The following is a 111,701-nucleotide window of genomic DNA, read 5'->3' on the forward strand; positions in this document are numbered from 1 at the left end:
ATCCCATGCATGCTTACCTGGGAGTAAGACTCATTGAACATAGTGGGACGTTTGTCTGAGCAAACATGTAGAGGTTTTTGCGGTCTCATTGGTTTCAATGGGAGAATGTTAAATACATGCTTCAGCCTGCTGTTCTCTGCACATTTACCTGGAAGCAAGCCCATTGCAGACAAATGGGACTAACTCCCTAGGATTTCAGCTTTGCAGCCCAATCCTCTATATGCAAAAGTAAGCCCCAGTGAGCTCTGTGGAAATAACTTCTAAGTAAAGTGCATAACTTTAGGCAGCGAAAACTGTTTAAATTGTGACATTGTGTTTATTTTTTGTTTTAATCCAGATGAAAAACCCCTTTACTGTATTTTATTCATTCAAAATGAAAGTTTGCTTTTGTGCTTTGTTGCAAAGTAATATTTTTTATTGCTTTCTCCCTTTCTAATTGAGAAATATTTTTCTACACACGTAACACACATGTATACAAGGAAAGTTACTTCACATTTTTTGTAAAGTGCAATTTTAAATTAAAACACTTTAAATTCATTGCAGCTTGCTTCCAAGTAATAGATTTGAGGATTGCAACTCAAATCTATCACAACAACTCTTACTAATTAGATATGTGTATTTTTTTTCTTAATGCATTAGCATGCTCCCAACGAAATAATAAATACTTACTTGATATACCAAATCCAAATCTGAACTTTAAAAATCTATACATCTAAAGTTTTCAGGGCTTGGTTTGTGTTACTGTTTTCAAACTTGGTTCTAGTAGACGAATTTCTCTTTAAAGAACCTGGGGAAATTGGAACGGTGGAAAAGAATGAAATGACAAGAAGTATTTAAAAAAAAGGAAAAAGAGGGAAGGAAAAAAGTTCTATCCGGATGGTCTTGCTTTTCCTAATGAAGCTTGGACGCAAAAGAAATTCGGAGAGATACAGAGACAGAGAACGACAGAAATAGCAGTTTATGGATCAACAGAGAAAGTGAAATTGACCAACTCTCTCCTTTAAACAATCGCCGAAAATTGTCAGCGCGTAGCGCCCGTGGCAAAAAATCGGATCCAGCCACCCTCCTTCCACTTTTTGATCTTTTAAAAAGTGATGTTTTAATCGGTGAGGTGGGGGCTCAATCCTCCATGCCCAGCTCGGTTTAGCGTTTCTTTCACCAACCTTTAGCTCACGAAGGAGGGAATGCTGATGGATTTAATTCTTCTCTTTGGTTTCCAGATTAAAACTCTCCCCGCCCCCCACCCCAAAAGTGTCCAAAAGGAGAGGTTCTCCAATCATTCTTACTGGCTCTCCCCCCCCCCGCCCACACACGCGCGCTCCGCCCCTCCCCTCCCCTCGCCAACCTTTCGCTCCCCCTCGCTGCCTAAACAGGTTCAAAGTACAGTGAAAGGTGGGGGGAGATTTGGCGAGCCCTCGGATTCTCTCTTATTATAAGGCATGTGCGAAGCGTAGTAGGCAATTCCACGCGAAGCCAGGCGGAGAGAGAATCCCTGCCGCCGCTTCTCTCTTCTTTTTCTCCCCTCTTCACTCCCTGCCCATCATCTGCATCTTGCAAGAATGCCCCCGCCGGCCCACTTCATTTGCATATCTTATATTGCCTAATGGAGATCATCAAATTGGAGTAGAGGCCCGCCGAGACATCCTCAGAGGAGATTATTCTGCAGGGATCCCGAGACAGAACAGGTGTCAGCTTGGAGTTTTGGGGGCTTACAAGCCAACGGAGGTGGATTGTGGAAGGGCGATTTTTTGGGGGGGACTTTTTTCCCCTTTTCTTTCTCCCCTCCCCCCTTCCCTCTCCTTCCCCCCCACCCTCACCCTCACCCCCCACTCCCTCCTGTTCTAAAATGGTGTCCAAACTGAGCGCTTTGCAACAAGAACTCCTTGACGCCCTGCTCCTCTCGGGAGTGACTAAAGAGGCCCTGATCCAAGCCCTGGAGGAACTGATGCCCGCCTCCGGGAGCACCACCGCGGCCAGCGGGGGCTACGGGGTCAAGCTGGAGAACTTGCAGCTGTCCCCCGGCGGAGGCGGGGGCGCGGGGATCGAGGCGGACAGCAAGCCGGTCTTCCACACCCTCACCAACGGGCACAGCAAATGCAAACTGTCCGGGGACGAAGGATCGGACGATGGGGACGACTTTGACACTCCGCAGATCATCCGGGAGCTGCAGGCGCTCAACACCGAGGAGGCAGCGGAGCAAAGGGCCGAAGTGGCCAGGATGATCAGGTAAGAACAGAAACCCCTGCGCTTGGGAGGCACAGAGAGAAAGGCCCAGCGTTGCGCGCGCAAGGTTCGGAGAAATGGAACGTTCGGATGAAAGGGATGGAACGTTCGGATGGAACGTTCGGATGAAAGGGATGGAGCGTTCGGATGAAAGGGATGGAGCGTTCGAACTCGGATAGAACGTTGCGAAAGGTTTGTTTTCGCCTCCCTCCGCGCCTTCGCCTTGACAAAAGCGCACCTATAAAGTGACCCCCCCTTCCAAATGACGCTGCATTGAATAGTTAATAATAATAATAATAATAGGCTATTCCCAAACTTCCCCCATTATTTCGCCTCTTTCCATCGAAACAATGACAACAACATCAATCGATTGTGTGTGCGGGCGCGTGAGATTACACAACTTTGTTGTTATTCCTTCTGCCCAACATTTCGCCTCTTGATATGGAACCAAATCGAGCCACGTGAGTTTCAACACCCGACTTTTAGCACACCGTTGGGAACGGTTGTCAATTCTTTTTTAAGTTTCACTCGATTTTTAGCACACCGTTGGGAACGGATGTCCATTTAAAAATTAAAAAATGCCACCCCATTGACACGTATGGAATTAAATTAAATTCACCTCCAAAAATGGAAGTATGCTAACGTGGGCACCTCAGAGTCGCGTGCGTAAAGCTAATAGGGATCCCTTTCATGGGTTCTTTGGACCCTTTTTGAACCGATCCTGCGGAAGGTGTTGACTCACACATAAGTCTCAGGATATTTTAACAGGGATTGCTCCTGATAAGTGTCTTTTTAGGACTGCAACTCCTAGAGATGTAAAACGTGCCTCTTTCCATGACTTCCTAATGAAATCCTTCCCTCTAACACACACATGTTGAAAACAGGGCGGAAAAATAAAACAAGGAAAAAACTACTCAAAATAACATGAATGCCAGGATAATTGCGTATTTTTATTTATTTATTTATTACATTTATATACCGCTCCACAGCCAAAGCTCTCTGGGCGGTTCACAATTTTTTTTTTAGGAAGGCAAATACGACTAAAGGCGGTGTTCTTTCCTCTTGAAGGAGTATGTGTAGAAAATTTAAGTTAAAAAATCGTTTTGTCGAATTTAATACCAACCCTACGATTTTTCCCCCTACATACCTGGGGAGTTGAGACATTTCTGAGTAAGCAGACATAAGATTGCTTTCTGGAATCAAGAAGGGTGAAAAGAATCCAAAGGAGCAAATTCAAATTACTGTTTTGTTTGAAACCTTGCGTTTCTTGACTCTGTGTAAAATCTCTTCTCCTCTGGCCCTGTCGTCAAAAAGATATTAAACATTATCCAAGGTGAACCCCCTCCCCCCAAAACGAAAAGAAGTTAAGGAACAACTAGGGGGGGGAATGATTTGAGCGAAATGAAGTGAGAAATATTTATTCAGATCTGATTGATTAAATATGTCTTTGTGTGAATAGTGAAAAATTGATATAATATATTGTATACAGGGAGGGTATATATTACCCACTCATATACGGACACATATAATATTACGTGTTACAGCTAAAGGTCCCAATTTTGGTGGGTAGGGAGGCTTTATGAATCTCCAAAAATGTGGAAATTCTGAGTGTGTAAGTAAACGCAGAAAACGCCCAAGTGGATTTTGAAATTGGCACGGTTTTCCACCACTGTTCACAGGGCATCACACACAGCACACCCCTGAATGTGGGCGACCAGGCTGAGGTGCCCTTGGCTGTTCACAGGGGGAGGGGTATAACCTCCCTGCCTTCAGACGTTTACAAAACCTGCGTGTCTGTAAGTCGCCACATTTTAGGATTCCAACTGATTCTAGAATTCTCTAATTTCTGTATTAACGAATACATAAGATTCTCCTCTCCTCCTCCTCTCATTATATTACTTATTAATTATTATTATTATCTCCATCATCCACCAAGAAACCATCAGCGATCTTCTTTGAAAAATATGAAAACGAATATGAATACAAATACTAATAAATATATCCAGTCTCAGAGACAGGCTAAGGGAGGCGTCAGTTTGATGAAAAGGAAATCTAATAATAATTAACTCCAAGGAAACCCTTGGAAACCCTTTCACTTCCTAGTAAGATTTTTGTTTTTGGTTTTTTTGGCCTCTTTTCCCCTCCAAACCCCCTTTTGTCTAATAAGGAACTTCACTACTTTCATCTCCTTTTCGTTCCCGGCTTTGAAATACTGTGTTTTTTTAGTTACGTTTATCCATATATATGAATGTCTTCCAACTGAAAGCTGAAAGACTTTGACAAGTTGGTTACTAATTATCCCTCGTAGTTTACGGGCTTTTTTTTTCCTTTAGCAAAATATCAACTAAATAAACTCTGCTATTTATTAACCTACCCCCTCGATTTAAAGAGGAGCTGGGAATTTATTCCTGGTTTAAGTTGATTTTGCAGCTCAGCCTAAGAGAGCAAGCAGTTCGAAATGGTTTTCATTCGAAAGGTAACTTTGTAAATTTTATATGTATATAATTCTGGATTGGTCCTGACGATGGAATGTATCTGATTAGAAAGAACTTCTGGGTTAGGAAGGACAAGCAAATATGGCTATAACTCCTTTATTCCTTTCCCACCCTTTGAAAAATCAAACCTTTAATTGGAAGATAAAGGGTTTTTTTGGGTTTTTTTTAAGAAGCCCATCGATTCGAAGGAAAACCGATTTTCTTCCCGGTTTTGCTGAATGCGATTTAGTGGGATTTACTTCGAATTGAGGGGAAACGTGGCTGAAGGTTCAGTTCTATACTCACTTACCTGGAAGTAGATCACCTTGAACTCTTGGAATTTTTTTCTGAGCAGACATGCATAAAATCGCAGGGGTTGTATTGCAGTCTGAATTCTAAGGGCACTGTTACCGGGGCCGATCCTAAACCTCTTTTTATTCTTCAGTCGATCTCCATGAGTTCAATTGGGTTTACTCCAGAGTAAGTGTTCAGTTCCCTAACCGAGTTCCAAAGGGCTGAGTTCCCAAATAAAAGTGGTTAAGATCGGGACACTGACAGGCTCCAATCCGGTTGACTCCCGCTGAACAAAGTGGGTCTTACTTCTGTGCAGACATGCAGGATCGGGACAGCTCTTCTCCTTGATTTCGGGGGTGGGGAGAAGCGGAAGGCAAAACCCATTGATTTCGATGACGCTGCAGTAAAGTACGTTCCAAAAATGTCTGCCTGATTGATGTAAATTCCTTGGGAGTAAGTAATCTATTTAAGTAATCCCATTAGATAGGCGTTTACCAGGGAATAAAATAATCCCATTAGATACGCATTTACCTGGGAATAAGTATTCCAATTAGATAGGCGCTTACCTGAGAGTAAGTAATCCGCATATACCTGGGAGTAAGCTCCCCTTGAATGAAGTTGGGCTTCTGAGTAGTCACGCATAGGCCTTGCAGTATAAAGCGCTTTATTTTATTTTTTTATAGCCACTTTGGTGGATTCTAATCTTATTTACATCCTGGTTGATTTTAATGACCTTTACTCATAAAGGCGCCTGGCAGTCTCCATCCACACGCCAACCCAGTTAACAGCCCAACCCTATGCGTGTCTGCTTAAAAGCAACTTACCCCCAGGTAGGTGTGTAGGTGGGTTGATTGTCATATTAAACCCAACACCCGAAATTCTGGTTTAACATACAGCATTAAACAGTGCAATTCTCTGCGTGCTTCCTCAAAATCCCACTGAGTTCCATGGGATTTACTCCCAGGTAAATGTGCAAAAGTTTGCAGCCTAGGTTAATTTGATATGGGGGGGGGGGGCGCTTCTGACCTGTCAGCTATTTCAACACTTACCTGAGAGTAAGTAGACTGTTGGAGATATATCCAGTGGCTGCATTTCAAAGTTGTACGTGCTGAAAGGAGTTTATCAGGAACCTGGTTTGAATGCCTTATGCAAAGGATAGTAAATCAATCAGTGTTTATTGACAGTTTTTCTTTTAAAATGCCCCAATGCTACCTCATTTTATTTTGACTTACTCTACATTAACATCAGGGTTTTGAAGTTTTCTCTCTCCAACCCTTTTCCCCATTTATATTTGTATGCCTTTAAACACCTCGCACACACCAAGTATGCAGTTATTTAATTGTAGGAAAAATAAAATAAGATACAAAGCATGAACATTGCCAAAAAAAAAACCTATTAAAGAGTACTTCTGAACATAGGCAGAGAGCATGTCCCTCAAAACTAAGAGCAGCTTCTGTTCTCAGACATATTTATTTACCATTTTTGTGGGGCTCTAACAGGGGATTCTAATACATTTCCCATGAAAAAACAAAAACAAACCAAATGTCATTATTGATTCATTCCAAGCAATTTTATTCCCCTCTTTAGTTAAAAAAAAAAACATTCCCAGAATGGCATACATAGTCAATGAAAACAACACGGTCCCTGCCCACAGGTTTAAAATCTAAAAGACAGGATTCAAAAAGGGAAAAGGGATTTCGAGGGGAGGGGGGAAACCAATTCTTGGCACCAGTTCTTAAATAACAAAAAATTCAAAAATTAAAATCAAGAAGAGCAGAGATTTTTTTTTTAATCAGTTATATATTTAAACCCATTAAAACATAGGCAGAATAACACTTTTTCACTGCCTGTGTAAATACCATCAGGGATGCAGCCACTCTCACCTATTTGGGGGCACAAAAGTATTATTTTGTCTCTGGAAATGTGTAATCAAAGGCACGAGGAAGTTGGCCCTATGTTATTATTATTTATTTATTACATTTATATATCGCTCCATAGCCGAAGCTCTCTGGGTGGTTTGCAAAGATTGTATTGGCTTGTTATGGAATACTGGGTTATTATGGAATATGTTGAACAGTATAAATACATGGAACTTCCAAATTTATGGGCAGTATAGCTTTGAACAGCAACTGCTGAAGATGAACAACAGCGGAAGCCCTACTTTGCAGGGAGATTGTCCAAAACCATAGCTGTCAGAAGCAGAATGTGTGAGATTCTAGATAGACCTTTGCCTGATACAAGAAAGCAGTTCTTATGTTTAGGTTAACCTGTCTCTTGTGTATCTGACCCGAAACTGATGGCGTGGAAGATACCACACCATATAAACTTCCAGCACGTGGGACTTGGGCTGTTATTAATTTATTTCTATAAATCATCAACAGAAAGATACACAAGAGCTTGTGATTTAAAAAGGGGGGGGAAGAGGAGGGTTATTCATTGGTGCAGTTGTAAATCAAGTCCTAGATTTGTGTGTGTTGCAGGATGTTGGTTGGTTAAGAAGGAAAAAAGGAAACCTTAAACGGAGATACTTTCCACTTTTTTCAGAACATGGCCCTATATAAATAAACAGGAGCTTTGTAGTTGTTCTCAAATATTGTCTTGGCCTTGCGTGGCTGGGGCGGCAACCTCTTATTCCAGGGCAGAAGAGACTGCGCCGTCTGGCAACCAATTTGTTCTTATTCTGAATGTTTGTAAGATATGTTTATCCCGCAGAATTCGAACCCACCCCCTTCTTGTCTCCGGATTGTCAATCCCGGAGAGGAGGGAACATGACTCAGAGAGGAACTGCAGAATCTGATAATAGAGGAGTTGGTTAACATCCTTTGGCCCCTAAGTAAAATTGCAACCTCCATAATAGGGCAATATCTTTATTATTTATTTATTTAATTATATTTATATCCCACCATTTTTCCTCTTGCAAGAAGACCAAGGTGGTTAACATGGTCTTCCTCCTTCTCATTTTATCCTCATAACAGCCCTGTGAGGTAGGTTAGTCTCAGAGCCAGGGACTGGCCCACAATCAGCCAGCGAGCTTCAGGGCCGAGTGGCGACTAGAGTTTCTAGAACCCGGATCTCTTGCGTCCCAGTCCAGCACTCAAATCACTACACCACACTGGCTCTATCGGGCCATCCAAAATGTCGCAAAATATTGTGCCAGCTTTTGAGTTCTCCAGAACTTTTCTTCAGGCTGGATGTAGTATTTTCCCTCCCTGCCTTGCCCCTGCTTAGTTTAACATCTAGTTCTGGAGAACTTGAAAGGTTGCTCGCTAGTTTGTCATGCTTTGGTTGGCCTAATCGAGCTAAGGCCCTACTGTGGATGTTGTTAAAAGCCCTTACAAGGGGCTATTAATGTAAGAACCTAAGAAGAGCCCTGCTGGATCAGACCGAGGGTCCATCTAGTCCAGCACTCTGTTCACACAGTGGCCAACCAGCTGTTGACAAGGGATTGACAAAGTAGGACACAGTGCAACAACACCCTCCCGCTAGATGGTAACTCTAGATGGTACAACTCCCATCAGTCCTAGCCATCAGGGCCAATGGTGATGGATCATGGGAGTTGTAGGGCAAAACATGTCTGGAGGGCCATAAATGGCCTGCTGCTGGTTTATAGTCACTGGCTTTCTAGGATTTCAGGCAGGCATTTTTTCAGGTCTACCTGGAGCTGCCGGGAATTGAACCTGGGGCCTTGTGCATGCAAATCAGGGGCTCTACCATTGCACTGTTGGCCTTCCCCCACAGCTAAATGGAGCAGTCCTTTCTGTCTTGCATGAGAAGGTAGATAAGATATAGCTGTTTGCCACAGCAGCTAGAGGAGATCTCTCAAAACCAGGCAGTGGAGGCGAACGAAAGGGGATGAATGAATATGTTACCTTTTGGCTCTGACGAGTAGGCATAAGAGCAAAAGAACATAAAAACAGCCCTGCTGAATCAGGCCAAGGGTCCATCTAGCCTCCATTCTGTTCACAGAGTGGCCAACCAGCTGCCCACGGGAAACCCATAAGCAGAACATGAGTGCAATGGTACCCTCCCACCCATGTTCCCCAACATCTGCTTTGCATAGGCTTACTGCCTTGGATACTGGAGGTAGCATATAGCCATGAGGACTAGTAGCAATTGAGAGCCTTCTCCTCCAGACCCTGGAGGCATTTAGCTGGGCTAGAGACCAGATTGACCTTTGGTATGACCCAACAAAACAGCCTGTATGCTAGTCTTAACTAATTCTGAGCTCACAATCATTAACATCCCCACATCTGCCATTAGCTGTAACAGTGAGGACGCCCAACTCACCTTTTTAAAAATAAATAAATTTCTGGGTGTGAATCAAGCGGTGCGTGCGTGTTAAAAAGTGCTACGAACAATACATCTAGTTAATTGTTGTGAACCGCCCAGAGAGCTTCAGTATAGACCTGTAATAAATAAATAAATAAAATTAGGGTAATTAAACCATCTGAATGAAGTGGTTTTGAAAATGCACTTTATGACCTTCATCCAGGGTTAGGGTTTATATCCTGCTTTTCTGTTACTTATATTCAAAGGAGCTAACAATCCAGTTTAAAACTTCATCTTCAACACTTACATCCCAAATAAACACACAAAAGCCTCTAATATGATCTCACATTTACTGGGCCATGGGTGTAATGCTGTGCATCATTACCTTGGAGTAAGCGCCACTGAACTTGGCAACGCTCACTTTTGACTCCCTAAACGGCAATTTGTAAATGCATTGAGCTTTAAGAAAAGATCGGTAGCCATCTGAGAGGCCAGTTTTTAATCAGGCAAGCAAACAATCTTGAAAATAAATGTTGGCGTTTAAGCTGTGAGCATAAAGGAGAATCTCCATCAAGGAGGTGGATTCCTGCATTGAGCAGGGGGTTGGACTCCATGGCCTTATAGGCCCCTTCCAACTCTACTATTCTATGATTCCGGGAAAAGGAAAGAAGTCTGCTCTTTTATTTGATTGTTTCCTTCATTCTCTGTCTTCATCTATGCTAAACTAAGCTTGAAGGCATCGTTATCACCTCATTCACTTGCCAGACCAGGCGGGGCTGTCAATGACTGGCAAATTGTGTCATCGGTCCTGCTCTAACTGGAGATGTACTCACCTACATCCTTTCCTCTATTATCCTGCTGGGAATGAGACCATTCCAATTCTCCTGCATTCCCCCTTCCCTTATACCACTGAGAATGAGATCATGAAATCCCCCTTAAAAAAACCAAAAACCTCAATACATCCTATCTGTATGGAAAACCTGGCTGTGATCTCCACAGATGCTTTCGCACACAGGTTTGTGGGTGACAGGTTGACTTCTGTGAACCTACTGGGTGCAAAATTGCATCAAGAGAACCCACAGCTGTGTTCTGTAGAAAGTGTGGGTCCTACAGGCGGCGAATTCCCCCTTTCTAATCCACAGTTGATTACTCCGCTCTTGATGACTGGAAGCTGTCTCAAAAGTTTATTTATTTATTTATTTATTTATTTATTACATTTTTATACCGCCCAATAGCCTATTGCTTTAGAAGGGTTATATCTGTAACAATCCAATTGGCAGGCCTGAAAGGCATCCCTGGATGATCCCGGATGTGCTTCTAAGTAGGCGGGCAGTAATAGCCTAGAGAAATCATGTATGTTCGTTTAGGCTGACCCTATGGAAAGGAGGACAGGGCTCCTGTATCTTTAACAGTTGCAGGGGGCTTTTGAAATTTGGCCCAAAGCCACATGAAATTAGGCTCAATGGCTGCAGGTTGACCACCCATTGGCTTAAGAGGTTTCCTTATCTTCCTTATCCATCAAGAAGAAAAAACCCTGCTGCCCGCTACAAGGCAAAACTTCCATTCATTCATTTTTTTAAAATAGCTTTGTGAGGGGTTGGTCCTAGAAAGCAAAATAAACTGCCTTTTAGGGCCATGCCCTCACAAGGCATTTTTAAAAATTAAATAACTAAGGGCGTTATCCCATGCTTGTTTAGACAGAAAAAAAGCCTACAACTCCCAGCAGGTGTTAACTGCCTGTAGGGTGACTCTATGGAAAGGAGGACTGGGCTCCTGTATCTTTAACTGTTGTATAGAAAAGAGAATTTCAGCAGGTATCACTTGTATGCATGCAGCACCTGGTGAAATACCCTCTTCATCACAGCAGTTAAAGCTGCAGGACCCCTGCCTAGCGTGACCAGATACAAAAGAGGGCAGGGCTCCTGCAGCTTTAACTGTGGTGATGAAGAGGGGATTTCACCAGGCGCTACATGCATACAAATGACACCTGCTGAAATTCCCTTTTCTGTATAAATGTTAAAGATACAGGAGCCTTGTCCTCCTTTCCATATGGTCACCCTATGTTTGTGCAAGCCAGCCTTCCCTGACCTGGTGCCCTGCAGATGTGTTGAACTGCAACTCCCATCATCCCCAGCCAGCATGACCATTGATTGAAGAAGGGTGTGAACACCTCGCAGGAAGATGAGTTTGCAAGAGTTGCATAAGGAGCTCTTTACCCAAAACCGAGATCATGTCCTAAATGCTGAACTGGAGCTAAGCTAAACTGTTCCTTTGAAAAGTTCAAGGAAGGAGATTCCCTAATTTCCCTCAACTGGCTGTTCTTTGCCAAACGGCTCATATAGATGCAAAGTTTTCCTCCCTAACGTTTAATATGAATGCTCCTTTCTATACTTGGGTGTAACGTCTTTCTCTATCATCGCTTGAGAATCACAGCATGCCATATAAACAGTTTGATTTACCCATAATGAAACAAGTGGGCTTTAACCTGTGACACAGAGCTGGAATCATCCATGTTCATAATCATCCATAATCCTGGGCGACCCTCATATGAATGCCACGGAGTGAGGCGTGGATTCTGTGGATGAACAGAAGGAAAATATTTTAAAAATGGGCCTTTATCATTGTCATGCCCATATAATGAGAATGTTATTACTGTATTTCTTCGATTCTAAGACGCCATCGATTGTAAGACGCACACTAATTTCAGTACCGCCAACAGAAAAAAAGCTTTGATTCTAAGAAATAATAAATGCACCCGCGATTCTAAGACACACCCCGTTTTTAGAGATGTTTATACGAGCAGCACTATTTATACAGAAGCAGCACTATCTGTATCAATGAGCAGAAGGAAATGTCGTACTAATATGGCCCAATTTAAAGGTTGAAAACTTGCAGAATGCTATTAAAGAAGGGTAGGGATACCCACTTAATGTGGGCAAAAGGGGAGGGGGAATAAATCCCCCCCCAAAGAGGACACAGAGTTGGATGCTATCAAATGCCTGATACATTTCCCTTGAACAGTTTACAGCAGTTACAGATGAAATTGACTCAAGGGGTCAGGAATTATTCAGTCATTGAAACAGCGAGGAAACCCTTCTTTTCCTCCTCCTCCTCCCATCTTCAATTCTTAGGTGCCTTTCTCAGAAAATACTCAACGTGCCTTGCAGCAAAACTCAAAGGCATGCAAAAATCTAAAAGCACTTTAAACAGCTAAAAAGAATAACCAACAGAAACACCACAAGCCAATAAAACAACTAAACTAAGGAGCCCTTGATATGCCGGATAGTAAAATTTCAAGTAAAATTTCACCTCCTTTATTCTCCTCCTCTGATTGCAGGGAGAAACTTTCAGTAGGTATGGGTCTGGAAAGAAACTTTGAGGTGTGAGATTAGATTCAAAGTCCTTCTTTTGGATACCTGCAATTTTCAGGTATCCAAAAGATACCTGAATGGGGGCGGGTGTTCAACCCCACCCCACCCCAAGATTCTTATATTTTCAGTCATTTGTTCTGATTACTTCTTTTCTTTTTCTTTTTTGAACCACATAATAACCAAAGATACAGATACACTATTGAGGAATAATGATATCAGTTTGAAAAGTTTGGGGAGGGGTGGAATCTCTGATTACAGATCCCTTTCCCACATCCTTTTGTAATTTCTTGATCATCTGTTTGTTTATTTGCCTTTCTGCCTTCTGTCTGGGGAGAGTAGGTGATTTTCCACAGCCGGTCATGTGGGCAGACTGGTCGTGAACTGGATTGGGCTGGAGAGGCCATACTACAGCCGCCTGGTGCTACTGAGCCTGTGAGCTGCTTCTTTTGCCAGGACAACGGAGGTGGGGGGATGTAATGTCGGCTCTTATGACCCACGGAATGGTGTGTTCTCATGGCTCATAAAGCAGAGGGCAAAAATATAAAAAGAATAATGTCAAATCTTCGGTGCGTAATGATACAGCAAAGAAAATGCTGGCGGATTTGCTGACGATCCAAAGATGCCATCCTTGGGCCTTTAGGGCAAGGAGGTAAACGCCAAATGGTGCCATAGTCATACAACAGGAGTAGCCGTCCTTTTTGTGTGTGTGTCAGGGGCCGCATTCCCACAGGGGTAATTTGTCTAGGGCTGCAGGTCAGCAGCGAATGGGTCGGAAACCAGCTCTGAGCAGGACCAGAGCTAAAAATGGCTGGATCACTCATTTTATCTTTCAGAGTCTCTCCTTCTCTCTCTCTCTCTCTCTCTTTTTCTGCCACCCACTTTTCCCTCTCTCCCTTTTTCTTCCCATGATGCAACAGGCTGCCAAGGAAGAGACAGATCGCTCTGAATTGACCCCTGGCACAGAAAGATAAAGTTGTAAGAGACCTCAAAGATCACCTGGCCCAACTCCCCCGGCAATGCCAGTTCCAGGTTTTGAACGGAGGGATCCTCCATGTGTCCACTTCTTGAGTGAGCTGAGGATGATGGACGTTGTATTCCAACGCATCGGGCAGTCACCAGGTTGGGGAAGATTGGGCTGGGCTGTTCATTAAAAAGGAAATAAGTGAGGAAAGAGAAGGAAGAGGAAAGGAAACAGACGATAAAGCAGAACAAGTGGGCGCTGCAACAAAACGTTGCAGCGTGGTGTGCTTCTTTTCAGCGTGCCAGCCAACCAGCCAAACCCTTATCCAGGATACATTTCATTCCCCCCCTCCCCATTCTGACGCCTGTTTTTGTGTGTGCCTTCCAACAGGCACTCGGGGTTCAGTGATCACTGAGCATGCTCAGTCTTCATTGGGCTGTTTCAGTTAGGGTGGCCTTGAGTCCTTTTTTTCACAGAGGGCAACCCTCTATTTGGAGATGTCTTCTGTTCAAAAGGCTGTCCTGTCCGATGCTGGTCTAAAGCTAAAGAGCCACAAAACGATTTCTTGTCCATAGTTAGAACCTGGACAGCAGGCCAAATACGCACACACAGGTAACCTGGCCACGACACACGATGGCGAGATGAACTGTATTTCTATTTCAGTTGTAATACTAAATTCTAACTTTGTGCCTATACATATAAACGAGCACCTGCAAACTGAATGCAAATCGGTGTCCCCTTTTCTCCCCTTTTTCGGTGAGGCATGTCCTCTTTGGGGGCCATTCATAAATAGCCGCCCTAGTTCCCCCCTCCCCCTTTATTTAAGTCCCATGAACAAATAAATACATTTCATTTCATTTATTACACTTTTATACCAACCCATAGCTGAGGCTCTCTGAGTGGTTTGCAAAAATGAAAAACCATTAAAAACATAAATAAACAAACAGGCGCTGCCCTTAGTCTCTCGATCCGTTCCGGGCGCAACCTGGTGAGGTTTTGCGTGTTGGGGAGAGTCTCAGAGGCCCCAGAAGGCCTTAGCTTTCCCAGAGCCGGTGTTTTCGGAGCAAAGTTCCCCTCCTGTGCAAACAGACTTCAAGCCCACGGCCTTGACGAGGCTTTTGCGGAGAGCTCCATGTTTGCTTTAAAAGGGGCCTTTGTACGAGTAGGAGAAGGAGTCGGAGTGGGTAGGAATTAGGAAATCACTTGGGTTACACCCACAGCAGGCCTGGCCGTGGAGGACAAAATCTATTTCAGCGCGCCAAGAAAACTCGGTTTATCAGGAGGAGACACCGTTTTGGCACAGGGTGACCATATGGAAAGGAGGACAGGGCTCCTGTGGATAGGGAGACATTTTTCTCCCTCTCTCAAGATACTAGAACCTAATGGGGTCAATCCCATGAAGCTGATGGGTGGGAGATTCAAGACAGAGAAAAGGAAGGACGTCTTCACACAACGCAGAGTTAAATTACGGAACTCGCTACCACAAGATGTAGTGATGGCTTGAAAAGGGGGTCAGATAAATTCCTGGAGGAGAAGGCGATCAATGGCTACCGGTCCTGATGGCTGTGTACTACTTCCAGTAACTGAGGTAGTAAGCCTGTGTACACCAGTTGCTGGGGAACATGGATGGGAGGGTGCTGTTGTACCAGGTCCTGCTTTATTGGTCCCCGGTTGACAGCTGGTTGGCCACTGTGTGAACAGAGTGCTGGACTAGATGGACTCTTGGTCTGATCCAGCATGGGACTTCTTATGTTCTTATCTTTAACAGTGCATAGAAAAAAGATTTTCAGCAGGTGTCATTTGTTTGCATGCAGCACCTAGTGAAATCCCCTCTTCATCACCACAGTTAAATCTGCAGGAGCTGCCCTCTTTTGTATCTGGTCATGCTAGGCAGGACTCCTGCAGCTTTAACTGTGGTGATGAAGAGGGGATTTCACCAGGTGCTGCATGCATACAAAATGGCACCTGCTGAAAATCCCTTTTCTATACAGCTGTTAAAGATACAGGAGCCCTGCCCTCTTTTCCATATGGTCACCCTAGCACAAACAATGTTTTGGGCCACTTTCTCCAAGACCACCTTTTCCCCCAACTGGTGCTCTCCAGGTGTGTTGGTCTGCAACTCTAATGGGCATGCTGGCTGGAGGGTGATGGGAATTGCAGTCCAACACACCAGGTGGGCACCATCTTGGGGAAACACTGCCCCAGAATGGCTGTCTGCCTGGCCACCTCGCCATTCTGTGCCGCAAGTGAATTTTGCTCTCAAAAGTCCAGGTTAGCCATGTTGGTTGCTGAGGAAAACAAAATCCAGAAGGAGTGGTTGTGTGATGCCTTTCTTAGGGCAAAAACTCGGGCGTCACAAAGTAAGGAGGCTTCTGGGCCATCTCGAAAGATTGCTCAGATGTTACGACGTTGACTTGGTTCTAGGGAAGACATTACTCTACTGTTGCTATGGTTAAAAACAGCTCAACAAGCCTATGTGTAGAATCGTAGGATCGGAAAGGGGGATTGTAGGGCATCTTGGTCAATTGTCTGCACAACAGAGGACATCCAGAGGTACAGCATCGCCCAACAGATGGCTGCGCGGCACAGGGCCGGCCCTACCATTAAGCAGAGTGAAGCAGTCATCCCGGGAGGCAGCAGCAAGGTGTTGGAGGACAGAGCTGTGAGCAACTCAGTCTGCCCTGTGGCTCCTAAGCTAGTTCCCTGCCTTCAGGGGTAGTAGAAGATGCTGCCCTATTACCAGTGTCAAAGATGGATCCAACTTCCTGTCCCATTAGCTTTTGTACATGGAATGGGAAGAAGGACGCCATCTTGTCCTTGGCCTCAGGCAGCCAAAAGTTTTAGGCCAGCCCTGGCCCAGTAGTGTTTGCTCTAGGTCATGAGTTTTATTGTCGGCCTGCTCTTACTGTCAAGAACAGTTTCTCCTACTCTTCAACCGAAATCTACCCTCCTGTCTTTGCACCCTTCTATCTGAGAGCCCATTGAGTATTTGGGGAGAGCAATCATGTCTCCCACTTTGCTCTTTTCATCTGCAGCTAAACATACCATGTTCCTTCAGCTGTTCCCCATGAGACTAGTTTTCCATATTCCTGACCATCATCACTGCTGTCCTCTGAACTCATTCCAATATGTCTATACATCTTTCTCCAAGTATGGCAGCCAGAGCTAGACACAGTGCCACGAAGGCCTCCAAAATCTGTATTGTTGATGACATCGCTGACGTTATCATGAGTTATAGAAACATATCCATGCACAAAAAAATTAAAATGCATTGTGGGGTAAGGGATGGAGGTAGCGTGGAGCAGACCTTCCTCAATAGCAGCCTTTTAAATTTCGCTGTAAATCTGCCCACCCCCCATCCCTGCCTGACAGGACTCTGAATTAACCCCCTTCCCCACAACATCTCTGGAAATCCCTCTGTTCCTTATGGAACGCTTCCAGAGAGAGAGAGCTCCAAATCGTTCATTGCACATTTATTGTTCAATGCCAAAGGTCATGACAAAAAGAATATCAAAAAAACTACAAATAACAGGGAAAGGAAAAAGAAAAATCTTTGTGCTGCTGCTAGCTTCTCTTTGGTTGTTATTTTTATTTTCAGACTGTCGTTTTAAACTTTAACATTTGTATTTTATTGTCTTGTATTTTATGGTTTTGTTTGTGGTGAACTGCCCAAAGAGCTACAGCTATTGGGCAGTATATAAATGTAATAAATAATATCTATCTATCTATCTATCTATGGTGATGGGGCTGCTGCAGCTATGTTTGAGAATTCCACTCTACCTGTAGGTAGAATAATTGTTCAACAGGTATCATAAAACTGTGTTCCATTTAGTGTTAGTTCAGCTTTATATTTTCAGAACAGCCATTACTTCATTCACCAGTACAACCAGAGCATTTTTTCTACAGTACTGGGCACAGACTGACTTAATCCCATCATGAATCCTTAGCGCATTCCTTTTCAGGGCAATTCTGCAAATATTAACACAACGGAAATTCAATACATTCAATGGGCATTGCTCCCAGGTGAATGGAAATAGGATTGCAACCTCTGTCTGCAAAGACCATCCCTAAATTACCATCACAAAACTATTTATCGGGTGTGCCTTTAAGCAGTTTCCGTTTCCAGGCTTACTTTGCAAGGAGAGTGGTGGGCCTGGAAAATTGCCTTGAGGCAGAGACGGCAAGTCTGTCACTTCTACAGGAACATAGAAAAGTCTAGAGTGACCATATGAAAAGGAGGACAAGGCTCCTGTATCTTGAATAGTTGTTTAGAAAAGGGGATTTCAGCAGGTGTCATTTGTATGTATGGAGAACCTGGTGAAATTCCCTCTTCATCACACCAGTTAAAGCTGCAGGAGCTATACTAGAGTGACAGGATTTAAAAGAGGGCAGGGCACCTGCAGCTTTAACTGGTGTGATGAGGGAATTTCAAATGTCCTGCCCTGCAGTCACCCCACCTCTTCCCCTCCATTTTTTTGTATTTTCCTAGAGAGGGGAAAGTCTGGATTATTTCCTTCACATGCTATGTCTTTTGTTGGGGGGCGTGTGCTTGGAGGTCTTCCTGACGAAAGAGAAGGGTGGGGTGGTTCTCATTCTCCAGCACACTGTGTTGAATGAATGGGCTTGTGCTGAGTCGGTTGAATGGACTCTCGCTGCTCCAACCCCACCCCACCTATGGGAATTAACAAAAATGCTTATGTCTCCGTCATTTTTAAAGATAAAGAGATGGATCTTGGCACCATGATAGCTCTTTAGTAGGGTTTGAGGCATGCCAAGTTTGAAGCAGATCAGTTCATCCCTTGTTTTTTTGTTTTTTTAAAGATTTTTTTTTAAAAAAACTCCCCTCAAACACCACCACCCCCAAACACACAAACACGCACGCCTCTCTGATTCTGCCTTAATTCACTCCTGTGCATTTATGGAGGGAGCTTTTATCCTTTACTTTGAGGATGCACAGCTGATCTCTATTTTTCAGTTTATAAAAATAATCAGCTGTGCACCCTCAAAGTGAAGGATGGTTTTGGATACTATGTGAGGGTGGGAGCATCATTTGCTGCTCTGCTTCAGACAGCAAAATGTCTTGGTCCGGCCCTGATGACAAATCTCTGTGTTTTGCTTTTTTCCATATTCATTTTTTTTAATTCAAGTGTTTTGTGTCCTGTTCTTAAGACATTTGCACACATTGGTAAAATCTGATCAAAAATGGAACTCAGTGTAATCCTCACCCACCCCTACCTACACTGAATGCGGGTACACCTCTGAAGAGGAAGAGCGAAGGCTGTACTTGGCAGAATCCTCTTTTGTGTGTGTGCACAGAGAGTTACAGATTAGATAGCTTGTTTTATGCCGGAGAGAACCAGGTTTTTTTTATAATCCACGGGAATAAATTCTTGGCATTTTTCCGGGGAGGATGTTGTCGAGTTGTATTTACCTGCTCTTGTCAGGAAAAGTTGAAGGGTGGGAGAAGAGGGCAGGTAAACCCGGTGACGAAACTCCCCCAGAACTACAGTCCCAAGCCGTTGAGGATTGGGTAATTTCCACTCAACAGCAGCATATGTCAGAGAAGGACAGCCTGTTTTCGTGACCGGGTACATGCAGCGGTCGTGCGCTTCTGTGACTCAGCAACTGTCCGACTTTGATCCAGGAACTCTGGGTACACAAAGAATGCAACAATCACAAACTTTTTTCCCCCCTAAAAAAGTCACCACTCTAAATTGCGTATACGCCAGCTGAATGCACTATTGGCCCTTGCTTTCTGTTCAGAGGTGAAGGCCTCACTTGTTCTCTCTCCCACCCACCCCTAAATAAAACAATTGATTTGTGACTAATTCCAGAATGGGATCCATGTTGGTCTGTTGCAACGAAAACAACACGGGATCTTGTGACACCGTAAATGACTAACAGATTTTTGTTGATGTTAGCAGGAGATTTTTGTGGCTGGTGGTGGGAACGTGTGTAGTTGTGCGGTGACAAAAGATGGGCGGATTAGATACAGTCAGGCCTCTTTAACATAACGACAGGCCCATAATAGAGTGGACAACCATGGGGTACATAGATGTGGCTCCATCCACTGTTGGTATGTGGCCCTTGGCGTCTTTCCTTGGAGGCAATTTGGCCCTCAGTGTGTGGCCCTGACGTCGTCCCCTGAGGGCAACTTGGCGCTTGATATATGGCCGCCGATGTCTTTTCCTGGAGGAAATGCGGTCCTTGGGTGGAAAAGGTTCCTCGCCCTGATACAAAAGATACATCCCCCCTTATCTCTGGGTATCAAAATGTTAGACTACTTCCACATGACCTAGAGACTAAAATTTGGCACATGTATGGCCCAAGCACAGCCAATGGGTAGAAACTTCTGAAAGGGGCACAATCTTCCCACAAAAATAGGGGGCCTTGACATTTACCTCACGACGGAGGGCAGTACTGCATAGAAGAGCAAAAATGGCTACACTTGAGGTGAAATTTGAGCCAGCCTTGGGGTCAATTTTTTGTAGTAGCTGGTCATGTGTACCTAGAATTTACCAGTATAGCAGTATGATTAATTTCATAAAAGTTAAAATGCAAATAACTTTGCTTGTTTTGGGATTTTTTGGAGTGGGGAGGTGGCTTTGATGACATGAGCCTGGGAATTGCTAATCCTGACCTATACCTGTGTCCATCCCTCATGGCTCCAGTCAGGTTCAGTTGTGAGGTAAATTCAAATAATTTCCCTCCAAATTTATATTTTCTCCTTGATGGGGTGAACGTATTTCCCTCCCTGTTTCTAATTTGAATTTACTCTGTTTCCAATTTGAATTTAAATTATTTGAATTTACCTAGGGTGACCATATGAAATGGAGGACAGGGCTCCTGTATCTTTAACAGTTGTACCGAAAAGGGAATTTCAGCAGGTGTCAGTTGTATATATGGAGAACCTGGTGAAGTTTCCTCTTCATCACAACAATTAAAGCTGCAGGTGCCCTGCCCGCTTTTAAATCTGGTCACTCTATATAGCTCCTGCACCTTTAACTGTTGTGATAAAGAGGGAATTTCACCAGGTTCTCCGCATATACAAATGACACCTGCTGAAATTCCCTTTTCTAAGCAACTGTTAAAGATACAGGAGCCCGGTCCTCCTTTTCACAGGGTCACCCTAATTTACCTCACAACTGAACCTGACTGGGAGCCATAATGGATGGACACAGGTATAGGTCAGGATTAGCAATTCTCTCTTGAGGGGGGAGAGAGAATTGCTAATCCTGACCTATACCTGTGTCCATCCATTATGGCTCCCAGTCAGGTTCAGTTGTGAGGTAAAGTCAAATAATTTCTCTCCAAATTTATATTTTCCCCTAATGGGGGGTAGGGGTTAACCAAAGTGTGTGTGTGTGAAGTCTCCTTTGGCCTTAGGAGGAAATTTCATGAAAAAAATGAAATGGTGGGGAGGTTTAACCCTCCCCTCCCAGAGCACCGTGGTCCCAATCCAAATTGGGACCTCACATGCTTACACTAGAGTTTAAAAAAAAAGACAAGCCTCAACTACATGAGTAGCATAATATATAATTTGGCTCTAAAGCAGGCTTTTTCCGGAAACTTCCATTGACTTGATGTTAACTCTCTCCCCCCCCCCCCCGGGCGCTTTAGCGAGGACCCATGGCGGGCTGCGAAGATGATCAAGGGTTACATGCAACAGCACAACATCCCCCAGAGAGAGGTGGTGGATGTCACTGGACTCAATCAATCCCACCTCTCCCAGCATCTCAACAAGGGGACCCCCATGAAAACCCAGAAACGGGAAGCTCTCTATACGTGGTACGTCCGGAAGCAGAGGGAGATACTCAGGCGTAAGTATCGTCTTTTGTGACACTGTTGTATGTGTGCCTTTATGTAATTTGACAGGCTGCGTGTTCCGATTTTCATCTCATGTCACTTCTTATATTTTTGTACTGTACCGAAGCTACAGCACAATTTTTGTAGTGTATTTTTGTACCGAAGCTGCCGGGGCTGTTCACAAAAAAATAATCACTGTTTGTGTTGACGTGTGTGCTTTCATCGCTTGTTCACCCATCATGTCAAGCCTGTGTGGATTTTTCTGTTGTTCACCGATCATGTCAACTCCGTGAGACCTCAAACAAAATTATAGCGCGAGAGAGAGAGAGAGAGAGAAAGGTTGGTGTAAAGTGGCACCAGAGCAAAGCAGCAAGAAGACTCTGGATCCACTATTGATGCAGTCAGTCTTGAGATAAAATATATAAGAAAGACAAAAAATAAAGACTAACAACAGAGTATTTTAAAACATTTATTTTGGGCTCAATGTTTCAGCTTCCACCCTAGCACGTTTGTCCGATCTTTGATCAGTGTGGTGTAGTGGTTAGTGATGGACTGGAACTCTGGAGATCTGGGTTCTAGTCCCGACTCGGCTGTCAAGCTCACTGGGTGACCCTGGGCCCATCACTGACTCTCAGCCTAACCTACCTTACAGGGTCATTGTGCAGATAAAATGCAAAGTAGGAGGGCCTATGTAAACTGCCTTGGGTTCCTTGGAGGAAAAAAGGCGGGATATAATGTAATAATAAAATAAATGTAATTATAAATGTGCTCCAATCATTGAATACTCATAGGGTGGCTATGTATGAATCACCAAAAAAAGAGGAAGTTCATTGCCAAAACAAAGAGGCCAAAAGAGGACACCAATTTGCATACGCTCATTTTTGGTATAGATGCAAATTGAGAAATAATTATAATTCAAATAGAAATACAGTAAATCTCACCGTAATGTGGAAGACTGTGGCCTCCTCAGGTATTAACTCTGGATGGGCAACAGTTCTGATGGCTCTATAGCTTTAAGCTGGAATTGGACTGGGTGATCTCTTGAACAGAGGATGCCTTTAAATAAAGGAGAGTCCTCTATCAGCCTTTCAGATAGAGGACTGTCCTCTGTAAAAGAAGACACATGGCCACCTTAGCACCCACCAATGTTCCAGGTGATGGCAACCAGGATGATCTGGAAACAAAGCCCTATGAAGAGAGACTGAGACAACTGGGCATGTTTAGCCTGGAGAAGAGAAGTTTGAGGAGAGACATGATAGCGCTCTTCAAATGCTTAAAAGGTTGTCACACAGAGGAGGGCCAGGATCTCTTCTCAATCCTCCCAGAGTGCAGGACACGGAATAACGGGCTCAAGTGACAGGAAGCCAGATTCCGGCTGGACAGCAGGGAAAACTTCCTGACTATTAGAGCAGTACAACAATGGAACCAGTTACCTAGGGAAGTCATGGGCTCTCTCACATTAGAGGCCTTCAAGAAGCAGCTGGACAACCATCTGTCAGGGATACTTTAGGGTGGATTCCTGCATTGAGTGGGTGGTTGGACTTGATGGCCTTATAGGCCCCTTCCAACTCTACTATTCTATGATTCTATTCTGACCTAGCAATCATGACCTGGCAAGTCCTTATACACATATGCTAGCAAAATGCTCATCCTTGTTGTGTGTGGAAGGGAGGGGAGGGTCCCGTGTGTATGTGTGATGCACACACGGAGCGTAACTGTGCAATGCATCTGCTATGTGGGCTCCATCATTGAGAACTGCTACACAGTGACTTGGGGGCTGTCTATACGCGGGGAAAGCCCAGCGTTGGCTGTAGATTGGTGCTATGTCGGTTTTATGACACAGACGCAGCTTTGCAGCCCCACTCCACTCTGGGGCTTTCCTGCGAAGCTGCACATTGAAAAAGTCGGGGATTTAGGTTGACTTTTTCAATGGGAGCGAGTTCAGTACAGCTCTTCCAAATCCGGGGGCAGTCCCTGGTGGAAGGCGAGCAGCAGTTGATCGCCTTCCATCAGGAAGCGGGTGGGTTGGCCCCGGTACCCAGATGGCTGCTGGAAACTCCCTTCTCAGTGTCAGGATTACCCAACGCCAGCCCGGGAGAGGAAAATCGCGGGGTTTCATTGTCAACTCGTTGCTGTGAAGACAGCCCCTTGGGCAACTTGTGGCCCCACTGGAAGTTGCTAGACAGCTGTGTCTGTTGTCTCTCACCATTGGCTATGCTGGTAGGGCTAATGGAAGTTGTAGACTGAAATAAGTTGCCCATCTCTGTCTAGAGCCGGGGTTGGAGCTTAAGTTTTGCTCTTATCATGTAGCATCTCTCCAGTTCGGTGCTTTCCTTCCCCCTGCCTTTGTGGGTGTGACAGCAATGCTTTGTTTATATGAGCATAAAAAGGGGGTGTTTTTGGAGGACACCAGTGGGGCAGGGTGTAATCCTGCTCCCACCCAGTGACTTCAACCATTGAGACACAAGCCTGGTTCCTGTCGCGACATCCCCATTTCTGCATCAACACGTTGACACTTGGCTTCTCACTTGGTCATGCTACAGAGTGACGCAGACCTGACGATTTGTTGTCGTATGACACTTCATTGGGGTGACAAAGCGAGATCTAACATTTTAAACAAATAAACCATATGGAACAGGCTTACACATATACAGATGTGTGTTTGTGCACCCACACTACATGTACATTATTTATTTATTTAACCAAAGAGGGTCCAGAGCAGCTTACAAAAATCAGTAGTTTGACAGTCCCTGACTGTGGTCTTACAATCTAAAAGACATGGCATGCAGGTAAAAGGGAGGAGGAGGGATGAAGGAGGGGGAAGCAAGCTCAGGGACCAGTTCTTAAAGTTACAATTCTTATAACATCAGCTGGGATGGAAACAGTTCAGGTAGCTGAAGGGAATGGCTATTGTTTAGTGACAGTTGAGGGAGAAGAGAAGCCAAAAGCAGGTTGTCTCAGCAAAGGTGATGGAATGGTTTGCTGCCCTGCTCACCCTCTGCAGCAGTCAGATGGAATGGCTACTGCTAGTTGACAGCTGAAGGGAGCCAAAGGCAGCTGGTGTCTCAGCAGAGCCAATGGAATAGACCTCTGACTGTCCCTCTGCCACATCCTGCTGGAATGGCCGCTTCAATATTGGAGTGAAACCACTTTGTACATGCTCAAGCAAGAATGTCTTCTTTACGTTTTTATCCCACACGAAAGTGCCTGATTGTGCCCGGCTGCCCAATCTTTTGGAGATGAACTCCTTCTCCAGAGGCTACTTGGACTCGTTAAAAAGTCACTGCACATATACAAAATGAGATCCTTGATCTGCCTATGCAGGTCTGGTCCACGTTGAGTGGTTGTGATTCTCAAAGTCTTGGCCAAAGGTATCTCAGTGCTCTATTACTGGGCAAAGGGCTACATCCCTAACCTGTTGATCAGGGAACTAAATTCTACCATCTACCATCTGGACAGCCGGGTTTCTGCAACCCCCCTTTTTTTTTCTTTGAGGGAATAGAAGGAATTATACTTTCTTCTCCAAGAAGAAATACCTTCCTCTTTTGTCTCCAGAGATCTGACTAACGTTAAATAGGCTATTGTGTCAAAGGCAGCCAGCTCTTCTTGGGGGAACAATGTCATTAGGACGGAGTGATCCAATTAGCTGGCTGCAGTCTGGCACATCCAAAGATTAACTTGTTGACTCTTTTTTTTAATGGTACGGGGGTTTCAGCAGAATGCAAGATACCAGGAGGTGTCGCACGGTACAATTATCACTGTTTTGATTAATGGATCTGGAGTAGATCAAAGCTTCACCACTGCTGCACGTATAAAACTGGCGAAACCTCTCGGCCTTTAACAGCTGCATGAAAGGCAGACATATAGCAGGTGATGGTTTTCCCCATCTCCATACATGAAAAGCTTCACCTGTTGAATTTCTTAATTGCTTTTGAGGCCTACTGAGGAGGGGCGGGGGGAAAGAGACAACTGTAGGCTGACAGTTCAAATTCAGGCCTGACTTGGGGAGGACGGGGTTCCCAGCCCCCTAATCGACCATGTTACCTATTGTACAAAAGCTTCCCACCTAAATTTCCCTCTGGGTTTGGGTTTTTTGTATGATTCACTCTAGTTTCATTATTCCCTTTTAAAAACGTTGCCCAGAGCACTGTGTATTCATAGTTAGCTGTAGCTTTCAATTAATGGGGCTGTTTGCATGTAACAGCAGCAAATCGTGGGTTAATTAATTAACCCATAATTTGCTGTGGCACGTGCTAGGTGCTTGCCACGGCCATTTTGAATATTAAACCACCAATCAAGCCAATTGGGGATTGTTATGTGATGTCCGAACTTGGACACTATAGGTTTTGTGGGTGTTAAACTAATAGTTAATCTGACTGCTCATTGTAGTTTAACTAATTAGAACCATAGAATAGTAGAGTTGGAAGGGGCCTATAAGGCCATCGAGTCCACCCCCTGCTCAATGCAGGAATCCACCTTAAAGTTTCCCTGACAGATGGTTGTCCAGCTGCCTCTTGAATGCCTCTAGTGTGGGAGAGCCCACAACCTCTCTAGGTAACTGGTTCCATTGTTGTACTGCTCTAACAGTACTGAAGTTTTTCCTGATGTCCAGCCGGAATCTGCCTTCCTGTGACTTCAGCCTGTTATTCCATGTCCTGCACTCTGGGATGATCGAAAAGAGAGCCTGGCCATCCTCTGTGTGACAACCTTTTAAGTATTTGAAGAGTGTTAACATATAACATAGTTATATGTTAACTGTGGGTTGTTTAACCCATTATTAATCTATAGTGTTCAGGTTCAGACATCACGTAGCAACCCCTGATTGGCCCAATCCGGAGTTGAATATTCAAACTGGCCGTGGAATGCGCCTGGCATGCGCTGTTGGGTTAATTAACCCATGATTTGCTGCCATTATGTGCAACCCGGGTCAATGCGTGTCTCTCTCCCCCAACTCCCCCGCCAAAAAACCTAGGTCCTCATTCTAATGCACTGATAAAAGGCGGCACTAAATGAACTTGATGCATTTGTTTGATGGTGGATCGCGTCCAAATTCTGTTTGTTTCATTGTCTTACTGTTGCGTGAGGAAGGAATGTTGAGGCAATCCTACATATGAAGGTGTAAACATAAAACAGCTACAAATGTGCATTTTGAAACAGCTCTACACAGGCTTTGAGCATTGGCTCACCTAATTCAGTAACTTCTGTTTTTGTTGACAGTTGTTCTACAATATTTCTGGTCTCCCCCAGCTCTGCTATGCCTTTTTAACTGGAGATGCCAGGAAATGTGCCAGAGGCTGCCTGCACATAAAGCATTCACTCTATGGCTGAGCCATGCCCTCTCATCATCATCACCATCATTATTATTATTATTTATTACATTTATATACTGCCCCATAACCAAAGCTCTCTGCAGGTTTCCTCAGACTCACCTGTCTTGAGTCAGACCATTGATGTAGGGTGAGCCTATGGAAAAGGAAGACAGGGCTCCTGTATCTTTAACAGTTGTATTGAAAAGGGAATTTCAGCAGGTGTCATTTGCATGCATGCAGCACCTGGTGAAATTCCCTCTTCATCACAACAGTTAAAACTGCACAAGGCCTGCCCTCTTTTGTGTCTGGTCGCTCTAGCTACACTCCTTCAGCTTTAACTGTTGTGATGAAGAAGGGATTTCACCAGGTGCTGCATACATACAAATGGCACCTGCTGAAATTCCCTTTTCAATACAACTGTTAAGATACAGGAGCCCTGTCATCCTTTCCATAGGCTCACCCTACATTGATCCATCTGCCCCAGAATTGTGTACTCTTGCCAGGTTGTGAAAGGCTGGTTTACTTTAATTGGAAATGTTTTTTTCAGAATCTCAGGAAAAAGGTTTCCCCCACCCCCATCACTTCCTGCTTTATTCTTTCAACTGGAAGTTGTTGGGAATCAAATCTGGGATATTTCATTTCATTTCTTATATTTCTACATGAGTGCAACAGCATCCTCCAGACCATGTTCCTCAGCAACTGGTGTACATAGGCTTACTGCCTTGGATACTGGAGGTAGCACATAGCCATCAGAACTAGTAGCCATTCTACGCATTTCCTCCAGGAATTTGTCTAACTTCCTTTTAAAGCCATCCAAATCACTGGCCATTACTGCTTCTTGTAATAGGGAATTCCATAGTTTAACTCTGCGCTGTGTGAAGAAGTACTGCCTTTGATCTATCCTGGATCTCCCACCGGTCAGCTTCATGGGATGCTCCCAGGTTTTAGTATTATGGGAGAGGGAGAAAAATGTCTCCTTCCGGCATTAGCTGAAAACCTCTTTACTTGCCCAGCATATTGGTGATTTTATTTTCTCTGCAAGATTTTATTATTCTGCTGTTCCTTTTCTCCGTTGTTTTTAAAACATTGAGCATTTATCTTGTTTTCTTTTATCCTTGTTTTTACTTTTGTTGTTAGTTGTCCTAGGAATTTTTAACTGAGGGCAGCAAATACATTTTTATTCTTAAAAATAAACAAATAAATCATAAACACAGTTGGGCCTCTTTTGACCTGTTTGTCCCCTCCTAGATTAAATTTGTTCTACGAACAGTTCAGTATTGCTGGGGGGCAGGGGGAACAATGTATATGTCATACCAGTGTCTTCAAACGTGGATCACCACTGAACCATTTCCATTGAAAAAGCAACGAGTGGAAGAGATGAGATGCGAAACTCTTTCCTCACCTGCCATGTTTCTCCTGCAATACTTTGCTCCTGCCACTTTACTCCCAGCTGGGCTCCATGACTGGACATCACCCAGAGGCTAAGACTGGACATAGCCAGATGCAAAAGAGAACAGGGCTCTTGTACCTTTAGTTGTGTGGCATGTCATACAACAATTAAAGGTGCAGGAGCCCTGTCTTCTTTTGCATCTGTCCTACCAGCATGCAAACTGATGGCCAGAGTGGAAAGATTCTATCAGTTGCTTCTCCAACAGGGAAGAGCTCCCCTCCGCACCCACTGTGTTACAGGTACATCATGGTTGTATGTCACTGAAAAGCAGTTTTAAAAAACTCAATGGAGCTGTTCACACAACACGCTACCCCATAAGGATTAAGTATGAGTTCTTGTTGAACTATGGCTTGTTTGTTGAACTGTGGGTTAGCATGTTGTCTGAACCCAGGATGTTTACCTCATGGTAGCTCGTTACCCACCCTGAACAACCCAACAACAAACCATGGGTTCTCAAGACAGCTTGTTCGGTAAAGATAAGCCACCCTGCATGGTTAACAAGTTGCCCTTTGGAAAATGTCCTGGGTTCAAACAACACGCCAACCCACAGTTCAACAAACAACCTACGAATCAGACCTTAGAGGAGTTTCTTCTTGTCCTTCCTCACTGCCAATTTACAAGCAAGCGCCCTGTGAATTTTGGCACCCTAGGTGACGGCCTAGTTTTCCTCTATGGTCTGGCCATCACCTCAAGAGCCCTGTTTGCATCATAGGGAAGCTAAACCAAGCCTGGCCAGCCTCAGCAAGTGGACTAAATCTGTGCATGAAGGGTTTTCTTTTCTTTTTTAACTTTTGAAGTGGCAGCGGCTACAGGCCCGATCAAAATCTGCTCCTTTCTTTTTCAGAATTCAACCAGACAGTCCAGGGTTCTGGAAATATGACAGACAAAAGCAGTCAAGATCAGCTGCTGTTTCTCTTTCCAGAGTTCAACCAGCAAAGCCAGGGTGTGGGACAGCTCGAAGACCCCTGCGCCGAAACGCCCAGCAAGAAGATGAGGCGCAACCGTTTCAAGTGGGGTCCCGCTTCTCAGCAGATTTTGTACCAGGCTTATGACCGGCAAAAGAATCCCAGCAAGGAAGAAAGAGAGACCCTGGTAGAAGAGTGCAACAGGTAAATTCCCCCCTCCCTCCCTCCCTCCCTCCACACACACACACACCTCAAACGAAAACTTCAGTTGTCGTCTTCTCTTGCGTCTAATTAACCGGCAGCTTGCTGGCAGAGGACGGAGCCTTTGTTGTTTTGAAACCAAATCCCCATTGTGTGAAGTGTCTGTGTCAAAGGGAAAAGTACCTGCTATTCTCAATGCTTAGCATAAGTCAACAAGAGAGCAAAAACCACCCAGAGGCGGGGTAGAGCCTGCACAATTTGCGACCGAACCCTCCCGCAGAGCGAAATGCAGCCTGCCAGGTGTGTCTTGCAGGCGGGTTGAAAGGCAAAGAGTGTCTTGAGCTTCATGTGGGGCTTGGTTCGGCTTGGGGGTCACAATCTGTGCGGGCCTCGAGGAGGTAAAATAGTAGCCTAAAGGCCGGTGTCATGAGTTGGGATGGTCGGGTGCTTGTCAAGGGCCTGCAGCCTGGTAAGGGACCCACTGACAAAAGTCCCCTGCATCTTACCCTCCTCTTCACTCGTTCAGCCGTCTCTCTCTTTCTGGCCCAAAAAAGGGTGATTATGGGATGGCGGAGGAGCCGATGTTGCTGACCACTTGAACAAAGACTCTCAAGTGGTAACGATGCGGAAGAGCAGGAGGAGCAGGAACAGGTGACAGTGCTGGGGAGGAGGTAGACACCTTCAGAGAGGGTGCCCCATTGAAGAGGTCTTGCGCAAGAACCGCCCCCCCCCTCAAATCTGGAGCCAGCGCTGATCAGCCTGGCACGTTGTTTTCGAGCGCAGTGAATTCACAGTGCAGTGTCTTTTAAGTAAAGCCCCAGCCCAGCCTCCCGACTCCCTTTCTTATTTGGGATTAGGAGAAACCTTGCCGCAGGCCTGCGTTAGGAGCCCTGGCAAAAGAGGTGTAGATATACCCTGCTAATAAACCTGCAGGCAGAGCCAGTGTCAAAGGTAGGCATGGTTGGGCAGTTGCTGAGGCCCACCCGCCGGCTGACAAGTTCCCCCTGGAGTTGTTCCTCTTCCTCACCCTTGCAACCTGCATGTTCACCTGCCTCTCGCTCTGGCCCAGGCAACAGTGGTGGCAAGAAGGAGGAGCAGGAGAGGCCGCGGCCTACGTGCTCCCTGGCTCTCTGCCTGTCAAGCGAGCAAGCGGGAGCGATAATGAGAAAGGGGATCAGTGGCTGTTGACAGTGGCAGTGAGGGGCTGGGTCCATTGAGGGTGTGTGGCCCAAGGACCCTCAAAAACCTGGAGCAGGCACTGCCTGCTAATTACCACTGCTTATGTGGAGCTTGAATTATTGCTGGGGAACATGGGCGGGAGGGTGCTGTTGCACCGTGTCCTGCTTGTGGGTCCCTGGTCGACAGCTGTGCTGGACTAGATGGACCCTTGGTCCGATCCAGCATGGCTCTTCCTACGATCTTATGAAGCGTGTCGTTGAAGTTCAACAGACAACACACCAGGGACTTGTGGGGGAATCCAGATTCTGGGACCCGGTCCCCAAATGCTTTCACACCCAACCATTTCCATGTGTTGATTTTTAAAGGTTGCATCCCACGTTTCCGTATTAAAACAAACTCAAAGCCGATTACAAGCAGAAGGCACATTGCACCATCCTGACGAAATCACGAAACAAGAAAGCCAAAACAATTAGGGCAAAACAACCCCTAGAAGCTGTAGAGCTGCAGGGAAGCAAATGAACGAACAAAACAGTTAGCCAGTAATGCACTGACCAAAATAAAACCCAAAGTATGCCTTAACACAAATTTTAAATGCTGCTTTGTATTCCAAAACTAGTTATCCTCTTACTTCTCCGTCTTCTCTTTCTTGTTGCCTCCACCACCCTTCTGTTAAGGGCATTACTGGCATCTTATCAGAAAATAAGCAGGATATACAGACAACGCATCATACATATAGTCTCCCACATTTGCAAGCTGCATATTCATGCAGCCATCAACGGAGACGAGATAGTCCTCCTGTTTCTGAATACCAATAAGCCTGTGTGACTACAATCCCTTTCCAAATCTGTGCATGATACAGATATTCATTATCACCGCTGCTCCGCTGCAACACCCACCTCTATCTCATGCACGGCTGGGCCTCCAAGATTCCTTTTGTGCTCACTTCCTCAGCCCCCCTCCCGCCCCAATTTATTTCTTGATTTTGAGACATTTCTACACCACATTTCCGAGGCTCCAAGGCAGGCTTGTAAAGGCGGTATAAACGAATTCAAGGCAAACACAGAAGATTAAAAAAAAATGATCCAGCGAGAAGGCCGGCAGACTAGCCAGCCACTTCAAAGGGGAAGGGGAAAAAATGAAAGGGGGGCGGGGAGGCTGTGACTTGTATCCCAGCCCTGGAAGACAGCAAGGATGGAGAATGACACACTTTGGGATTGGGGGGATTATCCTGCAACCTTGGAACACTTCCCCCTACCTCTGTTTCGAACTCCGGCTGCTCTTATCTTATGCAGAGCAGGGGCTGATTTAATGACGTTGGCCTGGGAGTTTCCTGCCAATAGAAGCAAACATTTTATGTGTTTGAGAAAGCAGGCGCTGCCCACAAACGCTCCTGCTATAATCCTTTTGAGGTGCTATGGGGCTGTGTCGGTTTTGAAGCCACCATGCCGGGGTGGGTGGGGGTGGTGACAGGGAATCAGGCCTCCCCTCTGGAATATGTCAGAACATTTTTCTGTTTTCATGGCTTTTCTCTACTGCACCAAAACGGAAAATGATAAAAGACCTCAGACATTCTTAGGCAAGTGTGTGTGTGTGTGTGAGTTGCAGGCACCTATTGGACAGTGTCCATGTTGAATAACATCTTTCTGCTTCCCCATCTTAGACCTGGGGGGGGGGGATCTACGCTACTGTTTTAAAGCGCTTTATAACAGTTTTGACAACTGTTGGGGCCCAGGACACACTGCATATACAGGTTTCAAAACGTTTTCAAAGCGCTTTAAAAGCAGTAGTGTAGATCCCCCGCTGGAGTAGTTTTGACACTATTTTTCAAAGCATTTTGATACTATACGTTTTATCTGCATAAATGCCCATGATGTAGCCATTTCAAGGGTGTATTTTTCAATATTAAAAAAGCACTTTTTATGTTAACTCATGTTTTAAAAAGTGATAATAAAATAATACTATATGGCCTCTATTTTAAAATAACATAATTCGATGCAATCAAACAAGTTAACTAACTGCTTTGATGAAGAGGGAATTTCACCAGGTGCTGCGTGCATACAAATGACACCTGCTGAAATTCCCTTTTCAATACAACTGTTAAAGAAACAGGAGCCCAGTCCTCCTTTCCATATGGTCACCCTATACAGTTAGAAGGTAGTTTCCTATGTAGAAATCATAGCCTGTAGTGCAGATATACCCTTAAAGAAAACAGAAATGGCCGTAAGAAAAAATCCATATCATGTCATTCCTTCGTTAGGCCATTCCAGGGACTGCACACAAAAAGTGCAAGCTTTATATTAACAGCGGGATTTTATATTTTCAAAAATGGAGGATCAACCATTGCTGTCTATTTTCTTCATCCCAGTTGTCCTAAGTGGCTTCTGAAACCTGAAACCGTGACCTCACCTGGCAGAGGCCTATATGAATATCTGCAAACCTCCCCTTAACTCCTCCATATCATCTTAAGACCATTGTCTATGTCGATATCCTGACTACAACATCCAATCAGCCTTCCTCTCCGCTGCAATCCCACCCCCCATCCTGCTTTTTTGTAACCCCTGTGCCTGGTGAAGAGATCTGAAGATCCTGAAAGCTTGTTCATTGTTTGTGATCTTTGCGTCTTCCTTAAAGAAAAACAGCCGCAATTAGGGGGGAAGAAAAAGCGGAATGATGAGGCACCGTCTCCAACATTCTCCATGATATTTTACAGAGCTGGCAAGGACCCAACGCTGGGCTGGGTTGGGCCTACTGCCACAATAGTGTCAGCTACCTACCAGTGTTTTCTTTATTATAACCCTTTCCAACGTGTCCCCTCTGATTTTCGTTCCCTAGGGCAGAATGTCTCCAGCGGGGCGTGTCCCCCTCCAAAGCACATGGCCTGGGTTCAAATTTGGTAACGGAAGTCCGCGTCTACAACTGGTTTGCGAACCGGAGGAAAGAGGAAGCTTTTCGCCAGAAGCTGGCCATGGATGCCTACAGCACGAGCCAGCCTCATCCCATGAACCTCTTGCTCTCCCACAATTCCCCTCACCATGCTCAACCCAGCTCTTCTCCGCCAAGCAAAATGTCTGGTAAGCCAAGGTTGGAATCTGTGGTGGTGGCCCATTGCTCAGTCCTCATTGAGTCGCTTTGTCCCATTAAGTTTCGCTTCCCCGCAAGAGATCTTGGGGTTGTGGTGGACAGCTCGATGGAAATGTCAGCCCAGTGTGCAGCTGCTGTGAAAAAGGCAAATTCCATGCGAGGCATAATTAGGAACGCCAATAGAACCAGTGACCTAGGGAGGTGGTGGGCTCTCCCACCCTAGAGGCCTTCAAGAGGCAGCTGGACAACCATCTGTCAGGGCTGCTTTAAGGTAGATTCCTGCATTGAGCAGGGGGTTGGACTTGATGGCCTTATAGGCCCCTTCTACTATTCTAGGCATCTATGAAAGGAATTGAGGTTGAAACTGCCCATATCATACTGCCCTGATACAAATCCGTGGTGCCACTGCACTTAGAATGGTGTGTACATTTCTGGTAACTGTACCTAAAAAAAAAAAAAAAGGTTATTGTAGAGCTGGAAAAAGTGCAGAAAAGGGCAAGGGGCTGGATGGAGCATCTCCCCTTTGAGGGAAGGTTACAACAGCTGGGATTGTTTATCTTGGAAAAGAGAGGAGTGAGAGGAGACCTGATTATAGCAGTGTACAAAATTGTGCATGGTGTAGAGAAAGTGGAGAGGGAGAATTTTTTTTTGAAGTGCTCATAATATTACTCATAATATTAGAATCCGGGGTCATCTCATGAAGCTGATTGGTGGGAGATTCAGGATGGAGAAAAGGAAGGACTTCTTCACACAGTTAAGCTATGGAATTCACTACCACCAATTTGGATGGCTTTAAAAGGGTTTTAGTTGAATTCCTAGTGGAGAAGGCTATCAATGGCTACCAGTCCTGATGGCTAAATGTACCTCCAGTATCAGAGGCAGTATGCTTATGTACACCAGTTGCTGGGGAACATTGGCTGGAAGGTGCTGTCACTCATGTCTACTGGGGCAGCTGGGTGGCCACTGTGTGGACAGAGTGCTGGATTAGATGGATCTTTGGTCTGATCCAATATGGCTCTTCTTACGTTCTTAACTTAGTGTTCTCCCAAGCCTGCTTACACACACACACACACACACACACTTACTTGTGTGTGGATGTTGCTGTTTTGGCTACATAAGTCACAACCCGAACAACAGAAATAGAGGGAGTAGAGGACTGTCCGCACTCACCACCTGAGTTTACTGCTGGAGGGCGTGATTCTGTCTTTAGACATGGCCACCACATTTAGCAAGGGTTAATATGCAGCTGGTTTTGTCCCTTCGGTGCAGCCTGACCGTGATGCTTGCGTTGTATTTGTTTTTTATGCGCTGTGCATTGCCGTCTGTTATTTCCTGCTCCGGACTTTGGCTGATGCACTTCTTCAGATAAATCTAATCTGAGGATTCCTCTCTAACCTGAGAGCAATCCACAGTGGGACCAGAGAATCCTGAGACGTGTATAAAACTGAAGAGAATGCCTTGTGCCCATGGAAAGGATCACCAGTTTAAATACGGCCAAGTGGAGACAGAACAAAATCTTGACTCTTTGGCCATTTTTTCCTCGTCTTGTAATTCTGTGGACAGGGAGAAGATGGTCACAAAAGCAAGCCAGGAGGCTTCAAGTGGGGAAGAAAAAGCAAGCTAAATTTAAACGGGGTGGGTGGGGGGAGACCGGGTTAGAAGAGACAGGAGTTTAATCTGGGGTGGTTGTGGGTGGGGAGAAGCTATCTCGAGTGAGTGGAGCAAGGCGCATTGTTGGAGAAAACAATCCCCATTGTTCCGGTACCTGTAATCTACACACCAAAGCCAGCCAGCTCAAGAGGCAAACAACAGAAATCGCCTTTCTGACAAGCGCTAGGGTCGCGTGGGGGTCAGTGTGGGGTCACTGGCTCTTTTCTTTTGGATCTCGCTGTTGGTTCCTGAAACAATGCCGCATCCTCTCTCTCTCTCTCTCTCTCTTTTCCCCCTTCCCCTTTTTTAAAAGGAGTGGGTAGAAAGACCCCGGATGCTGCAATGGTATCCCATCTTGGAATGGGAGGCTGCTTCAGCCTGGTTCATTCCTTTCATTTTTCAAGGAGAGTTGGTGTGTGTCGCCTGGGCAGCAGCTTCCAGCATTGCTGGTTGCAGACAGGGGATGGCCTGGTGAATCGGAGCAACATCAGAAGCTGCCTTATACTGAATGAGACCATCGGCCCAGTGGGCCCAGTATTGACAGCACTGACTGGCAGCAACAGCTCTCTGGGGTTCTAGCCCTACCTGGAGATGCTGAGGATCAAATCTGGGACGTGTAAAGCTGGTGTTCTGCCACTGAACGATAATTCCTCCTTTAAAAATAAAGTAAGAGTCTAGTCCTCATGGTTCAGAATAAAGGATTGATTTAAATAGGAATTGGGCCTGACTCTTGGTCTATCTAGGCCAGTATTGTCAACACGGGCTGGCAGCAGCGGCTCTCCAGGGTTTCAGGCGGGAGACTTTCTCATCCTACCTGGAAATGCCAGGGCTCGAACTTGGGACCTTCTGCATGCAAAGCAGGGGCTCAACCATTGAGTTACGCCCCCTTCATTAATTGGCCTTTACAGTCAACTCATCTCTATGATGCAAGCAAGGCCTTGATGCCCGTCATTGCTGTTCAGAGTGGCAACTGAGTTCCATATAATCAGGACCCCATTTGGACCTGCAAGTTCTTCCTGCCAAACTACAATTCCCAGGATGCTTTGAGGGAAGTCACAACATTGGTATTAATTGTGGCATCCAATTGTGTTGGGCAAAGAGGCCCTCTCCCCGTCTTCTCCAACTTGCTTCTCTCCAGATATGTTCAACTACAACTCCCATGTTTCCCAGCCAGCATGGGTAATGGTCATGTCGTCCAAGACATCTGGAGGGTACTAGGTTGGGGCAAGTTGCCCTACACTAGAAGTGGGCAACTTGTGGCCTTCCAGATGTTTTGGCCTACACCTCCCAACAGCACTAGCCAGCATAGCCAATGGTGAGGGATGATGGGAGTTGTAGGCCAAAACACATCTGGAGGATCTCCTATACCCTACACCATCTGAGAACCCATACATAGGAATGCAAAGAAGGCTGTGAAGGGGAAGGCTATCAATGGCTATCAATGGCTACTAGTCCTGACGGCTCTATGCTACCTCCAATATCAGAGGCAAAATGCGTCTTTATACCAATTGCTGGGGAACATGGGTGGGAGGGTGCAGTTGTACCCGTGTCCTGCTTGTGGGTCCCTGGTCAACAGCTGGTTGGCCACTGTGTGAACAGAGTGCGGGACTAGATGGACCCTTGGTCTGATCCAGCTCTTATGTTCTTATAGGAGACTTGAACAGATTTAATCAGCCTGGTTCAGCCTTCCCCGAGTTGGTTCCTTCCAGATGTTTTAGACTTCAATTCCCATCAGTCCCAGCTATCATGACCAATGGTTAGGAATGCTTTGAGTTGTAGTCCAAAACATCTGGAGGACACCAGGTTGGGGAGGATTGGATTGGTTAATCAGCGAAAGCTTTTAAGTACAGATTAAAATCCCATTCCTGGTTAATGAGTGGGACGGACAACTACATACCCACCAGCATGCTTGGAATACCCTTTTTCTTATAATACCCCCGTTACCTGGTGTGCTGTGTGCCAGCCTGCCCTTCGAGTCTGCTCTCCGTTCCAGGCGCTAGTGGTAGATGGGCAGCAGTTGTGACGGTTCTTTAGCTTTAAACCCTTCAAATAAAGGACTGTCCTGTGTAAAAGAGGACACCGCCCCGGCCCGGCCGCCCCTGGCAAACTGGGCACTTGGAGCCTATGTAACCAGCCAAAGTGAGGATCGGAACTCACTTCACAGCCGCCTCTTTTCCCCGCTCCCCTTTCCCCGCTGACCAGGGTCTGACCCTTGCGGAGGAATGTCCCGCACAATGCCAGGGACGGAGAGGGGTGTTTGCCCTTTGGTCGGGGCCTGATTGCTTACAAGATGCCCTACGAGCACATTGTCAGCAAAATCAGCTGTTTTCAGTGTTTCCCCAGCCTGCCTTTACAATAATACACCAGCATGGAGTCCGGGGGTTGTCATGGCATTGTTTCGCCTTCCCCCACACTTTCCCGGTTATGCATGCTTAATGGACAATTAAAGTTGGAGCTTTGAACCATCCCGGGTGCCTTTGATGTGTCCCCTTCACCCCTCCAGCATACATTGAGTTACCCCATGACATGCTTTTGTTTTTTCCCCACTCTATTAGGGGTCGCTAGGATTGTTTTAAGCGGTGTCCATTTTATTCGGAGAGGACGGAAAGGCCATTAAGAAAGGGGTCTTTCCCTCCGCCCTACCCTTCCTCTTTATTTTAGCACTGGAGTTTAGATCAGTGGGAGCTGCCTCTACAGGGCCCGTAGGCCTCAGAGGGCTCAAATATTCGTTTGCAAGAGAGAGGACTCTTTCGAGGAGTCCACTGGAGGAGGAAATGCGTTATACGTGGGGCTGCCTTTGACAACGGTCAGGAAGCTTCAGCTGCTACAAAACAGGGCAGCACGTTTACTAACAGGGACTGGCTGACGAGACCACATTACGCACTTTGAATCAGGCCCGGACCTGGACTAGCAGCCAATGAAGTTGGAAAAGTACCGGCGTAATGTGTTCTTGTTGTTGATGGGAAAACACGGGAACACAGGGCAGGGGGCGAGCTTTTCTGGTCACATAACATGTGCTCCCTCCTGCCCCATCTAGTTTTATCGATTTAGCATCACAGCAGCGATGCTGCGGGCTTTTGAGCTGACGCCTTTCCAAAGCTTTGTCATATAAATGTCCCCCTTGTCTGCACTGCCTGTACATTATGATACGAGTTGGGAGGGGAACTGGAGACTTCAGGAATTGAATTTTCTCTATGCAAAGCAGTGATCTGCCACTGAGCTGTACAGTGTCTACATTTATCGTGCACTTGTGATGCGTGGTTGTTTACGTGTTCTTTAGACGACATTGTGATCCTCCAGTCTCACTTCTGTTTTTTCAGAGTACTTTCCCGGTTGCTGTTGTTTTTCTAGAAAGGGGAAAACGGAGTATTATTTCTGAAAGCGCTGTTTCACCTTGTGTATTTATGCTACTCTGCTACAGCACAGCTCCACCTAGAGATTATGTAGAGGAAAAGCAGGAAAGAAAAAGCTCTTTGCGTAGAGTTCAGATCTCAATTCTGTGATGAAACCGAAAGTAGATACAGCGATCAACAGCCTTGTGTAGAAAAGCTTGTCGTCTTAGCCCGTAAGTGGTGTCTGGTCTGTAGCACCTGTCCTAATTAATTTATGCAGGTCGCCTGCCATAAGATATGGAGATGTTCACCAACGCAAATTCACAAAGAAATCTATCAGTGGCGGCTACTCAGCTAAATTTATTTTACTTATTGCATTTATATTCCACCTTTTTTCCTCTGAGGAACCCGAGGTGGCATACATAATCCTCCTCTCCATTTTATCCTCACAACAACAACCCTGTGAGATAGGTTGAGCTGAGAGTCTGTGACTGGCCCAAAGTCACCCAGTGGGTTTCCATGGCCGAGTGGGGACTAGAACTCGGATCTCCCGACTCCCAGTCCAACACTCTAGCCACAACACTACACTGGCTCTCATGAAACCTCCAAGTTGAGGAGGAACAATTTGAGAAGGTTGTTGCGTTCAGGTCATGCTTGTGGGCTTCTCAGAGGCATCTGGTTGGCCAGTGTTTGAAATAGGGGTGGTCAGAAACTTTGCTCCATCCGGATTTTTAAGCAGATCAAAGTGAATTGATTCTGATCAAAACACAGTTATCTTACACAAACATGGCAGTTCAGTTCTCAGCTCAAAGAAACAACCTGAACTGCATATAAAACTGCGTATTTTAGACTGTAACGTGTACAACATTTTGGGGGGCATATTTTAGGTAAAATATGGACAACAGTGCATTTTCAGTTCAATTTGGACGTTCAAATTTTTGTGTGGTTTTAACAAAATAATAATAAAAAATAGATCGGAAGATCAGAATGGACTTAAGAAGTAACTGCCACGGGTCAGAAATAAGACGGATGCGTTCCGTTTTTTAAAATAAAGAATGCAGATTGATAGGAAACAGGACAGAGCAGAACGTATGAATGTAGCTGTGAGAAACTGACGCAAGCCACAAATAGATTGATCCATTCTTCTCTGTGCAGAATGCTGGGCTGGTCAGACCCTTGGTGTGGTCTAGAAGGGCTCTTCTTAAGTTCTTACATATGTTTGCTCCAAGCTTTGTGTGTTTGAACTGCCTAGATGGCTTTTCAACAAATAAGGTGGTATATAGGTGTTAATAGTAAATAAATAAATAAATAAATGAGCAATCCTTTGCAAGATAAGAACAGAAGAAGTGCCCTGATGCTGGATCAGACCAAGGGCCCATCTAGTCCAGCACTCTGTTCACACAGGGGCCAAACAGCCATTGGCCAGGGATCAACAAGGCAGGACATGGTGCAACAGCATCCTCCCACCCATGTTCCCCAGTAACTGGTGCACACAGGCTTATTGCCTCGAATACTGGAGATAGCACACTACCATCAGGGCTAGTAACCATTTTATTTATTTATTTATTTATTTGTTACATTTATATACCACCCTATAGCCGAAGCTCTCTGAGCGGTTTACACAAGTTAAAAACAGTAAACATTAAATTTAAAAACATAAAAACAACAGTACCCATTTAAAAACAACAGTTCTGGGGGGTCCGTTAAAAAACCAATTGTTAAATGGTGTTAAATGCCTGGGAGAAGAGGAAAGTCTTGACCTGGCGCCTAAAAGATAACAACGTTGGTGCCAGGCGAGCCTCATTGGGGAGCTCTTTCCACAGTCGGGGGGCCACCACCGAGAAGGCCCTCTCCCTTGTTGCCATCCTCCGAGCTTCCCTCAGAGCAGGCACTCGGAGGAGGACCTTAGATGTTGAGCGCAGTGTACGGGTAGGTTCATGTCGGTTCATTGATAGCCTTTGCCTCCAGGAATTTATCCACTCCCCTTTTGAAGCCATCCATATTGGTGGCCATCACTACATCTTGTTGGAGTTTCATATCAGATGCTGGAGTTTCATATCAGACAGGCATAGAGGGGTTTCTACAGCAAACTCACCGATGCGCCCAGGATCCCAGCCACCCGCCTTGTCTGAAAACGGCTGCTGTAAACCATTTCATTGGAGGTTTAATATACCCACCTGCTGCCCGATGCAAGCGGGAGGCGGAGAGGGAAGGAGAGGTTGAAGTTGCATCCCCCCACGCCCGGGACTTCACTGATGGCTCTCCATGCTGGGCTTTGAACTGTCCTTGCCCTGTTTTTGTAAGATTTGTCTGGAGCACTAAATTCCTTCACTGCTTAATAGCATGCCTCAGATGATGGGGCTGCCCACCCCCTTTGCTTCCGCCCGCCCCGTCCCAAACCCCTGCAGCCGTTCTAAATGATCGAAGAACGTAAGAAAATAAGAAGAGCCATGCTGGATCAGACCAAGGGTCCAGCAACAGCAGGACACAATAAGATTTTAATTTGGGGTGTGTGTGTGTGTGTGTGTGAAGCTGTAGCAAGGTTTAATTTATACATATTTAAAACTTCCCCTGAGCCTTCTGAATAGGAGGGGGGATTTGAATTGCAGATGGCAATCTTTATTGTGTTTGCCTTCACAACGACCCTGTGCGGTAGTTCGTAATTCCAAATTTGCAGATGGGGACTGAGGATCCAGAGATTTGCTTAGGGCAGCGCTGACCTTAGCTACTAGGTGCTTAAAGCAGAAAATCTAAGTGCACAATCCTTTGCATGTTTACACACACACACACACAGACAGAGAGAGAGACACGAAGCACAATCCTTAACATATTTTTGTGTATCTGCACCAGCTCCACCACCTCATTTCGAGACCACAAGAAGAGCCGTGCAGGATCAGACCAAGGTCCATCTAGTCCAGCATTCTGTTCACACATGCCCAACATAACTTGCGCAGAATAATGTCCCAGAAGATCAAGCCTATGGGTCAGATCTGCCTATCTTCCACTCCAGTCCTTCTCCAACGTTTTAAAATAAGACCCACCTATAAACATCACCTTCCGAGACCCACCTGCAGACTCCTCACTCCACATTTGAGCTCTGCTTCCCCTCTCTACCACAGGAAAAACAAGTATATTGCAACAATAGTTCCCACTGGACGAGTCAAAATATAGACTCGTCCAATGTGAACTACTGTTGTAATATACTTTCTATGAATTTTTAATTCTTAATACTGATATTAAGGCAATATGTAGGGTGCATGTCAGAGGTGAGGAGGGGCCAAAACCAGCCCTCCTGGGTTACCCAGTTGGTTCCGCCCCCTTCTGATGGCCCCACCCCTTTCCCCGACTACTGGCTTCGGGCTTTTGTGCAAGTCCCCCCCCCATTTTAAAAGATTGAAGCACTTCTCCTGCAATAAAAGCTTTAAGCTACAATATGCTAGTAGTCTTTGTTCCACCCTGCTGTCCTTAGTGGCATTCAAATTCTACCTTCCCCAACCAGATATTTGGTTTTAGACATCAGCCCCAGCCAGCATGGTCAGTGGCCAGAGGTGATAGGAGTTGTCCAAAGCATCCAGAAAGGCACCAGGTTGAAGGCTGTTCTAAGGGGAGCCAGTGTGGTATAGTGGCTAAAGTGTTGGACTGGGATCCGGGAGATTTGGGTTCTAATCCCCACTCAGCCATGGGAGCTTACTGGGTGACTTTGGGGGCAGTCACAGATTCTCAGCCCAACCTACCTCACCGGGTTGTTGTGAGGATAAAATGGAGGAGGAGGATTATGTACACCGCCTTGCGTTCCTTGGAGGAAAAAAGGAAGGCTATAAATGTAATAAAATAATAATAAAAAGGTGCCCCCTTCCTCACCTGATTGGGTTTACTAGGGATGAGAGGAAAAATTTAGCCTCCTCCCTCGCCCAGTGACCCTGAAACTGCGGGGATTTCTGCTTTCCTGTCGCTAATGGTGGTGGGAAAGTAGCGGGCCCAATCAGGAATGCTGAGGAAATGGCTCTAACCTTTAGAAACCTAAAAGCAGTCCATCTCCTGTGTGTGTGTGTGTGCGTGCACATGTGTACCCTAGCCGTCACTGAAAAGGTTGTGCAACTGTGACGCACAGTTTACAGCATGGTCTGGAGGCTCCGTGGGCAGTGCGATTTTGGCTGCATTAGTAACGGCACGCACAGCCTGGATATTGGGAATAGAAGGATAGATGCTGATTGTGACTGCAGAGTGGCTAAGAAAACAGTGACAGACCTAAGGCCTCCTCCTAGCGAGATTTGTCTAAGCGTCCCTGATTACCCGAGACGTCCTTGATCTGAACTTAACCTTTAAGCTCCGATTGTCATTGTGGCGCCCCCTTCTCCAGGTTTTGGTCTGCTAAGGTTTCTCAAGGGTCCCCCTCCTCGAGACTATGAAGGTACAGTACATACCCCAGGGGTTTAATTTCTGGCTCATCATCTCCTTTCAACCGCCCGAGGAAGTACACTGTGCCACGGAGAGTAATGAGAACCCAGCACTTTCATGAAGGGATTCCGGGTGAGAAGGTGGTGCGAACCCTGGCATTTCTCTTTCGACAAATCAAGCAGTGCTACGCACCAAAGTTAACCAAACCGGAGTCTTCTGCGCGATGTGTGTTACCTTATCACATCCAGGGACCATGAAAGTGATATGACATGTGCCTTGTTCTTTATACCTCCAATCTCCATGTGCCTTAGATGTTCCGATCTTTCAAAGGAATTTGATTTTTGGGGATTCGAGGCGGTTCAGTGTGGTAAGGTTTTGTGGGCCTGCTCTAGGGTGACCATATGAAAAGGGGGACAAGGCTTCTGGATCTTTAACAGTTGCATAGAAAAGGGAATTTAAGCAGGTGTCATTTGTATGCATACAGCACTTGGTGAAATTCCCTCTTCATCACAACAGTTAAAGCTACCTTCTTTTGTATCTGGTCATTCTAGTATAGCTTTAACTGTTGTGATGAAGAGGGAATTTCACCAAGTGCTGCATGCATACAAGTGGCACTTGCTGAAATTTCCTTTTCTATACATCTGTTAAAGATCCAGGAGCCCTGTCCTCCTTTCCATATGGTCACCCTAGCCTGCTCCCCACTGTGACGCCCCAAAGGGCAACTGCATGCTAGACCCGAATGCCAAAAGGTGCATGGCCCATCCAAACTCGTCTTTTACGCTTTCTTGCGCCTTACGGTGTTGAATCAGCCCAACATGTTGTTTAGAAACCTTTTCTGCTTTTATTGGGGGATAATTAGAGCTTTATGGCACCATCCGAATGGGCGGGAGAAGGGGCAGTCACAATAAACTGGTTTATAATGGGCATAAACGGTTCGCCTGGCAGCTGAGAGAGATTAACACTTTCAAGCGCTTTTGAGTGGCACCCTCCCATCCATCAAACCCATGTCGTTCCTTCTTGATGGGATGTTAAGAAGGCAGGAATGTCTGCTTGATAGCTGGCTTGTGAGAGTCGGAGGCCATTCCCCTCTCCCCCCAAAGTCAGATGGGAGGTGTGTGTATGTGGGACTGAGTGTTGCCTTTCCCTGCAGAGGGTAGCTTCCAAGCTGAAAATGAAAACATCCAATATTAGAAAAGGGACAGAATATAAAAGAGCCAGTATTGTAATGCCATTATGCTGCAGCATCATTATTGGAATGCTTGCGTATGGTACTTGTAGTCCCATCTTAAAAAGTGTCCCCTAAAGCTGGAAAGGGAGCAGAAAGGGAAAATATGATCAGGGGGTTGGAGCAGCTTTTTGACAAGGAAACATGATGACAGAATCATAGAAACATAGAATAGTAGAGTTGGAAAGGCTTATAAGGCCATCAAGTCCAACCCCCTGCTCAATGCAGAAATGCACCTTAAAGCATACCTGACAGATGTCATACTGCTCTAACAGGATGTTTTTCCTGATGTCCAGATGGAATCTGGCTTCCTGTAACTTGAGCCCATGATTCCGTGTCCTGCACTCTGGGACAATCGAGAAGAGATCCTGGCCACCCCTCTGGGGTGTTTTTTGTGGCACGAAGAAGGCTAGAAGAGGCAGGAAGTGCACGGGAGGCAGACGTCATTGTGATAGGGACCCGCAAATATCCTTGAGTGACCAGTAATGAGCGTGCAATAAAACGCTTGTCTGATGGAGCTCCCAGTAACTCCGACTTATTTTATAAAGACGGAAGTTGCTGCTATCTCCTGCTGTGTGCAGGAGAAGCAGCATGATCAAAATGGCCCACTGAATGGGCAATGTGCAGGTTGTTTACTTCCTCTTTCAAAAGAGGAAGTAATGAGGGACAAACGCATGGGCGGAGAAGCGACGGTAAGCAAACACGATTCCCCCCCCCCCTTGTGATGACGCTCTGTCTAGCTTGGCCCTGGTGGCTGGAAATGATTTGCATTGGAATCCGACACACCTGAAGGGCACTAAATTGGGCAAGGCTATTTTAGGTCATCACAGTGTACACAGCGTCCAGTATGTTACAAATAAAATAGGAGGTCCACAAATTAAATCCATAAGTAAATCGGTAAAAATGATAAATAAATCCAAGACAGATTTCACCTAAACATGAAATTCAGTGATAACCAGTTTCCAAATTCAGTATTTATAAGTGGCTGTTGACCAAACCCAAGGATAAAAGATATGAAGGAAAAAAATCAAAATTATTACTAATCAGACTTCTCCAGTGGAGGTTTTTACATCCGCCTTATAAAATCTGGCACGCACATTGGCTAGTGGCACTAAGAAAGGAGCAGCTTTCCTTGAAATTTGTGTTAAAAGGAGAAAAGACATTTGGCTTTTTGACAAACTTTCCAGTTAATTCCTTTCGTGTCTCACTTTCACAGCAATGTACAAAATTTAAACAATTTAAAACCGCTCAAAAGAAATTAAAATGCTAAGTCTAAAACAACTAATTTAAGAAGCCCCATTATATGCTGTCAAAAGCCTAGGAATAGAGGAAAATCTTAACCTGGTGCCGAAAAGAAGTCAACGTGGGCACCAGATAGATCTCTCTGGGAAAGCACTCCATAATCGGGGTCACCACTGAAAAGGTTGCCCTTGTTGCCATCCTCTGAACCTCCCTCAGAGGAGGCAAGTCAGCAAGATATTTTTTATTAACTATAGCGACTAAATGGAACCTCCAGGTTGGGAGACAGAATACCCCAGTTCCTCTGATGCAAACAGTGGGAGAGGGCTGCTGCTACCTTTTTGCTTGAGGGCTTCCCGCCCCGGAAGCATCTACCTGACCACTTTTGGGCTACAGAGAGCTTTGGGCTGATCCAGCATCTGAGGAAAAGGAACTCTGTATATGGCCAGGGGGCAAATCTTTTCTTTCCCATGTCCCAAAGCTTTGCCCTGCCACTCAAAATAGGTTTGTGAGGGGAAAAACCAGACTAAGCTCAAATAATGAAGAGTCTTTGTGATGCCTTAAAGACTAACAAATTTATTACGGCATAAGCTTTCATGACTGCAGCCCACTTCATTAGATGCATGGTGTCTTGTCCTTGATACACCAGTGCAAGTTAACTAACAATGGAGTCACATGTTTTAGTTTATCTGGAGCAAAACCACTTTATAATGCAACTACTTAGAATTCTTTTCAGAGCCTTTCTACACAAGGCTTTTATTGTGTGCCTGTGATTGCTCGCTTGCGGCAGTATGCGGGTCGTTTGCATGACCTCCTCCTCCTCCAGGACCCCTCCCGCTCATTGCAACCCTTTCCCCAGCTTTTTTGAGATCGATGAAAGCGTGGTATTATTTAGAAGTGGCAGAATGAGACTCTCATTGTTATAGCAATTCCGCTATAACACAGCACCATCTTGCGGTTGTGTAAGGAAACATACAGAAAAGCAGAACAAGAAAGGAAAGGAAGGAAAGGAACCTCTCATGCAAGCACTGAGTCATTACTGACTCTTGGAGGGACACCAGCTTTTGCTGACGTTTTCTTGGCAGGCCTTATAGCGGGGTGGTTTGCCGTTGCCTTCCCCGGACGTTATTACCTTTCCCCCAGCTAGCTGGGTACTCATTTTACCGACCTCGGGAGGATGGAAGGCTGAGTCGACCCGAGCCGGCTGCCTGAAACCAGCTTCCGCTGGGATCGAACTCAGGCCGTGGGGAGAGTTTCAGCTGCAGAAACTGCTGCTTTACCACTCTGCGCCACACGAGGCTCAGAACAAGAAAACTCCCAGAAAAAAAAGCACGTGTGAAGGAGCCGATTGTAATCCCGCAAAAAATCCAGAAGCAGAAGCCTCAGGAAACGTGCGGGTTAAAAGCCTCACGTAGAAAAGCCCATAGCATTCGGAATGCTTTACATACATTATTTCAGTAATCCCTATGACAACCCTGTAAGGTAGGTCTGTACAATTATCCCAAGTGGGAGGCAGGAGTCTAGAGTGGAAAAAAATGCGATTTTGCCAGAAGTCCTACTAATGCCTTTCTGGCTGACCCAAGATTTGCAGCAGAGACTTCCTTGTTCGCGCTCGGCCACCATGGCTCCTGCCGTGCAACGCTTTAGTCTCCCTCAAAGTCAGCTTGAGGCGGAATCTGCCTTTGAAAGTTGGCCAGCCAGCCCACGTGGTCAGCCGCTGGCATTTTCTGGGCTCAGGTTGGAACTGGCAGTGAAAAAAGAAGACGAAGAAAAAACCACGCAGGAGCTCATAAAAGCGTTTCATGGCCTCTTCAACCCGGTGTCGGAAACAATAGGCCAGGTCCCATAAACAGACTTTTATATTCCGTCTGTGACTCTAGTACAGCCGTCTCCGTGAAGGACGGCCTAGTCACGCAAGCCGGAGGGCATTCATAGGCAGGCTTCTGTCGGCCCAAGCTGCTGGGGTTTAATGGGAGGCAACACGCAGAGAAGAATGAAATTTCTTTACACTGGGACTTTCTCAAGCTGCGACAGGGGAAAGGGCACGCAATAAGCTGGGGAGTTTTCAATAGCTGCTGTGACAAGTTTTTCCATAAACCACAGTCAATATCCTTTGCGCTATACATTATCCTAAGACGTTCGCAATAAGGGACTTTATTTATTTATTTATTGCATTTTTATACCGCCCAACAGCTGAAGCTCTTTGGGCGGTTTACAAAAGTTTAAACCATGGAAACCATTCAAAATATAAAACAAACAGTTTAAAAGCATAATATAAAATACAGTATAAAAACACGACCAGGATGAAATCGAGCAGCAATGCAGAATTTAATCCAGATTTAAAATACAAATCTTCTCGGCTTGCTTGCGATGGCTCCCTATATATAAACCTATCACAGTATAATTTGTATTAGCTATTTTGTATTTTTTAGTGGCTGGTCTGTCACCATATAATTCGTTTATTCCTGTATTGATGTGTTGGTTTCTCAACAAACAAATGTCAACAAACAAATTTTTGTGAACCGCCCAGAGAGCTTCGGCTATTGGGCGGTATAAAAATGTAATAAATAAATAAATAAATAAATAAACCCAACAGCTGCATTTGTTTGGTGAGAAACCAGCATCAAACTCCATTGGCGATACATTCCGCTTGTGTTTTAAAAGAAGTAGCCCCATCCAGTTATAAAACACAGCAGCAGATTAAAAACCACAGGAGATCAGAGAACAGGATCAAGGAAAATGGGTTTGCACTTTTTTCTGCTACAATGCAAAGACAAATAATTAAAAAATTAAATCAATTCTGCATGAATTTTAACTAAGCCCATAGCTAGAAATGTTAGGATGTGTGGGTCTGAAAGTATACCACATAATGTGGGAGGTAAGAATTCTCACAAGAAGAGCCAGAGACCTAATGTTTGACTTTATTTAATCATAAAATATATTATTAAAGTATTAATGATACATCTATTATTATTTATGTATATGAATAAAAAGAGTGGTTAGAGTGTTGGACTGGGACTCAGGCGTTCTGGGTTCTAGTGCCCAGTCAGCCAAGAACCTCACTGGGTGTGTTTGGGCCAGTCACTGAATCTCAGTTTAACCTACCTCGCAGGGTTGTTGTTCTGAGGATAAAATGGAGAGGATTGAGGATCATGTGCAGTGTTTTGGGCTCCTTAGATGAAAAAAGACCAGAGAGACCCAGAGCTTCAGCTATGGGGCGGTATATTAATAATAATAATAATAATAATAATAATAATAATAATAATGATAAATGATGTATGGATGGTTCCATAAAGTGTCCCTTTGTAGAAGGATTTTTGCTCTCTCTTGTAGAGGTAACATTCCTGAGCACACAGTCTCATTTTTAAACGGCAAAATCCGTGTGAATTGTGTTGTGGGGAGGAAAATGAAGGAATCGCTTTTATTTATGTTTCTTTTCAAGGAAAAACAAATCCCAGCCCACAAAGACCCAACTCCCTTTGTCCGTATTATCTTCCCTCCCATTGTTCAAACAATGTTTCAGATTTTCTGATGTGCTCCCAGACTGGGCACCCTTTGCATGAGGTTAGGAATACAGCCCAAGAATGCGGGTGACAGCGCTTGAAGTTGAGCAATGTTTACCCTGTTCGTGTCCGGGACGTCCACTTGCGCTGGCGAACGTCCATTTGTCAAAGAGCATTCTTCCATTATCAGGGATGGGAAAAGAGGGGAACCAAAAACATCTCGAGAACAAGTCCTCTCTGCTAGTTGGCGGCGTTGGCTCTAGGCATTTGGCCATATAGTTCGGGTTGATGTCCCTGCGGTGGATTTGCATGGCATGAGTGGTTTAGTGTATATCCAGAGAACTGATATGTTAATAGGAAGAGCCCTAGTGTATCAGTCCAAGAGTCTATCTAATCCAGGTTCTCTGTTTCCTGGAGCAGCTATCTGGTATCTGGATTCTAGGAGCGCAGGGTGAGCAACCTGCAGCCCCCTTCGCCCAATGTGCCCTCTGCAACCAATCGGTTCAGAGCTCTGACAAGAGTGAAGTATTCCTCCCATGGCAACCCTCTGAGCAGGGAGGGAAAGGGGGTGTCAGAAAGAAAGTGAGAGAGAAGGGGGGCAGAAAGAGAGAGAGAAAGGGTACCAGAAAGAGACAGAAAAGGGGTGGCAGAAGGAAAGAGAGAGAGAGAAGGGTGTGTGTGTGTGTGTGTGAGAGAGAGAGAGAGAGTGGTGATCATTCGCTTTTGGCTCTGTTCCCTCCATTCACCAAGATAGGCCCCTTTACAGAAAAAATATATATACTCCCCTCCTCTGTATTAGTGGATGGTTTGTATACAGGAGTCCACAGCGAAGTGATGGTGACATTACTTTTGGGTGTATGTCTTGTGGGTGGGGGTGGGGTGGGGTATGTAGAAAGCCACAGCCTTGGCTTCTCCAGCTAAAATGATCAGGCCGAGGTAACCCTGGAGAACTGTTGCTGCCAGTCAGTGTCGACAGTACTGAGCTAGATGGACCAGGAGTGTGACTCATTTTAGGGCAGCTCTCTGTATTTCTTCAAGAGGCCTTTCTGAGCTCCACCTGAAGATACCAGGGACTGGATCTGGGACAGCTCTTTCTGCAACAATACGTGTGTTCTGCCTCTGAGCTACGGTCCTTCCCGTATGAACATTAAGAAGTGCACCTGTTGAAGAAGATGTGACACTTTGCAGGGTTGGAATTTGGAATTCAGGCTTAAGAATCTTAGTTTTTAATTTAGCTCCAGGCTGTCTCTTTTTTATGGCTTGCATTCTAACAACGCTTTTGGTTGGTGGTGCACGGCGCTTCATAACAAATTATCTTTGAGCCCTGAGACTGATAAAAGGCTTTTTTTTTGTTTCCCAGCTGGCTTCCTCGGTTAATTATTTCTGATCTGCCTGATACACTTTCCAGTGTGGCATCCAATGTGCGCTGTGGATGTCTCCGAAGGTTCGGAAGATTTATTTTTAACCAAGTTAAACATGCGTACAATGAATCACTTCATACCTTCCAAGTGCACCTGTCGAACGAGATGCGGCACCTCATTTTCTCACAACTGTTGGCGGGTATCAAATGCATTCTGAGCATGGGAAATGTCTATGTTTGTGGGCCCGGAATTTGGGCTGGAAAACCTTAGTTTTTAATTTTGTTAGTTCCGTACGTAATTCATGAAATTCTCAAGGAAGGATAGTGATGCATATGCAGGACGCCAGAGTTGCAGAACTCATGAAGCACCCTGATCCGGCCCATGCTGTGTCTTGGAGTTCCTCCAAGGGGTGGGGTTTAGGCTCCAAGCCCCACCCCTTGGAGGAAACCCTTTGGTGGTCATTCACAATGCTATCTCCAATTAGAAGTGGGAGTTAGAACTCACCTGTTCAGGAGGAAAAGCAAGTGCTTTAGCCCCCGTGCAGGTGTATCCGCCACCCTTTATCCCCGCCTCCATCTCCAAACTCAGAAGTAGCAACAGAGATGAGCAACAGTGGGGATTGGGACTCACAAATTAATCAAAACTGCACATTCTACACAATATATTGTGTTTGCCGTGGTGTCTGCCAAAACTCCTTTTATGGCACTAAAGCCCTACTTGCTAGCCAGCGGAAGTTTTCCTGAGATTTCACTGTCTGGCCTTGTTCTTTTCAGCAGGGTCTGTGGCAAATGTTTTCCAGTGTTAATTTACAGGTTGAAAACAGCTGTTAGGTGTGTTGGGAATATTGCAACCTTGCCTGCCAATTGCTGGAAGGGGGCAGTGTTGCAGTTAGTTAGGTCATGGGAATTTTGACCACAGCTAGCCCTGGAATCTCTATAGTCTACAGTGCGGTTTCCTGCGCTCCTCCTCTTCCTCCTCTCCTTTCTCTCTCTGACTTCCTCCATTGCTGGAAGCATATGTGTGTGTGTTTGCTCTCTCACTCCAGCCTGTGTAATGGAACACAAAAAACGGACTGAACAAACTTCTTTTTGAAACTCTACGCCAAACTGGCTTTATTTTTTTAATGCAAGAATATTTTGTGAGTAAAACTGTTTTCTTCACTAAAAAAGGGTGCGATCTCCTTTTTTATTCTAAGATAGACTTGTGTGCAAGTGGGACAGGTAAACGCTCATTCTGCTTTGCCTTTTTCTTTCTCTGCTATTTGCCTTTCTAACAGGACACATCATTATTAAATAATCCCATCCATATGGTGGAGTAGAAAATTCTCCAGACAATCACTGTGCAAATGTTCACATTTTTTTTTTCAGTCTTACAGCTGTTTCTTCTCCTTTCTCGGGGATGTGGAACTTCAGGCTAAATTCAGCCCCTCTGGGGTCCCAATCTGTCCCTCTGGGGTTCAACAGATAGCCACAACTGTTCCTCTGGACCTAACCATTTCCCCCCAACTACTGTTCATTTGGGGGAGTGTTTCCTGGCTTTTGCACAGGTACCTCAACCCAAATTTCCCACTGGCTGCTGCTTCTTTCTCTTTGATTAGTCATAAGGGGAATCATCCCCAACCAAAGATCATGCTGTGAATATTGGAAGATGTCACCAAGCTACATAGCCATTCAGATTTGGCAACATGACAACACGGGTGAAGGGAAATGAGGGAAACTCAGAGCGATGTGTATGATTCTTGGATGAGTCACAAGACTGAGCCCAGGCAATCAGGGACCACACAAGATGTGTTTTGTTTTTTAAGTTTTGGGCATATATATTTCACCTTTCTATTGAAATACAAGGAACAACAATAAGAAAATAAGCCATACGACTGACCAAGGGGCTATCTTAGATGCCCCGCATATCCCGAGGTGACTCCGCGCTTTAAAAGTAGCCGACTCACCTCAGCAAGGTCACCACTCTCTTTCCACTGTCTGTCAGTGGTGACCTCAATTCCGGTTCAAGCTGGGTGGGGTGGGGCGGATCGAGGCCCAGGACAGGACGCGGTAGGCCAGGAAGGCAGGGCTTGATGGGCCAAATGGCCACCAGTGCTTTCCCTCCTGCAATGAAGATTAACGTTCCCATCCCGCAGCGGCCTAAAACAACGATTATAAAAAAGTAGTGGTAAAAACAGTGTCGGTTTCAGGGTTTTGAGGGCCCTGGGGGAAGATGCCCTCCATGGCCCCCTCCCTCAGTGAGTCCATCTTCTCATTGCCATGGTCACCAGCTGCTCCTCCTCCTCCTCCTCTTCCTCCTCCTGGCTCCCACTTGCTTGCTTGACAGGTACGGAGCCAGTGAGCAGGTAGGCGGTGGCCTCTCCTGCTCCTTCTCCTTACCACCTCCGTTGTCTGGGCCAGAGTGAGAGGCAGTTGAACAAGCAGGTTGCAATGGTGGAAAGGTCTGGGCTCCCAGCAACTGCCCAACCATGCCTACTTTTGATAAAAAAAAAATGTAATCTTAAAACAGCTCAAAAATCCATAACGATAATTCAAAACAGCAGTGGGCAGGACGGCCCATCTTAAACGGCAGCAGCATCCGAAAAGGTTCAAAAAGGATATATGGCAAAGCAAGTCAAGTCAGATGAGAGTGAGAAGCAGAGAGAGAGAAATGTGAGGGCTGCAGGGTAATCTATAAATACTGGAAATAAGTAATGAAACCGGTGGTAGATTTTCACAAGAAGCGCTGGCGAGGAAATGGTTATAAGGGGGGCGTGTTTCAATACTGTTGAAAATGTTTGTGGGGTGGGGGGGGAAGTGTTTTGGCACAGTTGGGGTGGGTTTTTTATTTTATTTTTTTAGAACAAGTTGAAATTAATATTCTCTGGATGGTGAATCTCTGCCTGGAATTAGATGCTTTTGCAGTGTGAGTGTAAAGATCAGATAAAACCACAACATGGAGCATAACCTCAAAAAAGGTTTTAACTTTGACTCAGTTGGTGGAATATCAGCTGTTGCTTTGGAACAGGGTTCGAGTGCGTTTTGGTGGGTTAAGTGGTGTCTGTGTTGTTTGCTTAATACCTTACTATGAGGAGCTGCTTCCTCATTCATCTTGAAAGAAACATGTGTGTACTAAACACTGAGCACATGGCTTTATCCTGCAAAGTTCAAGAGAGAGAGAGAGAGAGAGAGGTCCCCTTGTGCATTTTAAGCAGAGATTAAATTTGTACTGGACATTTCTTCGTTCACAGTTCAGCCACTGTGAACAGGCAGTATGAGTCTATGGCTCTATATGATCCGATTCAGGAAAGGCAGTCTGTGCATGCTCAGAGTCACTCTGACTTCGTCTGTTTTTTCCTTGAAAAGCAAAACACCATTTCTCTCAAGGGCAAACACTATGTATATTATAATCCCTTCCCTCCTCCAAGGAGCTCCAGGTAGTGTATGCAGTTCTCCACCCTGCCTTTTATCCTCACAACACCCCTGTGAGGTAGGGTAGACCAACGGATAGGGACTGGCCCAAGAACACCAAGAGACATTTGTGCCTGGGTGGGGATTTGAATCCAGGGCTCCCTGGACCTAGTTTGACACTCCAACCGCTATGCCATGCTGGATCTATTCCGGACCTTATTGATGACTCTCTTAGACTTGGATGGTAATGAGCAGCCTGAACAATGGCATTCCTGAGAGGCATAGAACCAAGAATACTGTACTTCTGAATATCAATTCTTGGAGGCCAAACAGCAGGGAAGGGCTGCTTACTTATAGGCTTTCTGGAAACACCTGGCTCCCCACTGTTGGAAACAGTAAACTAGATGCGTCTGGGCTAATTCAGCAGGGCTCTTCTTACCTTCCCCTCTATTTCTGATATTCAGGAGTGAGTGCTGATGGTTTTGTAGCCAACGTGGCACTACCCACGCACGAGGAAGAGGTATTGGTCGGCTTAGGGGAGCCCCAATGTTTGCAAAAGTACAAAAAAAAATTGGGGGGGAAACTAAGGGGGAGAACTCCCCAAACAGCCTAATGACTGAGGATGCCTTTATGACTCCAGACAGGGACCTACTCTTGTTGTTTTGAGCTGCGTGGTGTCGTGGTTATGGAGTGTCAAAACTAAGGAGTGAGAAGACCCAGGTTCAAATCCCCACTCAGCCATGAAGCTCACTGGTGGACTTTGAGGTCCAATCACTATCTCTCAGCCTAGCCTACCTCACAGGGTTGTTGGGAAGATTAAAAGTGGGGCAGAATCCTGTACGCTGCCTTGAATCTCTTTGAGAAAGGGTTCAGCTGCCAATGAGCTACCGGGCCAATTTCAAGGTGTTTTTGTTAACGTATGAAGCCCTAAATAAAGTGGGACTAGCCCTTGCAGTTGAGAGTTTAATGTTGCAGTAGAGCATTTAATGTTGCAGCATCCAACACTTTTCCTCTTGATATTACACCCCCCCACACACACACACACACTATCTGACCCAGCCAGCTAAGGTTTGTAGCATACAGTAAGAGTAGCTTTCCTCAAGCCGGTGCCTTCCAGATGTTTTGGACTTCAACTCCCATTTGCCTCAGCAGGCATGGCCAATGGTGGTTGTCAAAAACATCCGGAGGGCACCAGACTGGGTCAGAGTGCTGTAGAACGTTGCTGATCAATTGCATGGTGTTGTTGGTTTTCTTTGTTATGTTTCTGGTTGTTTTCATGCCGTTGTGCTTTGCGTCCACCGCTTCGATGCCTTTGTGCAAGGTGGTATATAATTCTGAATAATAAATAAATACAAGCAACTAATAAATAACTCAAGCTGGTGTGTATAATCCATCTCCATTTTTTCCTCATAGCAGCAACCCTGTGAGGTAGGTTGGCTGTGACTGGACCAAAGTCAGCCAGTGGGTTTCCATGGCCAAGTAGGGACTTGAACCCGGGTCTCCCGACTCCCAGTCGAACACTTTAGCCCCTACACCACACTGGCTCTCAATAATATGACATCATCATCATCATCATCATCATCATCATCATCATCATTCTTCTTATTCTCTTCAGGAGTCCGCTATAGCCAACCAGGGAGCAATGAAGTCACTTCCTCCCACGGGAACAGCTCCATGGTGACCACTAGTCAAGCTGTCCTCCAGCAAGTTTCTCCAGCTGGTCTGGACCCGGGCCACAGCCACAACCTGCTTTCACCGGATGGCAAAATGGTGAGTACACCTGGCCTATTGTAGCTCAGGTACTGATAAGATAAGATGGCCTAGCAGGCAAAACAAACAAGACTTTCTTCCCCCCCCCCTACTTTTTAGAAACTCTCTGGGAGTCCCCCCCCCCTTTGGGTTTTTTTTGCACAAGACCTATATTAAACAATGAAGCGCTTGTGAAGATGGGGAGGGGAAAACCTGAGTACATGCTCAGTAAATGCTGGCACTCTGACCTTCCCTTTCCCTGGCAGTGAATAGTGGCGTAAGCTTTGAAACACGCCAATAAATGTGACACAGAGACGTTCCCGGTGTATTGATTGAAAGCCTCCCAAAGTGGAATGATGGGATGGATCTCTGTTTGCTCTTCTCCACCCATGACATTCCCATTGATACACACACACACACACACACACACACACACACACACACACTGTCATTATTTTATCCATTCCAGGTCTTGCTTAATTGTTCAAAAGTTTTAAATTTCATTTAGCAAAGCTCCCAGGATCCCTGTTTTCTTTTCACTCCTATAAATATTACACCTAGGTCAGTATAATAATTTTATCCACAATTTTATCAATTGTTTATTTATTACATATCTGTAGTGCCCAAAAGACAAAGGGGAAAATGTAAGCTCTAAAAGACATGATAAAACATAATATTAGAAGTTGAAAATGAAATAAAACCAGAGGTTAAAAACAACAACAGCAAAACATGATTGGGGGTGGGGTGGGGAGACCAGATTGGGACTGTGATGTGGAGGAAAGACTTTCACCATTTACACCCTGCATAGTCCCCTCTAAATGGTGTGTGGTGGGTATACCCACTATCTGCAATCAGAGGAAAGCTCTTATTGGTACCAACAGGAGACGCTGCCCGCACTCCCAGTCTGTTTCGGTGTGGGGTGCTTGCTATTTATTGAAATACACATATTTTGGAACTTAGATTACAATCCCATGCTCACTCACCTAAGATAAAATCCCTTTGAATTCCATGGGGCTTACTTCTGAGTAAACATGCTTAGGATTCCTCTGTAAAAGTAGCCAAATACAACATAAATTTTAAAATCGGTCTCCTAGCCCTGGGCAGGTTAAAAAAAAAATCATCCTCATCCAAATTTGCATTGAAATTTGCCTAGGAATTATTCCAATGGTTGAATTCTATCCATGCGTTAGTGTGGCCTCTCCAAGCATGTAGTCAATCTTTTATGACTCTGCACTCAGGGCCATAATTCTGGGAAGTGCATTGACTGGTTTTGTTTGTTACCATGGGGTCAAATTCTTTCCTGGTCAGGTGACCCTGCTCCCCTTGTCATTAATTCATATTCCCCCCCTCCCCCCCGCCCTAATCACATTTCCAAGATATGCTGGTGGGTTATATGAGCGTTTGGAAATGGTGTGGTTTTTGTTCCGCATGCGTACCTCGCTGAGGTGTACTGGCCTTGAGGAATGCCTCTTTCCTCAGGGCAAGAATATAAGGAATCGTGTTGTGCTTTGAAGAAAATTTGCATTCTTTTTATAACACTCCGAAAACAAAACAAATGACCATGAGTAGCACATCCAGGTTACATATTTTTTAATAAATCTATGCACATCGCCTGCATATCGGTTAATTCTTTCTTTTTTTTAATATAGTTGATGGCCTGCATTAGTATTCTAATTTTCAGTAATTTTCATTGTCTATTCTGGTAAACTAGGGAGGCCCTTTTTGAATTGGCAAAGAAAGAGGAAATGCATCACCAAAGAAGAGGACAAAAAAGGGCAATTTGCATTTTAAAAAATTGCATATGCGTGATGCAAATATGGAAACAAATTTAAATGGAAATACAGTACATCCCACCATAGTGCGAAAGACTGTGACCTGTGTGCCCACCTGTTTAGGTCCTAACTGTGGGTGGGCAATGATTCTTTATTTTAAAACCAGGATTGGCCACAACAGCCCTTCAAATAGGGGACGGGCCTCTGGCAGCCCTCTAGAAGGGCAGAGTCAACATGTGGCTCTTCAGATGTTTTGACCTACAACTCCCATCAGCCCTGGCCAGCATAGCCAATGGTGAGGGATCATGAGAACTGTAGGCCAAAACATCTGAGGACCACAAGGCCCACTTCCACTCCAAACAGAGGATTATCCTCTCTAAACTATGGTCACTCTACGGTGAACCCTAGAGTTCCTCAGAAGCTTATCAGATGTTCCTCAGTGAGAACATTCAGGAGAAGTGCTGGCTCCAGGATTTTTGAGTCAGCCGTTGCCATGGTCCCTTCTAATGGCCCCTCATGTCTGTGTGGGTTCTTATATTGGTGGGGTCTTGCCTTCCCTTCCTCCACCCAGTCATTTGCTGATGGAGGAGGAAGAGGATGGTGTTGATGAACAAGAGCTGGCCACCACTATAGCTTCCCCACAATGCCTCACAGCAATGTTGCTGCAGGATATTGTTGTGGGCAATTAAAATGGCAGCTGCCCAGTGGATAAGGGAGTCAAGGCACTACATGCCTTGAAAAAACACATGCACGGTGGACAGGTTTCCCTGAAAGACAGTTTGCCCGCCACTACCACTCTTCCCCTCAGTGTGTGGCCAAAGAGGAGTGTTTGATATGGTCTCAGTGAGGCCCATAACCAGTGTGCACCTGAGAACATGTGACGATGCCGCAGGGCTGGACAGGTGAAGCTTGCCAACCGAAGCAGACAGAGTCATCTTGAAAACACTTGCCAAGATGTAGTCTATTTCAAATATCCGCTGTTTAATCTGAGGTGTTTCATTTTTATCCCCCTCTGGGATCTTTCTTACTGGGTTCCCAATCCTTGCTACAATTATACCTATTTCCCCTCTTCGCTTGGGCCCTGTCGAACCTCAGTGGCCGAAGTGTGAGAATATTCTAGAAATTCATCCTGTGGGGTTATTTTTCTTGGCCTAGCTTGACTGATTCATGTCACACTAGGTGATTTTTATGATCTTTCTCTCCCCTGGCTGGGGTTGCATAGTTCTCTTCTGAGAGAGCCTGGCTTTCCATCCAGAAAGTCATTTTCTAACTACCTCAGTCAGGGTCACACGGCACTCTAGAAATAACGTTGCCAAGGGAATATTTTTCTCCCCCCGCGAAGTGAAATGTGAGGCAAATTTTTGGAGGGCCTTTCTTTCTCAGGTGAAACATCTGTAGGAATTTTGAGGGAAGTTAATAAGGATTTTGAGATAAGGTTAGCAAAATCTCTCAGGGTCTAAATTGCCACTGCTTTTCACCTAAAGCCAAAACTGAGGGGAAATTTAGAAGGCCCAATTCAGACAAAACAACTCTAGGAATTCCGTGGGTAGCTGCGGGTGGGGGCTTTCAATAGGACATGAGATTTCTAAAAATGGTATTGGTACAATGGTTTTATTTATTCCAAACATTTATATTCTACTTTTCAGCCTCAATATGAAGCTCTTTCGTTGACTGCCCATGCCTCAGTTTTGAACTGTCCATTCTTCCTTTCCTTGGCAGATCACGGTTTCTGGAGGTGGGCTTCCCCCAGTCAGTACTCTCACCAATATTCACAGTTTTTCCCATCACAATCCACAACAGTCCCAGAACCTCATCATGACGCCATTATCAGGAGTCATGGCTATCACCCAAAGTAAGTGCTTTTCTGTTCTGGTTTACTAGATTCTTCTTCTCTTATTTTCTTTTCTCTCCATCTAAAAGGAAGTGTTTTCTGTATGTCCTCGATGGACTCGAAAACCATACCTCCGGTTATCCTTCTATCTAGGATGGTTTTAGGCATAGTGAAAATTTCGTCCCCCATCTTGAAACAAAATGAGCAACTGCTTGCGCTACAGATCGATTCAGGAGAGCTCCGCTAGCATTACTTGAGTTTGGGGAACGTTGCCATTGGATACCGCCACTTTGTTTGCTTTTAATGATTTTTTAAGAAGAAAAGAAAAAGGGATACCTGAATCCAGTGTCAGCCCAAGCGAGCCCTCCTGGCGAATGTGGGACCTGCTTTTTCCCAACCACGGTTTGGGCTGGATGCTGAACAAGAGGGAGGTGTGGAGGGCAGGGCAAATAAAAATGGACATTTATTTATTTCAGTTATTTTTATCCCAGAGCAGTAAAATAAGACCGTCCCTACCTGCCCACATACTTTCAAACTAAAAAAAAACCCACGATATACAAGAAAAGAAGGGTGGGATGGGAGGACGGAAATATTAAGTCGCCGAGGCAGCGCCAGCCCAAGGTATTTTGCTACCTGAGGCGAAGGACAAGATGGCGCCCTCTCTTGTTCCACATACAAAAGCCGACTGGACTGTTTCTTCAACACCGGCAACGGAAAAGCATCCTCCACTGTAGCTGAAGGGGCACAGGGCAGGCAACTTGGCACTCAGCTCTCTCCTTCTACACCTTGCTGCCGCCTCCGAGCACTTGCCGCCTGAGGCGACTGCCTCTGCCTAATGGTAGGACCGGCCCTGAGTCTAGGTTATTAGTTGTAGCAGTCGTTCTAGGTTATTATGGCTGTTTTATCAATTCCTCTGCTGTTTATTGTTGTGTATTATATTGTATTTTATTCTTTTAAATATATTGTCAATGTCAATGAATGAATAGTTTATTTGTTTGTAGCACAAAGACCATTACAAAATACAGAATTGCTCACATAGAGCAACACACATTATTTAAAATATTCGAGGTACAATCCTTTCTCAACCAAGGAGTCAGTCAGTTTTATTTATTTATTTACTATGTTTCTATAACACCCAGTAGCCGAAGCTCTCTGTTTTAAAATGGCGGTTTGGTTTTTTAACTCCTCATAATCTGCCCAGAGAATGTAAGTTATTAGGTGGATTAGAAATGTACTAAATTATCTGTCTAATGAAAAAAAAAAACATTCATTAAACGCCCCACAAAAGAACTATATTAAATAAATAAATTAAATGAATACATCATCTTTCAGTAGAGCTGGTGAAATGGCTTTGCCTCCCTCCTCCCTCTCTCTCTGACATTAAAAACTAGATTTTTTTTAAAAAAAATGGAATAATATTTTCTTTAAAAATTCAGAAATATTAAGGGTGCAATCCTATGCATATTTAGGAAAAAGTCCTACAATCCTATGCATGGTTTGATGGGGGAAAGCCCTACAATCCTATGCATGTTTAGATAGGAAAAGCCCTACAATCCTTTGTATGTTTAGATAGGAAAAAGTCCTACAATCCTATGCATGTTTAGATAGGAAAAGCCCTACAATCCTTTGCATGTTTAGATAGGAAAAAGTCCTACAATCCTATGCATGTTTAGATAGGAAAAGCCCTACAATCCTTTGTATGTTTAGATAGGAAAAAGTCCTACAATCCTATGCATGTTTAGATAGAAAAAGCCCTACAATACTTTGCATGTTTAGATAGGAAAAAGTCCTACAATCCTATGCATGGTTTGATGGGGGAAAGCCCTACAATCCTATGCATGTTTAGATAGGAAAAGCCCTACAATCCTATGCATGTTTAGATAGGAAAAAGTCCTACAATCCTATGCATGTTTAGATGGAAAAATGTCCTATAACTCCCAGCATGTCAGTTGTGGAACTCCCCCCCCCCCATCTAAACATGCATAGGATTGTGCTCTTAACGTCTGTTCAAAAGTAACATGAATTAAAGTGTAACGTGACTTCAGTGCAAACAAATTTGTCAAGGTCTACTCTGATAGTTTCTTAACTTAATCCAGGACTGCCCCTCAAACGGGCTTGAAACCCCCCAAAGCCTCTGATGTGTTCCTCCTCGTCTTCCTCTCTCAGGCTTAAACAGTTCCCAAGCGCAGAGCGTCCCGGTCATCAACAGCGTGGCCAGCAGCCTTGCAGCTCTCCAGCCCGTCCAGTTCTCCCAGCAGCTGCACAGCCCGCACCAGCAGCCCATCATGCAGCAGTCACCCAACCCCATGGCGCAGCAGCCGTTCATGGCCACGGTGACGCAGCTGCAGAATTCACACAGTAAGGATCTTGTCAGGTATTTGCTATGGGGGGAAACGGGACTTAGGCGCTCCATTGCGTGTGTGTTGCTGGGAGGGGCCGTTGTCGCATCCCAGTGTCGGTTCTCCAGAACAGTCTGAAAATCACTGCTTTTGAGCAAGATACGACTTCTATGGCTCTGTAGACGCTGGCCTGGTTCTGACGTAACAGGAAACCACAGTTTCTCGTTGTGGCCCTCCAGATCTTTCGGCCTACAAATCTCCTCAGCCCTGGCCAGCATAGTGAATAGTGAGGGATGATGGGAGCTGTAGGCTAAAACATCTAAAGGGAAGAGGCCGAAGCTCAGTGGTAGAGCCTCGGCATCTCCAGGTAAGACTGAAAAAAATCCTGCCTGAAAGCCTGGAGAGCCATTGCTGCCAGCCAGTGTTGACAATACTAGGCTAGATGGACCAATGGTCTGACCCTGGCAGGATCTACACTACTCCTTAAAATGGTTTAGAACAGTTTTGACAACTGTTGGAGTCCATGACATACTCCATATACAGTTTTTAAACTGTTTTCAAAGTGTTATATCCTGTTTGGTGTGAGCCAGGAAGAAAGCTGAGCAAAGACAAAATCAGACAGGGGCCCCAATCCAGGGAAGCATTCAGGAAAAGGAAGAAGGAGAGTAGGCAGATTCTTCAGACTTAGGACAAATCGCTCAGACTGATGAGTTGGCTTGGCTGCAAGAGTTTCATGAGGCATAGTCAAAGTTTGGAATTCGTTACCACAAGACATAGTGATGGCCAGCAATTTGGATGTCCAAAGCATCTGGAGAGACCCAGGTTGGGGGAAGGCTGGTGTTGGGTTGAAACCAACGAGATCTGAGTTCAAATCCTCACTCAGCCTCCAAACTTACTGAATGACATTGGAACCACCAGTCACTATTTCTCAGCCTAAACTATATCACAGGTTTGTTGCAAGGATAGGAGGTGGGGAGACACTGTATACACCACCTGAGTTACCTGGAGGACGGGTGGGATAAAATTGATAACTGGATTTTGTTTCTATTGGGAACATACTTATTGAGGAAAAAGTTCCACTAAACTGGAGTTAATACTGTGTGGATTTAACACAAAACCCTGTTTTGTTCATAACGACAACCAAAGTACAGGTTGAGTATGGGTTGATGTTGATTCGTGTGTTGTTATTGAACTGAGGGTTGTTGAATCGTGGCTTGTCATTACATACGAACCCTGCACTATGGTACATTGATGGTGCTATATAAATAAATAAATAATAATAATAATAACTATGGGTTGTTAATCACGAACGAACCAGGAAGAGAACCTTTGCTTTCTTGTTGAGGTGTGAACTCTGGGTCGTTCGTGGTTAGCAACCCATAGTTAAACCATAGTGCAGGGTTTGCACATAATGACAACCCACAATTCAACATGAACCATGATTGAACGGCAAACTAACCCCTACTCTGGCTTGTCATTACAAGCAAACTAGGTCAAAGGCTGGTTTGAGGAATGATTTGAGGGAAAGAGAACTCATTCAGGAAAATGGGCTGACTACAGATGTAAAATTTCCGGACATTTTGAAGACATGGGGAAAAAAGTTTCCACCCCACCCCCACATTTTTGGGGGGAGGGGGAAACAGGGTTTTTTGGAAAAATAGAAAAAAATGCAGTATTAGCACATTTTACAGATTGAAAATCGCTTTGTTACTTTAGGAATATAAAATCTAATTATGTACAGGTTGGTTTGGCAAAACATTATCACAGTTGGTACAGTGTATTCAAATAATTATTACAAATTGAATTTACCTTTTAAAATTTTTACTATTTTTTGTAACAAATGGAGCTACAAGCTCCTGAAGTGTAAAGAACCTCTTTGGATTTTGCCAGTTTATGAGGCGCAGGCAAAAAACAATTTAAAAACACACAGAAGAAACCATCGACATTAGTAACAAAGAAAATTATTTATGCCCAACTACACAATTAACATAAGTTGTGGTTCAACCCTTATTGTAAATACATATGAGGAAGTTCAAACGAGTTGTTGGTTTCACCCAAGAAGGTTCTGGAAACAACTGTCTGGCTTTGAGATGCGTGGAGAGAAGGCTTTTTGCTCAGGGGCAATTTATGACTGTGCTCTCAAATGTCTGTCGGTCTTTCTCTCTGTCTTGCACCACAGGATGACTGTTGTTCTTGTTTTCTCCACAGTGTACGCACACAAGCAGGAACCCCCTCAGTATTCCCACACATCCCGGTTCCCTTCGGCCATGGTAGTCACGGATACCAGCAGCATCAGTTCCTTAACCAATATGTCTTCCAGTAAACAGGTAAATGACGAATCAAGTACTGTTTAGGGTATCAGGAGGGGACAATCTTTGTGTAGAGCGGAGGCTGCATTGGCCTCCCTAGAAATCTTCTTTTGGGGTTGTACAAAAGTGGACGGGGCTGCTGGTGATTGGGGTGGATCACACCCACCTACACCATTCATGTTCAGGATTGCTGCAGGGAAACAGTGACCTTGATCGGGATTGCTGAGGCGAGGGGGAGAGGCTGATCAGCTGCTTTGCAGGCAGCGCAGAGTGGCTGAGAGCCGCCTGAGGCTCATGAGCTGCCGGTCGGTTGCCCACGCATGCGCCAAGCTAAGCCACAGGTTGAAAACATGACCTGATATGAGCTGGAGTTCTGCCAGTCCACACACACACACGTGTGGCTCTGGCCTCCTAAGCGATTGAGAACGCTGGTGTACCTCTAGGGTTGCTCAGGTCACCTGAGGTGCAGGAGGCGGGACCGAAGGGGTTGTGTTTAGTACGATGAGGCGGGGCCTAGCAAGGCCAATGGATGACACTCGGTGGGCCAGGGGAAGAAACTTGATGGACATGGGGCAGAGCAAATAGCACAAGCTCTCACACTAAGCAGAAAATCAGCTTCCATTGAGGGAGAGAAGGGTTCAGCTAAAGACTTCACAGGAAAAGTGGATCTTGGCGGTGGAGGGAAGAGATTTGTCTCAAACAAACCGCGGTACAATTTGCAGCAATGAATGAGGAGGGAAGACAATTTGAAGCCAAACGCCATAAAAGTTAGGCAAGGACAACCTGGCCACGAAAGCTCCCCACTTCAGAGCCACATCGGTCCAAAAGAAGAAAAAGGGGGCTCCTTTTCGCTGTAAACCGGCCATGATGCTTTTCGCGATGAAAAACTGTTCCAGAGCAGACAAAAGGGGCCTCTTTTCTTCCTCTTTGTGCATTGTGTGTTCCTCGTTTCAAAGGCAGCTTTGCAGAGTGTGGGAAAACGGTGGCCTCTATTGATTAGTAGATAGGCAGGAGAGAAAGCCTTGAACTTCTCAACAGATAAGCTTTGGCGCTTTTTAAAACACACACACACACACACGCACACACCTTGGTGTGCCAAAAAAGTAATAATGGGGTGGGTTCAAGAATGTTTGGAATGAGAGTTTGGACGGCCAGACAGGGCCAGCGTTACCTGGAGTGTGCTCAAAGTTTGCAGAGTGGATGAGGAGAAGTCGGCAGGCGCTTCCAGTTGGGTTTGCATGAGTGTCGGATTCATCAGATCTGTGTACCCAACCTCACCAGGCTAAGTCACAGGGAGGGCTGTGCTGCTAGTTCTAATAGAATTGTACTGCCTTCCCCATCCTGGTTGTCTCTGGATGTCCTGGAGGGCACTAAGTTGGGGAAGGTTGAACCAGTAATATCAGCATGGATAGCCCAGTGACGGTAGCCTCTTGTCTTCAATGAGATCTATGTGAACCCCACCCCCTTTTGAGAAATGCTGCTCCTTACCAAAGCTCTGATTTCTTCCAAGAGTCATCAAATCATTTTCACTTGAGACAAAAGAAAAGCCAGCGCCGAACTCACCCAGTCTCCAGCGATAATTGCCCAGGGATGTGTAAAGACATGCAGGGATAGCTTGGCCATGGTGGTACAGGCATTAGTAGCCTCAAGACTGGATTACTGCAATTGCTGTAGGTGGGGCTGCCCTTAAAAGTGCTCCGGAAGCTGGAGCTAGTGCAGAACGCAGCAGCTTGGCTGTTGTCAGGAGCTGCCTCCTTTCAGTATATAACTCCTTTGCTGGGGGAATTACACTGGCTGCCTATTGGCTACTGGGCCAGCTTGAAGGTTCTAGCACTACTTGGGACCGGGATACCTGAGATAGCACCTTTTCCCTTGCCAACCTGCCCAGTCACTGAGGGCATCTGAGGGTGTGTTCCTGGTAGTCCCAAATGGTCTGATTGAAGTCCTCCAGGGGAAGAGCCTTCAGTGTGGTGGCCCCCTTCCTATGGATTTCCCTACCTTTGGAGGTCAGGCAGGTTGCCAACATTGTGCCGCTTCCAGCACCTCCCGAACGCATTGCTGTTTCAGGAAGTTCAGCTGCGGTTTACCAGAACTCAGGTTTTATCAGAACGCTGTTCTTTTAATAAGAGTAATTTTTAATACGGCGTTTTTATTCTTTTATTTCATCTGTCGTTCACTGCTCTGAAAATATGGCGTGGTATATAAATATTGTAAATCCAAAAGATATTTCCCAACACATTTTGCTAGTCTGGTGAAAAGATACTTTGGGCGGACCAAGTGGGCCCTGCAGAGGAACATTGATCTCACGTTGTTTGAAGGCCAGAGTGTTGTTTTCAAGGCCCGCCACTCCCGCTGGGTTCCCACCCTTTGTAACGCGCCGGGGAAACCGCTTGCCTCCCAATCTCCATCAGTCAAGCAACCAGGCGCGTCCGTGCTCCTGGGGAAGACCATTTCCTTCGAAAGGCTCTATCGATTCATCTGCCACGCGCTCAACCCTAACTTTGCCCTTGATTGATTATTCCATCTTGCCCTCCAGTTGACTTTGATGCTTGCTTGTTGAAACAAGCCCGCCTAGATTCAGGAAGCGTTCCCTTAATCAAAATTCGGCAAGATGCTACTTGCTCGGCCTTGCTGGGGAGCCAGGGAAGGCTTGAGTGGCGGTGAAGAAAACTCAATCTACCTTGAAAGAAAGCTGATAGGGAGAATCCCCAGCAGCAGTCAGCTATTTGCCATATATTTCTAAGAACAAGTCTATTCAATACAGCAACTCCGAGCATTTCCAGTTCCCACCACTACAGTTGGGTCGCTATGGGTTCCCAGTTTCTTCTTTGAAAATTCAAAAGACAGCTGTACAAGCAGCCTCATTAAATGGATATGCTTTGGATTGAGGGCGTACACACTTCAGTTCGTTATTGAGAATGGTCATGCACAGCTCCGTTTCATACTTTCATATAAAGAACTGGGAGCTAGTAATCAACTTCAGCCTCATCAACTATAAAGGCATTTGGAAATACCTTGAAAATTTCATTCCCCCCCCCATTAATGTTTTTTTTAATTGTGTTTTTAATGGTGAAGAAAAAAAGGGGGGAGAATAAGAAATTACAAGCATAGAAATATCAATGTTCCATGAAATACAACATTCTACAAATAATAATAATAATAATAATAACAACAACAATGCGTAAACTTTAAAAGAATCATAGAATCATAGAATAGTAGAGTTGGAAGGGGCCTATAAGGCCATTGAGTCCAACCCCGTGCTCAATGCAGGACCAAATACCCATATTTTTATTCATTCGCATGTGGCACCTTTATACCACCTATTCAAATGTTGATAGCGTTGTTAGGTCCTCAATCCATTTAATTATAGGAGGTGTACATTTTTCCTTCCAGTATTGTAATATCAGTCAAAAGAGCCTGGAAAATCCATTTGCGCTGATCATATGTTAACTTCCATGAAACCGGTAAATAGTACATCATTCAATATTTTAAAAGTTTCCAATAGAATGTTTATCAGTATTATGGAGGCAACTTTGGGGGCATTTCCAAAACATATGGTGAAAAGAAGCAATTAGTTACATTACATTTTTAACAATTATGCAAGTTAGACAAACCTTTATTAAGGAGATGTGCAGTCCAATAAACTCAAAACAAGCTGTTTTGCTGAATAAGGCGTAGCTTAAGATCCACAGATACTTCAGGTACAGATGCTGAAAACTATCCATTGATTAGGCAAAATCTGGTGCTCCAATTCTCGGTTCCATTCCTGTCTTAAACCCTGGGCATCATATTTATTTACTGATAAGAAGTATTTATATACATGAATCGTGGGTCAACACGACTGATCCACCACTATAAGTGATTCCCATCACAATGGAGACGCCGAAGCTGTGAAAGCGGCTGGACCAAAGCTAGATCCCAACAAGTGTTGCAACTGCAACTATTGCCATTCAGCCGTGGCGAGTAAACCATATTTAGCGCGCAAATCAGAAAATGACAGAAACGCATCGTTTGGATCCAATAATTGAAAATTTCATAGAGAATCCCTGTTTTCCACAGTGTCAGGAAATGCTGCATCCCCCCCCCCCCAGTACCCTTTCTCTAAGGTCATGTTTCATGTGTGACTTCCAACCTCTGCATCTCTCTTTCTCTAGTGTCCGCTGCAAGCGTGGTGATGTTCCTTATCTCCCTTCCTTTGCACCCAGCAACCGGAAATGATTTTCCCCCCATATCATCCTGCCAGTGACTGATGACGGAGTCTTGGGGCCCGGAGAGTTGCCATAGTGAAGCTCGGACCGCTTGTCCAGCATCACGGCCGAAGAGAGGCTGCTCCACCGGGAGTGAGGGCTGGAAGTTTCCAATCAGCACCTTTGGGTGACTTGTGGCGACGGGAGCAAAGATGGCATCCGCGTGGGACCGGGGCCCCCAAAGAGGGGGCTTTCCCCACAGTATTTCCCAAGACTGATCGTCTTAAGGATTTTTAAAGTATTTTCCTTCCCTAGGGCATTTCTTTTCTTACAAGAGACACAAGAACAAAATGGATACTGAACTGAGAGAGAGCACAAAGTTGAAGATGAATCATATTTATAAAGTTACATTTCTCTGCCAAAACGGAATGGAGGGCGAGGTTGGGGCTGTTACTTCGAGTTGCAAAGGAGGAGCCAACTGCGCTGTCGAACTGAGCCGACCGAACTGTATATAGAGGAACTCCATTTCTTAGCTCCTGTCTTCCCTTTCCCCTAGGCCTATCCACAGAGATTTATATTAAAGAAAGTTAATGTCCAATGGATGTATAAGAAATTAAGTGCAATGTTCCACACCTGTACATAGCTTCACAAGATCTATTATTTCTCTCTCTCTCTCTTTTTGTTTGTTTTTGTTTTGTAAGGACAAGATTTAATTTGCAATGTTCCTTGCTTGTCGTTTTTGATGAACACAGCGTGGGTGGGGGGATGGAGAACTTAGCCAAGGACGGTGATTTGCCGGCGTTTTGTACAATGTGTTTCAGATGGAGGGGGCGGGTGTCAGTGCCTTTCCACAGCTATGGGCAGGGCTGGCGTCATGGGTAGGCATGGTTGGGCACGTGCTGTGGGACCACACCCCAGCAGGGGCCCACTGACAAGCGCCCCCTGGAGTTGCTCCTCCTCGTCACCCTGGCAACCTGCTTGTTCACCTGCCTCCCACTTTGGCCCAGACAACAGCGGTGGTGAGAAGGGTGAGCAGCAGATGCCATGGGCTGCTTGCTGCTCATTGGTTCTCTCTACTTGTCAAGCAAGGAAGAGGAGGAGCAAGAGCAGGTTGTGACAATGGTAGAGAGAAGGTAGGTTTGTTGAGGGAGGGGGGCAGTTGAGGGGGGCTTGTCTCTCAAAAGCCTGGAGCCAGCACTGGCTATGGGCCACCTGATGTCAAAGGTGAGGACAGGAAGCAGTGTTCAAATGATTGGAAATAACCTGAGGGGGCTTCATAAAATCTATCAGCCCCCCCCCCCATGCTCCGATCTCTTCTAATTTTAGCCAAATCATGCTACCCCTGGCTGCAGCCTTGCAGATGTAGTTTCGAGGGGTACTCCAAAGGAGGGGTTTTCCCCACTCCCCAAAATCCGACCGTTGCTCCGCAATGGGCTGAATGGCTTGTCTAAGCTTTGGGTCTATTGCTGCCATAGACCAATGGGCTGAGCTGTTGCTCCATCTCCAGTTCTGTAATGGGGGATGTCCTATTCACTGCCTTTGAGCAGCAGCCAGGAGTCTGAAACAGAGGAGGAGCTGGTTAGGCAGTGCAATCAATATGCAAGATATTTGACTGGCTCTGACTGAAGCCTGGAGCGGATTCACACCTTGGATAGCTCCTTTAGAGTTCTGACCAGCTCTGACTGAAACCCGGAGCGGATTCACTGCCCCATGGCCATTGGAGCCACCGATGGGATATTCCCTGGGATATTCAGTCCACTCCTGGCAGCCAGAGACTCCGGAGATGGATCTTCCTGATCCCAGTGTCTTTAAGGGATTGAACCCTATCGTATGTGGCACTTTTCTCGCTCCAGAGCTTCAGAGCGTGGCCAGATGCAAAAGAAGGCAAGGCTGTGCACTTTTAATGATTGTGCAGAAGGGGGCATTTTCGGGGGTGCAACTTGTCCAACCAGCTCAAATCCCCGCTTTTACATAACTATTAAAGGTGCAGGACCCCCAACTCTTGCATCTGGCCTTGATCTTCTCATGAGTGCAGGGAATATATCTGGCTTGGACTTGACTCCAGGGTTGGTGTGCCATCCCTTTAAGGAACTCCAGTCCTCAGAGAAATGGGTGACGCGTGGGAGGGGCATGGAATGGTTAGTCCCCAGTCCCCGGACTTGTGTCGACATCAACTTTCCCCAAGCCAGTGCCCTCCAGATCCTTTAGACTACAACTCCCACAATCCCCAAAGATTGGTCATTAGATATTGCAGAAATGGGATCTATTTATTTGGATTTATTACATTTTTATCCTTATCTTCCCCCAAAAGGCAACATAGTTGGTTTCCTCATCCTTTCTCTGTGGTGCAGCTAGGTAATTTTAGACCCTAGACTAAATGGTTTCATTTGGGGTGGGGTTTAAATGGCCGTCTGTATTATTTCATTTACGAAGCACACAACTAACGTGTGTCTCCCCCCCCACACACACACACACACTCCAAATGCCATTCCATGCTTTGAAACTGCTTCTACATTCCTGATATACCTGTTTGCCAACCCTGATAAAAAACAACAACACCCCAAACTCTGAGCATGTGCAGTTTTTCATTTTAAACTCACTTAATTCATAAGACTGTCATGACTACAGGAATAAAATGGAGTTTGTTTCTGCAAACAACCCTGGAAGAGAAACCATGGTTTGTTGTTGGGTTGTGAACTCTGGGTTGTTCATGTTTAATGACCCATAGTTAAACCATATGCAGGGTTCACATGCAACAAGAGTCCATGTTTCACTGACAACCCATACTCTGGGTTGTCATTGGCCAGTCACTGACCTGGTTTGCATATAACGTCACCCAGCAAGCTTCACGGTGGAGGAGGGCAAATTAGAACCTGGGTCTGATCTGGCACTCTAATTACTACACCACGCTGCCTCTCTTGGGTGGCTGCCATGCATTTCCTGCAATGTGCAACTTGGACCTCATCACCCTCACCAAATTACAGTTTTCAGAATTCTTGCCTGGCAGTGGAGTTTGGTGAAGGGGGAACCCTGGCAACTAAATTATATAAAACAAATCTACTTTTGTAGTGTAGGGATGAGGTTGCCACCTGACCAGAAACAACTGGTGGGTCCTGCTCTTGTGCCTTCATCAGCTGCTTGAACTATAACTATTAAGAGGTGTAGCTTTTTTTCCTGCACAGGGGAGAAACATGATCGCTCTTTCACGTCTGCCAGTCAAGTTAGTGTTAAGGAGAGGAGCACAGCCTGACGGTTTTTTGTTTTTAAATGGCAGCTCAATGAAATAACTGAACAATGGATTCCAACTTCTCTGCTTCGTCTTCTCAAGCACAGGAGGAGTGTGCATAGTTGTTAATTCACTGCAGTATGCTGAAATCGGCTCTGCTCCATCATTGCTACACAGCAAAGCCAGGCATCTCCAAAACCCAGTTTTTCAGTCCTGGAAAAGACGTACTTCTGGGGAGATGGGCGGAGTAGAACCAACATATTCTGGAGAGAGGCTTCTTACCCGCCCCTCTCCAGGTTCCCCCTGCTACTTAATGAATGGGAAAGGGGAGGAACCAACCCACAATACTGGCTCCCCATGAGAGCACCCCAACAACGCAAATAAACCCAACTCTAAGAAGTATCACGCCAGCCCTAACACTACATCAGAGAATCCCATTAATGCAGCTGGAACTAAGACTACATCACAGAAACGAATTAACACAGCCCATTTGCAACTCTGGAGCTGCGCAGCTCCAAACCTAACGACACATCAGAGAAGCGAAGGAACAACGTTCCAGAGTTAAGGAGCGCTCGCCATTTTCCTGCAGCCTTTTGTCTCGTTGCAGGGGCAGTAGGAGAATGGCCGAAGACGGCAGGTGCGTAACAAGGTGGCAGACGCCACAGCTTCTTTTGCCGTTTCTGGAACATGTAAAGAGGCAGGCAGGATCTTGGGGTCAAGATTCGGCAAACTCTACAAACTGGGAAACAGCAGGAAAAACTTCCTGACTGTTAGAGAAGTACGGCAATGGAACCAATGACCTAGGGAGGTGGTGGGCTCTCCCACACGAGAGGCCTTCAAGAGGCAGCTGGACAAGCCATCTGTCAGGGATGCTTTAGGGTGGATTCTTGCATTGACCAGGGGGTTGGACTCGATGGCCTTAGAGGCCCCTTCCAAGTCTACTATTCTATGATTCACCCAACATGTCCATCTGGGGATTCCCATACTGAGACCCCCATTGGACTGAACCTTTCTGAACCCCAGCAAACATGCCAAGATAATTTATGTCTTACACCTACAGTACATCCCACAGTTTCTCCCAGGCAGACGAGAGAGAGCATATCGTGCCACCTTTCCCAACCTTGCACTCGCATCACCTCTATGTGCCGGATTACATTTCCCATCACCCCAGATGCTGGCCATTCTGGCTGAAGATGATGTATCTTGTATTCCAATACTTCTGTAGGTCTCTAGGTTGGAGAGGGCGGGTATCTGGCTCTGCTCAGCCTTTCTTCTCATGCAGATTCTGTGACAAAGGCCGGTTCGTGATCCACAGAGGTTTTTACGAGGCCGTGTGATTTTTTTTTTTTTTTAATGGTTTTGATTATTTATTTTTTTAAAAAAAGTTTTACGAAGTATTTCTTCCGGATGACAATTTCACCGAATTATGCGAGATGGCTCTCTGGATAACTCCCATGTTGACGCTTGCAACGGTATGGCTTGCAGGAGGTTGCCCAATGAAAACCCATCATTTACCTTTAGAATTATTACCCAATCCTCTACCATAACGTTAAGTGATAAGGTAAAATTCAGTAAAATTAACATTAAATTGCTCAACCTAGCCCTATGCATCAGCCAGGGAATGAGCAATTGTGCTTGCTTTAGACTTCCCTGCCAGAAACCCAGAGACTTATTCATCATCCAGAGACCCAAGCTCCATTTGGAGGCTGCAATCCCTTGACTCCCAGTATATACATCATGCCAAGGGGGAAGCCAAGCTAGCCCCACACACTGGTCAGAGAAGGAACAGCTTGTTTCGCCCTTCCCTGCCAGAAAGAACACTTCTGAGAATTTGGGAACTAGAACTAGTGCCTGGGTTTCTGCTTTTTTTCCTCCTCCCTCCCAGTTCCTTTTCCTTTTGTGTCATTTCTTTTAGATTGTAAACCTGAAGGCAGGGACAGTCTTAATATTAATCTATGTTAAGTCATTCTGGGAGCCTTTTTGGCTGAGGAGTGGGGTTCAAATGCCGTAAACAAATATAACAACAACAACAACAATGACACAGAAGGATAGCTAATAGCCATACAGGATCAAGTCATAGCAGCCCAGAACTACCAAAAATACATTATAAAATATAACAGTGTAACAACAGATTCATGTTGAAAATGTCATCAATTCCAAGAAACAATAGATCATGTAACAGGAGGATGTAAAATTCTGGTAGGAATGGACTATATGGACAGATATAATACAGTTGCAAAAATAATTCACGAACAACTGGCCATCAAATTCAACCTCACCAAACAACCTACACCATACGATACATACTCACCTGAAACAATCTTGTTAAATGCAGAACATAAAATATACTGGGACAGAACAATTCATACCGACAATACAATACCTTGCAACCGACCAGACATAACAGTTATAGACAAAAAAACAACAACCCTTACCTCATTGACATAGCAATACTTAATGGCAACAATGTTGTAGAAAAGGAAGAGGAAAAGAGAAAAATATACACCACTGGCTGTGGAACTACGGGAACAGGAAAAGGTCACAATTATTCCGTTAGTCACATCAGTCACCAGCATCACATCAAAAAACTACACAGAAAACCTTCAGAAATTCTGCCTACCAAAGCGCATCCTCTCCAACTTCCAGAAAGCAGACATTCTTAAAATATGCTCAATAGTCAGGAAATTCCTGAATCAGGAAAAGGCAGCATCACGTGGCAAAGCCCATCATGTCTGTCGAGAAAAACTGCCCCGACTGAGAAAAGAGATAATAATAATAGGCTGAAATATCTGGGTCTTTTTAATTTGGGGGTAAAAATAGACAGCCAAGGGGTGTGGTGACATGCAAGCCCATCTCCAGCTTTTGGGGGCCCATGGGCAAGCTGCCTTTGGTGGTCCCCTTTCCAGCGCCTGCTGCAGCTGGAGTCATATTTACCCATGAGCCAGTGGGCTTACCCTATGGTGGCAGCCCACATTGCTATTTCTTTTTCCTCCTCTCTCCCAATCCCTTTTCCTCTTGTGTCATGTCTTTTCGGTTGTAACCTCCGGGAGCCTTTTTTTGGTAAAGGGCATGGTAAAAATGCTGTAAATAAAAAAAGCGAATAAATAAAGAGGAACGCAATTGAGTTCCTGGCTCTATCAGGCACTGCTCAGGACTGGGGTTTTTCTGCATACCCAGTTATTACAGCCTTCTTTTACCCGCTGCGGTCCAGATGCGTTGGCCTGCCACTCCCATCATTCCCAGCTATGTTGACGGGAATGATGGGAGTTGTAGTCTAACCCATCGGGACTACAGCAGGTTAAAGAGAGCCGGAACTGCACTCTTCTGTGACTGCCCTTTGAAAAGGCAACGCACCGTCAAGCCGAAGAGCCAAGATAGAAAGATGCTTAACGGGCTGGAACCAGATTGGCCACTGCACCGAAATGTCTGCCGTGTGGCCAGGGGCCCGTGGGCGGCTGTGGCAGAGATGGGTGCGGAAAGCAGGCGACCTCTCGTTCACCCCCACCCCGGCCAGAAGAAAGTGAGGCCCAGGCTACACCTGTTAAGACAGGCAAATCCTCCTGGCCAAACAGTCGCAGTGTTTGCTCTGCAGCAACACCGGTGAGATTGGCGGACGGATCGGCTGGGTCACGGAGAGGTTACCGACTCCGGCGGCACCGTTGGCATTAGGGCCTTTGATAGCGCAGCTCTGGTTTGGAGGGGGGGCAAGGAATATGATGCTGGCACTCCACAAGTCGAGGTCACAACCCACTTGCGAGCTGACGGATCTCGGGTTTTCAGTCTCCAGCTCAGGCCAAAACTAAAAAAATACCCGTATTATGAGAATGAAATGGCACACGCGACATTCAATGCATAGCGTGAAAGGCAGCCTTTCTTAACTTCATGCCTTGCAGATGTTTTGGACTTCAACTCCCATCATCCTCAGCTGGCATGGCCAATGGATTGGGATGCAGGAAACGTCTGGAAGGTGCCGCGTTGGAAATGGCTGGTATAATGAGCCTAACTTTAGTGTTAAGCACGCAGGTTACACATGGTGCAAAAGAGGCTAAAATTTCCACCCAGCTGCTTTGCCCCCTAAATTTGTCCTCGCATGTGGCGGACCAAAGAAATAAAAATGCTTCCATCAGGCCAAATTGAGGGGGTGAGGGGATGCACCACATGTGCCAGTCCCAATCCAGATCAGGGACACACACGCTTACAGTAAAGTAGACCAAAATGTTACGATCATAAGCAGGGCCGGATTGAGGCCAGCTGATGCCCAAGCATTATTGAAGAGCATGGAAGTCTGTTATCGCTTTCAATGTTATATTTTTTACCACTACAGGTGAGCACTTTTTGGATTATCTGGCCCTGGTAGAAAAAGCTCTTGGGTTGTCTCTGTGTGAGGGTCCTTGCCGTTTCAGCGCAATCCCCCTTTTGGCGCATGTAAGCTGCGATAGAGAGTTTCCCAGCATGCCTTGCAGGAAGAGATGCTCGTGGTGAAGGGGAAGGAGCTTCCCAGCATGCATTGCGGGGAGAGACGATGTTGGATCCTGTAAGAGACTTTGGGTTCCTTGGAGGAAAAAAGATGGGCTATAAATGTAATAACAAATAAATAATAGATACATTTCCCAGAAGGCATTGTAGGGGACATGATACTTGAGGCACGACAGGGAGTTTCCCAGAATGCACTGCAGGGGATATGATACTTGAGGAGTGACAAGGTGTTTCCCAGCATGCATTGCAAGGGAGATATGTTAGTTGCGGCGTGACATGTAGTTTCCCAGAATGCACTGAGGGGAAACGGTACTTGAGGAGTGACAGGGGCCTTTGCCTTCATGCACTGCTGGGAGAAATAATATTTGCTGAGGAACAGGGAGCTTTCCCAGAATGCATTGCAGGGAGAGATGCCATGTGTGGCGCGACAGGGAGCCCCTTAGAATGCATGTCGGGGGGGGGGGGGATGGACACGATCCTGGTGCATCTCTAGCAAACACTGCCAATCGCCCCTTCGCGTGTCTCTCTGTCACCAGTGGGTAAATGTGGCATCAGAGCTCCTTTGACGAGTAGTTGGGTGAAAAGGGAAAAAGGCATTGTGGTTCTCCAGCAGACGGCAAATACCTGCCGGCTCTTTGAAGTCTGCCGGGAGATTTGCCTAGTCTGATCCTCTTCGGTGGCATGCCAAGAGGATTTCAGGAGAAACGGGTCGCGTTTGGAGACTCGCCTCTGCGTTTGTACACAGCGTTAACTCCCCAGGCGTCTGTGTGGGGGTCAGGGAGGCGGCGAGTGCGAGATCCAGGGCTGCTTTCGCAGGGCTGAGAGGAGGCGGCCCTCTCTTCCCCTTGGAGCTTCTGGGATCAGTGATTCTGTGATTCTCTGAGCTTCTTATGTTTTTAAGTCCAAGCAAGAGCCTTGGCGGTCAACAATTAGCACCCGGACAGCAGACACATCATAATCGTACCCATGGTGGTGCAATGTATATTATATTCCTATTTAAGTTGTTGCTGTTACATTTGTATTTATACAGATGAAATTGCCGTATGCAGACTTTAGGCAAACCTTTGTCATCTTTCCCCCACTTTTGGGGTGATGTATTTCCTTTTTCATTGGCAAAGATCACCTATCGAGCCTACAGCAGGGCCGCCAGGGTAGGACTTTGGGGCAGATGTCGAAGGGACCACTTAGGGAACTGGGTAGGAGGCTCCCAAAATCCCTTGCAGCTAGTTGATCACATTTTTCTAGCCAGTCGTGTAGTCCCATTATTCATTAAACGTGAGTCTCCCTTGCAAGGCTCTAACATTAAGAGTCTAACATACCTAACGACATTACTGGTGGTTCCACATGGACCTATGGGCCGATTGGAACCCACTAGGAGAAGAGCCTTCAGTGTGGTGGCCCCCTTCATCTGGAATTCCCTGCTTCTGGAGGTCAGGCAGGCACCATCCCTTCTAGCGCCTCCTGGAAATGTTGTTCCAGGAAACCTTCCCTTAAGGACCAGCCGCGGTTTTATTCTTTATTTCTTTTAAAAATGTATTTTCGATGTGTATTTATTCTGTGTTTATTCTTTTATTCTATTGGTTCACAGCTCCGAAATTCTTGAAGGGGGAGCAGTATATAAATATTGTAAATAAATAAATAAATAAATAATAAATTACTGCCAGCTTCCTGTACTCCAGGGTAGATGCTTTGAAATCACTGGGACTGAAGTTAGTCATGATTAACTGACATCCCATTGATTTTTATGGCTTTACACTAAGTATAACTAAACCTGGATCCAACCCTAGGCCTTCGCGCTCAGCGCCACGAGATGTCTGCCCATCACCATCCAGTTCTTGACTCCCAGTTTTCAAAGAACAGCGAGAAGCTACTGTATTATTATATAGTTAATCACCGGCCTTCCTTCCTGGGTGATGCTCATAAACCTTTCCTGGCTAATCTTCTCTGTTTACTTGTCCCAGATGCTTTGATTTGCTTCCACGACGGCCACCTAAGATCCCTCGCTTATCTTCTTGCCTCTGACTGTACCCAGATCTTTATCGCAGGGTAGCTGGGACAAGACCCGCTCTCTAGTCTTTATGGGACGACTTTAAAAAACAAAACCGAAGACGAAACCAGCATCTTCATTTGGAGCTGGTTTAATTGCTTGACAGCTTGATGCTAATGAACACTGCATTTCGCCGGGGCATCCCAGGAGATTGGGGAGAGGTGATTGACTGGAACATGTCATTCAATAAAAGGAGTAGTTTAAAAATTCCCAAAGACCAAAAAAAGAAGAGGGACTGGCGGGGAACGCAAAAAGGGGTACCCTGTCCCAGGCACAGCCTGGACAAGGATGCAAAAGTGGGCGTTCAAAACCAGAATATATATTGGGAGTAGGTTGGCTGCTTATGAATTGCTCCCAAATGAGGGAAGGCGTCACCCAAAAAGTGGAGCAGAAAAGGACACTGATTTGCATACGCTCATTTATACGTGTAGAGGCCAATTTAGAAATAATTATTAAAATTGAAATAGAAATACAGTGCGTCTCACCAGAGTGCAGGAGGCTGAGCGGAAGTGTGGAAGCTGGTGTGCCCTCCTGTTCAGGTGCTAACTGTGGTTGGGCAGTTCATGGTTCTTTATCTTTAATCCCAAATTGGGCAGGACAGCTGTGCAAATGGAGGACTGCCCTGTGTAAAAGAGGACCCGTGGCCACCCTAGTTGGTGATTATTAAGGGCATGTTTAGACAGAAAGAAGTCCTGCAACTTAGCAACTGGGATCTCTCCAGTCCAAGACTCTAACCACTACACCGCAGTGACTCCTTCTAGGGCATCTACTGGAGACAATGCTGGTGACGGGTCTCTCCCTGGATACTGGGATCTTCCTGGTCTGTGCCCAGAGTAAAGGGGATCACTCTGCCTCCCAGCATCTCCTGGCTTTTGCACATCTGGATTCTCATCTGAGGAAGAGACATCTGGCGTCGGTCCAGGTGTGACATTACAAAGGGTGTGTGTCTCTCTCTTCCTCAGTGGATCTCTTCACAGCCTTCTGTTGGGTGATATCTAGTTCTAGATTTCAACAAGATGGCTGACAAGACTCCCCTCTACCATTATGGAACAGGGTTGGGTAGAAGGTATTTTGGACTTTGGCTCCCAGAAGCCCCTGCCAGCATGGTCAACGGTAAAGGAATTTGGGGTGTTGAAGTCCAAAACATCTGGAGAGAAATACCTTCTGCCCAGCCCTGTTCTAGAATAGCCAGGCTCATCGTATATTTAATTTCGCTGACAGCTTGGGTCGGGGGATTCTTAGGGCGAGGCAGGGGGAGAAATTTCCGTTTTGTGGAGATTCAGGCCCTGTCGAGGGGTGCGGGGAGGAAGGAGAGAAAAGCAGGACAGTTCATCACTCCATTATTGTTTTGGTGTTTTTGTACCTTTCTACGCTGGGCACCGCTGGAGACAGGATACAGGGGAAGAAGGATGGTTTGGCCTCTCTTGTCTTTAATTCATGCCTCCGATGAAAAGCCTGCTGTGCCTCTTTCCTGCTTCCATCAGCACTTACTCAGCAAATTCCTTTCGGGACTCAGGAAAGCGGCACTCTGTACAGGACGCTGCCTTTTACATGACTAAGCAATCCCATTGTCATCGTGACCCTACCTACCTTGAGAATGGTGTGGCAGGCTCACCCCTGATTGGCCACCAGGGGGCTGCTTTACAATCAGCACAGATGACCATATGGAGTAGACTGTAAACTCTTTGGGGCAGGGACCTGTTTATGTTACTATATCCACACGCACCTCGGATCTTTCAGGTATAATACTGCTGCTTTGGTTGACTTTTGTTTGTTAGTCTTGATTTTATTTGACTTTATTGATTTATTGATTATTGATTTAAGAAACGTAGTAGCCACCATCGAAAATGGGATATTTTCTGAAAGTGACATACAATATATAGAAAAAAATCTATTTGAAATGTGTTTGTTTTAAAAACAGAACAAGGATGAGCAGAGAGACAATGAAATGAACCATTTCTTTCAATGTTGTTTCTATTTCTACTACCTTAAGCTGTTTCCATGACTTTGAACCAGACTTCTCCAGTTGGCCTTCGTCCAGACATGTTGGGACTACAATTCTATCATCCCTAGCTAGCACACTGGGAAAGACTGCTTTAAGGGGCAATCCTACAGATGTTGCAGGAAGAAAGTCCTACAACTCCCAGGATGCCCTAGCAAGCTATGCCGGGAGTTGTAGGCCTTTTTTCTGTCTAAATATATATTGGATTGTAGGACTATTTTCTGTCTAAACATGCATTGGATTGTAGGCCTTTTTCTGTCTAACATGCGTCAAGTTGTAGACCTTTTTCTGTCTAACATGCATCAGATTGTAGGCCTTTTTCTGTCTAACATGCATCAGATTGTAGGCCTTTTTCTGCCTAACATGCATCAGATTGTAGGCCCTTTTCTGTCTAAACATGCATCAGATTGTAGGCCTTTTTCTGTCTAACATGCATCAGATTGTAGGCCTTTTTCTGTCTAAACATGTATTGGATTGTAGGCCTTTTTCTGTCTAAACATGCATCAGATGGTAGGCCTTTTGCTGTCTAAACATGCATCAGATGATAGGCCTTTTTCTGCCTAAGAGTGGAATGCATAGGATTGCACCCTTAGACTCCTGCTTCTTCTTGTTGCTTTTACTACTGTCTACTCAGAGGTACATCGCATTGAGTTTGTTGCTTTTCAATTTGTTGCTTCACGGAAATTATACACGCATGGGCTTGGTGTCTCACTCTCCGCCTGGATACTTCCTTCATCTGGAGAGGCTCCCAGCAGCCTGAGCATCTTCCAAGAACAACGCCAGGTTTTAAAATTCGGGCTGCCATTCCGCAGCCGGAATAGCAACAGCGTGATCCTATAGATACAAATAGCGGACTCAATCGTAGTGAGAGAGGATCCAGGCATACTGCTAGCACTGTGTTCACGAAGATAGTTCTCGCCATTCCCAGTGTTCAGGTGTTGAGCGCCGTTGCATTTGTAGTCGAAATGCACCACCCTTGCGCAAGAGGGGGGGCGGGATTGGCAGTCTAGGGGGAACTGTAATGTTTGGCGAAGTACAAAACAAATATTTAGGGGGGAACCCCTTGTGTGTGTAAGCCCTCCAGACAAGCCAAGGAGGACTGAAGGGGAATGAAATAAAATGGAGTATCATGGAAAAGTGTCTGCTTGGGTGGCTAGAACCCTGAATAGAAACATCCCACAGCGTAACATTATTTATTGCATATATATATATATATATATATATATATATATATATATATCTCCCACCATTCCTCCAAGGACCTCAAAGCTACATCCCTCTTTCATTTGTTTATTTGTTATATTTACATGTTACCTCTCTGTCCTCTCCATTTTATCTTCACAACAACCCTGTGAGGAAGGCAAGGCTCAGAACTGCGCCTGGCTCAAGGTCACCCCATTGGGCGAGGATCTGAACCCAGCTCTCCTCCTCAACCTCAGCCTGACCCTCTTAATATGTTATATTTGTAACCGTGCTTTAAAATGGCACCTGAGTTTTTTAACTGGTTGCAATCCGCCCTGAGGACATTAGTTACTGGGCGGATTAGGAACGTTCTAAATAAGCAAATAGCCATTATACCGCCACACCGTCTTCACCTCCTAAAATGTTTTCTCAAGTGCATCTTTTGCACAAACATCTTTCCTCCTGCTCGGATAGAGCTAGATATAAACCCCGACGGATTTCAGACTTGACCTGGTCCCTGTGGGGCTTGCTGAAAGATATTCATTTAGCTGCAAAGGTTCCTCCTCCATCAGCCGGACAAATATCATATTGACCCTTGAGAGAATCTCACCCCAAACGGGCACACCTCTCCTTTCTCGAGCAATAAAGGAGGCTCATTTGTCTTCCTCGAAGGTACCAACCCAAGCATATTCCATCCTTCCTGATAACGAATGTGCATTTGCCTGAAAGAAAGAAACCCCGACTTCAGGGAGGGCGTGATGGAGAGGGGTGGATCAAAGCCATTTCTCCTGGAAAGAAACTTCTGGCGGGGGTGGGGGGGAAGCTCCAGATGAAGAAAAAAGAAAAGAAAGAATCGCAAAAGTTTTTTTGGGGGGTGGGCCACGATTACAAGCTCCCCACCCCCAGTTGGGGGGACGGGAGCCAGAGGTCAAGAAGTTGAGGACCAGTTAGCAACACCGGGAACAGCAGGGCTAGACAAAGGGTGACCAAGTGGAAATGGATGGGATGAATGAGGGCACAATGTTTCTTTGCTGAAAAGAGAATAGAGGTGACAGCAAGACACACTGAGCGCTGAGGGCCGGGGGGGCCTGTCCATAGATTTGTGGAGGTGGGGGACACAGCGGGGGTCAGAGGTCAACAGGGCAATGATGCAGATGAACTAATAGACTGGTAACAATTGGGTAGGGTACGAGGGCGGGGTGGAGGGTGCGACGTGAGTGCTTGATTTACCGTGGCTACCCAAAAAGAAGATGGAGGAGGAGGAGAAGAAATAGAAGGAGGAGGAGGAGGAGGAGGAGGAGGAGGAGGAGGAGGAGGAGGAGGAGGAGGAGGAGGAGGAGAAGAAGAAGAAGAAGAAGAAGAAGAAGAAGAAGAAGAAGAAGAAGAAGAAGGACAAATAGAAGGAGGAGGAGGAGAAATAGGAGGAGAAGGAGGAGGAGGAGTAGTAGTAGTAGTAGTTATATTTCTGATGCTAAATTTGTTTACCCCAAAAGATGTTAGAATGATTTGGCTGAAATTTGGCACTTTTCAGCCCCATTGATTTCGATGGGAGACATTGAGCTACAACAGAGTGAGCCAATGAGCTATAAAGGAAGCCCAATGGCCATGGTGGCTGGGGTGTGTATGTGTGATGGGAATTGTAGTCCAACACATCAGGCAGTCCCCAGGGTAAGGAAGTCTGCATTTGAAGTACCGCCTTACCGGGAGGTTTTTCATCGCTTGGTGGATGAAAGAAGGAGGCACATTTGACTCAACAAGGCAATGAGTCCTTCCCTCTGCGATGATTTAAGCTGCGTTGTGACTTTTCGCCAAAAAAGGAACCAATAGTAAAAATAGGAATCAGAACTCAGAGTGAGCTGCTGGGGAACATGGGTGGGAGGGTGCTGTTGCACTCATGTCCTGCTGGTGGGATCCTAATCAACAGCTGGTTGGCCCCTGTGTGAACAGACTGCTGTACTAGATGGAGCCTTGGTCTGATCCAGCAGGGCTCCTCTTACGTTCTTATGTCAGCCAGTTCTCAGAGTAAACCTTATGGAACCTGGGTTTCTGCTACATCAAAGCTGGAATTGGAAAACTGGGATGGCACCTCCCACCCACCCACCTCCGGTAGTAGTTCCCTGTGCCTTTAAAGGCTGCAAGGCTGGCTGTAAGGTTTAGGGGACTTTTGTAGAGTGCTCCCTAGTGCGCCCCTCAAGCTGTTGGACTTTGTGGTAGCGGTAGGCTACCTGCAGCCAGCACTGTGATTAGTGCCCGGCAGCTGGGTTTGAGTCGCCACTTTAATGTTCAGCAATGCTCCCATTGACCCTGTTCAGCTAACACGCTAAGCCACCGCGGTTAAGCATTTTGAGTTAAACATTGTGGCTTGGCGTGTCATGTGAACCATGACTTAATGTGTCGTGTGAACCATTCCGAACTACGGTGGCTACATAATCATGGTTTAAGCATGCTCACTAACCATTTGCTGCAAAAGGGTTAGCGGCCTAACCATTGTTTAGCGTGTCGTCTGAACAGGCCCACTGTTGCTTCTCTTCAGAGCACACTGGGAAATAAAAATGGCGGCTCCAACTCCGCCACAGAAGTCACGGGAGCCAGTGGGCATAGCTGAGCCCCTGGTGGTTACCTGAAGGTACTGCGTGCCGACTCCTCAGCACCTCCCTTCCGGCTGGTCCACCTTCCTTGGAGGTCCTGAACATCAACACCTTACTCGCCTGGCAACCTTCTTTCTCAATGATATGTTTTAATTCATCTTTTTATCGGATGACTTTTAACGTTTTCATTACAACTTCTGTCATTTTTAAGCGCCAGTTTTAGCAGAAAGACGGAATATAAGGTTTGGATCTGCATGAAGTCAATCCATCCTACATTTCGGCTTCTAGAACCTCATGCCTATTTCGTCCCAAGTCATTGGTACCAAACCGTACTCAAATTACCAACCCATGGCGAGGCCCAGCAATTTGGCTGGAAAAGGACTGGGCCAAGAAACGGCTCCTTCTCTCCTTGTGGGAGAGACCCTGACTGCATTTATTTATTTATTACATTTATATACCGCCCCATAGCCGAAGCTCTCTGGGCGTGATGGCTCGCACATTCTTTGCACATTGAGGGCGCAAGATGACGCCTGTGCCCATCGCTCGGACTAGCAGTAAAGCTCTAGCGTAGCCAAGGTTTCCTGTCAAGAATCTAGCCGGACAGGTTTCGCGCCAGCAAAGAAGAGATTCCCTGTTTTTGTTTTCGTCGCCTCAATGTTCCCTTTGTTGGCATCGAAAGCGCTCAGCCGTACCTCATGGCGCACTGGGCCATAAAAGTGTTCAGCGTCTTTATAGTCCCAAATCGGCTTTCGTGGCCTTTTGTGTGTTGCCCAGTTGTGAGTTCATCCCGCCACCGATGCTCGACTCACTTTTCAGGGGGAGTGAAAGAGTCAAACAAGCTTTAGACCTCGGCCACAACAGGTTTTTCTTGCCGAACCAGAGTGTGAGTTGTTTACATGACCTTACATACAATCACCGCAGACCAGCCAACCTGCTTTCTGTCCGGCAGGGCCAATCCCTAGTTTATGAGGCCTGTTTCTAGTCAACCATTGTCCTATGTTCTCCTTTGGAGACAGAAGTGACAACATCTGCAGCGTTTATAATGCAGTCTTGTGCCACGCACCAATACACAGTGTGATAACTACAGGAGAAGAAGGAAGGTTTTCAGTGGCCACGTGTGTTTTCTCATTGTAAACAGTGGATCTATTCTGTTGTTGTTTATTCGTTCAGTCGCTTCCGACTCTTCGTGACTGGAGAGCCTGGAGAAGAGAAGATTGAGGGGAGGCATGAAAGCACTCTTCAAATACTTGAAAGGTTGTCACACAGAGGAGGGCCAGGATCTCTTCTCGATCCTCCCAGAGTGCAGGACGCGGAATAACGGGCTCAAGTTACGGGAAGCCAGATTCCGGCTGGACATCAGGAAAAACGTCCTGACTGTTAGAGCAGTATGACAATGGAACCAGTTACCTAGGAAGGTTGTGGGCTCTCCCACACTAGAGGCAGCTGGACAACCATCTGTCAGGTATGCTTTAGGGTGGATTCCTGCATTGAGCAGGGGGTTGGACTAGATGGCCTTTTAAGCCCATTCCAACTCTACTATTCTATGATTCTATAATTCTAAGGACTTCTCCACACAGGGCAGAGTTAAACTATAGAATCCACTACCACAAGACGTAGGGCTCCATCACACCAGCGTTTTATCACACTCTCAACATGCCTGGTTTTCTGTTTTGCAGCACGGTACTCACATGATGTTGTGCCTGTCCTGCCTTTTGCCCTCCATTTTTCGTGTTTTCCTAGAGCGGGGAAAGTCCGGCGTATTTTCCTCCACGCGGGATTAAAGCGCTCTTCCACCCTGTGTATTGCTGTCCTGGTGCTATGTCCTTTGTTGGGGACGTGTGCTTTGAAGGGAGGTCTTGCTGATGATAGAGGAAGGCCGGGTGGTTCTCCTTCTCCGCCATGCCATGTCAAATGAACGGGCTTGGGCTGCTCCAACCCCACCCTCAATGGAAATTAACCAAAATGCATACAGCTCCCTCTTATAGCCCAATCCTATATGTGTTTACTCAGAAGTAGGGAAATACGAATTTTATAAAATCCATTCCGTCTGTCTTTCACAGATTGCCACGTCCCATCATCCGCTCATTGAAGGAATCAGATTTCCGCCCAATTTCCTAAATTTGAACAAATTTGCATTTGCGCCAATCCTCCCTCAGCACATTTTCAATCTTTAGCCTATGGGGAAATGCACACTTTCAGCTGGTGTTTTATTTTACATATTTTTCTATAACAATTTGCGTAAATTTCCAGAAAGTAAAAAAAACACACACCAAGCCCTCTACAAGTCCAGGGAATCTGTGCGAATCAGGAAAAGCCCGTCTGCTACAGAATTCACAGGTCAGATTCAAGGAAATTTGAACTCATTTGATTCCTCTATGGATCTGTCCTTCATCTTTACTTAGAAGTACGTCCCATTGTATTTAGTAGGGGAGTAGGCCCCATTGAAGACAGTGGGGAACCAAAAGCTTACTTCTAAGTAAAAATGCCTAGATTTACCTTGCTGTCATAAGCACACTTACTAGGAAGAAACCTTCACTGAACTCAAGGGGACTTACTCCTGAGTAACCAAACAGGATTGCACTTTTCGTCTTGAAGGTGCCACAACCCAATTTGTGTGTGTAACGGACTAACGCAGCTAACTACGTGAACACTTCTTACTATGTAACGCCGTATCAGAAAAAGATTCACCTGTTGCATTTCAGTAGCACGGTCCGGGAAAAAACCAAGAGAAATGTCAACCCTAGACTCTACAGACTTCTAGGAAGTGTAATTAAAACAGGCGTTGATCCCTTTGATGGGAAGATTTAAGGATATTATCTGCCTCCCGTTACATTGACTGCTTTTAATAACAAGCCACCTGATGAAAAATAGCACCGTGGCTTTCCTCCCGTACTGTCTGCATCTTTTTGATCAATGGCCTCTTTTCGCTGCCAACCTTTTGACTTCTCCTTGTGGGAAGAGAAGGGGGGGAAGGTTGATACGAAAAACTTGGGTGGGCGCAGCACCCGCAAACACTTTTTCTCAGAACTTTCTGTCTCTCTCTCTTTTATGCTGCAATAATTCTTCTTCTTCTTCTTCTTCTTCTTCTTCTTCTTCTTCTTCTTCTTCTTCTTGCAATATGCAAGTGACAAGAGAGGCGCTCAAAATGAATCCCGTTAGGGTAATTAACCAGCGTTCACTGGCCTGATCTTCATTTAGAGGGCAATGACTAATGGGTGTTGCGAGGTTTGAGGAAGAATGTGGAGTGGAAAGCATTTGTGTAACAAAGATCTATAAATCATTGTGGAACCTCAGGGAGGAGCCATCACTCATTCAATAAAATCCATTCAGTGAACCGCATGAACGCAATGGGAACCCTGGCGCATTCTCTTGTCGTCAGCTGGTTTGGAGCAACTGTCCCTCATTCATAATTTTTATGGATCGCTGGTGCTCTGAGTTCTATCTGTAATCAAGAGAAGCTCCATTTTGAATGGAGTTGGTCCATTGGGGTACTGTGATTTATTATATATTATTTTATTATTATTTATTTCATTTATATACCACCCCATAGCTGAAGCTCTCTGGGCAGTTTACAAAGATTTATCCTGTGAGCACAACACATTTTACAACCAAACAAATTGTAAACTGCAATTGTGTCAACCAGAAGAAAAATTCTCAAACCTGTTTTAGGGCTACACCTTTATTAAGCCAACACAAAGACACAAAATAAAGATGCCCAGAGCGGTAGCTGTCTTAAGACTAAAAAAAAACAGCAATGTGCCCTGTGGCACCTTAAAAGGCTAGTGAATTTGTTCAGGAATAGGTTTTAGTGGACAGCAGCGCATTGCATCTCATGGGGACACTCCTCGAAAGCTGATGCCTGAATAAGTCTTTAAGGTGCTGTAAAACAAAAATTATAGGTGTTTGGCCATAAGAAAAATCTCCTAAACCCATATTAGGGCAAAAATACCTTGTTTAAGCCAACCCAAAGGTCACAAAACGAAAATCATAGGTAGCCACGTTGGTGCGTTAGAAAGAAATCCAAAAACTGCAATAAATTCACACAAATGACAAATACAAATAATAATTTACATTTAATTTGCTGCTCTTTAAAATCTTCAGGTCACTAGGCAGATAAACTGATATTATAACCTGCACATTGCAGTGGAAGTAGGCAATGAGATCTCCTAGATGTTTTGGACTACAACACCCATCATTTCTGATGGCTTGGGTTTATAGGAGCTGTACCCCAAAATATCTGGAGGGTACATGTTTTAAATAGCCCAGCTATAGAGTGTAGACCACCAAGGTAAGCAAGGGAGGGGCTTCTTTAAAGTCATATAGTGAGTCCGCAGTTGACTGGATCAGACCGAGGGTCCATCTAGTCCAGCACTCTGTTCACAACTAGAGTCAACCACGGACCAACAAAGCAGGACCTGGTGCAACAGCACCATCCCACCCATGTTCCCCAGTAGGCTTACTGTCTCGGATACTGGAGGTTGCACTTAGCCATCAGGACTAGCAGGCAGCCATTGATCGCCTTCTCCTCCAATCCCCTTTTAAAGCCATCCAAATTGGTAGCCAGCACTAAAGGGACCCTGTCCTCCTTTCCAAATGGTCACCCTACTTGTAGTACAAGTTTCCCAGTTACCCTCTCTCCCGTATATTTATTTTATATATTTTCTTCCATGGTATAGTATAGAGATTGGCAGGCTTTCCTTTTCACAATGGAGCTACTTTATGTGCAGCTGCAACTTCTAACATCTGGGCACATCAGTTTCCAAAGAGAGAGAGAATTATTATTTTTTAACGGTTATGCAAGTTATTATTTATTTATTTATTTATATAGCACCATCAATGTACATGGTTCTGTGTTTGCAAGGCCTCTGGCTTGTGATAATTGTCAGACAAGCCACCAAGCGAGCTGTACATAGGAAAGTGACATATTTTAAAAATTAATGCGTGCAAATTGTTATTATTAAACGACTAATAAGGGATTTCAGCATCATCTCTGCAGCAGAAAGTGGAAAAATATAATTGTATACCTCGAGTGCCCCCAACTGGTGGGCAGTGGAATAGCAGGCAAGAATGCCTCGCGTGGGGCCGCTGAAAGAGCGGAAAATCCCCCAAGGGAGTCGAAGTCTCAATGAAACCATGGCTACACTTCCGGTTCCCAATTGAACGTGCGGGGAAAACCATCCATAGGGCAACCTAGAGATTTTAGAGGTAGAGCAGCAGTTCCTTTCTCGTCTTCCCAGAGAGAGAAAGAATTTTGTGATTTTAAAAATAAATTTATTGACATTTAAAGACTTTTTCGGCTGCAACCCTGTACCCACTTATCTGGGAGTAAACTCTATCGCACCCATTTTTTTTTAAAAAAAAAATCAATTATTTTCAATGTTTTATTTTATTTAAGAATTTATTATTTCTATTTAAGACTGTATTCGTTTTATTGTAAGTATTTATTTCATTGTTAATCTCGATGGGGATTGAAAAAGTAGACATGAGTAGAATTGCTTTCTTAAATGTCTGGCGTCAAATGGGAACCGGAGCTGTGAGATGTTTCTCGTCTCTCTCTCTCTCTCTTTTTTTTTTTTAATCCCTCCCTCGCTATCTCTACGCCTAAAGGGGGCGGAGTTCCCATGGGAGGAGCGACTCTCTAGCTTCCTCTTCTCTATCACCACCCGCTTCCGCCTAGTCTTCCGGTGGAGGCCCCCGTTGCCCGGGCAACGCGGGAGTGTTTCCTCGTGGGCCGCGCGGTGCCTGCTGGGGGAGCAGCATGGATTCCCACGAGCTCTTCCGACGCCTCGGAGCCGGCGCCAAGTTCGACGTGAAGCGCTTCAGGAGGGACGCCGAGCGGTTCCAGGTGAGCGGAGAGGTTCCGGGGCTCAAGGCGCCTCCCTCCCGGCTTCAGCTGCCGTGCTGGAGCCTCGCTCTGTGGAGGATGCACTCTGCACATGCCCAGAGGCAGTCCCCGCTGCGTTTTAATCCCCAGGCTCGTTTAAGGAGCTCGAGGGGGTGAAAGGTGGTTCTTTCCTCTTCTTACCCCAGGCCTCAATTAAAAAGGGCAACTAAAATGAATACGGGGCTGAAGCATCTTCTCTATAAGGGAAGGTTACACTACATGGGATTGTGTTAGTTGGAAAAAGGGTGAGTGACGGGAGACATGCTAGAGGTGTACAAAATTATGCATGGTGTGGAGAATGTGGATAGAGAGACGTTTTTATCCCTCTCAGCATCATCCCTGTTGCTGTTTCTTGGGAAATTCAGAGCAGATAAAAGGAAGGACTTCTTCATACAGTGCAGAGTTAAACTATGGAATTCATCACCACAAGATGTAGTGACAGCTACCGATTTGGATGGCTTTAAGAGGGGGTTAGACAAATTCCTGAAGGAGAAGGTTATCAATGGCTACTAGTCCTGATGGCTATGTGCTACCTCCAGTATCTGAGGCAGTAAGCCTGTGTGCACCAGTTGCTGGGGAATATGGGTTGGGAGGGTGCTGTAGCACCGTGTCCTGCTTGTGGGTCCCTGGTTGACAGCTGGTTGGTCACGGTGTAGACAGAGTGCTGGACTAGGTGGACCCTTGGTCTGATCCAGCAGGGCTCTTCATAGGTTTGTATGTTCTTAAGTATCAAATTTTATACATTGAAGAGAGATTGTGTGGATCTGTTTAACTTCAGGTGATCAGAACCAAGAACCAAGATGATGGAGCTTCAGAAAATTTGGGAGATCTTGACTTCTTTGCTAACAAAAAGCCATCAAATCCTCCTGGTGGCAGTGGAGGAAATGAGTCCTCCAAATCCCACAGTGAAGCACAAGAACAGACTGAAAATGAAGCAAAGGAATCCACAGTGTTGGAGAAGGCAGGGGCTGCAAAGAAGAGAAAAGGAAATCAGCAAAGCACTAAAGGAAGGAAAAAGCAGAAGGCCCAAGGTGAAAAGGCTTCAGGGGCAGTTGAGGGGTGGAGGAATCAGTTTTCTTTAAAAATACAAAGTTCTTTTCATTCTCATTAAGACTTCGAGCAAGTGTAAGGAGGAGCTGTCAACAGAGATGCTTCCCCTTTCCCCTCTGCTGTGGGAGTAGGGCAGCCTTCTCCAACCCAGGGCTTTCCAGATGTGTTGGACTACAACCCCCATCATTCCTGGCCATCGGCTGGGCTGATGGGCATTGAAATCCAGAACGTCTAGAGGGCACCAGGTTAGAGAAATTTGGAGCAGAGCAAAATTTAGTTTGCCATCTGATTACTGCAATGCCTTATCCTTGGGCCTGCCCTTGAAGTTGCTCCAGACATTCAATTAGTGCAGAAGTAGGTTGTTGGAACTTGTATTACGCCCATTCTGACAGAATTGCTCTGGCTGCTTATTTCCTTCTGAGCACAATTCAGGGTGCTGGTGTGTGCTTTTAATGCCCTGAATGGCTTGGGACCCAAATACTCTAAGGAACACTTCCTCCCATACCCACCTCCCTGCGCATTCATGTCTTCAGGTGAGGGCCTTCTCTGAGTACCATCACCAAGAGAAGTACATGCAAAAAACAGGGACTTTCCTGTGGTGGTTCCCTGTCCATGCAATATCCCTCCCTAACGCTGTTTGACTGGCACTGACATTACAGCCTTTTCTGTACCAGGTCAGGTGCTTTTGCTGGTGGGATTTTATTGTTTGTTGCCTTTCAATTTATTGTTTGTATGATTATTTTATTGTTATTATTTGTTGTTGTAATATTGAACATTTTACATGTTGAACACTGCCCTGAAATCTAGTTTAGAAGTTATTAAAATTAATATATAAATCTAGCCAGAGTAACTAAGTCCCTGTGTAGTTAGAGGGTGAGTAGAATGACTTAGGGTACAATCTTGTGCATATTTAGACAGAAAAAAAAAATTCCACAATCCCAGTATGTCCCATATAGAACTTGTAGAACTTTTTTTTTTAGTAGGACTTTTCCCCCGGTCTAAGTGTACATAAGATTGCACTCTTAAATGGTGACTATATAGCAAGTTAGCTTTCAGTTCTCAGTCCTGGTTTAGATGGTGTTTGTTCCTGAAACTTTCAGAAACAGCTCCTGGAATTGCTGGTCCTGATCAGGACGGGATATTGTGGATGTCTACTTTGGAAGCCAAGCTCAACGTTCCGAGAAGCAAGAGGGAGAAAGAGCCCACTGCAGAGAAATTGAGACAAGCTAGACAGCAAGAGGTGAGGTGACTCTCTTTGGAAAAAAGAGAACCCTTTTAGTTGGTCCTAGTACCAGATGCTTGGACTTCGGTTTAAATCAAAGGTGGGTAGTGTGTCGCTTTCCAGATGTTTTGGCCTACAATCCCCATGATCCCTCACCATTGCTGGTTATGGGAGGTGTAGGTCAAAACATGTGGAGAGCCATAAGTTGTCTACCCCTGTTTTACATTTTCACGGGTTATGTTGGAGGTCCAAATGAGTTAAGAGTCTGCAGCAGCTGGCAAGGTCAAGGGATCTTGACTAACATTGCATTTTGGAATAAGTGTTAGCTTATAATACTGTTAATAATATTCTTGGGTTTGCTCTAGGGGAGGTGGGGTGGTAGTGGATTGCATCGCTCTATATAGAGACAGAGAATGGCCTGAGTCATAACCAAAACATTCTTTGTTGTCACTTACACACGTTGGCTCAATTTGGACAGTATGTTTCACAATTGTGGTTTTTGAACTCCACGTTGGAGTTTTTATACCACTGTTGAGAAATGTGTTGTCTGGCGGGAAAACTCCACTCCACAGTGGAAGTTTTTTTGGTCGGGGGGGAACACTCCACTCTGAATATCCACGCTGTGCAGGGGAGAGTTCCTGTACAAGCATTGTGTTGTATATTGTGTAGAGGGCTCCGTGGAGTTCTCTGTTGTGTTGAGTTGACTTTTCTCGCTGGCCACAGAGTTCCCTGGCAAGAGCGGTGAAAGGAGTGAGTGCCGCTTTAGGAGAGCTGCCAGGATTGTTGCTTTTTTGCAGCAATGGCTGATGGGATACCATTGGGAGGACCGGGGGAGGAGAGAAGGCGGAGGAACTGTCAATCAAACGTTGCATTGCCTTTTACTCAACTCAACAGTAGCCCTCAGTCACACAACGGTGGAGTTAGAACACGTGTGGGGCCTGGGAACTCAACTGTTGAGTGGAGTTTTCACACTGAGTTGACTTAATGTGTTGTCTGAACTTAATATCTATCCAAAAATAAGAATCACTGCTTTGCTTGGATTCAGACTTAGTCATGCTTAGAGTAGACCCTTTGAAATCAATGGGGCAGGCACATCACATTGATTTCAGTGGTTCTTCAACCCTATTCCTTACAGGTATTTGCTAATTACGGAGCCGGGTCTGCATTTCGAAATAAGCCCTTGTGCGTTAGTAAGGTTTCTTAATAAAGCCAAAGGAAAATGGAGATATGATTTTCATTGTTAAGTAGGCTTGTGTGTGTTTTGGGTTTTCCAGATCAATCATTTCAGAAACAAGCACAAGATCTACATTCAGGGAACAGATCTTCCAGAACCTATTGCTACATTTGAGCAGCTCGGGAAAGAATACAAAATCCACCCGAAGATCATGCAAAATGTTGAAGCTGCTGGATTCCACATTCCCACGCCGATTCAGATGCAAGCCATTCCTGTCATGCTTCATGTGTGTCCTGGTTATCTTTCAGTTTCAGATAAAATGTTGATGTGGTTATAAGAGACAGGCCTTCAGTTAGGCACATTAAATTTCTGTGCAAGCAAGGGCTTTCCTAACTCATTTCGGCAGTCTGGTCCACAGATAACAATAACCCACCTATGATTTTATTCATTTCCCAGGGTTTGTCTGGCAGATGATCGAACAAACCATGTGATTTTTCCTCAATCCCTGGGTTACTTGTTTCCCTCCTCCTTTGCCCGCTTTGCTCGCATTTGTACTAAGTTCCATATGTGCAGCAGGCTCTTCCTATTCCTTATGGAGGAAAATGCTCTGCACGTGCACATAGATTTGCAGCGGCAGGTTCCCTGCCATCTGCTCACAAATGAGGCCCTGCGTATGTACAGCTCCATGTCCGTTGGACTGTTTGTCTATCTATGTCCAGAGGGTCCTGTTTGGAAAAAAAAAACCCTTTGTGGTTTGGTAGCTTAAGGAGTCAGGCTTGAACCAGGTCAAATTCTTGCTTTGTCACAAACTTACTACCCTATTTCTTCGATTCTAAGACTCACTTTTCCCCCGTATAAACATCTCTAAAAACAGGGTGCGTCTTAGAATCGTGGGTGCAATTATTATTTCTTAGAATCAAAGCTTTTTTTTGCTGTTGGTGGTACTGAAATTAGTGTGCGTCTTACCATCGATGGCATCTTACAATCGAAGAAATACGGCAGTTGCCATTGGGCAAGTCACTGTCCTGTTTCTCTCAGTGAATCTGCTGATGCAGGACTGATGCTCTGCAGGACTGTTGTGAGGTTGAACAAAATCAGTAATGAAAGCGGTTTGTGCACTACAGAGTACAATGAAAATGATTGATGATGGGGAGCACTAAAATATGGCTACCTGCTATGGCACTGCGTTGGCCACGTTTAACGCTCTTCGTTTCAATTATTAGTTTGCTTGCTGTGGCTTTTAGTGTTATAACAAACTGTCTAGCTTTATCGTTTCTCTTTCTGTCGTCCCCCCACCTCAGAGTCGTGAACTTCTGGCCTGTGCCCCCACTGGCTCGGGAAAGACTCTGGCGTTTAGCATTCCTATTTTGATGCACCTCAAACAACCGATGAATAAAGGTTTCAGAGCTCTTATAATATCGCCCACGCGGGAACTTGCCAGTCAGGTATGACGACTTTAAAATCGCCCTCAATTAAGGCACAGGTGTGTTGAGTGGGGAACTCTTAAAGCCAGGCAAGGCAAAACCTGAAGGGGAGCAACTCTTTTACGTCCTGCTCCTCCTCCTGAGTAAGCTCAATGCGATGCTGGCTAATGTGTAAAAATACTGAGCTGCTTTAAACAGTCGGATCACTGTCTATCTAACCCGGAGGTGTTGAACCCCTGGCTCACGAGGCTCCCTGCTCCCTCAGAGGGGAGAGTGGGTGGGAGAAGGGTTTGAGCTGCGTTTCGGCTGGGGACCCAGGGATGCCACAGGTGGGTCCCTGCCCCCTGACGTCATCTGACCCTCTGAGGGTGACCGTATTGCCTCTGGACAAGAATACCTTTGGCGCTGCAGTGGATGTTTGCGGAAGAGAGTGACGCGGAGCTACGGACGAACTTTTCACAGAGCCATATACCATGTCTAGAAGCATGGGTACAGTAGTTGGCAATTGTTACAAAGTTAGATTTGGCTTACGCAAATACAGGGAAGGTCAGTGTTTCTTGCTGCTAACCCGAAGCAGATAATGCTCAGCAGATATCCTGTACATTTCACATTTTCCTTCTGATAAGACTGTTCTTTGCTAGAAGAAATTCTTTCCCGCAGAGGAGTTACCCACCCCCTCCGCCCTTTTTTCCCTTAGCAAAGAGAGGGATGTGTGTGTCTTCTGGCACTTTCTGGATCTTAGTAGAGGCACCAATAAAATCCAAACAGGCTGACTGGCTCTTGGTTCTTGGAACAGTGCTCCGTTGCATCCAGGGAACCAATGCACACCAGTTGGGACTGTGATCTACCAATGGAAGGGCATGTGTAGGCTTTCTTTTTGTGCATATTGCTTATATTCTGTATCCATATAGCAAGTGCATATTCAAGAAAGACTGGGTTCAGACAACATGGTAACCTATGGTGGTTTAAATAGTCGACTGTTTAACCCACTGTGGGTTATCGTGTTGTGTGGAGGGCACTGTTGGCTATTTTCTCAACCGTCATTGGTTATTTCGTCAGCCACAGAGTCACAAGGCAAGAGCGGTCAAAGCGGTGGCTGCCGCTCTAGTCCAGCTGGCAAAATAGATTTTCAGCAGCAAAGGCTGATGGGATACTAGTGGGAGGACTGAGGTTGGGGGAGAGAGGGCGGGGGATGAGTGAGGCCTTAGCTAGACCTAAGGTTTATCCCGGGATCGCCTGTGTGTCATTTACATGAACAGGATGACCCCGGGACGAACCCTTAGGTCTAGCTAAGGCCTGAGTCAACTCAGGATGGACTACTAGGCAACTCAACCCCAATCCTAATCCACACTATCATGATGTGTGGGGCGTGCCCCTTAGATAAACAACTGTTGAGTTGATTATAACCCCACCGTTGACTGTCATGTTGTCTGAACGCAGCCAAACTGTGTGTCATTCTTTTACACAAATGGTCTTGTTTCTCTTGGCAACTGAAGAATCTGCTTTGACTGGGCCCTGAGTGGATCAGGTCTCCAGGTTAATTCAGGTGCTTCGGTGTACCCCTTGACTATCCGCTTCTCTTGGTGGGATTGTCTCTAAAGCACCTCTCATTTGTACATAGGACGCTGCCATATACGAGCTCAGACTGTGTGTTCGTTCAGGCCTTCCAGTTTCTGGCAGAGGTTTTTCCACATCTCCCACTTGATCATTTTTATTTTTCATTTGCGAAGCTAGACTGAATCTGAAACCTCTGGGCAAAGCGGAGGAATGTTGGCCTCTCTGCTGCTGCTCTGTCTTTGAAAAGAACTGTGAAGGTGCAGATGCTATGCGAGAGGCCATACCTCAGCCGTACAGCCCCTGCTTTGCACGCAGAAGGTCCCAGGTTCAATTCCAGGCATCTCCAGGTAGAGCAGGAGAACCTGCCTGAAATCCTGGAGTGCAGCTGCCCGTCAGTGTCAACAGTACTGAACTAGATCAGCCTTCCTCAACCTGGGGCGCTCCAGATGTGTTGGACTGCATCTCCCAGAATGCCCCAGCCAGGTGGCTGGGGCATTCTGGGAGTTGTAGTCCAACACATCTGGAGCGCCCCAGGTTGAGGAAGGCTGAACTAGATGGACCAGGGGTCTGACTCAGTATGAGACAGCTTCCTACGTTTCTTTATACTTGGGTTCATTTAAGATCTTCATAACAATACATGATTCCTCTATGTTTCAGACACACAGAGAGCTGGTCAAGCTTTCAGAAGGCACCGGTTTCAGAATACATATGATCCACAAAGCTGCTGAGGCTGCGAAGAAGTTTGGGCCGAAGTCCTCTCAGAAGTTTGGTAAGTTGGATATCAGCTAGGATTTAGGGATTCGAACCCAGCTCCCTGTCCACTTGCCCCTTTTGGCTATTTTAAAATGTGTGTGTTTTCATACAGATATTCTGGTGACGACGCCAAACAGGCTCATCTATCTACTGAAACAAGACCCTCCGGCAGTGGATTTGACCAGGTAAATAGATTTGACCAGCTCCAATTGAAGTAAATTTAATTTGTTTTTAGCTGTGTCTACTGTATTTCTTCGATTGTAAGACGCCATCGATTGTAAGACACACATTAATTTCAGTACCACCAACAGGAAAAAAGCTTTGATTCTAAGAATAATAATTGCACCCGCGATTCTAAGACGCACCCCGTTTTTAGAGATGTTTACATGGGGGAAGAAGTGCGTCTTAGAATCGAAGAAATACATTATTTATTGTTTTATATTGTATGACTTTATCTGTACGCTGCCCTGAGATCTTAGTGATATAAGGCGGGATTCTTCTCCTTCCCCTCCTTCCCCTTCTCCCTTCTTCCTTCTTCATATAGCACCATCAGCGTACATGGTGCTGTACAGACTAAAACAATAAAATAGCAAATGTTTTAAATTAATACATTCCTTCAATAGATCTGCCTATTTGACACATTTAGGGTGCATTCCTAGATACCCATCAGACTCCAAACTTTGAGGCTCGCAGGCATCCTGTGTAGGGTGGGAGGTGCAGGGGGAGTGTGGAAGTGATCGTCCGCTCCGTATTCCTTTTGCCCTGTATTTTTGCTAGATGGGTGATTTTGCCCGTCTAGCTGGGGATCTGCAGAGTGGAGCGTATCCTGTCTCACAGGGTTGCAGTGACAGAACGTGCAGAGAGAACTATGGGCACCGTTCTGAGCTCCTTGAAAGAAAAGGTGGCATTAAATGCAATTAGTAAATAAGTCTTACAATATCTATATATTCTGCTCTTCTGTTTAAAAACACACACGCAAAGGCCGTCTCAGAAACGGGAGTGCGCTTAATGTCTGATCTTACTGTGTGTATTTCTCACCTCTAAGCTACTAATGGCTGCAGTCTGCTCTCCACTAGGGTTGAATGGCTTGTGGTTGATGAGTCGGACAAGTTATTTGAAGATGGGAAGACGGGGTTCCGAGATCAGTTGGCCACCATCTTCCTGGCGTGCTCCTCCCACCTTGTCAAGAGGGCCATGTTCAGCGCAACGTTTGCGCATGACGTGGAGCAGTGGTGTAAACTCAATCTTGACAACATCATATCCATCTCTATTGGGGCAAGGTGAGTGCTGGGCTTGAGTGTCGCCTCGTTCTCCTTGAATGTTGGCATGTTCCTGTTTTTAGCTGTAGGGCCTGAACAAACTTTGGTCATGGCTCGGTGTAATTACTTTATTATGTAGGTTTATATACCGCGAACAACCCACAGTTCACAACCCAGCAACAAGCCATGGGTGCTCTTCATGGGTTGTTCGTGGTTAACAAACCATGGTTTGTTTGCGTGGCTGGGTTCAGACAAGAAGAGAGGCAACAACAACCCAGGGTTGAATGACAGCCCACGCTCAACCCCTAAGTGTGGGTGTTGTCTGAACCCTGTCTGGTGGGAGAGGAGGATGTTCAAAACGCCCGTATCAGCAGCTCGGTTAACAATATCCTGTAATTTGGGGGGTAGGGGGAAGGGAGACCCAAACTTTGGTGGAATGTAATTTTCATGGTAAAAATTACAAACCTGATTAGTGTGAGGGAGGGCAGCCAGTTACATGATTCTTTTGTTGGAAAATTGACCATTTTATTATGGACTGGTCCAATAAAGTGCAAGAAAATGTGAATCCACATCCCCTATTAGGGATATTATGAGGTTTAACACAACAATTTATTTAGTGTATTAAGCAAATTACAATAAAATGTATTTAGTCAATGGAGTTAAGTGATACAAGAGGCAATAAAAGAAAATAAAAGTTGCAAAAACGCATGTTCTTTTACCCTAAGCTGCACCTACACATCTTCAGGCTGCTTCTTTCTAATCCTTCCTCATGCTCTGGTCTTTTCTTGTTCTGCCTCTTCGGCTGTCTGTCTCCTTTTATCCCCCCAAACCGAAAGTACTATTTCAAACCTGAAGAAATGAAACTTAACTCAGGAATTGAAACCGAAAGTACTGTTTCAAACCTGAAGAAATGAAACTTAACTCAGGAATTGAAACTTCCCATGGAAATGAATCTTAGCTGAAGAAATAAAACTGCTCCTCTCAGGGATAGACCCTCCCAACAGAAAAACTCCAGGCCTCTAAGCCTGACTTTATTACCTTCCCTATGAAGGCCTCAAACTTCCACAGGCAGTAATTCAGCCTGTCCTGCCTTTAAGACTGACACAGCTACTACTGTTTTTTCATTTCAGAAATGCTGCAGCCGAAACGGTGGACCAAGAGCTGCTGTTTGTTGGATCAGAGACAGGAAAACTACTGGCCATGAGAGACCTTGTAAAAAAGGTAGCTTTGTTTTCCATGGGACTGTGCTGTTACTTACGTTAGTGAGCATACATAAGGAAATTTGGCTAGAATGTTGGACTGGGAGCTGGGAGATCCGGGTTCTAGTCCCCACTCAGCCTTGGAAGCCCAGTGAGTGGCTTTCAGCCAGTCACCGGCTCTCAGCCCAACCTACCTCACAGGATTGTTGTTGTGAAGATAAAATGGGAGGAGGAGGAGGATTATGTATGCCAGCTTGAGTTCCTTAAGGAGGAAAAAGGGTGGGATATAATGTAATAAGTAAATAACTGCATTTGGATTTTTTAAAAAGTTGGTGACGATTATGCACACTCCTTTTCCTGGTCCCATGTAGTTATTCGCATGTTCGCTTTTGACTATGAGAGCTCGGTTCAAATCTCTGGAGCTCACCGGGTGATGCTGGGCAAATTGCCGTCCCGGCTTAATCCACCTCAAATGAAGATGAACTGGCGAAAGGGAGAATCCTGGTATTCTTCCCTGATCTCCTTGGAGGAAAGGCAGGAGGAAAGAAAACAGAAGGAATAAACACCTCCTATATACATGCCTTTGGAAAATAAATCACACCTGTCCAGTGGGACTTACTTCTGAGTAAACATGTATAGGATTGGGCTGTTCGGTTTATATAGCGCTCCGAGGATTATGTGGACTGACGATCTCGCTAGTTCTCTCCTTCATGAACATGCTCAGGCCTTTCCCACGTGTTTTCAGCTACCTTCCTGAGGGCCATCCCAAGACACTCTGCTGCTTGAGGCAAAGAACAAGATGGCACCTTCTCCTGTTTCCTTCGAGACTGAACGTTTTTCTTCCAACACTGTCGATGGGACACCACGTCTAGCTTAGGGGGCATAGGGAGCCAGGGCGGTGTAGCGGCTAGCGTGTCAGAGAGTCGGAAGATCTGGGTTCTAGTCCCCGCTTGGCCATGGAAGCTCACTGGGTGACTTTGGGCCAGTCAGCCCAGCCTACCTCACAGGGTTGTTGTTGTGAGGATAAAATGAAGAGGAGGAGGATTATGTTCCTTGGAGGTAAAAAAGGCGGGATATAAATGTAATAAATAAATAAAAATAGGGGAGGGTTCTTGGCACGCACTTCACTCCTCCAACACCCTGCTGCCACCTCTCAGCATTTACCGCCTGAGGCAACTGCTTCATTATGACTAACGGTAGAGCCAGCCCTAATTTTCCCTTTTCTTTCTTTTCTCCTCCCTCTCTTCCATTCCAGGGCTTCACGCCTCCTGTCCTGGTTTTCGTACAGTCCATCGAACGGGCGAAAGAGCTGTTCCATGAACTCATTTACGAAGGCATCAACGTGGACGTCATTCACGCCGACAGGACCCAGCAGCAGGTAAGGACGGATGCCACCCAGGGCAGAACATGTCTTTTAAGAGCCGCTTCCTGTCCCTGGCTCTCCAGCCACTTGCCGGACTTGGGAGGCTGGCTTCTGTGAGCAAGACGTGTTCCAGGTCGCTGGGTGGGAGAGAACTGCTTGTGGAGACTGATCTACAGAGGGAAGAGTCTTCTTCTGCAACATTACATTTGCTCACGCCGGTAGGAACACCCAGGAGCTGGTGCAGCATGAAAGTTAGGAGCTTGAGTGCTGGACCTGGACATCCCAGCTGGAAACTGCATCTCAGCCATGAATTCACTGGATGGCCTTGGGCTGGTCACTCGCTCACCTCGGGATAACAAATCGGGCCAACCTTACACGATCGTGGCGAGGATTGCTTGGAGAATGCCCATAAAGCTCTCTAGAGCTGCTAAATGTTCATTGTAATGAGTGAACTCGCACGTATGTGCATCAACGTTAGGGAAAATAACCTAGGAATTAGCTTTGGTCAAACCAGCCGAACGTATTTCGAGCAAGCCATTTTTTTTAGCTGCAACGTTGGTGTGTTGCGGGGAGGTGAATTGGAGTTTAAAAGATTAGTTCCCCTCTTTAGAGGGGTCAGAACCGTCGAAGGCAGCTTTCCTTACTCGCTGTTTACTTTGGGTTCCCCCTTTTCTGCTGCCGGCGCCTCGTGCCACCGTGCATTTTGTCCCAGGTTGTATTTAAAAATGGACGTGGCTTGAATGACAGCCCAGCCCCGTCTTTGTTCCTGGGGAGTGTGGCGCAAGGTGTAACTTCCTGCTAGTCCGTGGTGACTTTCCATTGCTTGTACGTGTGGACAGAACAGAGCGAGGTGATGGAGCAGCACAGCAAAGTAGTCTGAGATGCCTACGAAGGTGCCTTACTCACGTTGTGGTGTGTTCTGGTCTCGGAAGGGAGGCGCGAGTTCAAATCCTACTCCTGATAGCCTCCTTTAGGAGAAGAGAGCACGTGCTTCGGCATGCGCACGGTCTTCGGTTCTCTCCCCGGCATCTCCAGGAAGACTGCAACCCTCAAGGGGGCTGGTGCCAGTCAGAGAAGATGACGGATGCTGGACCTCTTTCAGCCCTCAGGCTGAATTCCTTTTCGGAGCAGCCTGAGGGAGCCGCCTCCCACTGGTGGGCAGGGCGAAGGGGCAGGGCCCCAAATCCCAAGCCTATTTTAACCTCTTTCAGCCCAGGTGCTAAGCCTCAGGAGACGTATTTCAGCCTTTTGGAATGGGGGGAATAAAAAGCCAGAGATCTGCTCAACGGTGGAAAGGGAGCATGTGGCCGCAGGGCTGGATTTGGCTACCTGAGATTTGACACCCCTAATGACGTGGAGTTAGTTGGACTCTGGATATGGGGGTTTCCTATCTGTCATGTCTAACCCTGTTGCCCCTGCTTTGGGAGAAGATGTTTCAGGTAATCAGTCAGAATCAGATTCAGAACTAGAAGACGCAGCGCCAGACACCAGCCAGCCTGTACCAGTTGGGGAGGAAGCTCTCACGGGCAATTCCCGAGCTGGAAGTCAGCCCTCTCCAGAGGTTATCTCCTCAAGGCCAAATCCTACACACTCAGTGGGAAGTGAGGTTTCTTCTGGAGGTGAGCGTCCCGACAAGCTAGCTGATGCTAGGGTCCGACGGAAGCTCAAATGCACAGGGCGGAAGGAAGGTGTGAGAAAGTCAGTTCGATTACACCAGAACCTGCCTCCGCACCAGGCACTCTGACGTTTCAGGCGTTTGAGAAGTGGCTTCCTATTCTTCTTGAGCGGACAATTGTCTTGCTTAGTTTGCATAGTTTTGCCTAGGGGACATTTCCAAGAGGTTATTCTCTATTCAGGTAGAAGAGATGTTTGTTGCTTAATAAAAGCTTTGTGGCTTACTTAGCAAGCCTCCTCATTTGCCTCCCATCAAAAGCAGGAGTGTTCTGAGAAACACGACACTTGCCAGGTGGCAACTGAAGGGTCTTAGCTAGGCCCCCCCCACAGATCTTGCAAGTGGGGCACGCAGGCAAATAGCCATCCCCTGTTTATGGGTTGTGTTGTTTTCTTTCCCAGCAGCTGGCATTCAGAGAGAAACTGCCTTGGAATATGAGAATTCTATTTCGCTGCCCTGGTTCTTAGCTGAAGATCGATTTCTCCTTGATAAATTTGTCTAACGCTCCCTTCCCCTGCCAGCCAATCGGCATCGCCGCATCTTGTGGCAAGGAAATCCACCCATTTAATGCTTGTATTATGTAAGGCATTTCTAAGAAGTGTTTATGTGGAGGATTTCCTTATATTGGTTCCATTTGCGTTGCTAGCTAATGTTAAAATGAAGGCATACTTCGAGATGGACGCCAGAGAAGGCGCTTGCAATCAGATATCAACACCCAATGAGCCATTCCAGGTGCTCAGCGCTGTCCCAGGCTGGAGCCAGAGAGAAGCTGCAGTGTCGTTGTGGCTTTCCTCAGGGTAAAAATATAAATGAAGTGATTTTTGTCTCCCTAGAGAGATAGCGTAGTCCATAGCTTCAGAGCAGGGAAGATCTGGGTCCTCCTCTGCACTGCTTTGCTGGCGAGAGGGATCGACTTCAAAGGAGTGAACATGGTTATCAATTTTGACTTCCCCACGAGTGCTGTGGAGTATATCCACCGGATAGGTGAGTCTGGGCGGTGATTTTCATTTGTTGTTTTAGCCTTTTCATGGAGTGGGTCAAAACCAAAGCTTGCACAGATGAGGCCCCACAGTTGGTCCTCAGTATCACCCGGTTAAAACAATCTCTGGTTGCAACGGCTTCAGGAATCTCTCCGCTTGTGACTGGCAGTGGATTTCCAGAGCCAGTCGCAGGGCCACTTGCCTTCCATGCTTTCGCAAGAGCACAGAATGCGGTATTGGAGCCGTTCACCCAACACGCTAACTCATACTCGGTGGTTGAGCATGGGTTGTTTTGGGCCGTGGGCTGTTTGTTCAACCGAGAGATAGCGTGTTGTCTGAATGCAGCCAGGGCGGCTTGTTAACTACCCTAATAACCCAGTAACAAACCATGGGTTCTCAAGGGGGCTTCGAGAAAATAAGCCACACTGCATGGTTAACAAGCCGCCCCGGTTGTGTTCGGACAACACGCTAACCCACGGTTCAAGAAACAACCCATGGTTCAAAACAACCCACACTCAAGCACTGCGTGTGGGTTAGCGTGTTGTGTGAAAAGCACACAACAGACTTCAGCTTTTATTCAAAAGCGGGGGAAGCAAGTTTTCTAGTCCTCTCGGCTGGGAAGATAGGTTTGAAAGTGAGTGGGCAAGGCCTGCTGAAACCAAGAAGGTGGAGAGTTTTTCAGTGATTTCAAGCAACTTGTCCGCTTTTGTTTACCGCCTCTCGGCACTGAGGTTGGTGATCTCCTGGCTCTGTGGCCGCAAGCGGCCTCTGTGAGCAGAGTAGGACTGCAATGTCCAGCATCCCCATGAGGAAGGCTGGTGTAGACCTTCCTCCTGGCTCAGTTGGCGGCAGGCGGTGACCTGCCGTTTAGATCGGCAGTTTTGCGTTCCGGAAGTCTTACAACGTTCAGGACGATCTTTAACACTTGCCGGCCTGTCTGCACGAGCCCCCTTTTTACAGTAATGGTTACGCTAAAGCGAGCTTATTCGCTGTCCTTTGACAGGTCGCACGGGGAGAGCAGGACACGCCGGAAAAGCTGTGACTTTCTTCACGGAGGATGACAAGCCTTTACTGCGAAGGTACCTCTCTCGCTTGGCACGCTGCTGCTCGGCAACACTTGTAATAATTCCGGCCCCGGATTGGCAACTCATTTTCTGAGTAACGGCCGAAGGGACGGCGACACCGGCTCCGCTTACTGATTCTCTCCCGTGCGAACCAACGGCTCTTCAGCCCCCTTCTCTCTGGCGCAAACAACTCTGGCGGCTTCGGGCTGAGTTCTTCCCCGTAGCTCAGCTTCCGTACTGGAGCGGGGATAATTTCGGAGCAAAAGCCTTGAAGGGGAGGGCTGTTCTTCCTGTTCACACGGGTGGGGGTGAGGGTTGGAGAGAGTGAGAAGAGCTCCTTGGGAGATGGTGGTTGAATCACAGAAAGGTAGAGTTGGAAGGGGTCTCCAAGGCCATCTAGTCCAACCCCCTGCTCAATGCAGGAATCCACCTTAAAGCACCCCTGACAGAGGGCTGTCTTGAAGGCCTCTCACGACCTCCGTAGGTCATTGGTTCCATTGTCGTACTGCTCTAACCATCAGGACGTTTTTCCTGCTGTCCAGCCGGAATCTGGCTTCCTGTAACTTGAGCCCATTATTCCATGTCCTGCACTCTAGGACAGGGGTCCCCAACCCCTGGGCCACGGACTGGTACCGGGCCGCGCAGGTGAGCTGCTTTCACCCACCGACCCCCACCCCCGTGTACCTGGGCGTGGGCTCCATCTCGCCTGCCCAGCCGAAGCGAAGCCAGGAGGCTGGGGTGGGGGCGGCAGCTTCGGAATGGTGCGCCCGGCCGGAAGCTCCTATGGGAGAGCGACTTCTCGGCACGGCGTTCCGAAGCCACCCGCCTGCCCCAGCATCCTGGCTTCCCTTCGGCTGGGCGCCCACCAGTCAAAGCAAAGCCAGGACGCTGGGGTGGGCGTGGCTTCCCAAAACCATCCCCTCAACCCTCCCCCCCCCCCCCCCCGGTCCGTGGAAAAATCGTCTTCCACGAAACCGGTCCCTGGTGCCAAAAAGGTTGGGGGCCGCTGCTCTAGGATGATGGAGAAGAGATCCTGGCCTTCCTCTGCAGGACAACCTTTCAAGTATTTGAAGAGTGCTTTCACGTCTCCCCTCAATCTTCTCTTCTCCTGGCTAAATATGCCGAGTTCTTTCAGTCTCTCCTCGCAGGCCTTTGTTTCCAGACCCATAGGGATCTGACTCTCGCTCCCCACATCCCCCTTGTCTTCTTTCCTTGCAGCATAGCCAGCGTTATCCAGCGAGCTGGCTGCCCTGTGCCCGACTACATCCAGCATTTTCGCAAGCTGCAAAGGTGAGTCCGTACTGGATTTGGACAAATGGGGAAACGAGGTTGGAAGGCGGCAGGAGAAAGCTCCGTGTCCCTGATGGCTGGCAGGCCACGCCGGCTTTCTTGTGGCCGGTTGCCGGTGCTCTGGTTCCCGTGGTTTGAAAAGGGCATTTGAGGGACCCCATCCTGGAGCGGCTCTTGAGTGCCAAGAGGGAGGAGCCGGCCTGTATTGAGATGAACGGAGCCACGGCCCGGTTGCTGTTTTGCACGTGACATCTTCTCGGATGTCGCCCTGTGCAGCACCAGCACCGCCCTGCTTTGGAGCTGCCGTAGGGCAGTGGCAGGGGTGGTCTGAGGATTTGGGGAATAGGGTTCTGCAGAGATCTTGAGGGGAGTTGTTCGAAGGGATTCATAGAGGGCAGAAGGAGACGGAGGGATCTGCAGAGAGAAGGGAGGTCAAAACAGCCATCTGGAGAAGACACAGGAGAGGGAGGGGTGGGGCAAATGCCAACCTCCTACCCAAATGTAGCTGGAGACAGGCTTGAGGAACTACACCCTCTGTGGACTCTATTGGACTCCCAACACCCTCTTATTTGGTGGCTTAAGGCGCAACCGCATGCATGTTTAGACAGGAAAAATGTCCTGCAATTCCCAGCATTCTGCACGGTCCAACAACCATCCCCACTCAACCACTAAGTGTGGGTTAGCGTGATGTGCGAACCCCGTCACTGCCTTAGGCTTGCCCTGTAAACTCTGCCAGGTGAACCATTTTCATTTGGTTCCCGCTTTCTTTGCGCAGGCTTAAACTATTTTTTTAATGAGTTTATCTCGCGTTTCTTTGGCTTATCCAACCCCCACCCACCCCCGGTCATTTTAAGCAAGCAAAAGAAGAAGCTGATTAAGAAGCCCATGGAAAGAGAACACATTCTCACCGACCCGAAGTTCTTGCGGCGGAAAGCCAAGGAAAAAACGTAAGTTGGATGTTCTTAGGTAAAGGCGTTTGGGGAAAGAGCCACAATTCCATTTATCCGATTCGGCGAGATGGGGTGGGTGGGAGGAGAAATGATATGCCATTCTAATGCTTAGTTGCTGGCAGTAATAGCTTAAGGCTAAACTTTGCTGGTACATAGGAAGCTACCTTATACTGAGTCAGACTATGGGTCCATCTAGCCCAGTATTGTGGACAACAGCTCTTTGGGGATTATTATTATTACTAGCTGTACCCAGCGTAACATACACCATTGTAGCATATCTTAAAGTTTATTAATTAAATATCACGGGGGCACGGGCTGCTTGGAGGCCACCAATACAGCGCCGCCTGGCAGACTTGGGGGGCACGGAGGTCGGGGGGAGGGGGAGCAGGTGTCCCCCTCTCCCTGGGGTTCCTGTCGGCCTTGGGCTGCCCGCCCAGCTCGCATGAGATTGGGCTCGCAGCAGGCGAGTGGTCTCCCACCCGGTCACCAAGGGCCCTGGCCGTGCCTCGCTCATGCTCCAGACCGTGGCACTGCCCCCTTCGTGGGGGGTGGGGAGTGAAGAGGCAGAAAGGGTAGGATTACCTTGGAAAGCCCGGAGGAGTCGGGAGAGGGGCTTAGCAACCTGTATCAGCTGACGTTACACGTTGTTACTGTTGCTTAGCAACCTGTATCAGCTGAAGCCTTTACGGAAACATACCTAAGCATTTTATATATAGAGATTATTATATTTATTATATTTATTTGTATCCCGCCTTTTGCCCAATACTGGGCCTCAAGGCGGCCTTACAAAATTTAAAACAAATACATTTTAAAACCTATGAAAAGAAATATACAAAAGTTAAAAAATATATTACAATATTAAAACATTCAACATTTAAAATACACAACAATTTTACAAGTCCATAACATAGATGGAGGCCCAGATTATTCGCCGAAGGCCTGCCGGAACAAAGAAGTTCTTGCCTGCTTCCGAAAGCCCATCAAGGAGGGAGCCGGTCTAGCTTCCCCAGGAAGAGAGTTCCAAAGCACTGGAGCAGCCACCGAGAAGGCCCTGTCCCGTGTTCCCACCAAGCGCGCCTGTGAAGATGGTGGGACTGAAAGAAGGGCTTCCCCAGAAGACCTCAAAGCACGGGCAGGCTCATAAGGGAGAATACGGTCTTTCAGATAATGACAGGCATCTTTCCCCAGTCCTTCTTTCTGCATTCATTGCTCCCCTGCCAGCTCAAGCAGGAACACACGGTCCAATTATTTTGTACCTTGCTGCTCTCAAACACGCCACAAGTTGAGCCTTTGGCCTGGTTGAAAACGGGCGGCTTCGGAAGGTGTCAAAACGCTGAGCACGCCTCGCCCTTGGCGGGTATCCGAACCTATTCTGGAGGCTTCAAACGGTTGCTGTCCCATGAATACCTGGTTGCTCTCTTGCTTCTAAATGGTGCTCAGGCTTGGACTTTGGTGAGCCTCCAAGGAAAGAGCAGAGTTGTAGCCATAGGCAGCCTGCCCTTCCTCAGCAATATTCCAGGCCCTTTCTTGAATGCTCATATATCTATCAGTGATTGGAGATTCAAGAAAAAGCAGGCAAGCAGTTCCAAATTGCTTACTGTCGATATAATTTTAATAAACTGTACCTATTAAGCTGGCTGTGTTTCATATTCTGGTTGCTCTGCACTGATTCCCTACCCCCCCCTCGGACCCCCTCGCCACAAAATTAGTGGCTGTGGATCTCAAGGAGAAGGGGTTTGTGCCCATGTGGTCTGGTTTGCACGAACAGCTTTATACGTGGCCTTGAGTTTCCCATTTGGTCTGAGCTTCCCACTTGGCTCAGGTGGGATGTGTGCAGAAGGTCTCCGGTTCGATCTCCGGTATCCCCACGTAGGCCTGGCCTCTGCGCCCTTCTGGACGACGCAAGAACCCAATGTGTCAAAAGCCCAGCTGCATGCCTGTACTTGGCATGGTGTAATAGAAATGGCGTCTTCATATAAATCCTTGATTCTGTTTTATATTCACACCTTGCTACTTGGTCTTTTAAAAATAACTTTTAGACGGCTTTTCATGCCAGCTTTTGCTTCTTTAAAAAAATTCGCTGTGAAGCGCAGTGGCTCGGTTCTGCATACCTCATATTTAGACCAAAATTACATAAACCACGGTGCTATAATAAACTGCTAAAAGCCAAATATGAGCATATGAAACTGCTTTATACTGACTCTGAACATCGGTCAGCGTTGTTTATTTGGCTTAGAAGCAACTTTCTAGAGCCCATGAAAGCTTATGCCAATAAATTCGTTGGTTTTTAAGGGAGCAATCCTACAGCCCCTAGACACCATCAAAGGGGCAGTTAGATATTTTGGATTCCCCAATCCGAGGTTGGGGACAGTACTCCAACCTCGGAGGGGGGAATCTGAGATCCTCCCCACCCACCCCGTAGCCATTGCGGAAAGAACTGCTCCAGCTGGCCTCCCAGGTCAGGAATTCAACCTTGAAGGAGGTGTTTTGTTGGACGGGGAGGAGTCTGGAGAGGCCAGGATACAAGCTATCCTGAGGCCTTACCGGACTCATTCCCTCCCCTTTCGAAATGCCTCCGGTACACGGGCGGAAAAGCCTGTCTAGTGAAAAATGCCCGGTGGGAGGACAGGAAGATAAAGATCGGCTTTGTCGCTCCTCCTGCCCTGCATAGGATGGTTGTAAGCCTCTGAGTTCAGGGTGTATGATCATCAAGGCTGCAACCCCTAGGTCACCATAAGGTGCAACAAGACATTTTTTTCCTTCTGCAGTTGAATAGCATAGCTATTATTCACATTTATATACCTCCTTATTTGCTAAAATGCCATCTAAGTGGTACACAATGATTTTAAACAATAAAAACCTAAGATCTTGAGTAGAGATGACCGTTCCCAGGACCTTGAGCTACCTTTCAGCTTGTGATGCCAAGGTCTGAACCTGCAACCTTTTTGCGTGCAAAATATGTGCTCTTTGACCTATGGCTTCTCCTCTACAAAATTTGCTACGTTGACAGAATTAGCACATAGTTGGTTTCTAAAAGGTAAAAAAATTGGAAACATTAAACGTTCTAATGTAGTACTTGTTGTCCCTCTTATTTTTAATAGGATAATTGCTCAGAAAAGGGTGAAGAAGAATTCCAAGGACGCCAAAAATGGTAATTCTCAGGCACACAGACCGCGCCAGAAAAACAATCCAGCTGCCTTGAATGATCAGTAACAATAAGGGCTCTGCGATATTTATAGGAAGGATGAATCTAGTATGCCACATGAGATGTTGATGGACCCCTAGTTCCAGATGTGTTGGACTACAGTTCCCATTATCCCCCAGCCATCAAGGCTGTAGATCTGTAACATATGGGAGACTGATTATAAAATCCACAGCCAAGTATCTGGGGAGAGAAATCCCTGCAAGCATGTTCCAAACCCATCCTGTAAGAATTCACATGGACTGCTGGTCCTTTTCGGCTGTCTTTTTGATGTCTGAAATCCTCCTAATAAACTGCGCCCAAATGGTTTCACCATGGCTTGCATGTAGTTTGTAAAATATTGGCTCATTATTATTTTTTTGTAGTTGCAATTGTTTGGGTTAAGCTGTTCAAAGGGAAAGTACAGTAATGCCTCAGTGTTGACTCCTTTGGCACTGTGCTGTGTCAATCTGTACAGAAGTTGGATGGACCAGTCTCACTAGGCCTAAGGAGGCTTCCTGTGTTTGGACTTGAGATGCGACTGCTGCCATTTTCTAATGCAATGACACTTCTAAGCTAGTAGTAAAGTTGGAAAAGAACTTCAGTAATACTTTAAGAGGACCTGTATGTATTCTATGGCATTCCTGTTTGATCCTTGGGTATTTCTCTCCCTTGCTCATCCTAACCGCCTATCAGTGCTACATTTGGAATGCTTGAAGACACTCAAGTAAACATTTCCCTTTGTGTATAAACCTGGGTGGGTCAAAAGTACATCTCCAGTTGTTTTGGACTTCAACTTCCATCATTCCTGACTATTGACCATCCTGGCAGGGACTTCTGGGAGTTGAAGTTTCAAACATCTGGTGATCTACCAATTTGGATGGCTTTAAAAGGGGGCTGGATAAATTCCTGGAGGCGATGGCTATCCATGGCTACAAGCCATGATGGTTGTGTGCTATCTCCAGTATTTGAGGCAGTAAGCCTGTGTGTACCAGTTGCTGGGGAACATGGGTGGGAAGGTGCTGTTGCACCATGTCCTGCTTGGTCATCCCTGGCCGATGGCTGGTTGGTCACTGTGTGAACAGAGTACTGGACTCGATGGACCCTTGGCCTGATCCAGCATGGCACTTCCTGTGTTCTTACATGACTGGTGTTTGGGGTAAACCCTGCTGTCACGCAGCGCAACCTCTTTCGACCTGGGACTGACAAAGCAATGCAGCAGCACCCTCCTACCTATTTTCCCCAGCAACTGGTCCATATAACCTTACTGCCTCTGATACTGGAGGTAGAACATAGCCATCTAGCCTCCAGGAATTTATCCAACCCCCTTTCAAAGTCATCCAAATTGGCGGCCCTCACCACATCTTGTGGTAGCGAATTCGATAGTTTAACTCTGCTGTGCGAAGAAGTCCTTTTACCTGTCCTGAACCTCACACCCATCAGCTTCATGCGATGACCCTATTGGGTTCTAGTATTATGGGACACGGAGAAAAATGTCTCCCTATCCACGTTCTCCATCATTTTGTACACTATCATGTCTCCCTTTAGCCTTTTTTCCAAGCTAAAGGGATCTGCGTCACAGTTTTTAAGGGCAAAATACGCAACGTATTGCAATGTGTTCTGTTCATGGTACCAGCCGCCCTTGCCCTTTTTAAAGATACGCCATTCCACCAGAACCCCTCAATTTTCTGATTCTGTGTCAGCATTCTGTGCCTACTGAGTATGCTCAGACTTGAGTGGTCTGTTTTGATCCCTGCCCCCTATATTTAGGGATTCTCTTCACACACACACACACCCATTTTGGAGGGGGCCAGTTCTGCAAATTGTTTGGCTGCATAAGCGTCCATGCTCAGAGAATCCGTTATTAGTTTATATTAAGGTTACATTATGCAGCTGTGAGTTATGGCGCAAGTAACCTATTTTTGAACACTTAAATCTTGGTTGTACCCTGGTTACGTAGTTTAGGTGTGTGTGTAAATGGATTTTTATACTATGTATTTTAATGGTTTTTAGCCTTTGTAAACTGCCTGGAGGCTATTGGGCAGTATAGAAATGTAATAAATGAAACATTGTCTGTGGGTTTCCCACAGACATCTGGTTGGCCACAATGGGAGCATAATGCCCTAAATTAGGGGAGGCATTCCCAACTCTGTCTTCCAGACGTATTGGAATGCAACTCCTATCATCCCCAGACAAAATGGCCATGCCATATTGAAACAGGACTATAGACTCGTTATGAAGTTCATATGCTTGTTATAAACAGTCTAGTCCTGTTGCAGATATTCATTTCTCATATATTTTGATATGTACCCTCAATTGAGATGCATTTGTCGTATGTTATATAATTATGA

At 46.0% G+C, this 111,701-nt stretch overlaps 2 protein-coding genes across 4 annotated transcripts; both read left to right on the plus strand.

Annotated features, from left to right (window-relative positions):
• The first annotated feature begins 1,846 nt into the window (after positions 1 to 1,846).
• On the plus strand, positions 1,847 to 68,531 carry HNF1B (HNF1 homeobox B). 3 transcript variants are annotated; one of them, XM_063146826.1, is made up of 9 exons: positions 1,847 to 2,226; positions 21,213 to 21,412; positions 29,002 to 29,266; positions 33,275 to 33,513; positions 55,236 to 55,390; positions 58,861 to 58,993; positions 61,139 to 61,346; positions 63,520 to 63,638; positions 67,775 to 68,531. In XM_063146826.1, the coding sequence occupies exons 1-8, from the start codon at positions 1,847 to 1,849 to the stop codon at positions 63,632 to 63,634; spliced, it is 1,695 nt and encodes a 564-aa protein (XP_063002896.1). In that variant the 3' UTR covers positions 63,635 to 63,638; positions 67,775 to 68,531. The 3 variants fall into 3 exon arrangements, with proteins under 3 accessions (XP_063002896.1, XP_063002895.1, XP_063002897.1); XM_063146825.1 differs by having other exon boundaries at positions 61,139 to 61,330; XM_063146827.1 differs by having other exon boundaries at positions 29,080 to 29,266; positions 61,139 to 61,330.
• Positions 68,532 to 89,066: 20,535 nt separating this feature from the next.
• DDX52 (DExD-box helicase 52) lies at positions 89,067 to 109,683 on the plus strand. Its single transcript, XM_063146540.1, has 15 exons — positions 89,067 to 89,173; positions 89,991 to 90,243; positions 91,363 to 91,502; positions 92,759 to 92,944; positions 93,960 to 94,103; positions 96,297 to 96,408; positions 96,505 to 96,577; positions 97,469 to 97,672; positions 98,782 to 98,872; positions 100,106 to 100,228; positions 102,719 to 102,869; positions 103,869 to 103,944; positions 105,148 to 105,219; positions 106,074 to 106,166; positions 109,271 to 109,683. Exons 1-15 carry the CDS (start codon positions 89,087 to 89,089, stop codon positions 109,380 to 109,382), a joined length of 1,917 nt encoding a protein of 638 aa, XP_063002610.1. The 5' UTR covers positions 89,067 to 89,086; the 3' UTR covers positions 109,383 to 109,683.
• The last annotated feature ends 2,018 nt before the right edge of the window (positions 109,684 to 111,701 follow it).

Source organism: Elgaria multicarinata, chromosome 22 (assembly GCF_023053635.1).
Source record: "Elgaria multicarinata webbii isolate HBS135686 ecotype San Diego chromosome 22, rElgMul1.1.pri, whole genome shotgun sequence".
Classification (NCBI taxonomy): domain Eukaryota; kingdom Metazoa; phylum Chordata; class Lepidosauria; order Squamata; family Anguidae; genus Elgaria; species Elgaria multicarinata.

Excerpts from the sequence above, each read along its gene's own strand:
- HNF1B (XM_063146825.1), top strand. The coding sequence starts at position 1,847 with ATGGTGTCCAAACTGAGCGCTTTGCAACAAGAACTCCTTGACGCCCTG. Across the intron at positions 21,413-29,001 it reads GCAGAGGGAGATACTCAGGC|AATTCAACCAGACAGTCCAG; the intron begins GTAAGTATCGTC and ends TTTCTTTTTCAG. Across the intron at positions 55,391-58,860 it reads TTTCACCGGATGGCAAAATG|ATCACGGTTTCTGGAGGTGG; the intron begins GTGAGTACACCT and ends TTTCCTTGGCAG.
- DDX52 (XM_063146540.1), top strand. The coding sequence starts at position 89,087 with ATGGATTCCCACGAGCTCTTCCGACGCCTCGGAGCCGGCGCCAAGTTC. Across the intron at positions 94,104-96,296 it reads CGCGGGAACTTGCCAGTCAG|ACACACAGAGAGCTGGTCAA; the intron begins GTATGACGACTT and ends TCTATGTTTCAG. Across the intron at positions 106,167-109,270 it reads CGGAAAGCCAAGGAAAAAAC|GATAATTGCTCAGAAAAGGG; the intron begins GTAAGTTGGATG and ends TATTTTTAATAG.